Source organism: Panicum hallii, chromosome 7 (assembly GCF_002211085.1).
Source record: "Panicum hallii strain FIL2 chromosome 7, PHallii_v3.1, whole genome shotgun sequence".
Lineage (NCBI taxonomy): Eukaryota > Viridiplantae > Streptophyta > Magnoliopsida > Poales > Poaceae > Panicum > Panicum hallii.
Window position 1 is genome coordinate 41342238 of NC_038048.1, and position 121896 is coordinate 41464133.

At 46.5% G+C, this 121896-nt stretch overlaps 15 protein-coding genes and 1 pseudogene across 21 annotated transcripts in view; 5 read left to right on the forward strand and 11 right to left on the reverse strand.

Moving 5' to 3' along the window:
- Positions 1–3692, reverse strand: part of LOC112899558 (putative glycerol-3-phosphate transporter 1) — a 3938-nt gene extending 246 nt beyond the window's left edge. Inside the window, exons 1-3 of the mRNA XM_025968064.1 lie at positions 3537–3692; positions 1505–2587; positions 1–656 (exon numbers count right to left, since the gene is read on the reverse strand). The exon at positions 1–656 is cut by the window's left edge and continues 246 nt beyond it. Coding sequence (XP_025823849.1) covers positions 82–656; positions 1505–2492 — 1563 coding nt within the window. The 5' untranslated portion in view covers positions 2493–2587; positions 3537–3692 and the 3' untranslated portion in view covers positions 1–81. The remainder of the gene's footprint in view (positions 657–1504; positions 2588–3536) is intronic.
- Positions 3693–6832: 3140 nt separating this feature from the next.
- LOC112899514 (U4/U6 small nuclear ribonucleoprotein Prp31 homolog) lies at positions 6833–11862 on the forward strand. Of its 2 annotated transcripts, none has more exons than XM_025968010.1 (9): positions 6833–7071; positions 8091–8177; positions 8293–8355; positions 8467–8604; positions 8956–9848; positions 9942–10012; positions 10126–10228; positions 10999–11074; positions 11517–11862. In XM_025968010.1, exons 2-9 carry the CDS (start codon positions 8175–8177, stop codon positions 11625–11627), a joined length of 1458 nt encoding a protein of 485 aa, XP_025823795.1. In that variant the 5' UTR covers positions 6833–7071; positions 8091–8174; the 3' UTR covers positions 11628–11862. The 2 variants fall into 2 exon arrangements, with proteins under 2 accessions (XP_025823795.1, XP_025823796.1); XM_025968011.1 differs by lacking the exon at positions 6833–7071 and adding an exon at positions 7187–7335.
- A 447-nt stretch (positions 11863–12309) lies between these two features.
- On the reverse strand, positions 12310–35507 carry LOC112899513 (BEACH domain-containing protein C2). Its single transcript, XM_025968008.1, has 31 exons — positions 33513–35507; positions 32401–33185; positions 30850–31554; positions 30227–30361; positions 29413–29517; positions 29184–29297; positions 28939–29015; positions 28658–28739; positions 27764–28096; positions 26438–27060; positions 25807–25891; positions 24675–24869; positions 23090–23641; positions 22869–23012; positions 22177–22677; positions 20755–20903; positions 20481–20550; positions 20315–20398; positions 20177–20233; positions 20041–20109; positions 19875–19961; positions 19679–19795; positions 18857–19006; positions 18664–18748; positions 18469–18589; positions 16070–16166; positions 15872–15985; positions 14549–14915; positions 13212–13999; positions 13019–13141; positions 12310–12844 (listed from the first exon to the last, which is right to left on the reverse strand). The coding sequence occupies exons 1-31, from the start codon at positions 35185–35187 to the stop codon at positions 12776–12778; spliced, it is 8658 nt and encodes a 2885-aa protein (XP_025823793.1). The 5' UTR covers positions 35188–35507; the 3' UTR covers positions 12310–12775.
- A 2203-nt stretch (positions 35508–37710) lies between these two features.
- Positions 37711–42184, reverse strand: LOC112898769 (actin-depolymerizing factor 6). 2 transcript variants are annotated; one of them, XM_025967057.1, is made up of 7 exons: positions 41727–42184; positions 41106–41244; positions 40908–40999; positions 40153–40246; positions 39511–39623; positions 38283–38548; positions 37761–38169 (listed from the first exon to the last, which is right to left on the reverse strand). In XM_025967057.1, exons 1-7 carry the CDS (start codon positions 42003–42005, stop codon positions 38019–38021), a joined length of 1134 nt encoding a protein of 377 aa, XP_025822842.1. In that variant the 5' UTR covers positions 42006–42184; the 3' UTR covers positions 37761–38018. The 2 variants fall into 2 exon arrangements, with proteins under 2 accessions (XP_025822840.1, XP_025822842.1); XM_025967055.1 differs by lacking the exons at positions 39511–39623; positions 40153–40246; positions 40908–40999; positions 41106–41244; positions 41727–42184 and adding an exon at positions 38719–39044 and having other exon boundaries at positions 37711–38169.
- Positions 42185–42449: 265 nt separating this feature from the next.
- On the reverse strand, positions 42450–45783 carry LOC112901222 (serine racemase). 2 transcript variants are annotated; one of them, XM_025970080.1, is made up of 7 exons: positions 45633–45783; positions 45242–45434; positions 45005–45091; positions 44688–44918; positions 43528–43601; positions 43261–43447; positions 42450–42835 (listed from the first exon to the last, which is right to left on the reverse strand). In XM_025970080.1, the coding sequence occupies exons 2-7, from the start codon at positions 45427–45429 to the stop codon at positions 42586–42588; spliced, it is 1017 nt and encodes a 338-aa protein (XP_025825865.1). In that variant the 5' UTR covers positions 45430–45434; positions 45633–45783; the 3' UTR covers positions 42450–42585. The 2 variants fall into 2 exon arrangements, with proteins under 2 accessions (XP_025825865.1, XP_025825866.1); XM_025970081.1 differs by having other exon boundaries at positions 45242–45442; positions 45633–45782.
- A 3687-nt stretch (positions 45784–49470) lies between these two features.
- On the forward strand, positions 49471–56117 carry LOC112899173 (copper-transporting ATPase HMA5). Its single transcript, XM_025967535.1, has 6 exons — positions 49471–49929; positions 52935–54326; positions 54404–54658; positions 54761–54883; positions 54989–55465; positions 55557–56117. Exons 1-6 carry the CDS (start codon positions 49570–49572, stop codon positions 55944–55946), a joined length of 2997 nt encoding a protein of 998 aa, XP_025823320.1. The 5' UTR covers positions 49471–49569; the 3' UTR covers positions 55947–56117.
- Positions 56118–57730: 1613 nt separating this feature from the next.
- On the forward strand, positions 57731–63717 carry LOC112899174 (copper-transporting ATPase HMA5-like). The gene is made up of 6 exons (XM_025967536.1): positions 57731–58081; positions 60408–61799; positions 61883–62137; positions 62229–62351; positions 62479–62955; positions 63046–63717. The coding sequence occupies exons 1-6, from the start codon at positions 57731–57733 to the stop codon at positions 63433–63435; spliced, it is 2988 nt and encodes a 995-aa protein (XP_025823321.1). The 3' UTR covers positions 63436–63717.
- A 1648-nt stretch (positions 63718–65365) lies between these two features.
- Positions 65366–67312, forward strand: LOC112901460 (probable phospholipid hydroperoxide glutathione peroxidase 6, mitochondrial). The gene is made up of 6 exons (XM_025970386.1): positions 65366–65571; positions 65918–65994; positions 66283–66344; positions 66530–66648; positions 66833–67000; positions 67095–67312. Exons 1-6 carry the CDS (start codon positions 65524–65526, stop codon positions 67125–67127), a joined length of 507 nt encoding a protein of 168 aa, XP_025826171.1. The 5' UTR covers positions 65366–65523; the 3' UTR covers positions 67128–67312.
- Positions 67313–69533: 2221 nt separating this feature from the next.
- LOC112900279 lies at positions 69534–72503 on the reverse strand (annotated as a pseudogene).
- Positions 72504–74407: 1904 nt separating this feature from the next.
- Positions 74408–81749, reverse strand: LOC112899638 (putative cis-zeatin O-glucosyltransferase). The gene is made up of 2 exons (XM_025968187.1): positions 80226–81749; positions 74408–76059 (listed from the first exon to the last, which is right to left on the reverse strand). Exons 1-2 carry the CDS (start codon positions 81604–81606, stop codon positions 75485–75487), a joined length of 1956 nt encoding a protein of 651 aa, XP_025823972.1. The 5' UTR covers positions 81607–81749; the 3' UTR covers positions 74408–75484.
- Positions 81750–84739: 2990 nt separating this feature from the next.
- LOC112899818 (putative cis-zeatin O-glucosyltransferase) lies at positions 84740–92935 on the reverse strand. Its single transcript, XM_025968429.1, has 3 exons — positions 91294–92935; positions 87626–88204; positions 84740–85054 (listed from the first exon to the last, which is right to left on the reverse strand). The coding sequence occupies exons 1-3, from the start codon at positions 92679–92681 to the stop codon at positions 85021–85023; spliced, it is 2001 nt and encodes a 666-aa protein (XP_025824214.1). The 5' UTR covers positions 92682–92935; the 3' UTR covers positions 84740–85020.
- Positions 92936–94293: 1358 nt separating this feature from the next.
- Positions 94294–97205, reverse strand: LOC112899644 (NAC domain-containing protein 22-like). Its single transcript, XM_025968201.1, has 4 exons — positions 97069–97205; positions 96204–96809; positions 95705–96072; positions 94294–95537 (listed from the first exon to the last, which is right to left on the reverse strand). Exons 2-4 carry the CDS (start codon positions 96397–96399, stop codon positions 94866–94868), a joined length of 1236 nt encoding a protein of 411 aa, XP_025823986.1. The 5' UTR covers positions 96400–96809; positions 97069–97205; the 3' UTR covers positions 94294–94865.
- On the reverse strand, positions 96857–101068 carry LOC112899643 (trichohyalin-like). Of its 2 annotated transcripts, none has more exons than XM_025968199.1 (10): positions 100746–101068; positions 100348–100419; positions 99831–100081; positions 99306–99426; positions 99155–99229; positions 98936–99062; positions 98120–98844; positions 97846–97973; positions 97572–97661; positions 96857–97359 (listed from the first exon to the last, which is right to left on the reverse strand). In XM_025968199.1, exons 2-10 carry the CDS (start codon positions 100372–100374, stop codon positions 97254–97256), a joined length of 1650 nt encoding a protein of 549 aa, XP_025823984.1. In that variant the 5' UTR covers positions 100375–100419; positions 100746–101068; the 3' UTR covers positions 96857–97253. The 2 variants fall into 2 exon arrangements, with proteins under 2 accessions (XP_025823984.1, XP_025823985.1); XM_025968200.1 differs by having other exon boundaries at positions 100730–101068.
- A 707-nt stretch (positions 101069–101775) lies between these two features.
- LOC112899038 (lysine-specific demethylase phf2-like) lies at positions 101776–104775 on the reverse strand. Its single transcript, XM_025967366.1, has 3 exons — positions 104441–104775; positions 103587–103641; positions 101776–102622 (listed from the first exon to the last, which is right to left on the reverse strand). Exons 1-3 carry the CDS (start codon positions 104666–104668, stop codon positions 102186–102188), a joined length of 720 nt encoding a protein of 239 aa, XP_025823151.1. The 5' UTR covers positions 104669–104775; the 3' UTR covers positions 101776–102185.
- Positions 104776–106255: 1480 nt separating this feature from the next.
- Positions 106256–108550, forward strand: LOC112899285 (5-amino-6-(5-phospho-D-ribitylamino)uracil phosphatase, chloroplastic-like). The gene is made up of 2 exons (XM_025967694.1): positions 106256–106401; positions 107116–108550. Exon 2 carries the CDS (start codon positions 107205–107207, stop codon positions 108237–108239), a length of 1035 nt encoding a protein of 344 aa, XP_025823479.1. The 5' UTR covers positions 106256–106401; positions 107116–107204; the 3' UTR covers positions 108240–108550.
- A 554-nt stretch (positions 108551–109104) lies between these two features.
- Positions 109105–114101, reverse strand: LOC112899281 (anthocyanin regulatory R-S protein-like). Of its 3 annotated transcripts, none has more exons than XM_025967690.1 (9): positions 113749–114098; positions 113507–113654; positions 111965–112219; positions 111710–111806; positions 111589–111603; positions 111427–111483; positions 110140–110796; positions 109605–110024; positions 109105–109493 (listed from the first exon to the last, which is right to left on the reverse strand). In XM_025967690.1, exons 2-9 carry the CDS (start codon positions 113638–113640, stop codon positions 109422–109424), a joined length of 1707 nt encoding a protein of 568 aa, XP_025823475.1. In that variant the 5' UTR covers positions 113641–113654; positions 113749–114098; the 3' UTR covers positions 109105–109421. The 3 variants fall into 3 exon arrangements, with proteins under 3 accessions (XP_025823475.1, XP_025823474.1, XP_025823473.1); XM_025967689.1 differs by having other exon boundaries at positions 109260–109493; positions 109569–110024; positions 113755–114101; XM_025967688.1 differs by having other exon boundaries at positions 109260–109493; positions 109569–110024; positions 113749–114101.
- Between the last annotated feature and the right edge of the window lie 7795 nt (positions 114102–121896).

Consider the following 121896-nt stretch of genomic DNA (forward strand, 5'->3'; position numbering starts at 1 on the left):
TCAGAGGTGGTCTGCTCTCCCAGTCTCCCGCCGCCATTCCAGCTCTCCACGGAAACGCAGCCCAGCCGTCTCCACGATAGCCTAAGGTTCGTCCATGGTGGCGGTGGACACGGGCAGGTCGCTGGCAGCGGGGGCGGGCGCCCTCCGGGACTCCATCTTGGCGACCACCTCCGCCACCACCAGCCTCGTCAGCAGCAGCCCCGCCACGAGCGCCGACGCCATCAGCATCGTGAACACGGCGCTCCAGCTCCTGGAGGAGATGTACCCCGTCAGCAGCGGGCCCACCGCCGCGCCGATGGAGCCCGTGCCGTCGATGATCGCCGTCACGGTGGCCAGCGCCCGGGAGTTGCCGTTCAGGGAGCTGTGCGTGCCGAGGTCGGCGGACACGGCCGTCGTGATCAGCGCGTAGGGGCCGTTCACCAGCATCCCCGTGATGAACATGAGCGCGATGTTCCACGTCAGCGAGACGCTCCCGTAGATGCGGTAGAAGAAGAGCGCCGGGATCGCGGAGAAGGTGAAGCTCGCGGCCGTCAGCGCCCGGGCGTCCAGGTGGTCGGAGATGTGGCCGGCGAGGATGCCGCCGACAACGCCACCCACATCGAACAGAGTTGACAATACCCCAGCGGAGGAGTCTGACAAGTATTGACCGCCAATGGCTGAAAAATCGAAACACATGGGTGACGTCAGTTAAAATATTCAGTGATTTAATAAGGAGCTTCACTTCTACGAACCTGCATTTTAGTGCAGTAAAACTATCAAGTTTTATATGATCAACGCGCCAATGGCATGATATTGAATTAAATCGGAATTTGTTAGCTTGTGAGCTAGTCAACAAATTCTTCTCTTCTCCATTCATTGTCTAGTGTAAAAATAAACAGCATGTTCGAGAAAAAAGAATAAACATCATACTAAATGAATTTAAATATTCAGGTAGCAGCATATTGCCACACAATAGCCAATGAAATTCACATCATGTGTCCCTTTTTTACGATTTGTTTAACTAATACCTTGCAGTACCAAAGCAGAGTAAGAAACACACAACATGCCAATAATTCATTTGTTTTCTCTACTAACAGGTCAAAGAGCACCAAGTTTGCCAAGTGCATTCCAGTGGAACCTAGTCCAACTTAAGATAAACTAACTCTGGACAAGTGCATGGTGCAACTTCCAGTAGTTAATTAATAGAATGAGAATGCTTTTAATAACTTCCTGTGGTTGCAGAAATGTCAGCTTCAGTTCTGGTGAGTGCTTGCCAACATATATAAAGGGTTGGAAAGTTTGATTTGCTCATCACAAAGAGCTTACAGTTTTCAATTGCTAAGTTGTTTGGACCTTATGAAATATCTGAAGCACCCGTCCTAACTAATGGCGACATCATATCATAAGGTATGCAACTCAAATGCAAAATAATCCTTTGTGATCATCATAGTGCCAAAAGGGTTCATTTGGTGGAAAGCCAAAAAACAAAACCCTGTGGTAACTGCAAAAATATAACTTGACGAACCTGTGTGGCTGATATAAAAGGGAAGCCAATACAGGAACGTATAGGCCACAAGCTTGCAGAAGAAAAGGCAGAGAGCGAAAGGAGCTACACCAGGAATTCTCCACGCCTCAATAAATCCAACCGCCTTGTCTTTTGCTTCCGAGCGCCTTTCCAACAAAGGGGTGTCCATATCAGTCTTTTCAGAGTCCTTCAAATGGAGATCCTCCTGAATTCCAATCACATCAGGACTAACAGGCAAAAACAGAAACACTGTGAGCCCGACTAGTGCGATCATGATACCGGGCACAGCAAAGGACCAAGACCATCCATACTTCAACATTGCAGCAGCAATCAGAGAGCCAGATATGTTTCCTACAGAAGTGTGAGCATTCCAAATTCCCATTATCAGCCCCCTCTTGCTCTTTCCAAACCAATTGCCAACCACTGCAACTACTGAAGGCCATCCAGATGACTGAAACAGGCCAGCCATCATCTGCATGCCCAGAAAGTAGTAGAAGCTGTGTATATTGAACCAGTAGCCGGCTCCGAAAGCAGCAGTGAACAATCCAGTTCCTATCATTCCGATAGTCAGCAGGATCCTCAGATCCACCCGGTCGCCCAAATGCCCAGCAAAGAACATGCCAATTGCATATACACCAAGAAAAGCCAAGTCAATCTCGCCAAGCAATGCAGTGCCATCTTTGGCGTTGAATGGAGCCCAGCCACTAGAGAGAGTTGTATTGTTCTCAGCGCCTTTCAAATTTTGAAGATAGAGATGACTGGGCCAGTGCAATATACCTAGGTTTGTCTTAGGATCAAGAACACTCTTAACAATGCTTGTAGTTTTTCTAGTGGCATGGTAGCTGGCATATGATAAGAACGTCAATACTAATACAAGAGCCTGGCATGATCTGAAGGAGATAGGACTTCTCCAGACACACTCAAAAAGTTGAATTCCCAAGGGCTTTTTGGTACGCATTCTGCCTTTTTGATGACTTGAGGAGCCCATGAATGAAACTGAATTATTGGTTTCTGCAAAGATAGCTCACACCAGGAAGAAGGCCGCCGGATATTATGCTATTGCCTTACTGGTGAAGGTGTTGCCTGAAAAAGGTTAATAGAGCTGACATCAGAACCAACCCTAATAAAACCATAAGAATTGGCAATTATATTTTGTAATACAAAGTAATAATCTCATGAAAATAGGAAAAATAAGCTGGTCATCATTTTGCAAACAAATGATTGCATAAATATTTCAGTTTTAATATAACTTTGTATAAGGAGTTCTAATATGATTAGGTGGAGGGTGCTACGACATCAACAATGAATTCCAAATTATCATTGCAGAACAATTCTAAATTATCAGGTCAATTAATTGAACTGTCCTTGACATCAGCATAAGCATACACCTAAAATCAAGCTTTCACAGAGTCTCGAATAAATAATCCTAATTGCACAGGTAAGTCAGTTAATACTATCAAACACTCCCAATCCCCATCAGATAAGTATACAAAACAATACAGATATAGTTTCGTAAGGTATATCAAAATACTTATCTGCAATAACTTGACAGTACAAAACTCTCTTGACAGACAGCAGAAATTTAATGCAAGTTGGAGGAAAGATCTCAATAACAAGGGGCAAAATTTGGGTCACACATCGACATGAACATCAAAGCAAAACTGAATTTGATCAGGCTTGCTACTATAACAGTTTAAGGTACCAATCCTCCGTACAATCAATCACCAAATAAGAGGGAATGGAGCGCACTTTTCGCATTGGGGAAAACGAAATAGCTGGTTGCATGAACTAAATAAGCAAGCAGGAAGGCAAGCAGAATCCATTCAAATCAGGAGCACTAGTATATCACACAACCAAAACCTTGCCAGAAGAGCCAAGAAAGGAACCAAAATCAAATCAGGTTGCCGCCACTCTCAAGGGGAAGAAAAAAGCCGGCGATCCGTTAGCGCTCATCTCTCCGGTAACTGAACAGCATGCGTTTGGGGAAGGAACGGAACAGCACGAACGTGGCATAGAAAGATTGCAATCCCACCTTCAAGCTATGAGAAGAAGCGCCGGCCGCCGCTGTCCTTGACGTCTTCCGAAGGAACAGCAGCTGTTCCTGGCCGCGGGGAGGCGCGTGTGGTGTGGTGCGGAGGGAAGCTTTCTGGGGCGCCTCGGCCGCGTCTTCCAAGGAGTTGCAGGTCTTATAGGGGGGAGAATTCTCTGGAGGCTTTTTACCTGGCCGTGGTGAACTGGGGCTTTACCTAATGACCTCTGGTTCAGGTCAGTCCCCGGTGAGGTCACACCCAGGATCCTGTTTGCAGACTTGCGGTCAGATTGTTTGCTCTTTTGTGGTCCTCTTGCGCGGAGCCTGAGATTCTTTTACCTACTGTCAATTTTTTTACAATAGGTACTAATTAGTGAGGTGGAGTTGTTTTATGCACAAATATCCCAAGTGTGTTTTCTGATTTTTTTCCCCTTACGATTTCAAATACTCACTGGAACTTGGAAGAACCATGGAAATCAAATGAAGCTAACCGACGATCGCAAAAGCAAGTGATGATACTCATGGCCAATATTATGTGCTCCATGTCTTAAAATATGTGTTTGTTTTAGAACAATCGATTTTTTTAAAAAAAGTTGACCGACGCAAGTCAGAGCATAAATTTGTTAAGTCTATAGAAACTGCGCAACTATATTCATGTTGCATCAGTACTATGATGGTTTTGCATCTATAAACTTATATTATCATGTTGGTTTCACAGCACATTGGTTAGTAGGAGTCTCAAATAAACAGCTCCCTACTATGGCCATCTGTGCAAACTACAGTAAACAAAGGCGCAAGAATCCCAACTTCCTGCCATGGTTTGCGGTGTTTTTCTATGCTCCCACAGTGCTATCTCAAAAAAGGTAACAACTAGCAGCCTGCACTTCACTATTAGACAAACTGGTTCTACTCTTTTCTTTTAACCGGAAACTGGTACAGTGGTTTGTGGCCAAGGCGTGAAATCAAGCAAAGAAAGGCGGCCCCTTCCTCAATCCTTATTCGCACTGGCTGGTGATCACACGCACCTAACCTTGCCCATCCGGCAGATTTTGCTGGTGGCCGGTTGGGAGCCGGGAATAGATGATGGAGAGAATATAGCCAGCGGATATTCCCCTGGGGCCGGATATTCCCGGAGCTAAACGCCTCCTAACCGGATCTTCACACACAGCTGTAGGGCCCTCGCAAACACGATGCCATGGCTGATGCGCATGCGCCGTTTATTCTAGGGCAGAATCGCAGCTACCGTACCAACCTTCGATGTTTAGTTTCCAAAAAAAGGAGAAGAAAACAACCTTCGATGTCGCTGTGGCTGATGGCTGGCATTATTTTTGGCCACAAAGATCTAGCTCGAACGAATTGAGCGCAGGTAAATTCGACGAGCAATGGTAAAGAGCAGGTAAATTTCAATCGTTGGGTAGCAGGGAATGTGGCGCAAAAAGGGAAAAAGAACTTGAAAACGAACCTTGCCGAGGAACATCTCTTGATGGATGCGCCAAAGCCGTGACGACGTGCCTGCTCGTGAGCGGATGGATGAGGAGAATCGAGCGAGGGGCATGGGGGAGGGTATAATGGCAAGCGTCCAAGGGGACAGAGAGAACAATCGGTGACGTGATGAGATGAGCAGGGAGGGAGGGGTACCTTCGTCCGTCGTCTAGAAAGGCCATGGATCGCCATTGTTGGGGGGGAGAGAGAATAGTAAACGGGCAAACGGAGGAGGAAGAACAGCTCTCTCGCCTATTTGCGTACGGACGGGAGAGGGGTAGTAGCAGCAGGCGACTCTAATTGCCGGTCGATTATCCATCCAGAGAAGCAAAAGGGAGGATAACCCAATTCTGATAGCCCTATTTCGCTACTGCATGTTCAAATACAAAACTTGTGCCTTATCAAAAACAACAAAAATAGAACTTGTGGAACACATGGTGCGACGAGACGGAGAGGAGTCTGATAAGGTTATCCGGAGAACGTGACGGCCTGTTATCACGGCGCGCGCGAGTTCCTAGGCCACCGACCTGAATATTCTAGGGCCCGGCCAGCTTCGCGTTGCCATCGTCGATCGACCCGTCAGACGGAGAGGCTGCCGGCGAGGCGACACGGGCGCAGCAATCACGACGCGACGCCCTGTGTTTACGTGCAAGTGCGCAACCAACCGGCCACTCTGGATCGGAGTCGTGATCCCGTCGCCTCCTCGCGGCCGAACTGCCACGGCAGCGCGCGCAGCTGCCCGCCCGCCCCTCCGCCTCCGCGTCCGTCCGCGGCCACAAGTTTTTTCTAGGCGCGCGTTCCGTCTCGTTCACGCGCGCGGCGTGGAGGGCGACCCGGGGACACGCCCGGCACCCGGCACCCGGCAACTCCTGGACGAGAGCGCGCGTCGTGGCGGGGCCGGGCGGGGCGCGGTTCTATCCGCGCGCCTGGAAATTATTTCGGTATCCGTTTCTCTTGGCGGGGGTTTGAAGGAGGAGAGCCGGCCCGGCCGGCTGATCCCCCCGGGCTCGTGGCGGGCGCGGCCGGCGACGTCGTGGTCTCGTCTCGGCTTGTTTCGACGGGAGGATGTGGGTGGTGGCTCGGCAAGGCATGATGGCGCTGGCGCTTTCTTCGTTTTCGTTGTGCTGGGTGAGGGATTGTTCGGCGCCGTGATCGCGACGGACGCCCGACTTGCGGGGTGCGGGCCGACGAACGGGCAGCTCGCGGGTGACGGGAGGCGCACGCGCACCGGGGATGACCTGCGGCTAACTGGATTGAGCCTTCTCGTCCCATCGGTGGATGGACACTGTTGCACGAGCAACGCAGGATGGCACGACACAGGCGGCTCGTCAGGGATTTCGTTTGTCTAACTTAACATAAATACTCCATTTGCTTTATCCTAAATTAAAACGGTCGGTCAAATTTATAGAAAGGAATATTAACATTTAACACATCAAATAAGTAAATTATGAGAATATATTTCGTAATAAATTAAATTATTTTTATCTATTATTTAAAATACTATTACTCTTTTCTACAAATTCGGTTAAACTTACAACGGTTTGATTTAGAATAAATCAAAATATTGAAATCCTATATCTTTCTTATTCTTCGTCCATCTATCTATCATCCCTCCTTTTATCCACATCTTTGCTTCATAGCTTACATTTTAGAACGGAATACGATTAACTTTTTAACAAAAATATGCAGTGGGATAATTTTGTTCCGTTATTAAAAAATTAACCCAAAGATAGATAAAATACCCCCCCACCCCTACAACAATTTAGCCCAGCCTTATTGAGTTCGGTCTGGGGTTTTCAAGGCCTGGCTGGAAGGCCGGTCCAGCCCAGCATGCGGGACGGGCTTGCTCTGATTTCCGCCTAAATCCAAGTTTCGGGGTCTCTGTGGTTCTTTCCACTCGTCGCAATTTTCTGTGCGCCCATCGTTCCCGACGCCGACGCCGACCCTCCCTTGCCGCCGGCGAGGGGAGTCGTCCTTCTGGCGAGCCCCTACTCTCGTGGAGAGGCGTCACGCCTGGGGTGGAGGGAAAATCCGTCACTGGCTTCCTCCGTTGTTGGTAAGTAAACCCTAGCTCGCTTGGCTGTGTTATTCTAGTGGGTTCGTCCCGGGGCGCCGTCACACCCGTTCGCATCGAACCCAATCCGCCCAGCCTCTTCCTCGCTCGCTTGCCGCCGTCGCTCGGGAACGCGCCGCCCGCAAGCTCGCTGGCGCCCAAGGATCGTCGGAGCACCTGGAGCCGATCAAGCTCTCCCGCGCCGTCCCCACGACCAGGATGTCGGAGCAGCCGGAGGCGTCCAAGGTCGCCTGTGCCGCTGTTCCCGTAAGTTCTCGCGCCGCCGCCATCTCCGCGCAGCGCCTCTGCTCCATCTCTCCCCCCACCCCCAAGCCTCTCTCTCTGCTTCGATGGAATCAGGGAGAGAGGAGAGGGATTGCGGCCTTACCCGGGACCGGGAGGGACCTCGCTGGGAATCATGGAAGCCATCCACGCTGTTCTGGCCGCCCTTGCTCGTGGAACCGATTTGGGGCTCGATCTGGGTACCGAGTCACCCAAACGGGCATACGATGGACCCTAGCGAGAGATAGGAAAGAGAGGAGGGAGGAGCACATTCTGTTCTGGAGAGAACAGAACAATGAAGCGTGGTGACCAAATTCTGAAATGTCTCCAATCCATCAAGTTGCCCATTTGTTTGCCGTGCGGTACCCTAATGATCTAATCAATCCGTCCATGATTCCATTAGGTTCTTCTCATTCTCAATGAGCAAGTTCGGCCTCAGTAGATATGATAGGTTTGGATTCCCAAGGTCTCTGTGCTGTTTAATTTCTCAATTTTCTCGGTTCAGCTTAAACCAGCCCCACATTTACTCTGCTTCTGTACATCCTCAGTTTTACTTTTAATTTGCCCTTTTGCTTTAGTTTGAAGTTTGGACTAAGTTGCTATATATTAGAATTCACCTGCAATTTTTCATTTGTTCTAGCCTTCATATTAGCCCATGTTCATTCCACAGTACTCCTACTTTAGTAGCATTGCACCTCATTACAATACCTGACACTCCTTAACCTGCTGTTACAAATTAGGCTGAGCTGCTCGGATTCAATCAATAAAGAAGGGTGAAAGGCTACGCGAGCTCTTGCTGCTGCTGAAACAAATTACTAAGGATCATGGTGAGTTCATTTCATCTCCTGTTGAGTATCTTCTGCAATATTCAGGTTTTTTAATTACAAACTTCTATTTTATTGCTATTTCATTTTATTTATCCCATATGGTGCCACTTCACAGGCGAGCCTTGCCGATTCTTTTCTAGCGGATCTTGATGAACTGTCAGACAATGAAGGGTATCCTGTGAGTTGATTTCTATTTGTCTTGAAAGACGAATTGATCTGTATTTCGTGTAACTGAATTTTCAATTGCATTTTTTTGGAGGTTTTGCTGACCTATTGTAAAAATTTTCAGGAAGAAGACAATGCTGAGGCAGCTGGTATGGAGGATGATGGTGATGATGATATGCCTGACCTTGAGTCCCTTAATTACGATGATCTGGATAGTGTCTCAAAGTTGCAGAAGACACAACGCTATAATGACATAATGCAAGTGCGTAAAATTTATCCCCGATTTCTCGAGCATGCCTTTCTCTTTTATATATATCTTGCTTGTGATTTATTTTCATTGTGAACATAAATAATGCATTAATGTGGTTCGATAGAAAATGGACAATATATTTGGTTGCACAATGTTTTGCACCAGAACATTGTTTACAGCTTGTTTAACATGTATCTTGTCCAAGCATTCACGTGTGTGTCTGGCGTGTTGATAAATAGCTTTCATTAATGGTGCAATGATTTGTACAAAAAGAATATGATCCTACAGTGTCTGAGTATGTATGTGACAGAGGTCTTATTATCCCACTGTGTGACACTAGACATCTTCGTTGTTTATTTGTAGAAAGTTGAAGATGCACTCCAGAAAGGCACTGACTTCTCCAATCAAGGTTCCATCCTGGAGGAGGATCCAGAGTACCAGCTTATCGTTGATTGCAATGCTTTGTCAGTAGATATTGAGAATGAGATAATCATAATCCATAATTTCATACGTGACAAGTATAGGTTGAAGTTTCCTGAACTGGAGTCCCTCGTTCATCATCCGATCGATTATGCCCGTGTTGTCAAAAAGATTGGAAATGAGATGGATTTAACACTTGTAGATCTTGAAGGGCTTTTACCTTCTGCAATTATAATGGTTGTCTCAGTGACAGCATCAACAACAAGTGGGAAGCCTCTTTCTGAGGAAAATTTGGAAAAAACAGTTGAAGCTTGTGACAGAGCCCTTACGCTCGATGCTGCAAAGAAGAAAGTGCTTGATTTTGTAGAGAGCAGAATGGGTTACATTGCACCGAACCTTTCTGCCATTGTTGGCAGTGCTGTTGCCTCAAAACTGATGGGTACTGCTGGTGGTCTGGGAGCACTTGCAAAAATGCCTGCTTGTAATGTTCAGTTACTTGGTGCAAAGAGGAAAAATCTTGCTGGATTTTCTACTGCCACATCGCAGTTTCGAGTTGGCTATCTTGAACAAACTGAAGTATTTCAGAGCACACCTCCAGCTCTGAGGACTAGGGCTTGCAGGCTTATTGCTGCAAAATCAACTCTAGCAGCAAGAATTGATTCGATTAGAGGTGATCCAACTGGAAAAGCTGGACGGAACTTATTAGAGGAAATTCGTAAGAAGATTGAGAAGTGGCAAGAACCGCCTCCTGCAAAGCTTCCAAAGCCGCTTCCCGTTCCAGACTCTGAACCTAAAAAGAAGAGAGGGGGTCGTCGGCTTCGTAAAATGAAAGAAAGGTAAACTGTTATAAGCTTCCATGTGGAAATAGCGTGCAAACTTTTAAATTTAATCAAGTGTTTCTTTCTCATATGTGAAACTTGATTGTGCAGATATGCGCAAACTGATATGATGAAGCTTGCAAACCGGATGCAATTTGGGATTCCAGAGGAGAGCTCATTAGGTCAGTTAGCATTTACGCAATGTAGTTTATTCCATTTATCATATATTTTCAGCATTCCTTACACTGGATGACAGCTACCTGTTAGACATAATCACATTTTGCTGTTGTATCAGGTGATGGCTTGGGGGAAGGTTATGGCATGCTCGGACAGGCAGGAAGTGGCAAGCTGCGTGTCTCAGCTGGACAAAGCAAACTTGCTGCTAAAGTGGCCAAGAAGTATGTTACCTTTGTTCTTTATCGATTATGATATTTTGCGCCCATTTGTTATTTTTTTTAATTTTATAGTATTATATTATAGCAATAAACACGACACTATTCTACAACACCTAAATGAGGTAGTGTCTAATGCAACAATATTGTTTCCGATCTTCTGTTTTAAGTCCATATGGAGAAAATTTAGAAAAACACTGGATTTTGGTATCCTCCTTTGTAAGATATGAAGGTGCCTTGCTACTGTATTTTCATAAAAAAATTATGTAAAGGCACACAGTAAGAAGTATAGCTTTTGTAGATTTCTACTTGTTATAGTTTTCTTTCTGATTCACAAAGCTCTCTTGATAATTCAATGCATTGCAACATCCCATCCTCATTTAGGTGTAACAAGCACAATTCCAGTAGCCTATTAGGGACTAATCCCTCTGTTTGAACTGACAAGGTGTGTTTCGTTTTGTTAGGACAAGCCTTTGACCAACAATTGTTCTATTAATACATAATTTTTGTGACACAAAATTGATGCCATTATATTCATGTAAAAAATGTACTTTTTAATTATAATTTTGTATCACATGAATGAAGAGCTTTTATCGATCAAAGCCTTGTCGAATCTAAACGAAATATACCTTGTAAAAAAAGACAGAGGGAGTATTATCATGTATTCTCATACATGTGTTACTTTACTGCACAATATCTGCTTGTATTTGAAATGTTTTTTCCACAGTATCCTGTGCTGCAACCTCACTTGATTGTACATTGCCTTCTGATATCAGATTCAAGGAGAAGAGCTATGGTAGCAGCGGTGCAACTTCAGGATTGACATCTAGTTTGGCATTTACACCAGTTCAGGTGAGAATCCTGTTTCTTGAGTTGTGTTGTGGATCTGTTTGACTCGCATATGTTTCGGGACAAAGAAAAGGGTAATGAAACAGTTTCGTGTTCCATCTTGGTTACCTGCTGGAATGCTGGATAGCTCTTATGTTCAGTTTGTTGAAGCCTCTATTGAACCCTTCATCGTTTAGTTATGTAATTAGTCTACGCTATGCTACAACCGTACACATGTTTGATGGTCCCCTTCTCTCTTCAAGATCAGGCGCTATGTAGCTTAGTAGGATATATTATGTACCATGATTGTGGGAGCACCTTGTACTGATGTTTATTGCTTGGCCACACTAGGGATGCATTTAACATCCTACAGATTTGGGAGCTAAGTCTGTTTAATTTTGAAGATTAAGTACATGAAATCTCCCCGCCATTATTTTACGTCTGATGTTACTTTTCCCTTGTGCAGGGAATAGAGTTGTCAAATCCACAGGCCCAAGGGAACCCGCTTGGAGGTGGAACTCAAAGTACCTACTTTTCCGAGACTGGTACATTTTCAAAGATCAGGAGGACCCAATAGATTTCCCCGTTGCAACCATCTCATCTCATCTGCACTGCAGTTGTTGAAATCCTTGGGTTGCATTGTTGGAAAAAATCCAAAAATCCAGCTTGTGAATTTTCCCAGTCTTGTTTTTCAACTGATGCAAATTCCAGAGATTTTATGATACACGGTTTTTGTTTTGCTTCAGGCACCTTTTCAATTCGGGATGTTTGCTAACTACTAACCTGTTCAACCTGTTGCAAGTTGAGTTGGAGATACGTGTCGTACATAGTCCTTGTAAATCCCATACTACAAGATCGAACGACGATTTTTATCTCACAGTTTGTACTGTACACTTGATAGGTTAACTGTCGAGCATCCGTTGGGTTGATGCGATGCATCTTGCATCCTCAAATTAACGTAGGTAATTTGTCATAGCTAGAAATGGATCTATATAGCAAATTTGAAGCAGAAATTCGAATTGTACGGAGGAAAACAAACGACGTGCGATAATAAGGATCGATACAAAAACATTAAACACGGGAGGACGTTCCAGCCTCCCTTCGTCTGGTCAATTGAAACGAAGATGAAATCCAACCGGTTCAAAAGTGTGAAGAGCCAAACATACAAGCTTTCCAGAATCTCTCAAAAATACCAAGGGAACATTTCAAGAACCGGAAGCAGTCCACACTTGTGATACAAAGGCAAATGCTATATGATAGAGTGACGTTGCAGGTTCATTAGATACACCATGTTGGAAATGAAATGTTTCGATCCACCATTTCAACATTTGGCGGCTGCTGCCAAGTCATAACTGATTCAAACATTCACGTATACAAAGTGTTACAGGGACACTGCAGACAAGCACTGTACGGCAGAGTGACAGACCAACGAAAGAATGCGTAGCAGAACTATGTAGAATTACTATTCACCCGTTCTATAAAATCATTTGAGATTTTTACAGCCTACTTCACTACTAAGTCCGCTGGTTTCCTCACCTAAATTACCTGTTGGATACAGAGTATGTGACCTAGCCTTTGCACAACCATTCTAACCCTCCTCGATTTTGTACAAATGGCGTGTCCCACGCCTTCTCTTTCATTACTTTACTACTGTCTATGATAACTAATAGACTCAAAATCTTGAAGCAGGCAATGATCTGCTGGACATCGATTCTTTTCCATAGGTCATTGCTGAAGTAGCCCGTCACCTTCCCAACCAAGACGTAGCATCTGATCCACTACCTTCAAGCTCAACTGCAATAAAATCAACTCTATCACGAAGCAAGGTCAAAGTGATTTGAAACTTGGCAATATCACTAATTGTATTTAAATAATTTTTACAGCAAAAAAAAATCATATATTCAGTAAATATGGGAAATAATTAGATGGATTTGGTCAAACAGTTAATTAGGAACTGATGATACTTACAGCAGGATCAGTGAAGACTATTAGCTGCTTATCAGCAGTAGAAACTAGAAGATTTGTGTTCTCTTTGTTCAGAGCAATTGCTGTGATGTCCTGGCCCTTTGCCAACTTCAGTGTATGAAAAACCTGAAAACATATCTGGTGAGTATAGCACAAAGGACAACAATGAAGGTGAGTCCAAGTTCTTAATGCCAACCTTAAGTTTATGCAGATCAACAAAGCAGATTGAAGGCACATGAACAGATTGCTCAGTTTGAGATTGTTCTGAATCTTTTGATATATCATCCTTGCCATTGGGTCCAAGTTCAAGATGCCCAGTTTCAGTACTCTCATCACATTTGTAGTTGTTGAACAAAGATGTTCCAATTAAAGCAAAATGGCCGTCAGTAGAAATCTCGATGCAACTAACTTGTCCAGAGAAAGGTAATAGAACTGAGGTAGCAATAGGGAGTCCGTTGACAGTGAAGGTAGATAATGTTTTCTTCGATTCATTCCATACCAAAATGATTCCTTGAGAAGATAAGCATATTGCATGTGCCTCAGCGACATCAAGCTGCCTCATCAGCCGGCCCGTGCGCAAGGAATGTAGAAGAGCACCTGATGTGTTTGATGAGGAAGCAACAAGTCCCAAGTCAGGACTAACAGAACAGCAGGTTACTTCCCCAAGATGTCCTCTCATTACATGCATAGGACCTTCGATTCGACGTCTCTTTGTTTCTGAGAGGCTGCTAGCACTGCTGGATAGAGGACTGCGCGGTGTGGGTGGCGTAGTCGGTGGAGGTTCTGTAGCATTTTTCTTATGTGAGGAACCTGTCCGATGAATCCTCCAGAGTATAACTGTGGTATCTCTTGACCCTGTCACAAGGTAGTTGCTATCAGGGGACAGTGCAAGGCATGTCACAGGAGCGAGATGTCCAGAAGCAGTTTCAATCGTCTTTGCTCCATCTGGAGATATCAACTTCAATGAACCATCAACATGTCCACCTATCATTGAGAAAAACAGTATTTAGAATTATAAGCAGATTTAAGGAATGATGACAAAATAATGGAACCAGCTTGTAACTACCATATCACACTCCATTAAGATGATACGCAAGTTCAGAACAAGTTATATAGCCAAAGCATGATGAGGTTGTGTAGTGTGGACTGCCAGCAAAAGTCTTAACAGAAAACCAATACTTTAATTTATGTAGGAGCGTTGCTCAATCCCCTGACAACTCACAGTTTCAACATACAATCTAAAAGATACATAAAACTAAATTAGCACTGTGAGTCATTGTACATCCTACAATGTTTCTTCTGTAGACTTAGTTTAAATTTGGAATATTATGGCAGAAGGCTGCAATGCTTTCATGAATTCCAGAAGTACAACAGTGTGCTGAGGCAGTCAGCAATGGGTGCAAAGTAGGGCCATCACAAAAAAGTGAGAGATGAGAAAAAAAATGAATGAAGAGCAAAGTATGACGTATGTTACCAAGTAAATATACAGAAAGAAATCTACAGAGATAGTAAGGAGCAGAAAGAAATAATCACCAGTAATTGTCTCTTTGTCACATGTGACAGCAACAACTGCTGAACTGCGGATTGCAGATGCGGCAAATGCTATAGCCCTTGGGAACTCATAATCTTCTGCAGAACCGGCAGATCCTTTGAAAATGCGCATGAGAGCGCCACTGGTTGAATTTGAGGCATTTCTACCATGATGGAAAAGGAAAGGTGTCCCTTGACCATCTGGAGTATTAGGCTGCCAATGGTGAAGCGCCACACGAGCTGCTGGAACATTTACATCTACAACTACAATAGAGTCGTTTGATACAAGCATAGCACTGGCAGGAACATTGCAACGATCTGAATGTGGAAGCATATAGGATTTAAGTTCATTTGGATTCCGGAATATTGTCTGCACAGTAGATTAAAGGGTCAAGCCATGCCAAATATTAGTGAGCCACATAACCTATTATACTATGAATAGGAAGTATGAGTGTCAGTGTATGACAGTGCAGGAACACTTAAGTACTATTTATATTTAGTGGTTACTTATGCAGCATAGGAACTGCCAGAAATGTTTCTCTATCACGAAGAATGACAAAGGAAATAGAGATAATGGACATAAATTTTAAAATAACTATATCTTTAGAAAGTACGTAGATGGCTAGATTCATATGTTAAATAAATCAACCATTGTACATCTCTACCACCTATGTTCGAGTCCTCACCGACTCGAAATTTGGGTGCCTATTTCTCCTTATTTACAATGGCACCTAGTTCCACCTAGGTTGATAAAGATTCTTTTTTTCTTTTTAGAAAACAACCAGAATGCAATCAAGACCAGTTTCTTGACCAATTTTAACCCTGGTTTACCACCCGATAGATCCAAAGCATTTTGGGCTTCCATCCCTGCTTTAATGGATTACCCCGAGTGATATGGTTAGCTCTCAGTTATCTGTGCATACTAATCCAACTATCAACTAAGGCATACAAGGCTAATCCCATTGTAATAAACAATTCACATGAGGCAACCAGCTTCACTGGTGAAATTGTGCCTTAATACTCTTCCAATGGAAATGGAGTCACTACGATGGTCTGCTAGAGTGCTAGTGGATTCCCAGCAATACAAATCTTCATTCCGTACCTTAAGTAAATTTGGGTGCCGTAGGCTAAATCCTGGAGTTTATTTTCATATATATATATATATTAGTTGCTTAATTGCCATTGACATACCAGTTCACACCAGCAGTCAGCCTAGAACCCTAACACAACTAACAACAGGCTAAACAACAACAATACCTTGTTTTAAATATAATTAGCTTGTCCAAAACGTCGTATATTTTAAAACGGAGGGAGTATTAAAATTACCTGTAGTTGCAAGACCTCTGCCAGTGGCTTCCTCTTCATGTGAGGGACAGTCAGAAGTTGAGATGGCGTCTGTCCAAAGTAAGCTATTTGATCTTGTGTAGCTCGCCGTTCCACCTAAAGAATTTCCAATAAAACATGAAAAGCTAGACAAAAGCTACTCAAAAATATGTACACTAGCTCATGCAACCTGCTACTTACTGGGTCTGTAATTTTGTCAATGTCAACAGTTCCCTCATATGTGATGTAGAAGAATACATTGTTGGCCATTATGGCTTCTTTGCCCCTCTGTTTATAACTGCAAAAGGGAGTCGTCAAAAATGAAAAGGTGATGTAAATAAAACATGGTGAAGAGAACATAAGAACTGGGTGCTCAGTATAACTAACAAAAAGGATGCCTGACATTTTATTGATGGATGCTACAAGCAAGAAATTCATTGATGAATTGCTAAAGCCAAGAATAATCCATCCAGATCATTTTATCTAACTTACAACAACAACAACAACAACTTAGCCTTTTGTCCCAAGCAAGTTGGGGTAGGCTAGAGATGAAACCCACAGAAAATAAGAATAAGAAACACAAAAAGTGCACAAGCCAAAGGAAGAGTTAGGGGTTAAACAAAAAGTAACAAAGGTCACGGTTCAGGTACATTAATTGCTAATCTCCAAGCGCTCCTATCCATAGCTAATTCCTTAGCGATATTCCACTCCTTAAGGTCTCTCTTAACCGTCTCGTCCCAAGTTAGTCTAGGTCTACCTCTACCTCTCTTTACATTATCGCCCCGCTTTAAAACTCCACTACGCACCGGCGCCTCGGGAGGCCTCCGTTGTACATGTCCAAACCATCTCAACCGATGTTGAATCAACTTCTCATCGATAGGTGCCACCCCGACCCTATCTCGAATCTCTTCGTTCCGGATTCTATCCCTTCTTGTATGCCCGCAGAACCAACGCAGCGCATCTCTGCTACACTCAGTTGCTGGACATGTCGCCTTTTTGTAGGCCAACATTCAGCACCGTATAGCATCGCTGGGCGAATCGCCGTCCTATAGAACTTACCTTTTAGCCTCTGTGGCACCTTCTTGTCACAGAGGACGCCCGAAGCCTGCCGCCACTTCAACCACCCAGCTGAAATTCTATGTCTAACATCTTCATCAATGTCTCCATCTTTCTGAAGCATTGATCCTAGATACCGGAAAGTATCCTTCTTGGTCACCACTTGACCTTCGAGGCTAACGTCCCCATCCTCATGCCTAGTCGGGCTAAAGTCGCACATCATATACTCGGTCTTGGTCCTACTCAGTCTGAACCCCCTCGACTCTAACGTGTGTCTCCACAGCTCTAACTTCATATTAACCCCTACCCTACTCTCATCAACTAGCACCACATCATCAGCAAAGAGCATACACCAACGGATATCACCCTGTATGTCCCTTGTGACCTCATCCATCACCAAAGCAAATAGATAAGGGCTCAATGCTGACCCCTGATGTAGTCCAATTTTAATTGGAAAGTCACTGGTATCGCCATCACATGTTCGAACACAAGTCATCGCATCCTTGTACATATCCTTGATGAGGGTAATATACTTAGTTGGAACTTTGTGTTTTTCCAAGGCCCACCACATGACGTCTCTCGGTACTTTATCATACGCCTTCTCTAGGTCAATAAAGACCATGTGTAAGTCCTTCTTCTCCTCTCTATATCTCTCCATCAACTGTCGTACTAAGAAAATCGCCTCCATGGTCGACCTCCCAGGCATGAACCCAAACTGGTTTTGGGTCACCCTTGTCAATCCTCTTAGGCGATGCTCGATAACCCTCTCCCAAAGTTTCATCGTATGGCTCATCAGCTTAATCCCCCGGTAGTTAGTACAACTTTGAACATCTCCCTTATTCTTGAAGATCGGTACTAATATACTTCTCCTCCATTCCTCCGGCATCTTGTTTAACTGGAAAATTAGGTTAAAAAGCTTAGTTAACCATACTACCGCCCTCTCGCCCAGGCATCTCCACACCTCAATGGGGATGCCATCGGGACCCATCGCTTTACCTCCCTTCATCCTCTTCAAAGCCTCCCCGATCTCTGCCTCCTGAATCCTCCTCACAAAGCGTCTGTTGGTATCATCAAATGAGTCGTCCAACTCGAAGGTAGGACCCTCATTTTCCCCATTAAACAACTTGTCGAAGTATTCTCGCCATCTGTCCTTGATCTCCTCATCCTTCACCAGAAGTCGATCTGTCCCATCCTTGATGCATTTGATTTGGTGAGCCAAAAAATACGAAAGCAGCCAAGTCTATTGATGAGCGAAAAGATGCTGACAGACAAAATTTCCAATATAGAATATCTCATAGTTGTACATTAATCTATCCAACTCAAGATATTATTGTACATGCAACTCAATAGAGGTCATCAAAGATAGGCCAAACACCCATGGCATACACCTACACCATAGTTAGGGTACGTCTGTGAAACTGCAAGCACACAAGAAACTGGTAGAACTAGAATAACATGGAGCGAACCCAGATATTAAATCAGCCCACTAATGCAAATGAACAGAGACAGAGAGCATGGTACAGCTAGAATAACATAGAGCGTACCCAAATATAAGATCAATCCATTCATGCAAATGAGCAGAGACATGCTCACTCTCAAGAGCCTTCCGGTGTTTATGGACAAAATCCACATGGTTCTCAGCCCAGGGAGGCAATTGTACAGAATCTGCAATGGTACCCAGAATTGCATAACGTATGTGTATTCAGCTGTATAGTTGACATAAGTTTAAATGCAATTACCTAGCTTTCCTCCAAGTTGAGTTGTCCCAAAGTCGATACAATTTATGTTGGTAAATACCTCAGGAAGGTAAAACATCTCAGGTACCTAGATGAATACCATCAGATAATTAGATTGCTACAACCTACACTTAATTAATGCACTAACCAGTAAACATCCATGGAAAGTACCGCAGACACTTGTTGGTAGACTTACTAGCTCTTTTACATCGCTCATGTCTTCGAGAACACTATCCCATGTACCAGAAAGATCAGAAAACATGCGATCAGCATGGTCAAATTTGCCGCCTTGTAGTTGTATCGACAGTGTCGTAAAAGGCTCCACCCTGAAAAGGTAATACAAGACCTGCAAGGAATAATAGTAGTCACTAGGCAGTACACAAATCAAACATTGCGAGAATCAAGTATGCACTGGACAAATGATCAAATATCAAAATTGCAGGCCAGGTAGTTGAGCCAGAAATGGCGACACACCTTTTGTTTTCTAAGTACTAGCAAATATGCTCGTGCGTTGCTACAGGAAGCCATATAAATATATTGATTAGCTTATAAAAATGTATATATTATATACGTATGTATTTATAATAGTATAGTACGTGCGGGCGAAAACTTCAGTTTTTTCTATTTTACTTGCCAAGCGCTAATTCTAAATGGTTTAGGACCCTTAACTCATCATACGGTCACCCAGATTCCGCTTAGGACTCAGATCAACGGACCAAGGAATCATTGTTTGCTTTAGTAATAGTAGATTAGAACAATATCAACAAGGAGAATTGCAACAAACCAAAGTTATACAAAGGGCGAACTCACAGTTATATATTCATACTAAAAAGACACACAAACACAACCTGTAGACCCTTGTGCTTATTACAATTTACAAATTGATCAAGCACAAGAATGTTGGGTACCCTATACAGAATTAAAATACAGCCCAAAGTATTTCTGCACAGCATAATGCATACTTGCATAGTCAGTATTCTAAGTAAAAATTGGATTCATCTTTATTAAGAAGATATACCGTGCCAGCGCTGGAGTAATGTGAACCGTAATGAAACTTTGGGATGATTGGATCCTCGAATGTAGAGTACCGTTCTTGGAACTTCTTTAGACGTTCAGGGTTTAATGCTCCAATTGGCTGCATCAAATAATACCTGCTATGGTTAGTGATTAGCAAAAGACAGGAGCAACAAATAGCCAAATAGGTACATGACAACCTTTGAAAGATCTCTATACGTTGAAGGATCATCCAGATTCAACAATCTGGATTTGTAATCTGCTACTATCCAGGGAAAAACAGGGTACTGCACAAGCAGATAAAAAAATATTAGAATGACAAGTCACCAGATTCGACTAGAAATACAAATTGTGCAGGATAATGACCTGAGTAATATCATTGTAACTGCGCCCAGCCAGTGTGTTCAGTTCCATCAAGTACTCAAAATTGCTAATCTGAACAAATCGGACATAGTTAGATATCAAACCTACCAACAAACTGCATAGGACAATGTCTGTGTACCTCCCAATTAGCCCAGCGCTCCATCAACTGAGTTCTTTTAAGAATCTGCTCAGCTCTCTGAAATAAAAAGGGTCACATGATTGCCTATTGTTGCATATTGTAATGCTAGTTATTAGTTAAAGTAATCCGAACACAAACCTGAGTAGCTAGAAAGATGTCATTCAAGTTAGGAGGTTTGGCATGAACAATCGCCCGATAAGCATTTTTACGTGCATCAATGTCCTACATTGAGCAGACATATAGTTATTCAGATGCGGCAGGTAAGGAATTAAAATTATGAAGTAGTGTTTCATTAAGGATGTACCCCAAAGTCAAAAAAGAAATTTGACCTATCTACCATGAATAATTCCAAAGCACTTCGCCGTAGCAAGTATCTGCAACAAGTCATTTCGACCCACAAAATGAGTGAAAAACACATGAAATAAACTATATGGTAAGGTAATATGTTACAAACGCAGAGTGCAGTTTATTGATCTCAATAGAAAAACAATTTTTCCCCAACAGAACTGATATAAGCATTAAATGGTAGACCAGAAAACAATGTTAACAGTAGCACAGATCAGAAAGTAACGTTTTACCGTCTACTATATATCTGATGAAGTGATGAGATCAACCAGCTTCGATCTTTATCTTGTTGATCGCATTGCCCACTAGTAGATGAAGTATCATCAACGTTACTGTCACTTGAACGCTCCTCAATTATAAAGTTAATCCTCTTTGAAGTTACCTGGAAACAAAATTATAGGGGGGGCGGGGGGGGGGGGGGGGGGGCAAATGACATCCATTAACAGATAAAGTTGAAGATGATAAAAGAAGAACGATCAATCATTAGTGAAAATATTAAACCAAACAGTTCCAACAAGGCTTGATACGAAATGACAGCTAGGGAAGCAAATCACAAACTAGACAATAGAAATATTACGAATTTTGCACAATCTGAAGACCAGAATATAACATATATATGATAAGTAGCATAGATAGTTTCACAGAATACACTGAATCAAAGAAATACCAAGCATTTTAGGCCATTGCTACAAAAGTGATAAGTATTATTAACATTATTTATTCGTACAAGAGAAGAAAAAAAGATGTCAACATTGCCCATGAATTCATCACCACATCATATGAGAAAAGGGAACCTGTAGATTTTCATTCTAAAGAGTCCAGAAACCAAAGAATATTGTTGGGTTTTCCTAATCCAGGTTCTCCTATTTAAATAGAATTACAGTGGTTCACTGTACCCTATAGTTACTGAAAACCTGAAATGTAGAGTTTCTTTTAAGTATTTCAATTAGAATATTGCGACACCTAAAATTATTGCAGTTAAAAAAGTACATAAATAAAATGTTGTAAAAAAAGACACATGCATGTCACCAGAATGTCAGATAATGTACATGGGTCCTTTTGCATTTTCAGCTCAAATAAGATGTTAATTTTAGTACATGTATCAGCAAGTAACCACCAGAATATTTTAACTACTTTGCATCATACTTCAGTAACCAGGATAAGGATAACGCTGTAATAAAATTAACTTATTGTAGTGGCCAAAAAATGATATCTCGCTAAATTTGATGAGATATTTGTAGTAATTCACCAAGACATTTTTACAAAATTGCATACTATTGCACTAGAACTACAATGGTTCACTGTACCATACCACATAACATCCGAATGACAAAAAAAAAAGAAAAAGAAAAAATTGCAACTTTGGGCATGATTTGCTGTACCAATTCACCTTAGGTGTGGCTTATGTTAGACATCTGCAATTTTTCCTGATAATGTCTGCAATATGCTATACTGAAGCTTAAGTATGCAATTAGCTAATTGGTATAAACTGATAGGCTTAATAATGGAAATCAGACATTTTAAATTATGAATTCTACGAGAACACGCTACTGACAAGCATGCCTATAAGTCAATGCATCAAAAATAAAACTCAGCTGTGAACTTTCAAGAACTGCTCATGACACAAGTAAACTTCACGACTGATTAATACTTACTTGGAAGGTTCCTCGGACAACTTTCAATGGTCGCACCATCAAGGATGAGAGTTCAATAATAATTCTCTCATCAACTTCACTTGGCACATAACTGGGTGCAAGAACTGTAGATCTAACCAAATTCCGATCAGCACAAATGTCAGAACTTCTTGAACCTACTGATCCTTTTACTGATTGTTGATCTGCTGCTGAAGAATGCTGAAGCTGATCGTCATCAATACTGCTGTGAGTAGTGTCGGTTTCTAGCTGCTCATTTTCCACATTTCTTTCATCCATCGACATGGCATCAGCCATGATTACAGAAGCAGATGATGGAAGTGTGTTTGTTAGTGAAGAATTAGCATCCTCGGAGTTGCATTCATTTGATTGAGCAGCAGCACTAAGAAGCTTCCTGTCCTCATAATCAGCAGCTGCGCCTAGATGATCAGATCCCTTGTAGTTTCTTTTCATAAATCTTCTCATCCTTGAAGAGCTTTCGGTAAAATCTAATTTCCAGAAAACCTGCAACACAGAGTAGGGAAAATGGATATTGAATATACCAAGTAGAAACATCACATGGGTTCTCATATGTAGAGCATATTACAGAGCAACTCGCCTAGTTCAGATTGTACTAGTCAACATTGTGCTGTTTCCATGAAGATGAAACAGCGCAGGAAAACAGAGAATAAAAATAAATTATTATCAGTACGTACACGAACAGGAGTGCACAGAGGTTGTCCAAAAGGTCCATATAGTCTACCCATCTCTGTTAGGCAATGAAGAAGGTGCCGCCATGCTCGAAGTCCAGTTGATGCACGATGCCGATTTAACACATCAACTAGTGTTTGCCTCTCCATCTGCATTTTCCTAAGTTTATGTGACATATAGAAAATTATACAAATAACAAAACATTAAGAGTTCCAAGTCGGTTTACCTCAACCCGTTGTAAGTTTCGTGCTAAGGCTAAACACGAAACAAGAACTGCGACATATTTGTATGAAAGGGCTGAAAAATCTCTTCCTGCAACCGACTTGGAATCAGCTGATTGCAGGCATTCCATCCAAGCAGCACTCATAGCTTCTGAAGTATTCCACCTCTTTGCACGCTCGATATCACCTGAACTCCTCCGTTGTCCTGATGTTGCCATTGCTACAGCACTAAGGCCCCTTCTTGAACCAATCTTAGCAGTTCGTTCAAGGTCACGAGCAGCGGCCAGCGCAGCAGCTTTTGCTGCTGCTTTGTCCTTTGGGGTGGACCCAGGCTTGTTAGCTGCTGTTTCGATAGGCTTCTGGAAACTTGAGAAAGTCTGTAGTTTTGCCACTGCTTTGCGCTCAGGCAATGATGTGTCACGCCTATTCAAGGTATTCCTAGGAGATATTCTTGTTTCTGTCCCTGAAGCACCAGCAGCCATCATGGCCAATGCCATCGCAACTGGTGGTGATGCAAAAGCAGCAGCCCAACCAGGTGATACCATCAAAAGTGAAGCCTGAGCTCAAAAGAAATGAAACAAAAAGATTTCCAATCAATAGGGAATTCTCTGGAGAAGAAGACATGATAATATACTGTATTAAGTTACCAATCTTTAAACAAAACAAGACCAATAACCAGTTTTTTCTAAAAGTTCTTCACAAGGATTATCATGTAAATAACATAATGTACACCCGGAATATTTGGACATAGAGATCAGTTTTAAGTATCAATGTCCACAACAGTAAATACTATGTTTAATAAGATGCAAAAAAGTAAAGCATGCATGATTAATTGATTATTAACAGATTAGACCAAATATCAGAAGTTGTGACTTGCGGCATACAAATAATTATAGCTTCTGGGTTTCACAACAATGCTCAGATTACCAGATTAGGTGAACATATAAATCATTCTCCCTCCATTATTTTCCCCTTGATATTTTATACATGTGCACACTTATTAGGGATAGCACAAGATGACCATATACCCCAACAAAGCTTTGTGTCATCCGCAACCACATCATATGTGGATGTCCTTTAAACAACCCTCTTTAAGCCTAACGAACAATGGACAAAGAGATTTTAATCTTGTAAAATGTAGAATTATCATTAATTAAGGTTCAATTTGTGATGCAGGAACTTTTTTTTTCGGATTACCATGACAAAATTAACTGTTTCCTTTGATATCCTTGCATGCATTCCAAACAGGCCCGATGTAGCCATGTATTTCCTAGAAATCCTATACCATATAGAACATTTTTCACCCCTAAAACCTCAAACGAAGAAACAAACGGAGTGCCTCATTAAGTTAAAGCTACCAGCCTGTGGTTAGTTACAGATGATTAAAACCAATCCAATTATTGTCTTTCATAATTCTATAGCAAAAGATAAATATTTTTCAGATTTGCAGCTTTTCCTAGTTTAAAGACAAAATATGGGTAAAATAAGGACACTGCACACTTAGAGTAGTATCAGAATGTCATCAGTACAGAATTAAGCAATAGCACGGTCTCGAGTTATGACTGGCTTCCAGGGAGAAGTAACTAGTACCTCAATGGCTAATGCATCTGCTGCCAAAGCACGATCATCAGCAATCAGTGGATTTTGACCATCTGAAGAAGTAAGCTCGTGAATACCAGCCAAAAGAGGCCGCCACCTTCTAAGGATGGCTACAAATGGTGGTAAAATCAGCTCAATGTATTGTTTCCTTAGAGGTTTCCTGTCCCTACCAATAGCGTGCCATACCTGCATCAAGTGTAACATAGCACAAACTCTAATGACCAACAAATAATACCTTCTTTATATCCCTAGAAATAGAAATAGAATTACTAAAATATGAATAACAAAACATGAGAAGCCTAAATGATAAGCACGGTACGCCCATTAATTTACTACCTCATCATTGACTCAATAATGATGCTAGTATTTGGATGAGCAAAGATAAGATATTGTTCAAAATCATTTGCATGTATAGCATAAAAAAACAACGAAACTAGGAGAGGTCAAGAATAACTTCCAGTTTTGTCCATCATGAAAATCTTGACTTGAAAAGTATTGTGAACATTGAAAAGTAAACAAATCAAACATCAAAACAGGAGGGAGGGAAGAGGAAGGTGGAGGCATGAGCATGCATTTGTGCATGTTAGCAGATAATATTGCCATATCGAAGATAAACACTATTATTATACCATATTACACGTTGAGATAAGGGCTGATCGCCCTCTAATCTACAGGCTTCTTCCATTGAGAAGAGGCTCTGATCATAGCCAAGTTCGGTAGGCAAATCCCTTTACAAGACCGATTCTTGATTGACTGATTTCTGAACAAGACTAAGACTAACTTTTGTTAGGAAGATATGAAGCAGACTAGGACATGGGATATCAATCTAAATAAACTAGGAAACTACTATGTCTGTAGGTCCCGCAAAATATGGTTTCACAATAATCGATTTTACACTAGTGAGGGGCTAGAAGGGTGGATGGGGAAATAAAAAATATTTCAAAACATGTTAAGGCACATTGGATCGCCAACAAATTCCAGAATAAGAGAAGCACTTGCATGAAGAAAAATGTTAGAAAAAGGCAGAAGCAATGTTCAGTATGCTCGTCCACTCAGGGGCATCACTTTTAATTCATTATGAGACAGACTACATGCTTAGGTGAAAAATGCAAAAGAAACTCACCTCCGAATAGAGAATAGAGGAAGCAACCAAAACTCTCTGTCTCTTAGACTCTGTAATTGGCATATTGAGGATAGGGCCAAGCACACTGCAGTCACAACCCATGAAATAAGAAGAATGACCAGCCATAATAGACTGAAAGAACACCTAAATGTTATATCATGTAATATATTGAGCTGCATGTATCAACCAATTGCACCCGAAAGCCTAAGGGGAAAGGTTGGCAATTTACTATACTCGACACTCTCTCCCATGTGGAGGCTCCCTCAGGCCTTGGAAGTGGAATAGGAGCGGGCAAAAGATTCTTTTATTAAATTGCGCCGGCTAAGATCAAGAGTTCAAGACCTCTCACCCTAATACCATATAGATCTGCATACATTGAACAGTTGCACCTAAAAGCCTAGCTAATGGGGAAACATGGGCCATTCACTTATACTTCAACATAATATATGAAAGTACTTACTACCACTGAAGTTCTGATCTTTACTAAATTATAACAAATGTCAACTCCTAACAAGCAGTATTAACACTTTTTTTGAGAAACTATTAGCAGTTTAGTACAGTTAAATGTATTTTGTTAATTCAGCCACAAGAAGGGAGCAGTGAATCTGACTTTGCTACATGATGAAGTTACCTCCAAAGAAGTGCAGACCGAGGTTTTCTCGAAGATGAATAACTGTTACCATCAAATGGCATCATGCTTCCAGCCTGAGGACTCATTCCTTCTGATGCTACATCCTTTATGCTAATGTCTTTCGTAAAAGCATCAATTTCACCATTGTCATCCTCCCTCATCGAAACAAGAACCATTCTGAGCATGCAAAGAAATGGTTGGTCGCTATCTAGCAACTGATATAGGGCAGTCATAACCCCCATACCAGGGCCAGATCCCCCTCCAATACCGAGACCACCACCAAGTCCAGATTCATCTAACAGAAGTGCCTGCAGCACTGCAACTGATTTCTTCACAAGTGGAAATTCAATCCAAATCCCATTTGAGTCCTTCTCTAGAACAGATTTCCAAGATTCCCAACCACTTCCACCACCGCCAAATATATCAGATTTAGGTGGAATGCCAACACCATACCACAAACGGCTCCTGTACTTCCAACTTTCTCCAAGATCTGCTATGCAGCTCCCATAAGACACAAATGCATGCTTGACAGATTCATATGGCTCAGCTGCTGTTGCTGCAGTAAGACGTTCCATCACAGCAGCAGGTATTTGTCCATTTGCGTCAGCCATAGAAGTAAGCAACTGCCTCAATCATAGCAGGCAAAAATGAAGAGCATTCATAAGATAAAATTCAACAATCTGTTGGCAATAGTCTATTAATATAAGCTATTTAGGAACAGTCAACAGTTAATTATTTTTAATTTTCACTAGATACCAAGATATGTACAATTAAAAGCTTTTATTGAATCCAGGAATTAGATCATCCAATAGCACCTTCAATTTGGAGGTATTTAACACTGTTGCATTTATGCGTTTAGAACTTTATTGCGGGATTCCTCTTTAATGAAGTAGCAGCGATGGTATTAGCATGTTAATCAAGCACCAACTATCATGCCAATAATTTGTTCTCACCTCGTATAATGAACTAATAGGACCAAGTATCCTAGGCATCTAAGGTAAATAACTGCTCTAGTGAAATATTCAGGCATTATTACCCATATAACAATTATGAAAATTGGTAATGGTAAGCCAGGAACATGGTACAAGACTGCAAATCATGACAGACAGACACATTTTGCAATGACTTTTAGCAATAGTTAGAAGAAAATAGTAAAATGTTTTTTCTCTCAAATACAAACAAGCAAATGCAAGATGAATACAGCGCACATATAAGTATAACTGCTCAAATTTGAAGAGTGGTTAGGACAGCCAAATAATTAGTTCATCAAAATAATGCTAATAAATGACGAAATGTAATTACATATAGCCATGGCATATTACATACATCTAGCGGAAGGCCACCAGCATCACTGGACAAAGATGACCGTCTTGAGGCCCCAGCAGCCATAGGTTCTTTACCAGCTGTGCCCAAAGAATTTGACCGGCTGGCAGCCAATGAAGCCATTGAGGCAGAAGATACAATGCTATCACCTGTAAGGGATGTGCAAAAATGTTGACCTTGTGACCTCAGATGATCTTCTACAAGCATCAGAATAACTATTGCATTCTCCGCTAGTGCTACTGAGAGATGAGCAGCATTCTCAGCTTGAATTTTTGCTTCTTCAGGAGAAAAACCCTCAGCTGCAACACCAGCTGCAGCCGCTGCAATTACTTCAGTCTGCTTTACATACAAGCAACAGAAAGACATTACAAAACAATAGCCACATAACTTGGGGCAAAACTATCACATTGCAGCAACCTGCGTCAAGATGATATAATGTAAACCATTCAGGATTATAGTAACAGTATTACAATGACAGTCCAGGATCAATCAGCTAAAAACAGAAAATGTAGTCAGGTGTCACTGACAGCATAACAGAAAAAATGTCATTACATAGCAGTGCTATTGCATCTAGGTGCCAACATGGTTATATTCTTGTGCAAAGGGAGTAGGGAAGGTAGTCAAAGCTACCAACTCTACTAATTCGATCATAAGAATTACCCATAACCATAATCCATATAGCTTCTGAATGTATTCCTATTTTCCCCCAATTATTATCAACAACACTTTTTTAGAAGAGAGATAAAGAAAATCAACAGTTCAACGCATGAGCATGGCAAGGAGAAAACTAGCTACAAAAGGTAGCAACAGTGAAAGATATAAGATACAACTGTCCATATCATGTAAATAAAAGATCCATGCTCAGCAGGCAGATCATCTCAAGAAAAGGAGAATTACCTGAACTTGAAGCTCCCTGGCAGAAAAATCAAGCAGGTCACCCAGTAATCTCCTTTTGAAAATAGGTAATGATTCTTCACGCCTTAAAAAGAATAGGTGCAGAAGGTTGACATAAAAAAGCAAGGCAAAAATCCCAGTAACCAGAAAGGGTAAAGATAGTGCAGAGAAAATAATAGGCCTTTGGTGTTTGAGAATTAAATCCTAGGCTTCTGAGTGCAGATATCTTAGAATAAAGTTCTTGAATTATTCTTGTACAAGTTAGCCAAGAGTAAAGGGGCTACCTGATTCGTTGGTCTCCAGTGCTAGATCCTCCGACCATTGAGAGCCACTCTGCACAATGAATTGTTGCCTCCACATCCTAAATAGTTGTATGGACAGAAACAAAATAAGATCTTATTATAAATTCAATGCATTTGGCCATGCTACAACCATCATAAACCTATCCACAGAGAAGGGATAGGCGATGGCTAAGACACTACAACACATGTATGTTACTGAGAATATTCTGCTTAAAATATTATCTTGCCTTCCACCCATCTTTTTGTCGCATTGAATGCTCCAGCATGATAATCAGGAAATTGTGTATGAGGTCTTCAATCTCACTCATGCTTACACCATCAGCTTTTTTCTTTGCTCCCATCTATAGTAAAAATTCAAATTAAAAATACGGCAAAATGACATAATGCAGTTTATGTGCTGTTTCACCTGAACATGATTCTCATTAGAAAATACGATAAAAGGCTTGTGACACTTACCTCATGATTAGAAATCAAAACCTCCAAAATCCATTCTGGCCACTCTGCAATTGAAGTAATCGTGGTTCTATTATCTGGATGACTGCAAGCCAAAAACAGAAGATCCTGAAACGATATAGAAAGAATTTCGACGTCATAAGAAAGTAGACAAGATCTAAAAAACTGATAAATCAAAACGATAAGTCTTAGTCTGTAAATAACAAAGAGCATATAAACATATAGCCCAGTATAAATGAAAATAAACATGCAGGTGTTTGGCTACATGGTGTTAAAGATGCCCTTAACCTACGCAAGAAGCACAGATGTCTGATTTGGCTGACTATTACTGACATGCATGGCAGCTGGGATTTTAGATTTGATGGAGATGTATGGCATCCAGATGCAAGCCAAACTTGCATGTGATTCAAAGATTCCAAAATTTAGACTGGGACTAGTTTAAGAATGCAAATGAAGCTGGCTAAATACAGCGCAATTTTGAAAATGGTAGATTTCTCTATCTGCCAGACAAAAATAAGATATTACAAAGAGAAAAGGCAAAACTATACACAGCATATAGGAATAACAAAGTAATTTTGACTTTGTTAAAGAGTCAAGTACTTATGGGAATATCAAAAGTACTTGTGTCCATAACATATAACACGTGTTTAAAGTAACTTTGATGACAGATCTAGTGGTACTCATTTCACATTACTTAACTAATTACTTAAATAAATACTGTTGGTCAAAGTTTGAGCAAAAATAAATGGTGTCAAATATTTGAAAACGGAGGGATACAAATCATGTAACAATTCACTGTAAGTCAACGAAAACACACCTGTATAGCACGAGCTTGGAATGCCCTAGATGCATATGGAAGTGAGCGGAGTAGGACCAGTAAAAGTTGGATATGTTCAAAACGGTGACCAGAATCATAGAGATTAAGACTTTCATCAACTGATGAAACATTAATCTGCATTCAAGAACATGGCACAGTCAAAGCTACAAATTTATTTTAAACTGTAAACAATTGGTCAATAGTTCATCAACAAAATAAGGAGGAAGGCTAATATCATTATACTTGAAAAGTTGTGTGCTTGTATGTCAATACAAATCAAGTGAGCAAAAATATCAAATCACATATAACAAAAACGAAACGAAAATTGTTATGGCTCCAGACAGTCATTTAGGTAGAGTTAACTTAGCATTCCTACTCATTTTCATTTGGATGGCCATTGAAGAACACATCATTAAATTCTTTTTTTAATTTTATATCATTTTTATTTGAAGCATCATTAGTAGGGCAACGATGTTAAGAAAAGGGTTTATTGTACTTCACAAGGGGGCTGAAAGTAGAGACAGGAAACCAAGAGCAACTAACTTCGATTAATCACATGAATCCGATCAGTTCGGGTAAATAATCATATCTAATTATGTAGCATTCAGGAAAATAAACCATACCGCAGCAGAAATCAAAGCCATATAGACATTTGCAGTCATAAGCCTCCTTGGGGCTGCTTGGAATACTTTCTGCAATGCAAAAAGTAACAACGGCAATCTATCTTCTGACATAGGATTTCCTTCCTCATTAAGGGTGGTCTGACTATCACCAGGTATATTTGGACTTGCAGCACCAGAATCAAATTTAAGATGCCCTGATGCAACTAGAGCACCGAGAATGTGAATAATGCCCACAACAATGCCATCACCTTTGTCAACATTGTAAACATTATTCCGGACATTATCAGAAGTAATTGAAAAGCTAATGCCACCCAGATTCTTCAAGAGCCCATTCTCAGAACCAGGTACCTTACTTCCAATATGTGAGTCCAGCATATCATTTACATTTGTGGCTTCATGTTCAGCGGCTTCTTCATGAAAGATTGTTTCATGATGCTCAGCTGATACAGTTTCATTAGCCTGGCATCTTGTGTCAGCACTATCAGCTTTTCTGTTGGAACTTCCATCCCTGTGTACATCATTTTCACTCAAATTTGCACCAGAATCATCCAAAATATTTTTATTACCAGTTTTAGCTTCCCGTTGTAAAAGAACAAGAAGTGCTTCCACACCACCAGTAGAGATGAAGGATTGAGAAAACATGTCGGCTCTAGAGATGTTAGGCTGTACAATCAACCTATAGATGAGATGCAACACCCTTGCAACCTGCCAATAATATAAGCACATAATTAAGAATCAAGTCATTACTAGATCACCACTAAAGCTGCTAGATAAGGAACTCCTTCATAATCATAGAATAGGTAACACATATGAAATAAATACTTGAGTAAAAGATTTCTAGACAAGCTTTAAGAACAAACAGGTAACATGATTGCCAAATTTGTAATGGTCAATAGAACTCTGCCTATGTTATCTCAATATACCTAGTCCATAGGCCGGTAAAAGAGGAGGCTTGTCATAAGTTTGACGAGACAACATAAAAACCCAGCTACTCCTAATGAGATGAAATAGACAACTCAAACTTGCTTGGGGCTATAGCCTTTGTTGCTGCTGTTGTTGTCATGGTTAACATCATATCTCATGGGCATGGGCTTAGACAGAGCAGAAGCAGCACACTACTAAGAAGCCACCACCACAATTTGGGAATTTTATGCGTTGGCAGTAAACTCAACTGTCCCCATTCCTCAACCACAGTGCCCTGCTGCCCCCTCCTAGTGTTTCTATCTCCATTATGTCACAGTGTCATCCTCTTTCTGTGTATTATCTATCCTATGAGGTAAGGTTCCTAAACACTTTACCTACATCTCATGCTGTATGGCAAAACATGCATCAGGGTTCGAGATGACTTTATAATTACCAATGTATATACACCACCCGGTTGACTCGATTGATTCAACGTCATCTTTGATATAAAATATGTTAGGCTGGCAACATAAGACGCAGAAGATTTATGCATTTTCCATTCAGATTACTCATGTCTCAGCAGGAACAAAAAAAAAAGATTGGTGGAAGCTTGACAAAGTTTGTCTAGTAATCCACAGTCCCAAGTACCTGATTAGGCTGAGGGCACTCAACAATAAATCCAATCAAACAGCGGACATCATCTGAGACTGCTGTTGAAGACGCTGCTCCTAGCAGCAGTTCGATAACAACCAAAAGTTCATCAACTAGAGCATTCACTTCACCCAAAGATCTCTTTGTTCCAGTAAGTGCAAAGTTATCAATTGAATCTGGTTCCTGAATCGCCCAGTAACACCTTCTGCAGCCATCAAGAAGCATTTGCATCGCTTTTGCATCTCGCATGCAAGCAGATTCTGTAAATACCATGTCAGCAAGAGAGGAGAGAAGCTTCTTTTGTAAACCATAATTGCATGAACTCCACAGCTTCAGGTCCAACAGCAAACTGCTGAAAAGCTGCACTTTAAGTTCATGATTATTTCTTTGAGACTGGCACAAAGATACAATTGCAGCAACAAGCTCCTCATCAGTCAGTGCCTCTTCTCCACTTTCCAGCTTTGAAAGAACTTGCAACAGATAATGTAAAACACGTGATAAAAGCTCTGGTGCAAATGCCCTGCATAATTCTTCATTATTTCCAGGGTGTTGAATAGCTAGGGAAATAATCCTGAAAACTGGGGCAGAAAGGGAAACAGTGGCAAGCGACAATGCTAAGTCACCAGGTGTAGGCTCAAGGCTGTCCATCTGCACATTGCTTATGGTTAGTGGAAGTAAAGCCATTGGGCCCCCATAAGCCAAGGCCCATAAAGAGTCTGCAGGGCGCACACGAGATGAAACATGAACCAATCCAAGAACCTCTGCAGGCCTTCGATGAGTGCCTAAAATTCAACAGAAAAAGGCACCAGTTAATAATTCATATATATGTGTGTGACAGAGCATGACCCCTATGGCATTCACAGGTAGCTGGAGCAACAAGAAATTCAGTATGCCTTGTTTAAATGGCCTTGCAAAATGAAAATGGTATGAATGATTGAACAGAAGGGCAGTCCTATTAAATGGTTCAGTGATTTTCAGTAGTTGTTCTCTCCTTTAAAATATTTGTAGTGGGGATTCTAGGATTTGGAAGGCAAAGGACTAGTGCAGGAGCAGGAAAACGAGTATAGTCAACACTAAGTACAGAGGGAGGGGGTGGGAGAAGATAAAACCTGATGAACCAGAAGGTGAGGCATCTGGGCAGAACCGCCCAGTGAGCAGACTAGGATGGTAAAGAAGATGCAAGCTTCCCCCCATCTCATTGTTAAGTGTAAAGCTCTCTTCTGCCATACTCTTAACATGGTCATTAGTTGCCTTCCATGGCAAGCCTGCACCATTTCCAAAACTGGGCAGTGTATCTCCTCCTCGGGATGCAAGACGTCTCATTCTGTCTGGCCCAATTGGTTCCTTGAAGATGTAGACAGGCCCCATTTCAGCAAACAATGGGCATTGCCGCCGGCGCCTCTGCAGGCCTGCAATAGTTGGTGGTGGATTTGTCCCAATGCAGCAAAACGCAAGTGGCTTCGAGATACGCGGGAACTCAAAAGGACGGCTCTCATATACGCTACCATCAACATACAGCCTCAATTCACTTTCACCCTTCCCAAGCAAACCATGCTTATTTGTGTGCTCCAACCCAACAAAATACCAACGCTGAGGCTTGAACGCATGAGTGAAGTGCAGAGAAGCTTTCTTACCCCTCCCACCCACACTCTCCACCACCAAGAACTGGCCATGAAAATATGCTTCTACACCCTGATTATCTGAAGAGAGAAAGCTGAAAAGCCGGGGCATGTGTGTTGTTCCTTCTCCTGCAAGGGCACTGGCTGCTGCAGCAGCTGACATTGCTGATGATTTTCCAGATGTTGCAGCGGCAGCAGCAGCAATGGCCGCTGCAGCTGTTGCTGTGCTAAGCGTATCCGAAAACGATTCTATATAGATCCAAGTGGCGAACCCATATCCATTTAAGAAGGGCCACTTGCTGTCACCAGGGCCAAGCAGACCAGAGCTCTCCCCGTCAAACTCAAATGTCGCAGCAGGACCTCTAGTTTCCTCGCTCCCCATGGCCTTCTCAAGCGCTAGCATCAGTGGCGTGGACCAGCTCGTTCCAAGTGCCTTCCTTACCAAACCAAGCCAGGAATGCAAGTCCTTCACACTAAGCGAGTGCCCACCCAACACCTGAATGCACTGAAGCAACGGTGCCCCGTCGCAGCAACTACCCGGATCCATTTCGACGAGCAGCTTCTCTGCAGACTCGAGGAGGGCAGCCAGGAGGCCGGCGGAAGAGCACATGGCACGGTTACGAGTGCAGGCGCGTAGCGCGGCGTGCAGACCCGCGACCATACGAGTGCGCGGCGACGGCTCGTCGTCGCAGGGGAGGTGAGGCAGGAGCTCGGCGGCGGCGACGGCGGCGCGCGCGTTGGACATGACGCTCGGGGGAGCGCCTGTGCCGCTGGCGTCGCCCGCCTCGTCCGCGCCGCCCATGGTGCCGAGCAGCACGTCGACGACGGAGTGAGCCAGCTCGCCCTGCTCCTGGGAGACCACCTCGCGGAGGAGGTCCGGCCCGCCCGCGATCGCGGCCTCCACCGCCCGCACCACCTCCTGCGGCGCGTCGGCCGGCACCCCCGGCGGCCTCCTCGGCCGCGGGGACGGCTCGTAGGGCGTCGCGGGCGTGGCCGGCGTGCTGGTACCCATCCCCGGATTCGACGCGGCCTCCTCCTCGACGCCCGACTCTGCGCCGAGCGCCACGGCCTCGAACTGCTCCGCGGAGCCCTCCTCCCGCGGCGGCGTCGGTGGCGCCGCCGGCGGCGGGGAGGAATCGGACGACTCGCGCGCGTCCTCCGCCATTGCTAGGGCTTTACTCCATCAAACCCAAATCCGAACAGAGCCCCGGGGGTGGAAATGCGGGCGGGAATCGGTCAACGGAAGTGAAACAGCGGGCGGGGGCGATTGCGCGCGGCGGGGACTGGAATCGGGGCGGGAAATGGCCGTGCGCGGCGCGCGCGTGGATCTGGGCGGGGATCTGCGGGGCGTTCGGTGCAAATGCGCGAGAGCAGGTGGATGGGATTAGCGGCGGGTGCACGGCGAGATCCGAGAGGCGGACGGAACCGGATGATGAACTTGACCGTGGGGGAGGGAGGGAGGAGGTCACACAGGTCAGGCGGGGAGAAGACGTGGCGCGGCGGTGGGTGCTGGGCTTCACGGGTCGCGGCTCTGGTTGGCGTTCTCGCCCGTGTGCCTCGCCACGTCCCGCGTTGGTGCGGCGGCTTTGGGCGCCCGTCGAGGGAACACGTCACGGCGAGATACGGGCTGGCCCACCTGGCAGTGACTAAGCAGCTGGCCTTTTCCAGGAGTACAATGCACGGGGCTTTTTTCGGGTAGCGCAAATAAACGGACTCGTGCACGCCTACACGCACACGTCTCAACACGACCAGGCTCTACTCCAAACTTAGCACACAAGTTTTGTCTCATCACATTTGTGCTAACCGCGTTATCCAGCTTATTTTATCTAGGTACAGTGACGACTGACGAATCAAGGTTAGGTGCAGGATGGAGCAAGTGCCCGTCGTGCCCCAGAGCCTAACGGGCAAGATTTTGCACCCAACATTCACCTGCTGGTCTATTCATGATATCATCACGACCATATCAAATCATTAAAGTGCGAAGTTAGCACCAAACACCGAAGGAGAACTAGCAAACATCTCAAAATACATCGCACTAAGTCATTGGCTGACAAACTCAGTTCACGCAATCACACAAACGAAGTAGCAACATCTATCTAACAATACGTACACCAGACTTAGACGGCCACGCGTAGACAAGAGAGATAAAAAGGGCACGCATAGACAAAGAGGGGGGAAAAAAGAATACGACACATGTACAAAATATTGTGCAAAAGATTTTGCACCCGCGCACTCGGATGCCATCGCCCATGGAACCCACAGGTATCTCTGTCTCTACGGGTCCTACTGCCCTCTCCAGGTTTTTATCTTAATTTCCATGGATGCTTAGAGGTTACGACAAGCCCTTTTATAAGAAAAGTGAAAGCCCTTTATCTTAATTTCAAAAGCATCCTTTGGCCCAAGGACCAGGCTTCAATGCAGTAGTAGCCATCCAGGGGCCAGGTACTTGCGAATGAAAGGGAAAGTGCATCCGATAATTAACCCACCAGATGATCGTGATCTGTGAACAGCACAACCTGCCACTAGGAGCATGATCTGCGTATAGTACGTGCGTACTACATGTGGGGTTACTTCAAATATATGCGAGTATGCGAGTCACTTCTTAGCACAATCGACCGACCACTGCCGGTACAAAAGAATACAGTCACACGGATCGGCGAGCTGAAAGAAACACGGCCAGCAGGCGGCAGCAGCTTTACCTGACCGATCGATCTGCCAGTCCTCCACAGCTCAAAAGATTAAGGAAAAAAAAAGGCTTGCACCGTGCTCATGTGAAAGCAGCTAGCACTGCTTCTTCAAAGGTTGGGTGTGATCTGCTGAGAGTTCCAGGGCTCTCGATCTAGTCAACTACTCCAGCCTGGGACTACGCCGTTATCAAGAGGGGAGCAAATTCACAGCAAGTTTTTACCGGTGCGAGGTCCAGTTTTTACCGGTGAAGTTTTGAGCACAGATTCAGTAAAAAATTGTGGTGGCGTGGGATGGGAGTATGGCCGCAGCAATTTACAAGTTTTCAAGCTCGTGGGCGGCAGTGGCAGCAGAATAGAAAAAAGGACAAATCTACACTAAGTTTTGCTGCATATGAAGCAGTTTTTTGTGTGTGTGTGTGATTACTGCTTTGTACTGTGAAGAATCGTTCCTCATTTCTGCATTTGTATATCACTCCGAGGAGCATTCAAGCCGCATATGGACATATAGGAAACGATGCCAAATTGATCTGGATGCTCTTGGTAGTAACAAGCATTTGTTTGGCCCGCCGACGACTGCAGTAAATTTAAACTATGAGAGAGTGGTAATTTTAAAGCGAGATAGAAGGTTGAAGTAGTAAATCTGAATCCGTTGTGAAGCTGATTCCTGCGCCAAGAATTAGCAAGCCAATGAATTGGCGGGGTCAGCCAGACCTCAAATGCAAACCGACCTTGGAATTAGCAGAGTAAATTACCTTCCCGCTTCGCTGAAAATCTCATGCGCTGTCGATCAGAAAAAGTCTAAACTCATTACCCCTAAACTATAGTGCCAATTACATCCAACTTAGGTGCTCATAAAGGTAGAAAGGTAGGTTATGTGTATGTATTCATAAGGGTAAGCATGCGTACGTGTACATGAACATCACGTCTGTATTTCGGGGAAAAAAACAAAGCGCGCTAGAACCGGACATGTATAGACAACTTGGACATCGGAGAGAGGCAACCAAAATCTCATCTTGCAACGGTTCTCTTCGAAATGGCACAGCCTACACGGAGTCTGACCCACATAGCAGCTGTAGACATACATGTACCCTCGGCAGCAGCAACAGGAAGGATTATCTCAACATGCCGTCTAAATCTTTGGACAGAGAAGGAAAACGATCTAGCAGAGTAGTTTACACGGAGTAACGGAGAAACACTGGCACCACCGGCGGCGCGGTGCGTGAACGGCACACGGGTACATGCAGGCAGGCATGCCCAGGCCACCGGTCGGTGTCCGCCCGGGACATGCGAGCGGCGGCGTGGCTTCTCCTCAGAGGGCTCGCGCCTTGACGATGTCCATGCTCATCTCGCTGGGGTCGGTGGCCTGCAGCTCCAACTGGATGCCGTCCAGCTCCCGCTTGAACCGGTCCTTGGAGCTCGCGTACAGCATCTTGCTCCTCACCCTCGACGTGTCTGGGGACCTGCGTGCGTGCAGATCGATGAGCCGCGGATCCCTTCACTACGTACGTGTTCGCCGCCGGCATTGCTGGCTGGTCAGCGATGGGATGGATAACCGGTACGGTATGATGATTACCAGGAGATGAAGAAGATCTTGCTCTTCTGGCAGTTCTCGTCGGTGGTGAAGTCGAAGTCAAAGACGGCGTAGCGGCACTCGCTGTCGGGCATGGAGGCGGTGAAGTCGTCGTAGGTGTCGCCCGGCTTCCCCAGCCTGTCCACCACCACCTGCTGGGTGTGCTCGTCGATCTTGAACGTGATGAACCGGAAGCTCCGCTTGGACTTGAGGTCCTGGAACTTGAGCTTGCACTCGTCGTTCACGGCCATCCCCGACGCCGAGTTCGCCTTGCATTATCAATTTTTTTTTTTGGTTTTGCGACAACAGCGCAAGACCAGCAAACACGTACGGTTACAGAAGAAATAATCTCGCAACCTTATCTAATCTCTAATATATAAGAAATCAAGTGAAAGCAAGACGGCATTGATCTGCTACGGGAACATCGACGATGTCTCACCATGGTCGACGGGTTTGTCTCGTTTCCACAGCCGGGCTCGACGGTGGCGAGGAGGCGGTGCGCGGTGGCGATGGCGCGGGCGGACGCAAGATTTCCAAGGCCTGTTTGACAGGGAGGAGGAGGGCAAAATATAGGAGGCGGGGATCTGCCATGCCGCCACGTTCGGAGGAGAGGGTGCGTTTGACCAAGCACGTCCCCTTCTTCTTGCGCAGCGCGCGCGTCCGGCATGCGCGCCACCACCACCCATCCATGATCCATTGTTGCGGCCTCTCCGGCTGGCTAGCGACCGAAACATGAGGAACACTAACCAATCCTGAGCTGTGGCAGCACGATTACATGCATGGTTGATTATCTCATGTCTGAATTACTCGACAGAATGCACACAGAAATATCTCGCGTTCTTCAGGCAATAGAGGCAACGAAATATGTAAAAGTAAAACTGGACCCTGATGGATGTGAAAATTAAGTGAATCCCCAGAGTATAATTGCAACGCTGGTTTCAAATAAGCATATGCCAATGCCAGCAAAGACAATTAGAAGAACACTGAGGACATTCAGAGGTACCAAACTGATAAATTTCAAACTGCACGTGGTTGGCAGATAAATTCTCATCGTCAGTTAAGCAACCATGACCGCACAATACAAGTTGTCCAGAAGGATCTTCTGCATCGTAAGCTACAAAATTTTCGTTCTTTAACCAAAAAATTTTACAACCTTCGGGGCCTGTTTAGCTTTTGCCTTTGTGTTGGCGTTCTCATCATTTCCAGCCGATTTTGAACCAGATTGCTTCACTTTTTTTGATTTGGCAGGTTTCGGTTCTTCTTCTTGAATGAAATCGTCTTCAAGGTCATCTCCACCATGGTGAACAACAGGGCCTTCCTGATAGTGTTCTTCCATGTTGACATCTGAAAATAAGCAGACCAAATGCACCAGTAAATAGTTATTCATGTACTGGACAACTACAGCATAAGTCCATGCATCATATTACTAACCATCTCAAACTATATTTGCAGAATTTATCGCAGACGTTGGCATAAGCAAAAGGCCAGATATCGTCAAGTAAAAAGCAACATTTCACCCATCCTTACATAGTCACATGATGCAGAGTCTATATTATACATACTTTTCCTTTTATCTTTTTTTGACACTCCTCTACAGATAAAATAACTGTAGATTCCTTTCACAAAATCACCATCCCAAAGAAACAGTAAAATCAATTTCATGTAAAAAAACACCAGGCAAGAATATGGTGTATGCACCCTGCAGAAACACCTAGCTGGTTACCATGGAGACTGGATAATAACTAAACGTAGGTTGAATATATAGATAAGTCACAAGAATTTTTCCACATGCTGGTCAGCGCTCCAACTTTTGAGATTTTGTCTAAAATATGATGTTGCAAAGATATAAAGTTGATGACCATGAGCTGCTTACCATCGTCTCTGGAGGACATCAAATCCTGTTTCCCTTTACTCGGACAATGCTTGGCCAAGTGCGTAACTTCACCACATATCTTACAACAACCACCCTAACAAATATATGGAGTTTAGATTCAAATGCATGGAAGCCATAACCTTAACAAAATAAAGAAAAAAAAGAACACAAGTTGAACCAGTCTAAACAGTACTAAAAACAACAGAAGAACATTGTGACATCAAAGAAGATTGAAGTCTCAACACATTGTTTTCGTTAGATAGGCTTGTGCAGGATCACCAGGAGGATAGACTTGGGAGCTAGTTAGAGGAACTCAAAATTCCATAAACAGTACAAGCAGTTCAGTATATCTGGATTTGACAAGGGCAGCCTTCAAAGTTAAATGCACAGATAAGTTCAAGCTGGATTACTGTTTTTAGAGGCTCATAGGATAAATTGCATAAAAAAATCTAAAGCCCCTGAAACTAGCAACTTCAATTGTTTGCCATATATTTGATAATTTGAAGGACTATCTATTTGTTTGCATGGTGTGTGAACATCCAACATAAGAAGAAAAAAACTTTCTAGTCATCTAAAGTGTAGAGGAGATCAAAATGGCCTAACTAGTACATAAAAAATATAAACGGTAAAATATTTTCTGCCAGGCACAACATATTGTTTCCAATAAATTCTAGTTACAAAATGCATATGTGTTCTGATTTCAGTATCTTGCATTTGCAACACCAAGAGAACTGAGAAGGTTTATGGTGAAATACCTTTGGATAAATGCCATGCTTGTTTTCAGGACAATCCTTGCTCAAATGCCCTTGCTGTTTGCAGACAAAGCAGCTTGCAAACTTTGTACCCCCTTTATACAAAATAGTGTTAAATGAGTGAAACCACATAGGTAATGATAACACTGCTGGCAGGTACAAAGTACCAGAAGATGTCTAAGATGGATGTATGAGGATTACCGTTTTCAATTGGCTTGGGGCATTTGGAAAGAGAATGTCCAGATTCACCACAGTTATAGCAAAATTTCTTTAAATTCCCCTCGTTTTTCTCAGGACAGTTCTTCAGACTATGGCCCCGCTCCCTGCAGAGCAAGCAAATCTGAACCAAACATAGTATTACTACATGGCTAAAAAGAAAGCAAAATCGATCATTGCAAAAGTAGAAGCCAAACGTAAACCAATTGACTAAATGAACACCAACAAAAACAACTAATTAACTCTGAGTATAGTTCATTAGCAAGAGAATTTCACAGCGGGGAGCTGCCAGTCAATCACGTAACCATTTATCAAACCAGCACATGTTTGCTCAAAAAATTAAGTAACGAGTTCACATCTGGCAGGCAGGGATAGTATCAGTAGCTGCACAGTGGCACTCCTTGCCCGACGAAAACCTAACCAAGCAACGGCATGCTACAAGAAATTGAGCAATCTTAAAAAAAAAGGATGTATCACTTGTACATCCTACGCCGGCTACATTATTCAGCGTCCATGGCATCTTCAGCAATTTGAAATTACGCTACACAACGCGGCCTCACAAGGTACCGAATACATCGTTTTCAGAAGGTACTAGTTGGTTCGTACCTTGTTCTTGTCCCAGAGGACCTTCTCGGGGCAGGCCTTGGCGACGTGCTCAGTGGACTTGCAGATGAAGCAGCACTCCCCGGGCCGCATCCCGGGAACCCGCAGCGGGTGCTTCGACCTTCTGGTGCCTCCCTTGTTGGCCTTCTTGAACATGCTCTTCTTGTTCTTCTTGATCTTCTTCTTGGAGCCGTCGGCGGAAGGGGCCGGCTGCGGAGGGAAGAGGTCCGGGTTCGCCTCCCGGAAGCGCTTCCGCGCCTCTCGCTGCCGCTTGTTCGCCATCTGTGGCTACGGCTGCCTCACTCGCGCTTGCTTGCTATGGCCGGTGTCTTCCTCGGCGGCGGCGGCGGGAGGGGAGGGCAGGGGAGAAGGGTGTGAGCAGAGGTCGAACTCGGAAGGAGGGGTTCTCATTTGGTGGAAGAGAGTGCTTTAAGATTCGTGTTTTTATACTGGTACAGCGGATTTCTCACCACACAAGGCAGCGCTTGCCAAGCGAGTCCGATTTCTCACTAGCCACTAGTGCCAGACGTAAATCAGTCAAATCCGTCCAACCAATTTCTCCAAACACGTTTGAACCGGGGATCGTTTTGAAGAAACATACAAGGGGGAATCCTCGCAAAAAAGAAACAAAAAAACATAGAGGGGAAACTGCTGGCCTTGAAGGCCTGCTGGACGGAACCAAGTCCGAAATCAAATTATCGGTCACCCAAACAAACGGCAGCACCGTCTCCTCGCTAACAAACATATAAATTGTACGGCATAATGTTTTGTACAAGTAACTTAACCGACAAGAAAGAATCCTGCGTTAAATCGATGTATATGTTACAACGTCTCGCCTTGTACATTTTTGGTCCAACTCCAATCATCGTTTGTACAGCGACTCCCAAAGAACACCGAGGTCGACATTGCCTCCAGAAACGATGATCCCTATCTTGCTGCTCTCATGCCAAACAGAGCTTTGCTTGAACTCGTCAGACATAACAGCGGCAAGGCCAATTGCACCACTGGGCTCAACAGCTACCTTCAGGAGCTCGTAGCACATTTTCATGGCGTCCACAATGGCATTGTCATCCACAACGATGATATCATCCACCAAGTCACGCACCACAGGCCTACAAAATAGAGATCAGATTTACCAAATTCCATAAAACGAGATAGAATGCTGAGTTTAGAAGTGCTCCGGGCTACATTTCAGATATTGGTGGTTAGATATAGTGCTTCTTTTACTGTCAGTATCATTAACTCACATACTCAGCAAAAAAAAAACATCATTAACTCACAGCATAACTGGAGATTTTACCCAATATGCCAATAGTATATGTTCTACCATAACTGCATAACATTGAGTATTGGCAGCGTTGCAAATTATTTCAGGACATTAATTCACAAAGCCTTCCAGGAAAACATATTATCCAACATTTTCATCAACTTATCAAACAAGCATACATGTCAAGATAAAGAATGTATGTTGTAGAAAGGTTCAAAGAACCAAAGTGTGAAAAGATGATGTAAGTATGTTCAATGCAAATTGCTTTACCATGTCAAGTCACCAAGAAAAGCTCGTAATCCATCAGCAATGGTGTTTGTGGAAGGCAATGTGATGATCTTTCCAGCAGCCTTGGACTGGGCAGAATCATCAGCACCTTTTGGCTCTGCTGCCAGAATACGTATTGAAGGGTTTATGGCCTTTGCAGCAAGGGCCACACCAGAAATTAAACCACCACCTGTAGTTCAGCCAAAAAATTATGCTAGTGCCAAAAAATGAAAATAGTGTCATTCGCGAAGAAGTTGATGTGGTGCATACCACTAATGGGAACAATTATTGTGTCAATTTCAGGGACTTGCTCTAGAAGCTCAAGAGATACTGTACCCTGACCACTGGAAAATCATCACAGATATCCAAGCATTAAGAGTGCATGTTGGTAATACACAAAAACAGAACATGAGAAAGCAGGCTGATCCAAAAATGGTTCAACTGATAGCAGTAGTTAGTGTCATGTATTAGGGGCCAAGTAGCCTTTCATTTCATTTAGCTTCCTTTTGTGTCTGGTGCACCAGTAAGCTTATGCTCCAGTTCCTTCATTTCTCTGCCCACATTTTTCTTAAAACCTGTAATCTTCTGTATGATCAGGGTCTTCCTTTTTGCCTTTCAAAAAAAAAAAGGGTCTTCCTTTTTGTCTAAAAGGATTAAACGAAAGATGGGTTGATATTCACTTAGACCACATAGCCCAACAGGCAAAATAAAAAATCTCGTTGATGTGATAAGTTCATGATGTGCTAAGGTTAGTATCAATTAACTCCAATCGTTTTTGTAATCACTTCACTAGAAGAAGAACCCATTGATACTGAAGTAAGCATCTGATAAAACTCTTCATACATGGACATCCATATGGTCCTCATTATTATACGAGGATCTCAGGATATGGAATCCAGAAACACGAAGGTGTTCCAACAGACTGCTAAACCTACACGCTACATCCTTATGAAAATTGCTAATAATCTAGCCATTTGAGTGCATCGCTTTACAAAGCGTTGTGATCGTGGACCAAAAAGAATTCTCCATACCTACAGTTCCGAATCCCAAACTGACTTCTTGCACATCACAACAGTTTCTTAAGATTTAGGATAAGAACTAACCGAGAAAGAACTGAAGACAAGTGCCACACTAAATCCACTTAACATTCATTACCAGAAGAAACGTCTAAGCCATTATGAAATAAATAAATTGTATATCAGAAGCAACTCTAGTGTTTGGAAATGGGCATAATCTCCACATCGCCCATTCGGTCCAACCAAATGAAAGAGAATCAATACACTCCTTTCCGGGAGCAATTCATTATTCTTGAATGCAATATATGACGCCCTGTTTTACTGGGCTCTTCAGGTGTGCTTCTTCCCACTTCTCCCTGCATAATAGAAGAACTAAACCAGAAAATCATTTTATAGCCAAAAGCCCAAACGCACCTGATAGTGTACTTATTATTGAAGGGATGAATAAGAACAGCACCAGTCTCCTCCTGGACTCTTTTACAAACAGATTCTCTAGATTCAATGCTGACATCACTCCAGATAATATTACCACCATACCGCCTAACGTTGTCGACCTTACATGCTGGTGCATTCTTTGGTATGACAATGTGTGCAGGTATGCCACGCAGCTTTGCAGCTAAAGCCACTGCAGCAGCATGGTTCCCACTGTGAAGAAACCATCATATCAATACCACTCTGTTCTGCAGATGTCTGGAAAAATTGCAAACAAAACATTGAGGCTAGCACCAAACCTGCTATGTGTCACCACGCCCTTTGACGCCTGCTCATCATCAAGCACAAATATTGAATTAGAAGCGCCTCGGATCTTGAATGCGCCACTGCTCAGCACAACATATATTCCCACACAAACAATCATCACAGTACCGTTCGTTCAGAAAAGTTTAAAAAAAAAGTGGTGATGTACCAAATACATTACAGAGCATTTCCAGAACTGAATAACAAACACATCGGGCAGTAATCCTACTCACGCCTTCTGGAAGCACTCGCACTTGAAGAACAGCTGCTTCCCCACTATGGCGTCGATCGATGTCGAGGACAGAACGGGCGTCCTGTGCACGTACGGCGCAATGCGGGCCTGCGCCTGCCTGATGGAATCGATGTCAGCGGCATAACCCTGGCCTCCTGTGCAGTCGCCGCTGCCGTCCCTGCTTCCCATCGGGCCTAGTAAGCTACAACCGCATCAGTTCTCTTGGAAAACAAACAGATATTAGTAGTCAACCACGCAGCAAACTTGTCGGATTGGGATATCCGTCCGAGAAGAAGGATTTGGCGTTTGATTGGCCGCAGTACAGAAGAGTTAGTTGCAGAGCAAAATTTGCCCCTAGAACAATCAATCCGAGGAAAGCAGGGCTTCCTTACCGGCAGCAGAAGGAAGCAATCGAGGTCCGGATGAATCTCCAGGTCCCCGCTAGGCGCTAAGGTGAGGAAGGGGAGGCCGAGGACGGCGACTGCAGAAGAACTCCGGCGTGCTGCTTCCTGCTTCGCTTCAGTAGTGTGTGTTGGGGTGCGAAGCCCACCCAAAAGACACGGCCCATCAGAGGCCCAACCCACTCTAATTCACACGGCGCGTCGTCGAAGCCCGCTTGCTGTGTGAGGCCAAGGCCCGAGGGTGAACATTCTTCAGTGTTTCTCACATTTTTTTGAGGAACCGAGCTGCCGGTGTAGTTCAGGATTCCAATTAGGCAATTACTCAGCTGAGATCGTCAGATACAGGGATGGGGTCATGCCTCATGGGCAAAAGCAAAAGGAAAAGGAGACGTGTAGTGTAGGAGTGTTGGACAGTAGGAGAATGCACGGGCACCGATCAGGTTGTTGGCAGCAGCAGACAGCAGTGGCATACCGGCACTGGCAGCGGCGGTCACGGCCTCACGGGTCACCGCCGGCCTCCGTCTCCCCGAGCCGAGAGGCCGAGAGGCTGTCCTCTATGGCTGTCGCTCGTGGCGGCGACGGATGACCAACCATGTATAGAGGAGGTGACCTCCTCTCGCTACTATTCGTTAGCCAGTTAGCCCATTATACTTTGCTGGACCTTGTACAATTAATCGACCAGTAGAGCAGTGAGTTGACACCATCTATCGTTGCGTGCTTTAATAAAAAAGACTGCCAATTTTCAGAGAGCAGTCTCCTTGACTTTCCCTGATGGACCTTGAAAATCTAGGACGACCAAGCAGCAATCACCACGCTAACTAAGATGGATAGATCCCTTGGCCACCGGTGCCGGCACCGGTCGAGTAGTCATCCCCCATTTGTGCCCCTCGCTTTTGGCGCTGACTTTACGGTTCAGATAACGACGGCGAAGCTACCAGCGTACCAGTATCATCTTGCGTTTGTTTAATTCCCCCCACACGTATACGCGGCCTTCTTCAAGAGAAACGTCACCGAAGTTGCTTGCAATCTACCGAAACACCAATGGCCTACGGCCGGTTCAGAGATACAAAACAATGAGAAGAGGAAAGATTACTGGGATGGACGGTTTTTTCCTCAATGGTATCGAGATTCACTGAACCAGCCCGGCATAATGTTCGCAATGGTATCGAGATTCAGTGAACCAGCCTGGCATAATGTCCACGTAATGGGATGTTCGCATAATGCCAAAACAATGAGAAGAGGAAAGACTTCTGGCCGGGATGGATTTGGATTACACGTACGGGAGCAGATGCTTAATTGTCAGTCAAAAACTACCAGAACTGCGATTAACACACACTCACTAGTCACTAACTCTGAAAGGACCCATGCATACGGTACGGTAGACAACGGGTCCGTTAATGTGATTGAGGAGTTTGAAACTTGCAGGTCACCTTCAGGGTTCCACGGCAGCTAATAGCCGGCAGTATGAAAATATATGAGATCTGAGAAAGTAACACCAGTTGCCAAAATAAAACGCATGAGGTGGTGCACGATAGGTTCCTGCAACTGAGGGGGAAATCCATCTACAGACGTAAGCACAGATGCTGGCTGGATCACTCAAGTTGACAGTTTCTAGTTTCTTTTTTTTTTTGGGGGGGGGGGTGGTTTGCTGATGCCCTGATGCTCTAATAATGGAGTACGACAGTGGAAACCGACAGTTTCAGCAGAAAGTTTGTTCGCATGCATCCCACTGCATTCCTGTCTCGGATTATCTCTTGCCATCTTACATTCTTACGTGATCTTGACAGCAACAAGATCTACCTGCCGAAAAGAGATTTCACAAACGTTTGGTGTAGGGTACACTTCAACTTCGGCAGTGTGCATGGCGTGTAGCTCCATTCTGAACTGGCAGCTGGTACACCTCACGGTTCCAGCTGCCGTCTGCCTATCGCGCGCGGTTCCCTTCTTGTAATCAACTGATCGACGATCTGCCACACTCGCGCTGTCTCGTGTTTGGAAGGTAGAGTTTGCCGTCGCAGCGATAAAAACAAATCAGCTGTAAACGAGGCTGTCGTAAGGTCGACTGATTGCCAGGTTATTTAACCCAGCACCGGTGATATCCGCGAACGCCTAATTTACCACGCAACCCCGGCCGGGTTATGTAGTTAGTTATCTGAATCTGCCTTTGTGACACCGACAGTTGCCGCATTATTTGAATCTCGCCGGATTTAAATGGCAGTTCGAGATGGTTCTCCTCTTGAAACAACGATTAGGTCTCCCCATCAGCGCTCGTTTTCGCTGCGTTCTTCAATAGATTACTGGCTGTCCAGGTAGAACCGACACCTAGCTAGCTGGTTTTGTTTAAGCAAATTTGATTTGACTTCATTTGTTTTCGCGAATGCTGGCCGCTCCATGCCAGTTTCCATTTGATTCCTCGCCTGCCCTGCTAATTCAACTCAAATTCGATCTGACTTTGCTTTTGCTCTGTGGATTCATACGTGCCTGCGACCCTGCGTACGTAGGCTTGTTATCCAAGCAAATCGAGGTCAGATTCTTACTAAATTTTATGTTCGTGGTCCTGTCATCCAGCATTGCACGCATCGTTTGGAGAAGCTTTGACGTGTTGAGCATCCATAGAGCATCAAATTCAAAATTCGAACGCAAGTTTGTCTTGGAACGGATCCGTCTCGGAGACTTGGCCAGGTGTATTATCCATTATCAAATTACGAAACATGCAGACCGCAACTCAGGGCCGAGTTTCTTCCAGATCTTTCCAGCCTGACGCTTGAAAAGAAAAGGAGGTCATAGAACGTTGCAGCCCAGCCCACGCATAGGCCCAATCCGAGTACGTACACGCGGCTAGTACAGTAGTACACGTGTAGGCCTTCGTCTCAATACAACGGCAAGCACTTCTCTAGTCTTGCGTATTTTTTTCATAAAGAACAGTGTATACGATGACCTGGCGTACAAGTGCAATCACCAACATCATTTATTTTTATGTTTTTATGTTTAGAGTTATGCAACACTATTAACACTGTTATTGTTGGTTATTAATACTTCATCATTTAAATATATATGATGCCAGCGAACTGAGCGTAGCTAAGATAATCTTACGATGGAACCTGCCCTCCCGGATTCAAATCCTAGACTTGGCACTGGTGCTCGCATAGGGTTGTGTACATGCATTCATATGGATGGGTGCATATACGTATTCACGAGCATTTGCGTCTGTACTGTATTTTGCAAAAATAAATATAATACCTAGGATAAGGAAAATTCATCTAGATATCATAAAAAAGTAAGAGAGTGAATAGAAGCATCACCATGGACTTTATTTGACACTCATGGCTATAACAGTCGAGAGATACACTTTTTTCCCCAACTCTTTCTTTCTTTCTTTCTTTTGTTTGCACAGATACTACCTTTTACCTTTTTCAGGACATAAATCACCATTTTGATCATCACTGACATGCTGGACTATTTATGCTTAAAGAGCATGACATCTGCTGTAGTGGTGGTAGGGAGCGACAATAATTTGCATTATTATTGGTTTAAAATACAAATATTTATACTCAAGAAAACGTCTGAAATACTCAAAAACTAATTGGATCGTACAAGAAACGAAAATCAATTGAAAGTTTGAAACCGCTAGGCTGCGTTATTCACAAGGTGGACATGGAACAAGGAAAAGTGTGCGTTTCTCAACTTGACGTCGCGTAATAGCTGTTTTTCCATGGTTTGCGGAGTTTAAAATACTCCTCGAGTCTCCAACGCAAGCCTGACCTGGTTTCCACTTCCACGAGCCGATGAGCGCCCTGCTCGACTCTTCTATAAATGCGGCCAGTTTTAAACCAAGTCACACTCTCCCCGAACAATTTCGCAAACCGAAGAGAACCAAACACAAAAGCGATCTCCAAACCGGAGTCATCGCACCGCACCGGCGGTAAAAATGGCAGCGAGCACCCGAGCCCTCTTCTCCTGCTTCCACGGCGGCGGCGCCGAGGTGAGCCGCCACCTCGCGCTGCGGCCGCGGTACCCGTCCATGCCGCGGCGCCCTAGGACGGCCGCGGTCGCCGACGACGCGAGTGGAGGCGGAGGAAGCCGTGGCGACCTGGAGGCCGCGAAGGGGGCGGCGGAGAAGGAGGAGGAGGAGGAGAAGTTGGCGGTGTTCGCGGTGACCGGAATGACGTGCTCCGCGTGTGCGGGGTCGGTGGAGAAGGCCGTCAAGCGCCTCCCGGGCATCCACGACGCCGCCGTCGACGTCCTCGGGGGCCGCGCGCAGGTCGTCTTCTACCCGGCCTTCGTCTCGGTGAGTATCGGGTACCTGGTCGATTCGCTTGTTACTTTATATTCATTTTTTTTCGTATGAGCTGTTTCCAGATGGTATTATCCTTTACAAGATATTGAGCCATAAGCTCGACATCACCACTAACAAAATTCCAAAAGCGGGCATGAATAATAAACGTATACCATCATATCAACATCAAGCCTCTATTGAGCCAAAAAATTGCTCATGTCTTTAATATCTGGTCTTTTGTGTTCTTTCGATTCATATACTTATATCTCAAATTTGACCGATAATTGTTCTGATTATGCAATTTTCATGTAACGTGCAGAGCTCTAAATCAGTACACCTCATGCAGTTCGCTCTATGATTTTGATGTAACGTGCGGCTCAGATTAGAACGCTTCACTATATTTTGTTCTTCAATAATTTATATTGTATCACTGGCATGAGAATCCTAGAAGCAGATACAGGCCTATGCAGAGCGGCCTTCAATCTTGGGTGTTCCGATATCTATTTTTTTGTTAAATATAAAAATTACGAATTATATGGAAACATATAGAGAGGCAAAGGCGTAATATTTTAGGTACTTCTGAAAAAACATTTGTGCTGAAGTTTTAGTTACATCGTACATAAACTTGATATGACGCAGAACTGTAGATTGGACACTTCATCTACTTCTTTGCTATATGATTTTGATATACAACATGGAAAGCTGTAAATTGACAATATAATTCTGATTAAATTAAGTATACAGTTGTAGAATTGGATATTTCACACAGTCAGTTCACCATATAATTTTCACACTGTTAGTTCACGCCTAATTAGATGGACGAGTATATTTAATAAGGGCACCAAGATCATTTTACAGTACTACTAATCTGTCTGAAAAACTACAATTGCACTCTTCTTGGGATAGAGAGAGTATTTGTTTTTGAGTGGTTTGAAAGGCTCAGGAAGACATCTTTGCTTATGATGTACAACTTTCAACTTCCCTAAAACATGATTACCGTGTTGGAACACCGTAAACATGATTTGCTGTGAATATCATGATGTACAAACAATGCATAGGGCTGCAGTTTCAGTATAGAGATGGATTTTCTCTTAAGAAAAGAAAAAAAAATGGTGGTTCCTGCTCATGGTTTACAAGTTTTCAACTACAAATGCTGTGAGCTTTTGCTCCTATACAGAAATTAGAAGGAAAGATCTATCAAGTATGCCTTTGTGAAGCGATTGCTAAGTGCTAATTTGCATGACACTCCCATAAGATAGTCCCAAATTTAATTAAGAACTAATTTGTGCACCGAAAATTAGGTTTCATACTGCATCCTCTTTGTCCCAGTTATTCACACATCACCGATCTTTTAGTTTTCCATGAATACTCAGGAGAACCATGTTTCATTGCATTAAGAAGAAGAATTCGAACATGCACAACACACACCACTGAATATTGATACATATTACAGTTCCTCTTTTTGTTAAGCTATATCTCTTACTTTGTTCCACCTTGCATTTTGTTTCATAGTTTGTAGTCATTGACCTGTTCATTTGGTGTGTTCCTACTGATCATATTCCCAATTAATTATTATATTGTTCAGGTTGGAATAAATTGTCGTATTCAAGAATAGTTTGCCACTCACGTTTCTCATCCCAAAGTTACTTTCTTTCATCAGTGGCCCATGTGGGGATGCAAAATTGCAATCTTGTCCCCCATTAAAATAGCTTTTAACTTTGGGAGCATGGCATATCCCTTTCACCAGTATATTGATATTGATAGGGCAAAATGGGGAACTTCTTTTATTTCTGAAGTCTTTTTCCTGCAGTATAAGCATATTTTTCTAAATTTACGAGAGATGGTTCATTGGTTGCCACTGTAGGGGCAGGAAAATTTTTCATCTCATATTACAACCTAGTGGTTGCTTGCTCACACACTATCTTATTGGGTGCATTCATGAATCTATAATTTTGTTGGTGACAATTCACAATCACTAAATTTCAATCAGTACTTGTTACACTGATACTGGCACATTAGGTGTCCTCATGGATATAATAGTTCCACTTATGGGAAAACTATATGTAGAAAATATGATACTGAGATACCATCTAAGAAACCCTTTTATTTATCTGTCACTCTGTTGGCTCGGTGGCTGCCATGAATAGGTGGTAGGTCTACCTGCGAATAATTCTTTTTGCATATTTATTTACATACTCAAGAAGAGTCATATAGGTTCACTTTATCTTTTACATATTTAACACTCAAGAAGATCAATAACGTTAGTCCTCATCAGTGTTTTTTTCTTTCTGAGAACGTAATCATCAGTTTTGGACTTTCAGTTGATCAGATCTAATCATGGCAATACCACTATCCAGTATCCACTGGGTTGTTTGGATATCAAATTTTATCAAAACTAGATTTTTTTAACAATGTCTAGAGCCTAGCAACCTAAAACCTTCTTTGGGTAAGAGATGATAAAACCAGCATAAGAAAATCTTTAACGCTAAGACTCAAAATACGAATTTTGTGGAAAACTACTCCTACCTATTTTTCCTAAAAGTATTTATTTATCCCTGTCCACGTTCTCAACAAACTCAACTGATATATGTTATGGTGGCCGCATGTGCACGTGAGAGATACATAGTGGCATGTTTGATAACCAAGCGACGCATGAACTAAGTCTCTTTTTTATTAATGCAATCCAAATGAAGTGATTTGTATACTCCTTTTAACTGAAGAACAACATAAAAAAAAATTTCCTTAAAATCCTCATAAAATCTTTTTCATGTAACTTATCCTTAATCAACTATATCCGAAAAACAACTAACTCTCTGCTCCCTTTGCTTATCGAATATATTGGCCAATAGTTAATAAATTATTTTGTGGCAAACCTGAATGGCTGAAACCCATTTAAAATACAAATCATATTCATTGTTTTACACCATGTTTTAAAATTGAACTGTCTATGTGCCCATGTTGTTCCAACTTTGTTTCCTACATATTTAGACGTCATGTTCATTTATGGCTTTTGGCAGGAGGAGAAAATTAGGGAAGCCATCGAGGATGTTGGTTTTGAAGCTAAGCTGATTAATGAGGAGGTCAGGGAAAAGAACATCCTTGTATGCAGGCTGCATATAAAAGGAATGACCTGCACTTCTTGCACAAGTACAGTGGAATCTGCCTTGCAAGCTTTTCCTGGGGTTCAAAGAGCTTCGGTTGCATTGGCTACTGAAGAGGCAGAGATCCGTTATGATCGCAGGATTGTTGCTGCTAACCAGCTTATCCAGGCAGTGGAAGAGACTGGCTTTGAAGCAGTCCTGATCACTACAGGTGAAGATCGGAGCAGGATAGACCTCAAAATAGACGGTGTTCTCAATGAGAGGTTAATAATGATACTAGAAAGCTCTATCCAAGCTCTTCCTGGTGTGGAAGACATAAAAGTTGACACTGAACTCCACAAGATCACCATATCATACAAGCCTGACCAGACAGGACCCAGGGACCTCATTGAAGTCATTGAGTCAGCCACATCTGGTGATGTTACTGCATCAATATATCCAGAAGCAGAAGGAAGGGAGCATCCAAGGTATGGGGAAATCAAGCGGTACAAGCAGTCTTTCTTGTGGAGCTTAATATTCACTATCCCAGTGTTTCTCACCTCTATGGTATTCATGTACATTCCTGGGCTGAAGGACGGGCTCGAAAAAAAGGTTGTAAACATGATGAGCATTGGTGAACTGTTGCGGTGGATCTTGTCAACACCGGTCCAATTTATAATTGGCCGCAAGTTTTATACTGGTGCTTACAAGGCAATGCGCCATGGCTCGCCGAACATGGATGTTCTCATTGCTCTAGGGACAAACACTGCTTACTTTTACTCAGTCTACTCAGTTCTTCGAGCAGCTATCTCTGAGAATTATATACCAACTGATTTTTTCGAGACAAGTTCCATGCTTATATCATTTATCCTCCTTGGTAAGTACCTTGAGATCTTGGCAAAAGGGAAGACCTCTGAGGCTATTGCCAAACTGATGGATCTTGCACCGGAAACTGCAACACTATTGATACATGACCATGAAGGGAATGTCGTAGGAGAGAAAGAGATTGACAGCAGATTGATTCAGAAAAATGATGTTATCAAAGTAGTCCCTGGTGGGAAAGTTGCTTCTGATGGCTTTGTTATATGGGGCCAAAGCCATGTGAATGAAAGTATGATCACTGGAGAATCACGGCCCGTGGCAAAGAGGAAAGGTGACACCGTAATTGGAGGTACGGTCAATGAGAATGGTGTGCTCCATGTACGGGCAACGTTTGTTGGATCTGAGAGTGCGCTAGCACAGATTGTAAGACTTGTAGAATCAGCGCAAATGGCAAAAGCTCCTGTCCAGAAGTTTGCTGATCAGATATCTAGAGTCTTTGTCCCATTAGTAAGTTCAGTTACATTGTTGCAATAAGATAAATGCGTTATTATATCAATGATGAATAACTTTCTCCATGCTTGCAGGTTATTGTACTCTCCTTGCTTACTTGGCTTGCGTGGTTCTTAGCTGGGAGATTCCATGGTTATCCTCAGTCATGGATACCATCTTCCATGGATAGCTTTCAACTTGCCCTTCAGTTTGGAATATCAGTTATGGTGATTGCTTGTCCTTGTGCCTTAGGGCTTGCAACTCCAACTGCGGTAATGGTTGCAACTGGAGTCGGTGCCTCACAAGGCATTTTGATAAAGGGTGGGCAAGCTCTTGAGAGTGCACATAAGGTATGAAAAATTGTTCTCCTTATGTGGATACACCTGTTTAAAACAGTGCTTTTGAATTGGTGACAAACTGATAACAGTACTTATTTATATGACATTTCATAGGTGCACTGCATTGTATTTGATAAAACGGGAACACTGACTATTGGGAAACCTGTTGTCGTCAGTACCAGGCTTCTCAAAAACATGGTATTGCGTGAATTCTATGATTATGTTGCGGCAGCAGAGGTATATTCTTTGGCTCTATTATTCTTGTCATCATTTTGGGTGAAATAACTTTTAGTTCTTTGAAGTGACACTTTTCAAATTCTATGAATTTCTTGTCTCATTCAGGACAACAGTGAGCACCCACTGGCGAAGGCAATAGTGGAGCATGCCAAGAAGTTGCACTCAGAAGAAAACCACATCTGGCCTGAAGCAAGAGACTTTATTTCAGTACCCGGACATGGTGTCAAGGCCAAAGTTAATGATAAGAGTGTCATTGTGGGGAACAAGAGCTTTATGCTGTCATCAGGCATTGATATCCCCATGGAAGCTTTGGAAATACTCACGGAAGAAGAGGAGAAAGCACAAACAGCCATTATGGTGGCTATGGATCAAGAAGTTGTGGGCATAATCTCTGTATCTGATCCTATAAAACCAAATGCCAATGAAGTGATATCATACCTCAAATCCATGAATGTGGAGAGCATAATGGTGACTGGGGATAACTGGGGGACTGCTAATGCCATTGGCAAAGAGGTCGGCATAGAAAAGATCATTGCTGAAGCAAAACCAGAGCAGAAGGCTGAGAAGGTGAAGGAACTTCAGGTGAGCTATTTTCTGCTTTCTATCATAGATTTCTTGCTTTCCTCTTGCAATCATTAAGTTATTTACTGTCCTCGCATCTTAATTCTTGCAGTTGTCTGGAAAAACCGTGGCAATGGTCGGTGATGGAATAAACGACTCCCCAGCACTTGTGTCAGCTGATGTAGGTCTGGCAATTGGCGCAGGAACAGATGTCGCCATTGAAGCGGCCGACATCGTCCTCATGAAGAGCAACTTGGAGGATGTGGTTACTGCTATCGATCTCTCCAGGAAGACGTTCTTCCGCATTCGGATGAACTACGTCTGGGCTCTTGGCTACAACATCATCGGCATACCGATAGCTGCAGGGGTGCTCTTCCCATCGTCCCGGTTCCGCCTGCCTCCATGGGTTGCTGGCGCTGCAATGGCGGCTTCATCCGTCAGTGTCGTCTGTTGGTCCCTGCTGCTGAGGTACTACAAAAGTCCAAAGACGTTTGGCAATTGATGAAACAGGAGCGACCAGAGCAGCACTAGCGTGAAATAAACTCTAGATATTAATGAGTAACGGGTGAACTTCCTCGAATTGAAGTTGCGTAAACTAAGCTGTACATATAGCTACTGACGTTTTGTACTTGTTGGAACTGAGGAAAGATGTATGGATGTGTTGGTCGATCCACTCATCTATATAAGTAACTTATTTTAGATAAAAGCCATGATCTGTACATATGAACATGATGGATTGATGACGGAAACAGAAGTTGTGTCTCCAATCTCCAAGAGACATGCGAAAGACTCGTGAAGAACGTCTGCGATGCTTGTTGAATCGAACAACTTGGACGGAGGGGTCATGGTCAGATCATGAAGGTGCCGGTTAATGGGATCAGACTCGACCGTCGAAAGCAGAGAGACGCTGGTGCTTTGGTGATGCTGGAGCTAGAGGGACGTTCGCTCACTCTTCACGGTTGCTAGCTTTTCTTTCTTGTTGTGGGCGATATTAGTTGCCTAACCAAGCTGCTAACTTCTTTAATGGCACGACAGGGAACACTTGCAACAGAAAGAGGTCCTGATGATGAGGCGATGGTCTGATCTGGCGCCCAACGTACGCCAGCAGTGGATGGAATTCGGTTCGGTTAGCTTTTCGCCTCGTGGCTAAATGCTCTAATTTTTGTCGCGGAACAAATACGTGGTGGAATCCGATTCCTTGGAGTCCGGAGAAGCTTCGATGTGTCCAGCATCCAAACAGGTTCTTCACGATTTTGTATTTGGATTTTGGATTTCCACTTTGTTGCCTTGCTGGAGACGAAGGGAGCCCCGGAAACCGATGGGGCGCCTGTCTTCGAGCTGATAGATCTCTCACCAGGCCATGATCCTTGCGGCCCAAGCTCACGAGGCCGCTATTGCGTGTGCTGCCAGAGTGTTACGGTGCCGTACTGTGCTGGTAGCGTAAAACATTCTGATTTATGTAACACTCCAATTATATTCACGGGAGAAGCCAAAATCGACCATCGCGCACGATCATGATCATGGCAAAAAAAAAATGAGCATAAATGTATGGCAATAACCAATAATACACGGTCTACTCGACAAGACACTGTCTAGCTAGTTTCTCGGGTGTTACCATCCATCAAAGCATGCATTCCGGTGGGCTGAGGAAAATTAGAGTGCCAACGTACCTGTTGTTACCGCATCGTTTTCGCTTTTTATCCCTACTTTAGTGACGTGCAAGACCACGTTAATGAGTGGCAATAGCATCTCATTTTAGTAATACTTTAGGTTTTTCAAAAAAGTTAACATTTTTTTACGTGGTCATTTCTCATTGTCTTTTCTGGAACCCGACCTGTTTTTTTTACCTGATCCAGGTCGCCTGACAGGTACAGGCAGATGCCCTGAAAGTAGTAGAATATTTATCATCCGCTTATCACTAATTCGTTCAGCTTTCGTGCGAGCCAGCGCTGCCGACTAAAACGCCGCCGCGGTGGGTACCGAGTCAGCTGCACTTTCAGCTCACATTACCGGAATTGATCGAGACCAAAATAATGTTCAGTGTTCACCAGTTGGATACGGAAGAAAGAAACGAGTGCGTTTCGGGAACCGGTGTTGCGTACGCGTAGCAGTTTGCCACCAGCATTTCCTCTCTCGCACGCAGCACGATCCGCCACCTCGCGCCGGGCTCCTCGCCGCCCTTATAAATTCCGGCACGGTTCAAAACCAAATCACCCCACCTGGCACCAACCAAATCCCCAAGCTTATAATTAACCAGTGGACTAGTGGAGTGATCGCACGGCGGCGATGGGGGCGACTACCCGAGCCCTGTTCCTCTCCTGCTTCCACGGAGGTGGCGGCGGCTCCGAGGTGAGCCGCCGCCTTGCGCTGCGCCCGCGGTACCCGTCAATGCCGCGGCGGCCGAAGGGGGCGGCGGTTGCTGGCGGCGGCGGAGGAGGAGGCGATCTGGAGGCCGCGGCGGGTGGGGAGAGCGAGGAGGAGGAGAAGGTGGCGGTGTTCTCCGTGTCCGGGATGACGTGCGCCGCGTGCGCGGGGTCGGTGGAGAAGGCCGTGAAGCGGCTCCCGGGCATCCACGACGCCGCCGTCGACGTCCTCGGGGGCCGCGCGCAGGTCGTCTTCTACCCGGCCTTCGTCTCGGTGAGCTCCGGGCACCCTGATGGATTTTGTTTATGTGGTGTTTTTCTTCTTCTGAAAAACTGTTTATGTGACGGTTAATGTAATGCAGAGCTCTAAATTGTCGTGTGGAAGTGTTTTTCTGAAGCAACATATTTTGTTACGTAAAGATACAGTTTCAAAAGTGTAGCTGGGCAGTGTTTTCCTTTTCCACATTAAGATCCGCACCCGCTGACGTGGGCTTCGTGGTCCATGCTCGAGACATTTGCAATCAGCTCACCCGCAAGAGATTTGTCTTAAGAAAAAAAAAATGCTATTGCAAAATGCTGAGACGTGTAGTGTTACTTGACAAAGAATTTGTGTGGCCTTAATTGATGCTTCAAGCTAATAATTGATACGAAATGGACTGTGAATAAGAGTGCTTCCTCCTTTGCATTTATTTGCTTCCTAAGGACAAAAGGAAGACAGATGGTGGTTGTGGTTCTGCGTATCGCTGGCAAGTTTTCAGCAACAAGTGCGGGGCGTCTTCACTCAAATTAGAACCGAAGCCCTACCTGACATGCTCCCAGAAGATAATAATTCCCAAGATACTTAGCTAAGGTGTCTAGCTAAAATTGAGTTGCATATATATAGCCTTCATCTTTTCTTTCCCCCTAATTTTCTGCACTGATGCATATTATTGTTTTTTCCTTGTGTCTCCTACTCCATCCACTCTGCATTCCATTTCTAAGTTCAAGTTGTTGATCTGTTCACTTGGTATTCCACTAGGTACACCATGTACCCAATTGATTATTGAACCGTTTAGTTTGGAGCAAGATTGAATTATTCGTGAATAATTTGACTCTCACAATTCCCATAATTACTTGCTTTCATCAGTGGCACATTTGGGATACAAGATCTCAATCTTGTCTGCCTTCAGTATCTCTTGATAACTTATTTTAAAAGAGAATATCAACTTGGTAGGCACAACACTTCTCTTTTCACTAGAATCTTGAAAATCATTACAATGAATGTTTTTTTTCTATTAATGGAAGTCATTTTCATGCAGCATGCACTGCTCTAGCTAATTTCATGATGGGAAACACTTCATGTGATTGCCCCTGTAGGACCACAAAAAGTTTCATCTCATATTTCAACCTGGTGGTTGTTTATTCACACACTATTTTATTGGATGATTTCTATGATTTGGATGCTGCCTATTCTTTCTGCATACTGTAACTTCAATTAATAACAGCTATACTGATATAGTGAATAAGATATATTGTCCCATTTATGGATAAAATATAGTGACTAAGATGTTGAATACTAACTCCATTCTTTTTTATTTGACGTTTTTAAGATGCAAATATTTTTAACTAGAAAACTAGTACTATAATTTTCATCTTTGGTGGCCAGATTTAAAATGTTCAATGGGACAGATTCTGTAGGACGTAAAATACAAAAAGAATGGAGTCAATATTAGTATGTAAGAAAAAATTCTTTTCTTAACAAATGTAGGCACACAACCGCCTTTTGTTTTGACTTCAGGTATCACCAAGCCATATTTAGTATCGCTGTCATGAACCCCACTTAGAGCAGAGATTTGTCTCTTTGTAGCCTGGACTAATATCTGTGCATGATCTAGTATCTGCGCACTTCCTTGGATAGTGCCTCCTTTTCCAATAGCTCCTTTCAATAATTGAGAATCAGAAAAGGAATACTCTTTTTGTAAAACTGTTAGGTTCCTGAAAACTAAAGACAGTTTTATGATTGATGAGTGATGACTATGCACAAAACTTGGTTGCAAAAGCTAATACATTTACAACAAACAACATCCATTCTCAAAATTTGTCCTACTGAATAAACCTATTCAAAACATCATGGTCATTACATGCCTGAAAAAGCTTGGCCTAACAAGACGAACCTGAACTTTGGGAGGTGATTGAAAAAATAACATTTATTAATTTTATACGGAGTGGATGCGCAAGTATACCCAACATTTATAGGTGATAGATCTGCTTTTTGTGAATACCCCCTTTTGGCATGTTTTCCCTTTACACACTCCAGTATTTGTGCAGTTCGTTTGGATTATTCAACATCCAAGTTCACACCTCTTTTCAGTTGATCCAGACAGTATCGTCGTAGTATATACGCTGAAATTCCCTGATTGCTCTGTTATTTGTGTATATTGATGAACGGTTAATAGAAAACCATTCAAATTTTACCTTTAGATTGTTTAGAGTTTTTTTTGTCATGTTTTTATAGAGAATGAACACATGTCATTTTAATTCTTGTTTCCAGAATGAACACGCGTCATTTTAATTCTTGTTTCCAACATATTTGTAGATGATCATGTAAACCTTTTGGACAGGAGAACAAAATTACAGAAGCCATCGAGGATGCTGGTTTTGAAGCTAAGTTGATTGATGAGGAAGTCATGGAAAAGAACATTCTACTATGCAGGCTACATATAAAAGGAATGGCCTGCAAGTATTGCACAAGCACAGTTCAATTTGTCTTGCAAGCTTCCCCTGGGGTTCAAAGAGCTTCAGTTGCACTGGCTACTGAAGAGGCAGAGATCCGTTATGATCGCAGGATTGTTTCTGCTAGCCAGCTAATCCAAGTAGTGGAAGAAACTGGCTTTGAAGCGATACTACTCACCACAGGAGAAGATTGGAGCAGGATAGACCTCAAAATGGACGGTGTTCTTGATGAGAGGTCGTTAATGATCGTGAAAAGCTCTGTACAGGCCCTTCCTGGTGTGGAAAACATTAAACTCGACACTAAATTACACAAGGTCACCATCTCATACAAGCCTGAACAGACAGGTCCCCGAGACCTCATCGAGGTCATCGAGTCAGCTACATCTGGTCTTGTCAATGCATCAATATATCTGGAAGCAGATGGAAGGGACCAGCATAGGTATGTGGAAATCAAACGATACAGGCAGTCTTTCTTGTGGAGCTTAATATTTACCATTCCAGTTTTTCTCACCTCCATGGTGTTCATGTACATCCCTTGGTTGAAGGCTGGACTGGAAAGAAAGGTTTTCAACATGATGAGCACCGGTGAACTATTGCGGTGGATTTTATCAACACCAGTCCAATTTGTTATTGGTCGCAAATTCTATGCTGGTGCTTACAAGGCAATGTGCCGTGGCTCACCGAACATGGATGTGCTTATTGCTCTAGGGACGAACACAGCTTACTTCTATTCAGTTTACTCAGTTCTTCAAGCAGCTACCTCTGCGAATTACATGTCAACTGATTTCTTTGAGACTAGTTCCATGCTCATATCATTTATCCTTCTTGGAAAGTACCTTGAGATCTTGGCAAAAGGAAAGACCTCCGAAGCTATCGCCAAGCTGATGGATCTTGCGCCGGAAACTGCAATACTGTTAATGTATGATCATGAAGGAAATGTGGTAGGAGAGAAGGAGATTGACAGCAGATTGATTCAGAAAAATGATGTGATCAAAGTAGTCCCAGGTGGAAAAGTTGCTTCCGATGGCTTTGTTATATGGGGCCAGAGCCATGTGAATGAAAGCATGATTACTGGAGAATCACGGCCAGTAGCAAAGAGGAAGGGTGACACTGTAATTGGAGGAACAGTGAATGAGAATGGTGTGCTCCATGTACGGGCAACATTTGTCGGATCAGAGAGTGCGCTGGCACAAATTGTAAGACTTGTAGAATCAGCCCAAATGGCAAAAGCTCCTGTCCAGAAGTTTGCTGATCAGATATCTAGAGTCTTTGTCCCCCTGGTAAGGCCATTTACATTGTATTGATCTAACCTATGGTCTACTCTTATGAAAAAAATGCTGAACAATCAGCTCCGCGCTTTCAGGTGATTCTTTTTTCTTTGCTTACTTGGCTCGCATGGTTCGTGGCCGGGAGGCTCCATAGCTACCCTAACTCATGGATACCACCATCCATGGATAGTTTTCAGCTAGCTCTTCAGTTTGGGATATCGGTTATGGTGATTGCCTGTCCTTGCGCCCTAGGACTTGCAACTCCAACTGCCGTGATGGTTGCAACTGGAGTTGGTGCCTCGCAAGGCGTTCTGATCAAGGGTGGGCAGGCTCTGGAGAGTGCACAGAAGGTATGGAATAGTGTCATCTATTGTGTGTGGACTTGCATGTTTACAGAAAAATCTGAGTTGTTCATAAATATTAAATTATGGTACTTCATAGGTCGACTGCATCGTTTTTGACAAGACAGGGACACTAACCATTGGGAAGCCTGTCGTTGTTGACACAAGGCTTCTCAAAAACATGGTCTTGCGTGAATTCTATGACTATGCTGCTGCAGCAGAGGTTCTACAACTCTTACGTTTTTATCATCTTTTTTTTGCTTAATTTTTCCATTTGTTTCAAATTATTTCCTTTTTCTCTCATTTTCTTTTTGAGATTTCATGGATTCATGTATTCTTATCTCGTTTAGATAAACAGTGAGCACCCACTGGCTAAAGCGATAGTGGAGCATGCCAAAAAGTTGCATCCAGAAGAAAACCACATTTGGCCTGAAGCAAGGGATTTCATTTCAGTAACTGGGCATGGTGTCAAGGCAGAAGTTAGTGACAAGAGTGTCATTGTGGGCAACAAGAGCTTTATGTTGTCATCCGACATTGATATTCCCTCAGAAGCTTTGGAAATACTCATGGAAGAAGAGGAGAAGGCAAGGACAGGGATTATTGTGGCTATGGATCGAGAAGTTGTGGGCGTAATCTCTGTGTCTGACCCGATCAAACCAAATGCCCATGAAGTGATATCATACCTCAAGTCCATGAAAGTCGAGAGTATAATGGTGACCGGTGACAACTGGGGGACAGCTAATGCTATCAGCAAAGAGGTTGGGATCGAAAAGATCATTGCCGAAGCGAAACCAGAGCAGAAGGCTGAGATGGTGAAGGAGCTTCAGGTGAGCTATTTCATGCCTTATGTTTTTCGCTTTCTTGCTCTTATATTAAGTGATCAGTTATTTACCGCCCTAAAAACTAAACTCTTGCAGATGTCTGGACGAACCGTGGCGATGGTTGGTGATGGAATCAATGACTCCCCAGCACTCGTGTCAGCTGACGTGGGTCTGGCGATCGGCGCGGGAACAGATGTCGCCATTGAAGCTGCCGACATTGTCCTCATGAAGAGCAACCTGGAGGATGTGATCACTGCCATCGATCTGTCCAGGAAAACCTTCTTCCGCATACGGATGAACTACGTCTGGGCGCTCGGCTACAACGTAATTGGCATACCAATTGCTGCAGGGGTGCTGTTCCCGTCCACCGGGTTCCGCTTGCCGCCGTGGATTGCCGGCGCTGCAATGGCGGCCTCGTCTGTCAGTGTCGTCTGTTGGTCCCTGCTACTGAGGTACTACAAGAGTCCAAAGATTGTTAGCAGTTGATTGCACAGGGACGACAAGGATGTAGCTAGCGTATGCCTAGAAAAGAAAAGAAGAAGGTCCGTCCGTAGATAGTATTCGATCCTGGTGGAATGGCGAGGGATGGTTCTAGTTGCCTGAAACAAGATGTACATATGCGTTACAATGTATGGATGTTAGGGACTAGGGAGTATATATTATAGGGTTACTACGTTAGCTGGAGTTCGAATATAGGTGAACTGGGGTGTATCTAAATCTGCATCGTGATGGTTCTATACCCGTTGACTGTGAACTTGCAATCGTGAATCCCTGGAATTCTGAACTGATGCTGTAAACCGGTAAACGTTCTGCCCTGATGCCATGCAACGGACAGGCCGGGACGAGATCCCTGGAATTCTAGTGGAGTAGTGGGAGAATTTCCACGGAGCTGAACAAATTACATTGGAAGTAGGAGGGGGTCAGATCGAGACGCCAATGGGATCGTATTCAACCCAAAGCAGAGAAGCTGGCGCCTCGTTGCTGCTAAAGGCCGAAAGGGAGTTGTTGCTTTACGCAGGGTCGTTTTCCTCCCTCCGGCCAAGGGCCAACGTCCGTTACAAAACGATTCAACCTGCCAACTGCTTTAATGATGCACAATGCAAACACAGCAGCAGCACTTGTGCAACAGAAAGAAATCCTGATAAGTTGGTAATCATGCGCGTGACTGAGTGGCTCACTGGCTGGCCCCCTGTGCCACCAGTAAAAAGAACCAAAGATAAGTGCTAGGCCCATTCATTCCCAAGCAAACCCAGAAAAGCTCAGTGCCCTTTTGTTGCCCTCTTGGCTGATGATCACGGCGCATCATGGCCCGGACGGCGCACCGGTTTGGTCGCATGGCATTGCGGCGACCAGAATCGGTCGACCATGAACTCATGAGGACACATTGCTGGCGGCGGCGTCATGCGTACGTCACGCGCCTGAGGTCCAACACAGCAGGAAGTCAGAAGGTTCTCGAAACATCCTCAGGCATGAGGTCACGCTTCTTTTCCTTTGCAGGAGCGAGAGCTACAGCAGCCAACGCCAGCATCTGCGTCAGAGCGTACTGTTCCATGAATTCGCGGGCCTTGGTACGTGCACGGGGCACGGCCGCATGTGAGAGTGGACGCGACTGGATGGAATGGAACCAGGCCCAAAAGGCCGGATGCTTCCAGAAGGCTGCCGCGACTTTTCCGGCCACGCTCTTTTCACACTAGTTCCAACCGTGCGAACGCGGGCTGCAGGGAGAACTGGCAAGCCGCCCTTCCTTGCAGATTCGCCGGCCCACGGCCCAGCGACTGAGCAACCGAAGCCCGCAGCCGCCGTGAACAATCCGATAGCGCTCGATCCAGCCGTACCCACCGGACGGTGCAGCCGCAGCCGCGAGGGTTGACCAGCGCGCCACGATTCGGGTGTGTTCGTTTTCCTGCCTCTAAATTTTAGAGGGGTCACGTCAAAAAGAATTTTGTCATTTAGAAATATTAAATAAAGTCTAATTACAAAACTAATTGCAGAACCCCAGGGCTAATTCGCGAGACGAATCTAATGAGGTATATTAATCCATGATTAATGGATGATTACTGTAGCATCACTGTGGCAAATTATGGATTATTTAGGCTCATTAAATTTGTCTCGCGAATTAACACCCATCTGTCAAAAAAAATTCATAAACAGATTTTATTTAATATTTTTAAATGATAAGATTTTCTTTGATGTGATGGATCTAAAATTTTTAAAGGGGAGGAAACGAACACCCCCTCCGTCCACACGCGGCGGGCTCCCGGCCGCGGCGCCACCGAGCTCTCCCCTCCCCTCCGCGATCCCGCGTGGGTCGCACGCTGCTGCTGCGTTCACACTTCATCGTCACAGCGTCCGTCATCCCATCCAACCCCCAACCCCCAACCCCCCGTGGGCCTGGCCGGTATAAATCCCCCAGCTGGTTGACGTCTCGTCTCGGCCCACAACCACAGCTCCGCCGCTTGTGCTCCCTCCGCTCTCGGCTTCGTCTGCACGCTACCGCCTCGCCGCCGCTTCTCCCCGACCCAGCTAAGCTCTTCTTCTTCTTCGCCGCCGCCGCCGCTCGCCGCTCGCCCCAGCATGGCCGCCGCGTCGTCCGCCACCTCCGTCTACGACTTCACCGTCAAGGTCAGACCCGTTCCTCTCGCTCGCCCTCTCCCCTCCCCCAAAACGCTTCTGCGCGTAGGTTCCAGACTCCAGAGGTGATATAGGAGCCTGTAAATTTTCAACACGGATCGCCTGCTTAGCTTGCCCGGGGCCGCTTGCTGTGCTTAGTCCGGGGTTCCAGTGACTCCCAAATCCCGATTCGTGCGGTGTGAATTTTGCTGCGGATCCGTTTGATTGACTTGCGAAACGACTGGATTTGTTAGCCAGTTGCTAGCTATTTTGCTGAATTTTCTGAACAGTAGATGCCGCGACTTCCGATTTTGCAGCAAGAGTCTAACGGATGCGTTTTGCCTGGTGCTGTGTGCAGGATGCAAGCGGGAAGGACGTTGACCTCAGCACCTACAAGGGGAAGGTTCTCCTCATCGTCAACGTCGCATCCCAGTGGTATGAACCAACTGCATAACCTCGCCTTGCTCTGTTATACTCAATTTGAGCACACGGTAACTAGAATTGGGTGTTACTATTGTAATTGTTAGTTCCGTTGCAAAATTGTATCAGTAAGGTCGTTGATGTGCTTGGAATCATTTGTGCCTACTTGATATATTCTGTAAAATAATGACTGTCTGTGCTTACTCATTTCATTGTCTGATGTAGACATCTATGTTTGGCTGACAATATAGAAAACTTTATTCTGTACACTGCTAATTATTGTACTGTGACTCATTATTTCAGTGGATTAACTAACTCCAACTACACCGAGCTGGCCCAGCTCTATGAGAAGTACAAGGACCAAGGTGTGTCCTTAATCTATTGCCTTTGTATATTCTTTGTCTTGTATTACTTATCTGTTCTCATGGCAATATGGACTACGAATTTTTTTTGTCCAACTGTTGGCTGTTCATCGATTTAAACAATTTTCAGTTGTCGGTGGTGCTGTTCAGTGATAACTGGGTACAATTACCAATTTTGTGGTTTGTAGGCTTTGAGATCCTGGCTTTTCCATGCAACCAGTTTGGTGGGCAGGAGCCTGGCACCAATGAGGAGATTGTCCAGTTTGCCTGCACACGCTTCAAGGCTGAGTACCCCATCTTTGACAAGGTAAAGGTTCTATGATGTTTTTCCTCAACCAAAGTAATGCATTGTAGGATATGCAAAGAAATTTTCCAACAACATACATTCATCTGCGTTAGCAGGTTGATGTGCTGGTGTTAGTGATGATCCTCTATCCATGTAGAATATTATTTCTTGTAGAGTACTACTGAGCCTAAGCTCTTCTTATCAGGTTGACGTCAACGGTAACAATGCCGCACCCCTCTACAAGTTCCTGAAGTCTAGCAAGGGTGGCCTGTTTGGTGACAGCATCAAGTGGAACTTCTCCAAGTTCTTGGTTGACAAGGAGGGGCGCGTTGTGGATCGCTACGCGCCGACCACTTCCCCTCTGAGCATTGAGGTAAACCTCCAACGCCCCATTTTGCATTTGTTATATAAACTTAACCAATATGTTATCTTGAGACCATTCTAACTTTTTTCTCCAATCTCTGCAGAAGGACATCAAGAAGCTGCTTGGGAGCTCTTAAACCATCTTGCTAGAACCTGTAGCGCAAAACTGTATTCCTATGTGCGCTAAAATTTACAATAATATTGTATCAATAAAGTAGTGCTCCGCTGCAGTACCCGCTCAATTTCCATTGCATGTGTATTTGTATATTCCCTTTGAATGAATTCCGATGATGTATACAAGTTAGTCATGCTTCATCGAAAATATTGTCGTGGTGTGTCTGTGGTAATTGCATTTTCGGGAAACAAACACATTGGCCTGCTATTTTTCCAAGCTTCAGCTTGACACGATGCTAGTCCGTCTGCTGTTAACTTACGCCGTCACTATTAACAAACAGCTGTTGATACTTTCTACTGACGTGATTCCATTCATAATCCAACAGTCAAAACAAAAAATAATTGTACTTTTCTGCAGAAGGAAGACAGTAAGACGAAAAAAAAATTCATAATCCAACAGTCAAAAATAAAAATAATTGAACTTTTATGCAGAAGGAAGATAAGACGAAAAACAGATTGCAAATTGGCCCAGCACAAAAATTCATTTGTAACAGACTTTGTCAGTGTTTCGTTCACCGGCTAGTAAATTTAGCGCCGCGCTTCTCTGTGGCTCGATAACTAATAATCGAAGGCAATGATTTAGACTGGTTCCAGCAATTGCCTTACGCCTAGTATGGGGTGGTGTTTTCGTATTCCTCACGTTCAAATGCTAGGTGCTTATAATAGGACGCTTGCAAGCGGTGTGCGTGGGTGTTTTTCGTCTCGCACCTAGAGAGAAGGCCTAGCTCCGTCTTATATATGTGGTGGGTTGGGCTACGTTGCATGAGAGAAGGGGGTGTCCCGAGCCCCCAGAACCGATACCCTCAGAGCAAGGTTGGCTGATCTATACGTTTCCGTCTAGGGGCGCCTCCGGTGGAACATGCTCCGCCGCACCGCTTCCCGTACTGTGACCTGTCTGCCCAGATCGTGGTGCCGCCTGATACATCCTTGGGTCCGCGCGCCCCCTCCCCACGGCAGGGGATGGCGCCGTCATACTTGCGGCACGCCCCCATCCTAATGCGCCAGGGGCGGGCCTCCTGCTTGGTTGGCACGCTAGGCCTCCCTCGCCGAGCTCCGGAGGTCGAGCGCCCTGCTCCTCTTCTCGCCGCGTGGTCCGCGGTGGGGCCCGCTAGCGCTGCGCCCCCCTCCCCCTCTCCCTACGCGTGATGGGGAGGGTGACCCAGTACGGGCTGTCCCTTGCTCTGTGGAGGGAGCGTGGCCGGCGTGAGCGCCGGTCACGGCGTCATGATGACCCGCCTGACCGGGGGCGCCCCTTGTTCCTCCAATTCATGGGCAGCACCTCTACCCCGGTTATCGAGGGGGGGATGCACGTCTTGTCAAGGCTAGCGCATTTAGTGCCGCCCTACCCCTTTCCCAGGTCGCCTTGGGCCTAGGTCTGGTTGCGGGGCTGGCCTGGTCCACCGACCTCTTCTGTCGTGTCATAGGTCGGGAGGCCGCCACGTGTCCCGGACCTAGCCTGCTGCTGGGCTGTCGGGATCTGCCTCGTCATCCGGCCCGTCCTGGTTGTGCGCTTACCTGATCGGGCCAGGCTATCTCGCTGATATGGGGTGACCCGGGTTTAGGTTCTTAAGGACTGTGCTTAGGGGTACCCGTGGTATTTAACCCTGTTACATCTCAAAAATAAATTCAGGCCAACCAATCCTATGGGCCAGGCTTGGAGTGATCTTTGGTCCAAATCAAACTAAGAGCAACTCCAAGAGGCTAACTAAACCGATTCGGTTTGGTAAAAATAAAAAAAATGCCGGTGAAAATGCGATCCAATAGCCCCTTCTTCTTCCTCTCTTCTGTATCTCGCTCGGCATTGTCCCCCCTTGGCTAGCCATCTTTTCCGAGCACGTCCGACTCACCATCTCCCTCCTCCCTGCGCGCTCCTCTTTCCTGCGCCACTTTCTCCTCCCGTGCGCCCTCGCGCTCCTGCGCCCGACGTGGAGGTGATTTGACTATGGATAATCAAGGTTTTAGTTTTCTATTTTTTTTACAGTTCTCGTAAAATTTTAAATTTAGCTTAGGATTATACCTAAACTCTTGGAGTTGCTTTAATACTTGCTTTCTCTCCGTTTTGGTCGTCTTAGTTGTCTTTAGTCATAGTGACTAAATTTATGAAAAATATAACTGGTTAAATGCACTAATAATATGTATTTTATATTTGATTTAGTGAAGACGACTTCACGTTGCATATGCAGGTCAAAATAAAGAAGATTGATATAGAATAAAATCAAAATAACTTGTATTTTGGAATAGAGGGACTAACTAGTTCTGTTTCAAGAGAACTAGACAAGTCCAATACTAAGAATATATTGCTTTTAGATGAACATCTTTTAATGAGAACACAAACTTCAGGCATCCAAAAAAAAATACGAAGACACGTTTCATCTTGTTATGTAAGTAATAAAGTTGTCGAGCTCCTTCCGCGATGACCCCGCCCTCGGCGACGGAGGCACGGATGGACTCACCGAGTGCATTGGCCTTCTCCCGCACCGCCAGACCCTCATCACATGTCATCACCTTACTGATCACCTCGCGGATGGCCCCTGCAGGTGTGACCGCGCCGTGCTGCTCCCACGGCCTCACCATTACCCCGGCCTTGAAGTATTTGCACACGAGCTCCGCCACTAGCGGCTGGTCGGAGTGCATGGGCCAGGCGAGCATCGGCTTGCCATGGCTCAGGCTCTCCATGGCTGAGTTCCAGCCGCAGTGGCTCATGAACGCTGCCGTGGCGCCATGAGCCAGGATCTCCAGCTGCGGCGCCCACGTCGTGACCACCAACCCCGTGCCTCGGATTTGTTCGGTGAACTCGGATACGAACCTGGCGTGCCGGCTCTCCACGGCTTCCTCACCCACCACGCCGCGATCGGCGTCGCGCAGGACCCACACGAACCACTGCTTCCTGCCGCGCAGCGCCGCGGCGAGCTCCACGACCTGCTCCGCGGTGAGCGACGACGTCGTGCCGAACGGCACGTACAGCACCGATGCCGCCGGCTGCTCGTCGAGCCAATCCAGGCATCGGTGCCGCGTCGTCTGCCCTCCCGGTACCCGTGCGGTCGCGTCGAGCAGCCGGGTTCATGGGTCCGACAACAAAAACGTTCTTGCCGCGGTACTCCGCATCACTGGCCACCACGTCGATGAGCTCAGATCCTTCAATCGCACGGCACGTGTTCATGATCACTCCAGCGAAGGCCGGACTCTGCCCGTCCCCCCGCGTCCTGACGATGTACTCGACGAACTCCCTCGGCATGCAGGCGGCCAGAGGCGGCGCGTCAAGCCCGATCGCGCGCAGGAGCAGCTGCCCGGCGTCCGTCCACGCCGCGTCGAAGGACGCGGCCACGCACTGCGGGCAGTACGCCTCGCCGCACTAGTGCAGCCATGATTAAAATCTACTTATGACGAACCTGCTACTATACTTATTTGTATAAAAAAACATAATATGACAACACGTCACAATTTAATAAAAATATACATAATGATCAAATACGTATAAATATATTATATATCAGCTCATGAGTCTTAATTTGTATACCTTGTGCTTGCGGTGCTTGCAAAGGCTCTTCAATTTCATTACCATCTCCCCCTTCTATAGTAGCATTGTTCCCAGAAATAGTGCTAAAAAATCTCTTTACGCTTATAACTGAAAACATTGAATGATACGTATATCAAAATTTGCAAATATGGTATAGCAACATGTGCATGTGGGGTTAAATTAATAGATTGTCCGATTCCATAATCCAACTCTCACCTTTTAATTTTTTTCCCCAATCACATTTAAAATTGGGCGTCGCCGATAGTTAGCGGCGGCTGCAGCGCCATGAGGGCCTTGAGCAGGATTAAACGGGTCCGTTTCCACGCCATCGAGGCCAAGGCCGCGCTGGCCCCGCTCCCCGTCCGCTGCCATCATGCGTCTGACGACAAGCCGACGAGGTAACGAACCCACAGGATGAAACCGCGGAGGCAGAAGGCCGAGGGGCGACAGCGACGGCGACTCCGTCCATCAGGTAGTTGGTTTTCGATGATTCTTGATGGGCTTGTGCGGTCTGTGATGGGCTGACAGCTGAGTACCTGACGGCCCAATTATCTAAAGGCCCAAAAGTCTAAACATTATCTTCTTCCTCTAGACCAGACGAACCGACCTGACATTCATGGCGTAGGGCGGCCGGGAACTGGCGCGGGAAGGGGGGGGTGTCGGCAGCAGGTATGGCGGCCGCCATGGCTCGCCATACTGGTGGCTCCGCCACTTCCTCGCCGTTCGGGATCCCCACCGCCGCGGGCGCGGCGAAGGAGCTGAGGCGGTCGTACAGGTCTGTTGGAATTTGCCCGGGAATTAGTGGATCGCTCGCTCTCTCCCTCTCTCACACGGCAACGGCTCAAGGTAGAAGATGAACAGTGGATATGACGGCGACGAACGCCGCGGAGCCAATTGCTCATGTATCTTGGCCTTTATTGAATTAAAACGGACTCGGCAGGCTACAATGAGGAGCACAAGGGGCTTCTTGTAGGCCGGGGAGCTCGCCTCCACGCCGGCCGTTGCGCTCGATCCGCATGGAACGCGCTCGTCCGTGACCCCAAGCCATGCGCTCGACCCGGTCATGGCGGCCTCCACCGCAGGATCCGCGCCACGCAAACCCTCACTCAAATCCTCCAGCAAACCCGATCAACACAGCAGCCAGCACGCAACGCACTTGCGCACGAGCTGCCCCTAGACCCGGACTGCACCGGCATCGCTACCCTACTGGGCCCGAGCTCGAACGAATGCCTAACAGGCCGCACATTACGACGCGACGCAGCCGCGACACGACACAGCGCGACACACCTACTGACTCGCACGCCGGGAACACACCCACATGGGCATGGCGCGACGCCGTGCCATGGAACACACTCCATGGCGTGTTTATTCCTAACAAGGACGACCACGCAGCAGGAGCACGCGGAGATCCTCCGGAGCAGCCCGGCGACCCGGGCGCGCGCGCCCGCGGCGAAGGCCTCGGCCATGGGGATGAGGTGGGACGGGAACGGCGAGGGCGCGGCCGGTCCGGCGGCGGGGGCGGTGGGGAGGCGTACGCGGCGGGGACGTCGAGCTTGTCGAACCCGACGCGGCGGAGGGCGTCCTCGCCCCAGCCGTGCGCGCGCGCGTGGCGGGCGTGAGCCGCGTAGTGCACGGGGAGCCCCCGCGACGCGAGCTGCAGCGACAGGTGCAGCATCCCGTTGAGGTGGCCCTGCGCCGGGAACGGCACGGCCACGACGGCGACGGATTCCATGGAGGTTTCAGATTTGACTCGATCGAGCTTGTTTTGGTCGTCTGAGCATGCCATGCCTTCTTGAATGATTTGGCTTGCTCCATGTATGTACTCGTATTCCCAGGTGTGGCAAGGAGGTGCGCAGAACGAACTTGACCAACGGACAACCTCACGTGCAGTTTCGAAGATCTTTTTACCAGGCTGTAGAATCTGCTATTTGGACGGACCACTCGCGGATGAGTGATGACTAGTCAGTCACCCACAAGAAGCTGCGGCGGAGACCTGCGGTGTGCCGTGTGTGTGGAACTTTCCGTGCTCCGCCGAATGTCATTGCCTTGCTCTCTCTTTCTCAACAGTTCAAGCCTTTCGTTGGTTCGCAGGAATGCAGGATAGTCATCTCAGGTGTAGTTCCTTTTCAAAAAAAAAAAAACTCAGGTGTAGAAAATGGCCTCGGTAATTTCTGACACGTAACCAATTGAAGGTGTGATGCTATCTCAGCTTCCAGAATCATTGAACATTTGCATGTTGCATTTGACTCCGGAATCTGAGCTGGAAGCTGCCTGGATGGTGGAGCCGTCACTTCATGCCTACTAATTTTCATTCTGTGTTATGCCGTGCGGCTTTATTTTCATATCTTTAGTAGCGCCCCTATTCTTTGATCAGTACCATCCGTTCGTTTTAGCAAATCAAAATCTAAATATACAGTATGTGTTATGCACTTAAATAAATATTATATCTAGTTACATAGTAAAAATTATATCTAGATTTATTAAAACTATCTACAATTCGAGATGAAATTCGAGATGAAGAGAGTACATGAAACGGAGAATCATGGCTCTCTGATAAGGCAATAAAGTGGAAACGGAAGGAGGTCTAAGGCTAATCACAGTGGGGTTTCATGGCTAGTTTCGTGATATTAATTACCATGACACATCAGTATTTTTGATGATGTGGTACTGATTTAATGAGGGAAGAGAAGGAACCAGTTTCATCCCCACGACACTCTGCTAACTCGTTTCCAAGACGTTGGAAATGGCGTGAAACGACCACTGTGACCGCCGTTGTTTCATGGGGATCCCGCGCGCCAATAGATCAACTAGAATTTAATTACACTGGTTAGTTTTGGAAACAATAAAATAAAACTCTCCATTGAGTCACAATATTTCATCCATCCCCGAACTAATATGGTATTCTTTTAAAAACAGGGATACGACAACTGCCATTGTGATTAGCCCGACGCCGCCCTGTGATGCGCGGGCGCAGCCGACGCGTCATCGTCAGCGCCAGAAGCGAGGGACCCCGGAGCGGCCGGGGGGCGCGCGCGGCCCGGGCAGCACGGGCGCATGGCGTCCGCGGCGACGGTCAGGCGGTGCTTTCAAGTGTACGTGCCCACTGCTCACTCTCGGACAGTGGGGTGGCGCCATCCATCCAGCGCTCCCGCTCTCCCTGCACGGCACGGTCAGGAGGGTCAGCTAGCCAGGCAGTCCTGCGCTGCGCTGCATCGATCGGCCACAGCCAAGCCAGAGGTCCCTCCCTCCCTCGCCGGGGGGGGTCCAGTCCGTCCGTGTCCGGGTGGGCGACAAGGACCACATCCACATCCAGGTGATAAAAGATGGTTAAATCATGTATCTTCCAGCTCATTAGATCTATCTAACTTAATAATTACACGTCTCTAACTTCCCGCCGATGTCACTCATTCTTTTACACTTAGATTTAACAATCTGTGAACCTTATCTCAATATTTCGAATAGGCTGGTTCAACATTTAACAGAGATCAGGTATTTATTTATAGCTTGCTCTCCCACGTCATCTAGATTTTTTCATACCAAATACATGCTTTAATATTTTATTACAACCGATTCATCAATCCACGAACCTTGATTCAACGTTTCGCGCAGCTAATTTAATATCTAGTCCTCATAAAATGTTGAATTAACCTATTTAAAGTGTTGAATCAGGGTGCGCGGATTGTTGAATTAGATGTAAAAAACTGTTGAAGTGTGGGGAAATTTAAGTGAGGTGGTGAACAAGCCATAAATAAATATCTGAAGAAATATTGATACAGAGTTTGTGGATCGTTGAATTAAGAGTAAAAAAATGTTGATGGTATTTACGGGGAGAGATTGATGACCTGTAAATGAACTTTAAAATATAACGCTTAACTAGCTAGTGGAACTAGAGCCACCGTACCGTGAGGGTGAAGTTCCCGCCGCTTCCACGGTTCCCGAACCCAGCTATCCGGGACGGAGGGACTGCGTGTCCACTACCCCGGTGTCCACCAGAGCGTGCCCGGGCGCCGCGAGAGAAGCCCCCGACGCGACCACCCGAGCAGCAGTTGCCAGCCACTGATCGGCACCACCACTGGAGACCGCGGCAGATTCGCGAGATCCATGGAGATCCGGATCCAGCTCGAGCAGATCGATCCGCTGGGTTCTAAGACACGATACAACCAATGTCATGGCATGTTGCCAGCCGCGAGTGCCTTCTGTTCCGTATGTCTCAAGCTGCCAGGTAGCTTGGCCTGAACCTTCAGCAACGACTCGCGACCTCACGGCCATTATGTGCTAATTTTCTGCGTAGGAGCAATCGCTAGTGACGACCGGCGCGGCACCACCGACTGCTGCGGCACTGAATGATGTGACGTCCTGTGTTGGACTCTTGCCAGTGGAGTGGAGTGGTGGCTGCCGCCCTTTGACAGCTGACGCTTTTGTCGTCGCCGGCCCTGTGCGGGCACGCACGGAGAGTTCACGCTCGATCAAACAGTTGGGGACGATTCGGATGCTACAAGCCTGTACTTGACATCCTGCACCACTCATGGCCATCGCTTGGATCCTGGAGGATCAAACTCTTATTTTTCTGATGCGAGGCAGTCATGAACAGTATGCGATAAGCATCCGGAGGACTGCACTATTCTGCTTGTTTGGAACCATCCAGGAGTTCGAGCTTGGTCGACAAAGCAAGCTTTTATGTTACACTGGCACGGATCATCACTCTCCTCTCGGTTTGGAGAAGCAAATACAGCTCGAATTCAAATTGAAACAAACACGCACGGGAGACTTTTAAATTCTCCGACATTGCATTGTGTTCTTACTTCACCTCGTGATGTGAGCAACGAAGTCCTCGAAATCCTTCTGGGATGACCCGCCGGCAGCCAAGGACGCGCGGACGGCCTCACCGACATCCGCGGCCCGCTGCCGCACGGCGCGCCCTTCGTCGGAGGCCATCATCCTCTCGACCACCTGCTGTATGGTCGCCGCCGGAATCACCTCGGCGTGCTTCTCGCACGGCCTGACCAGGAAGCCGGCCTCGAGGTACCCGCACACGAGCTCCGCGTCCCAGGGCTGGTCGGAGTGCATGGGCCACGCCAGGATGGGCTTCCCGTGGCTCATGCTCTCCATCGTCGAGTTCCACCCGCAGTGGCTCACGAACGCAGCCGTGGCGGGGTGGGCGAGGATCTCCAGCTGCGGCGCCCAGTCGGTGATCAGCAGCCCTGTTCCCTGTGTCTGCTTAGTGAACTCGGACAGGAACTTGGCGTGCCGGCTTTCGCCGTCGTCCGCGAACACATTGCCGCGGTCGGCGTCGCGGAGGACCCAGATGAAGCGCTGGTTGCTGCCGCGCAGCGCCGCCGCGAGCTCCTCAATTTGCTCGCCGCGCAGCGAGGACATTGAGCCAAACGACACGTACAGCACGGATGCCGGCGGCTGCTTGTCGAGCCATTGGAGGCACCCGTGCTGGCTTCTGCTGCTCTGCTCGGGCGCGCTCGCGTCCAGCAGCGGGTTTAACGGCCCGATGGTGAACAGCTTCTTGCCGCCGGCCGCCATTTGCTGGGCGAGAAAATCGATGAACTCGCCCTCGAGCGCGCGGCACGAGTTGGCGATCACGCCGGCGCTGGCAACCATGGATTGCTCCGCCCTCATCCGTTTGAGGAGGTACTCCATGAACTCCTCCGTCACGTAGTGGTCGATGGGGAGGTACTCGAGCCCGCGCTCGCGCAGAAGCCGGCTCCCGTCTTCCACCCGCCCGATGATGGACGAGACGGCGGTGCCGTGCAGCGCGTACCCCTCGCCGTTGGGCAGCCGCGCGGCCTCTTCGGCGACGAAGCCGTTCATGAGGTCGTACAGGACCACGACGCGGCGGTGGGAGGCGGAGGCCTCGCGGAGGAGCGCCGCGACCGGGGCGCGCGCGCTGGCGGTGAAGGCCTCCCACAGGGGCATGAGGTGCGAGGGGAACGGCGAGCCCGCGGCGGGGTCCGGCGGCGGCGAGGCGTACTCGGAGATGGCGAGCTCGTGGAACTGGACGCGGCGGAGGGCGTCGTCGCCCCAGCCGTGCACGCGCGCGCGGGCCTGGCGGACGTGCTCCGCCGGCGCCGCGTAGTGCACGGGCAGCCCCCGGGCCGCGAGCTGCAGCGACAGGTGCAGGAGCTGGTTCAGGTGGCCCTGCGCCGGGAACGGCACCGCCACGACGGCGACGGATTCCATGGAGGCCGGCCGGGATTTCTCAAGCTAGATGGATTGGGTGTGGCTTGCGCTGAATGGCTGAATGGTTCGCTAGCTCCGCTTATGTATATCTGATAGCAAGCAGCACGCGCTTGACGAGCAGATAGCCTCACGTATCTTTCGATGTGGAAGAGTCTGTTCGTTTTTCTCTCATGGCAGAGAGTGACTGGCTACCAGAAGCCCGCCCAGCTGCAGCTGTCGTGGAAGTTTCCTGCGCTCGGTGGAAGTGGAACGCCAGGTTGCAGTCTCAGGACGTGCATGCTAAATTCAGTCCTATTTTCCTTTTAAATGAATACTAACTAATACGTACCTCAAAATTACTAGTCCATGTGAATGTATGGATTGCCAGAATGATGGACATGTAACTAATGATCATGTTTTGTTAGACCCTTGAACTTGAAGGATAGAACTATGCAGGGGCAGAGCCAGGCCGGCGCAGCATCTAGGGTCACTCCATGGGCTGCTTGGGCTGGCTCGGTTGGGCCTCTTTGGTACAACACTCTACATTGTTGGAAAAATAGGCCAATGTCTAGAACCATAATCTGTTTGGTTGTTTGGTTGGAGAGTGAGATAGGGTGGAATGGATTCATCCTAGATTGCAGGGATGAGATGGTTCCATATGTAGTGTTTGGTTTAAGAATGGAATGGCTCTATTTTACATTTGGTTGGAGGGATGAGCGAGAAATGGGATTTGATCCGTTAGCTGCCATTACTATGGGGCCCACATGTCAGCAAAACCATCTCACCTTTCCCTTTCCGCGTGCTACATCCGCCCCCACCCTCATCCTGCATCTACCGCTGCCCCTGCCCTGCATCCTTCGCCGCCTCGAGCAGCCATGGCTGCGCCACTGCCCTTTATGGGCCGGTGCAGCTCGAGCATGCGCGGCCACGGCCTGCGCCGCCTCTCGCCGGCTACCGCCGCCTCCACACCGCCTCGTGGTGGCCCGCTGCGGCTAGAGCAGGCGCGGCTGTGCCCCTGCACCGCCTCATGCTAGCCGCGTGGCCGGGCTTCGGCGCCGCCTCTCGCCGCGCCGCCATGGACCCCCACAGCTCCCGTTTGCTGGCGCCTACTGTGCCGTCGTCAAGTCGAACCTTGCCATCTCGTCGGCGCTGCTTGCCCGCACGCCTGGTTGCCGCTCACTTCAATCACGGCATCTCACACCGTCCAAATAGGATGGCTCGGTTCGACTGATTTTTCGGGATCGAACCATCCCGAATCATGAGAGAATATTCCCTCCGTTGGATGGCTCTATCCTAGTGCTCCTGAACCAAACAAGGAGCGGAGTGGCTCCGTCCTACCTGGCTCTTGAATCAAAAAGGAATTAGTGGCCCTAGACCTTACTCCACCCCTAAAATACAGTTTTGTGATCATTTTATGTTATATCAGGGTTGTAAGTATCTTTCATTTATGAGTTTTTAATTTTTCCGTTATCTAAAATAAGGTTTCTAAGTTTTCCGGCTTCTTATCTAAATTAAAAATATGGTTGAGAAAATAATACATACAATCTTCTCTAGCATATTTTAATTGTTTTTAAAGTGACTTTAGGCCCGTCTCGAACAATATCTACATAGTATTCCAGCTGTCCTAAAATATAGTTACATTTATATTTGTTCTAAATCGAACATTTATACTTGTGACCAACAATATGTCTAAAATAATTAATTTTAAAGAGAAAATTTAGTATGTTTTCCACATAAGATTATTTTTAACATTAACAATCTTTATAATTATTTTGCTATTTATAGTCAAAGTTAAAACATAGGACAAATCTAAATGCAGCTATATACTCTAAGATGGAAGTGGTGATAATTTCCTCTAGACTAATGAGGATCGGCACGACGGCGCCACCTATGCAACTAGGCTACCTATGATTTGGACTCCTGCCTTGTTGCCGCCCTTAACGATTGCCACTGTTGGAGGATTTCTCCAGCCGGGTGGCGGAGTGCACCCGTCTAATCCTAGTTTAGGATGAGTTTGGGGAAGTTAAGGAATGCTAGATCAAGAGACGTATGAACACGGAAAGCACACAAGGGTTTAGAGTGGTTCAGGCCGCCGAGCGTAAAATCCTACGTCCACTGTGTGTTGTATTGCTTGTGGTTTATGGAACTTGGGAAAGCTTGCGAGAGCCTGAGTGTCTCTGGGGCTTATGTTCTAACGTGCGCGCTCTCCCTTTACAGGCTCAAGGGGAGCGCATACACCAAGCGGGGTCCCGACAGGTGGACCTGGCGACGTATTAAATAACATACACATTGGAGCCTTAAATGCTACAGATTCGGAAATCTTCCTCTTCGGCTCCCATGCGTATCCTCTACCAGGGTATGGTCATGTGCCGTCTCACTGGCACAGGATCTGTTGTCAGTGACATGCGTAGTGGGAGACGTGCTGTCACTGTAGGGTCAATTCCCGCTTACAGGCTAAGGGGCTATATTGACCTGCCGTGCTATAGCCCCCGCGCACTGTAGCAACGCACGCGCGCGGCCCTCCTGAAATAGGTCATAATTACCCTTCGCTCAAGCGCGTGGCGCTGTGATGTGACTACACGCCCCTCGCCCGCGCACGCAGTGCGATGATACGACGCGCCGCCTCGGTAACAGGCGGGCTTACCGTGATGTCAACATACGTGCCCAACGTATCAGTGGGCAGCCCATGCCCTGTCTCGAGCACGCGCACCCTAACTACCGCATTTAATAATGTGGTAGTTGGGCCGACTTCCCGCGGAAGGCTGGCTGCCACCGGACACGTGGCGGTGCTGGCTTTAGCGGCCGCTTCCCCAGAGGCAAGTGGCGGTACCGGACCTCCTCCCCGGCGGGAAGGGAGGTCCGGGCCGCCCTGGCCAGCATAGGCGCACAGATCCACTGGGGGTCTGGCTTCCTCACGTGGCCCAAGACCACCCTACGGTGGTCCGGACCCGCAGTAGCTGTTCCTGAGGACCTTATCCTCGTGGGCACGTGGAGGCGCCGGACCTGCTAGAGCGCGGGGAGGTCCGGAGACCGTGACCCCACCTGTCAGACCCGACTGTACACCCTGTCACCCTAGCAGGAAGCGGAAGGTACACCTGTCTGTCTACCGACAACCACTTTTGTTGTCGTCCACGCTGGATCGACAGTACACACCGCCATTATCACCCTCGCCCGCTCTCAGGTAGGAGCAATAGTGTACTGCTACTGATAGGAGTACTCGCTTGTTTGAAACGGGAGCTCAAATTTATTTGGTACAATCGGTTTTCTCTACTTACCACTCGTACAAAACACTCTCCTTTTCAGGAAAAGAATACAACTGAAGTTCCATTCAAACTGATACACCTATTGTTCCTGCATTCTTGGACCTCTTACCTTGTGATGTGAGCAATGAAGTCCTCAAGGTCCTTTTGGGATGACCCGCCCGCAGCCGCGGACGCGCGGACGGCCTCGCCGAGCGCCACTGCACGCTGCCGCACCTCGAGCCCTTCGTCAGAGACCATCATCTTCTCGATCACCTCCCGTATGGCTGCCGCCGGAATCACCTCGGCGTGCTTCTCACATGGCCTCACCAGGAAGCCGGTCTTGAGGTACTTGCACACCAGCTCCGCGTCCCACGCCTGGTCCGAGTGCATGGGCCACGCCAGGATGGGCTTCCCGTAGCTCATGCTCTCCATGGTGGAGTTCCAGCCGCAGTGGCTCAGGAACGCCGCCGTGGCGGGGTGGGCGAGGATCTCCAGCTGCGGCGCCCAGTCGGTGATCAGCAGCCCTGTTCCCTGTGTCTGCTTGGTGAACTCGGACAGGAACTTGGTTTGCCGGCTCTCGCCGGAGCCCGCGAACACGTTGCCGCGGTCCGCGTCGCGCAGAACCCAGATGAAGCGCTGCTTGCTGTCGCGCAGCGCCGCCGCGAGCTCCTCGATCTGCTCGCCGCGCAGCGAGGACACCGAGCCGAACGACACGTAGAGCACGGACGCGGCCGGCTGCTTGTCGAGCCAGTCGAGGCACCCGTGCCGCTCCGCTACCGGCTCGGGCGCGTTCGCGTCCATCACCGGGTTTAGCGGCCCGATCGAGAAGACCTTCTTGCCGGCGGCGCCGAGCAGCTCGGTCACGAAGTCGATGAACTCACCCTCTAGCGCGCGGGACGTGTTCATGATGATGCCGGCGCTGGACGGGATCGTTTGGTGGCTTCTGGCCTTGCCGACGAACTCTAGGTGCTTGTCGGTCACGAAGCCGGAGGGCGGGATGTCGGCGAAGCCGTGCGCATCGCTCATCCGCAGCTGGAGCCCTTCATCCAACCCCCTGGCGAGGATCGACGCGGCGGTGCAGTGGAACGCGAACCCCTCGCCGTTGTGCAGCCGCGCGGCCTCCTCCGCGGCGAAGGCGGTGATGATGTCGTAGAGGACAACGACGCGGCGGTGGGAGGCGGAGATCCCGCGGAGGAGGTCCGCGACCGCGGCGGGCGCGTCGGCGACGAACGCCTCGAACAGGGGCAGGAGGTGCGAGGGGTAGGGCATGCTGGCGGCGGGGTCGGGGGGCGGGGATTCGTACTCGGAGATGGCGAGCTCGTGGAACTCGATGCCGCGGAGGGCGCCGGCGCCCCAGCCTTGGAGGCGCGCCTTGGCCTGGCGGACGTGCTCCGCGGGCGCCGCGAAGTGCACGGGCAGGCCGCGCGAGGCGAGGTGCAGCGCCAGGTGGAGCAGCTGGTTCAGGTGGCCCTGCGCCGGGAACGGGACGACGGCGACTGCGACCGGCGACTCCATCGAGGTGGGTCAGTGGGTGGCTTCTCTGCTCCCACTGTGCACCCGACTCCCCGTGATCTCGTGTCACCCCCAGTGCAGGGGAGGATGGCAGAATGGCGGGCAATTATATGAAGCCTCGCTTCAAGGCTGCGGTCCCGCCGCACCAACCTCGCCATGAAATATTTAAGGCCGCCAGTGAAGATGGGTTCACTTGGTAGGTACGACGTTGCCTCTACTCCTTTGTTGCGACCTGACGAAACGCATCGGCATCGATGATAGCAGCAGCGACCATTTCCTGTCCTCAGAGTACAGGCAGTGCTTACTTCCCCGTTTGATCTGGGCACTTGGTCGTCGTGAAAGTAGAAAACCATGTGCACGTACACTCACCTCTGCGAATAACTCTACACCTTCGACGGAGACTGAATGAGAGATATCAAAATTGATGAAATAGCTTGCTATCGGGCACGTCTATCTGTTAAAAAAAGTACCTAAGAAAATAAACTACTTGAATATTCCTATGGATGCAAATATTCACGTACACGTTGCAGGGCTCCTTAATTAGCGAAGCGACGCAGGCGTCGCAGGGAGTCGATTAATTGGCTCTGTCCCAGGACAGCCGCATGTGCTGGCGCACTGGAGACTGGACACGCGATGAAGGGTGATGTGATCGCTGTGGACTGTGATTGGATGCTGCCTCCACGTGAAACTCGTGACCACGTGAAACACGCGAAGCATTTTTTTTTTAAGAAAAAGCAGCGGTAGATGCATGCAGAGTTCCAGTTTCTGAGTTTTACTTGGAAGTTTCTTTTAAAAAAAGAGTTTTTACTTGGAACGCCCAAATGACAAGCAGAAAGCGTAGAATTTAGCTATATTTAATTCTATTCTACAATAAATATTTTTAACTTTGATCAACGGCAACTTCATAAATAATTTGTTGTAAATAGAAAAATTACATATTCTGATAGCTGGTTTCAGGATGAATATACTAGAATTATTTTTATATTATTTGCTACTTATAGTTAAAATTTAAAATATTTGATTTAGAAAAGAAAATCTAAATATAGTCATATTCTAGGGTGAAGGGAGTAAGTACATGAAGCCAGGCTAAATTTGTTGACAGATGGATGCATGCTAACTAATCAGCTTACCATAGAATCAGCATCGTATCCATCTGTACGTACGTGCGAGTAGTTTAATTAATCTGTGCCGTGACATGTGAGTTGTGTGGATTGTGGCAGGCGCAGCTGGTTACCAATAATAGCATTTTAGTACAAACTGCCTGATCGGAACGAACATATGGAACGCTATGCCTATTGTCGGCAACCACGAGATGGGAATCGACTTATTTGAACCATCCGAAACCAATACACTACTAGCACACGAGTGATGAATTAATCAGCTGTTTGATCGTTCATGACAAAGAACCCCCCCTGTTGCATGGAGGAAATGGCATCCTACGGCTAGCTAATTATTGCAGAAACAATGGTTTAATTTCACAGGGTCGCATGGAAGTGACATCTTATACGATTGATGAACGAACAATGGATTTCGCTGCTGCACGAAAGTTACTGTGCGCTGCACAAATCCGAAGCTTGAGACTGAGCTTCGCAGTTGTCCCTCGAGCGCTACTTAACGAGTAGCCAGCGTAATTCCTTGAGGATACTTGTGGAAAGTATAACGGTTGCTCCGGTTTCAGTCATGAGCGAGTTGAGATAGTTGGGGGTGGTTTCTATCTACCCCTGTTTGGAAGATTCCAATATTTTTTTTCGTCTGTAAATGAATTCCGCCTGTAACAGCGTTGATACCGCCGCACGGTTCGTGCAACGCAATTGCGAAAGGTTCCAGCCGCGAACCTATAACCAATCGATGGCTTCGACGTCCGCTTCAGAAATCACTCCAGTGTATACGTTTGAGTAAACACGTTTGATTTGGTCGTCCTCGTCGTCGAAAGTGAAGAGCCATGCATGATGCAGCAGAGTAGCCCTGCTTTACTTGTGACGGTGAAACACTAGAGTATTGCAAACGCCGTAGTGAGTGATTTGTCAACGGCAAGAATTTAGTGTGCAAAGAAGAAGATTGGACAAGGGTGTGGTGATGTTCTCTCTAGTAGCTGTACTGTCACATTCTGTTTCTAGAAGTTGTCATCGGAATAAAGCTAGAGAAGCGAAGAATGGACAAGGAAAGGCCCAAGTGGGAGAGGAGAGAGATCAAAGAAAAAGGGGGTTGTTGTGCCCGAGTTGGGCAATCTCATAGCATATTCATGTTTGTTCGAGAACATGTTGGCTGTTCGCGAATGGGGAGCACAGGCACGGGGAGGGATAGCCTCCGGCGCAGGGATGCGGGCAGTGCCGGCGTGGCCATCTCTAGGATGAGCACGCATGCCCAGGCCAGGCACGCCGGGTTCCTGACCAAATTTTGACTTGGCCCAACTGTTTCCTTTGTTAATTCTGCGATGATTGCTTTTTTTATACAAAAGAAGTTGAGCAGATGGGACTGTTAATACATGAATCGCCCGCCCAGCAATAAAAAAAACTGCAGTAAAGGTTTGAAAATTCTCGATAAAATTTCTATCCAAAATTCAGACATGCATACAACTCTGTCCATAGTTCATATGTTCTGCATGAGCAACAAAGCAAACAAATGATGGCCCTGGCTCTTTGGGTGAGTAACTAAAAATCATGTTAATTTACAAGATAACTGCGAACATAATACCTGCAGGAATATATTGTAGAAAATAGTAGTGTGTCAAAGTCTCGTTTGGTGATCTACTTCAACCTACCATCAAATGATATGGCAACTTCTACTTGACAGAAAAAAAAAGTCAGTGTTTGAAATAGCGGTACATCATCAATCCATTTGGTGCTCTTGAAAGTAGCAATTAAGATTTTAAAGGTTAAGTGATGCACTGATGTAGTCTCGCATCTTTGAACCATGAACCAGGATCCAATTCTTGAGGGATTACTTCAATTTTGGCTGTGTAGTTGTGCATTTCCCCCTATCCTAATTAATTTCTATCGTTTTCTAATATTTAAACTAAACTCACATGAGGTCTTTTTGGCTAATTTTAGTCCGAAAGTCAGACCTGAATTATTTTTCTTGAAGAAAGGTTTCCTCCGTTTTATTCTAAGAGGAGATAAAACGAACAAGAGTTTCAAGCATTCAGCCATTCACGTATTTGAAACGTGCCCGCTTAGTTCAATACATCAGAGCTCTCAACAGAATCTATGACTGTGTTCACAACGCTAAGCTGAGGTACTACGCCAGAAGTTGATGAAGCGCCCTGCTGCCCCTGATTCACCCAGCCTCGCACTTGGGTCGCCGAGTCCCTCCATGCGATTCCTAGTGGTTCTTTGGCTCTGACCTCCATTGTTGTCACCAACGCAAGCAGGTATTGCTCCTTGCATAAGATCCTCCACCCTCTCAGCATTTTTGCCATCATGTATAGTACCACCCGAATGTCCATCCAAACCTGTCCAGGAAAACAGAGAGCATTCCTTAATTTCCAAATAGCCCACAATGCAGCAGAGGAAAACATATTGGTGATGAGATGTCTTTTTTGACTCAACCACAGGCTGGCGACCGATTCAAAATTGTTATTTAGATGTAAACCAAGCAGCTCAGAGCAGAGCTGCCAAACATTAGCCGCCAGTCCGCCACACAGTAGTCAAAAAATAGATGATGCACAGATTCAGGGTCAGTACAAAACAAGTAGGTCATCCACATGTGTTCTCTTATTCAAGTTGTCCCTGGTCAGCAATCTGTTATTGCATAGCAGCCAAAGGAACACTTGAACTCTCGGAGGCACACAAATTTTCCAGACCACTGGAGTATGGATTTGTTCTACCCCCTAAAGCTAATTGTGACATAAAGAGAGTGAGCCGAATAAGTGCCATTGGAAGTCAGCTTTCAAACAGGAATGTCATCCTCCCCTGAAAGGGAGATTGATTCCGCAATACCCACAATCTCCGGCCACATATTCATCAAATGTTGGGAGACTGTTCACCTAAAATTCAGACCTGAATTATGTGTCGTGATTTGGTTCTTCAGTAAAGATGAAAACAAAAGGCAAAGACTGCAGATTGGAAGAGCGGATTGGTAGGTGAAAAAAAAGTTTCTTTTAGCAGCATGTTGAGAAGAGCAGAGACTCGCCACACGGCAATGCTAAAACGCCAATGAGAAGAATTCAAAGATCCACCGACGCGAAAACGCCAGCCACCGCCGCCGTCGCTGGCCGCAGGTTGCCACGCGGTGTTGCATCCCATCCGTGGCTGGCCCTCGACCCGCCGGCCGGCTCTGCCGTGGCACCATTGCTGGAGATGGGCGGTGGGCAGTGGCGCTTGGAAATGCCGGTGGCGAGGAACACCAGACCGCGCTCACGCAGAAGCCGGAGCCCGGCGTCCATCTTGCCGGCTAGCGTCGACGCGGCCAGGCAGTGCAGCCTGAACGCCGCGCCGTTGGGCATCCGCGCGGCCTCCTCGCCGGCGTACGCGTTGATCCGGTCGTGCACGACGATGACGCGGCGGTGCGAGGCGGAGAGCCTGGCGAGGAGCGCCGCGAGCCGGGCGCGCCCCCGTCGGTGTAGGCCTCGAACAGGGCCATGAGGTGCGAGGGGAATGGCGAGGGCGCGGTGGGGTCAGGCGGTGGGAAGGCGTACTCGGAGATGCCGAGCTCGTGGAAGTTGGAACTCGACGGAGCCGAGGGCAGCCTCGTCCCAGCCTTGCATGCGCGCGCCGGGTTTGCCGTGGCAGCATCGCTGGAGAAGGGCGGTGGGCGGTGGCGCTTGGAAGTGCCGGCGGAGGCAGCTGATTGACGCGTGTGATTTTGCGTGGAGTGACCGGCTGTTGCGTGGCGGCGGCGTGACGCCGCGGCCTCGCCGAGCGGAAAACATGTGTAAAAATCTTAGACACGAATATTTACATATAGAGCTTTACTAGTTTTCATATACCCCCTAAATAGGATCGTTATTTATAATTTCGGTCCAAACTAGGGGTATATATGAAAATAATAAGAGTTTATTTGAAAATAATCGGATCGCGATTATCCACCGACGAACCCTCGAGCTGGTTAGATGCGTGGATAACAGATCCTCCCCTTGCACACATGCTTTCGTTATTACCAGTCGCTCGATCACTTCCTTTTCCACTAAGTGATTGCTTAGGGACCTTAGCGTACGATCTGGGCTGTTTCCCTCTCGACTTTGCTATTCCCTTCTATAGAAATATTTGCATATAGGTCCACACTATTTGCACATAGGTCCCATCCGGATCCGTTCGTCCTCCCCCGCCCGTCCGGCGTCCTCTCCGCCGCCCGCCTTCAGCTCCCGCCATCCTCCCGGCCGGAATCAGGAAGCCCCGTTACCCGTTCAGCCCTTAGCGCGATCTGTGGAAATTGGAGCCGAGTCGAACTGGCAGCCGCGGCAGCGCACCTTGGCTTTACGAGGACGCCGGAGCCGCGGGCGCGGGCGACAACCGAGCACGGACGCTGCGGAGGCGGAGCGGGCTGGAGAGCAGGGAGCTGTGAGGTGCAGTGCGGCTGCCCTCGCCTGGGTCAACGCCAACACCTTCGCGGCGGAGGAGCAGAGCGGGTGCGCGTGCCCGCAGACCGTAGCTGCCGGCTCGAGGGAGGAGCACGAATGCGACGCTCGTGCGCGGAGCAGTAGAGGCCGAGTGTGGCTGTGTCGCGGGGAGGAGCTGGCGCACCGCAGGGGCGCCCGGGCGCCGGCGGCGGCGGCGATGGGGAGCACAGGCACGGGGAGGGACAGCCTCCGGCGCAGGGAGGCGGGCAGTGCCGCTCGTGGTCGTTTCTAGGACGAGCACGCATGCAGCATGCCAAGGCCAGGCACGCCGGGTTCCTGACCAAATTTTGGCTTAGCCCAACTGTTTCCTTTGGAAATTCTGCGATGATTGCTTTTTTATACAAAAGAAGTTGAGCAGATGGGACAGTTACTACATGAATCGCCCGCCCAGCAACAAAAATCTGCAGTAAAGGTTTGAAAATGCTCAATAAAATTTAATTCCCAATCAAAGTACCAGTGGATTACTTTGTGATATGAGCAACGAAATCATCCAGGTGTTTGCGCGATGAACCACTGTCAGCCAGGGAAGCACGGACGGCCTCTCCGAGCACCTTTGCTCGCTGCCGCACCGCCATTCCTTCGTCAGAAAGCATGGCAGCCTCGACGACTTGCCTGATGGCCTCTGCCGGAGTCACCTCACCGTGCTTCTCCCAGGGGCGCACGAGGATGCCGGCCTTGAGGTAGTTGCACACCAGCTCCGCGTCCCATGGCTGGTCGCCGTGCATGGGCCACGCCAGTATAGGCTTCCCGTGGCTCAAGCTCTCTACGGTCGAGTTCCAGCCGCAGTGGCTCATGAACGCCGCCGTGGCGTCGTGCGCGAGGATGTCGAGCTGCGGCGCCCACCCGGTGATCACCAGGCCCCTCCCCTGGGTCTGCTTGGTGAACATGGGCAGCAGCTCCGCGTGCCTGCTCTGCTTCTCGTCGTGGTCCGCGGATTCGTCGCCGCGGTCGGCGTCTCGCAGCACCCAGATGAACCGCTGGTTGCTGTCGCGCAGAGCGGCCGCGAGCTCTGCGATCTGCTCCATCCGCAGCGTTGGTGTTGTGCCGAACGACACGTAGAGGACCGACGCCGGCGGCTGCTTGTCCAGCCAGTCCAGGCTCTCGTGCCGCGGCTTGCTCTGCCTCCGCGCGTCCGCGTGGAGAAGTGGATTTAACGGCCCGACGGCGAAACACTTCTTGCCGTCGGTGGCCAGGTGGTCAACAACGATGTCCGTGAACTCGCCCTCAAGCGGGCGACATGTGTTCACGAGGATGCCCGCGCCTGGCGAGATCTCTTTCGACGGCCTCGCGCGCTTGAAGACGTACTCCACGAACTCCCTCGGCGCCCACGCGTCGGCGGCGAGGAACACCAGGCCGCGCTCGCGCAGGAGCCGGAGCCCGGCGTCCATCTTGCCGGCCAGCGTCGACGCGGCCAGGCAGTGCAGCCCGAACGCCTCGCCGTTGGGCAGCCGCGCGGCCTCCTCGCCGGCGTACGCGTTGATCCGGTCGTGCACGACGACGACGCGGCGGTGCGAGGCGGAGAGCCTGGCGAGGAGCGCCGCAAGCGGGGCGCGCGCGCCGGCGGTGTAGGCCTCGAACAGGGGCATGAGGTGCGAGGGGAACGGCGAGGGCGCGGCGGGGTCGGGCGGCGGGCAGGCGTACTCGGAGATGCCGAGCTCGTGGAACTCGACGGAGCCGAGGGCGGCCTCGTCCCAGCCTTGCACGCGCGCCCGGGCCTGCCGGACCTGCGCCGCGGGCGCCGCGTAGTGCACGGGCAGGCCCCGCGACGCGAGCCGCAGCGACAGGTGCAGGAGCTGGTTCAGGTGGCCCTGCGCCGGGAACGGCACCGCCACAACGGCGACCGACTCCACTCCGCTCCCTTTCGCCACCATTGTCTTTGTGTGTTGCTCTGGCGTGCAGAGGGATGAAGAGTGGCAGGGTATATATGACGCAGCATTCGGCACTGAGCCATTCATGGACGCAAAGTGTGCTCCAAGTCGGCCATGGCGGAAGAAGGTTACCACATCTCTAAAATATTCCGCGCGCGCGACTATTTGGCCAATTGGCAATAGCCAACCAGCACATTTGATACTCTGAAAATCTGAACTAAACTGTCCAATAGCGGCTGTTCTGACTTCTAACTGGATCGCAAGTAGCACTGGGGCAGTGAAGTACGCTGGGCTCAACGCCTTGTTAGCAGTGAACAGAAGAAGCGATAAGGACGGTGTGGCCATAAAGACGTAGACTGTGCCTGACAGCAAACTCTTTCACTTTTTTGGAGTATCATTGAGGTCGTAGACTCGTGGAAAAACTTTCAAGCGCCACCCACCCATACAGACAAAGGAATGGTCCAAATTTTGTGCTGTTGTCCAATGATCTTTCTGCAAGGTAGATCTGCAGTAGGATTTTGCTGAACAAGTAAATCCGTGTGGATCGTCAGTGCCCATACCAATGTTAATTCCGTCGCGAAAACTGTCCAAAAAGAACAAACACCAAAGGCCTAAATATACCTACCAACGATATGTTCGAATTTCGTTTCTTCACCATCTGTGTTAAGTTGAACTCGTACTCCAGATCATCACTTCTTGTTCCCTGTAATCGCAGGTGGGGATGGATTAGTCTATCCTAGAGCTGTTGTATGGTCATTTGCTTTCCTCTTATTGAAAAATATGCTGAAGCACGTTCGCGAAATTTCATCACATCTTGTGACAATGCTTACTATTAGCTGGGATAGTTGAAGGCTAGGGAAGCAACCAGGGTATGGACCCTGGTATTGGGGCCCTCCATTTGACAGGTGTCCATGCCCCCGCCGGATAGATTAGGATGGGTGGATGCTAAGGGACAATGTGGGAAGTGGTTAGTTCAATAAGAATATGATTGAAAACCAAAGAGAACTAGGACAACAATCCACAAGAAGGAAGGAAGCCGAATACACTTTGATATGGTGTGGAAATAAAAGTCGAGATGGAAGAACGTTGATGGCCGGCTCAGGATTCATTAGAAAACCGCCACTCACAAGTCACAAAAGTCTACGCTAACAGCTACTCCCTCCGTTTTAAATTATAGACTATTTTAATAAATTTAGATACATAGTTTTTCTATGCACCTAAATATATAGTTTTTACTTTTTTACTATGCATCTACAATTTGGAACAGAGGTTGAGATGGAAGATTGTTGATGGATCAGCTCAGGATTTGTTAGAAACCGCCACTCACAAAGGTCCATGTTAACAGCTACATCAAATATCATGAAGTGGACTGAAAATTATTTATATATACTAGCCTATCAACATGTGCTCCCGCACGGACTAATTAGAATTAATATAAAATAAGACTTATAGCTAATAATAATTATCTATCTCATACCCTCTTTCATCTATTAAATATTCTAACACATACTCTAAAATACATATTTATCATTATCTAGTTGCAATAGATTTCATTTTGCATCACACCTCCATATGTGTTTGATATATATTTAATTGAACCATTTGTTTGTGAATTGATAATCTTATCTCTTCCATCATACATGAATATATGGTGATATATATCGTGAGTAGTATTTGTATATAAATAATAACATAAATAATATATTAATAATGATAGAAATAGTAATTTATAATTTTATATTTGTGCACTTTACTATTTATATAATTTAGATTTAGATTTAGGGGTTACTTTAACTTTTAATAATAATATAATTAGATAATTTATATGAAACTTTAGGGAGTTATTTGTATTATTTTTATAATGGCATAGGTGGGTAATTTACATAAAGATTAGGGGGCTAATTTAGATTTTTTATAATAACACAGGTGGGTAATTTAGATACATGTTTAGGAGGATACTTTAGTCTATTTTTGTAATGACAGAGGTTGGTAATTTATTAGGAAATATAGCCGATCCAGTGACTATTATGAGTAGAGTTGTTGGATTGATGGGTGAATATTTTTTATTTTTGTTAGAATTTTTAAGACTTTTCTAGTTTTTTAAAGTGTCCACCTATAATTTTAGGTTGCTTCGCATGGAGGCTTCGAAAGGAGCCTCCAATTAGTATTTATTAGTATAGTGAGATTTGAAAATCCACTCGGCTGTTCAAACCACCGTTAAGTTTTTGACCACACATGCGTCGTAGGTCACATGTTCACCTCGCGATGTACGCTATGAAGTCATCGAGATCCTTGCGCGAATTCCCGCCGTCAGCCACAGAGGCGCGGAGCGCCTCCCCTAGCTCCTTGGCCCGTTGCCGCACCGCCATCCCGCTGTCTGACAGCATTGCCTCCTCGATGACCTTCTGGATGGCCTCCGCCGGCACGATCTCACCGTGCTTCTCCCAGGGCCTCACGAGGAGGCCGGCCTTGAGGTACTTGCACAGAAGCTCCGAGTCCCATGGCTGGTCGGAGTGCATGGGCCACGCGAGCACCGGCTTCCCGTGGCTCAGGCTCTCCATGGTCGAGTTCCATCCGCAGTGGCTCATGAACGCCGCCGTCGCGCCGTGCGCGAGGATCTCCAGCTGCGGCGCCCACTCGGTGATCACCAGCCCCGCCCCCTCGGTTTCCTTGGTGAACTCGGGCAGGAACTTGGCGTGCCGGCTCTCGCCGGACTCGGCGAATATGTTGGCGCTGTCGGCGTCGCGGAGAACCCAGATGAACCGTTGCTTGCTGCCCTTCAGCGCCGCCGCGAGCTCGGCGACTTGCTCGGCGTGGAGATACGACGTCGTGCCGAAGGAGACGTAGAGCACGGACGCCGGCGGCTGCTCGTCGAGCCACTCAAGGCACTCGTGTCGTGCCCGTCCGCCCGGCGTCCGGGCGTCCGCGCCGAGCAGTGGGTTCAGCGGCCCGACCCCGAAAAGCCTCTGGCCCTGGAACTGCGGCTGCGCGGCAACCACGTCGATGAACTCGCCCTCCAGGGCGCGGCATGTGTTCATGACCACGCCGGCGATGGGCGCGCCCTGCTCGTCCTGTTCCATCCGGACGATGAAATCCACGAACTCCCTGGACATGCAGGCGTCGACGGGGAGGAACTGGAGGCCGTAGTCACGCAGGAGCCGGTGCCCCGGGTCCAGCCACCCGATGTTGTACGACATGGCCACGCACTGCAGCCCGAACGCCTCGCCGTTGCCCAGCCGCGCCGCCTCCGTGGCGGCGAAGGCGTTGAGGCGGTCGAACACGACGGCCACGCGGCGGTAGGTGGTGGACAGGCGCCCAAGGAGCGCCGAGAGCGGGGCGCGCGCCGCGGACGCAAAGGCCTCGAACATGGGCATGAGGTGGTTCGGGAACGGCGAGGCCGCGGCCGGGTCCGGGGCCGGGGAGTCGTACGCGGGGACGTCGAGGTCGTGGAACTCGATGGAGCCGAGGGCCCGGGGGTCCCAGCCGTGCAGGCGCTCGCGCGCCTGGCGGACGTGCGGCGGCGGCGCCGCGTAGTGCACGGCGAGCCCCCGCGACGCGAGCAGCAGCGACAGGTGGAGCAGCTGGTTCAGGTGGCCCTGCGCCGGGAACGGCACGGCCACCACGGCGACGGATTCCAGCGCGTCAACCGCCATCGGGGCCTGTCAGAGTTCAGACTGACTGTATGTGCAGGTGTACTTCCAGTTCCAGTGGCGTAGAATTTTTTGGTAGACCGATGGGCTATATAGGCACACGCCGCAGCATTTCTGGGAACCAACCTGCGGCCGGCTCCAGCGCCCATCGGAAATATCGTCACCGGATCGCAGGGGATAACTCTTGAAAAATGCTCGATCTCGAGTGGGTGGGATGGCCAATCCGTAGCAATCAGGATGACAAAGCAGACCAAGTAGTGAATGGCGACAGGGACTTGTTTGGCTCGCTGGCATGGTGGCTTCAGCTCCGCTGGGATCTTGTTCCGGGGGTGCGCGTCCTGACTTATTGGAAACCTCGTCGTAGCTAGGCAGCGACGGCGCAGGCGGCCGGTGTTCGTCATCGGTGACGAACGACGGCCGGCCGGTGTGATCCTCTGCAGTGCAGCCTCAAACGGAACAGGTGAGGGAGGTGGGCACGCAACCAATGACGTGCAGTACTAGCTAGTAAACAAGCTCATCCTTGCTGCTTCTGATCTACTATCTATCGCAGAATTGTTCATTATTTGGGGAATCTGAGATGAGCACGCGATAGTAGTTTTCGCTATCCGATCACAACAGCGACTCGTAAAGACTCTTCAGTAACCGTAATGTAAGGGAATGTAAGTTGACTTGTGTGCAGTACTGCAGTTGCAGACGCCATGGCTCGGTGAAAGATCGACGAAGGATAGGTTGGAGTGTTGGACTTGGATCTCAGGGAAAGTGACTGCAAAAGTGCATCACCATCAGTCACCGAGTCCAATCCTTTGACATCATCACCATGACGGTGTTGCCCCGTCAGACGCCGCGCCGCGCCGGCTCCGCTCCGGAACGGCAGACTGTCACCGTCGCCCGTCGCTGCCGCTGCCCCCACAGACGTTCCGAGTTCCGACCGCGTGCCTCGATTTCTCCCGTGGCTCCCGGCGATTCCATTGGGAACGCCTCGCGATCGCTGCTCCGGGGCGTTGTTGGCATGTGCTGCTTGGTCGGATCGAAAGCCGCTTCCCCCAGGAATTCGAACCATTTTTTGTGTGCGTGCCGCTGTGCGGTTGGCAAGATGCTCAGACCGGATGAGGTGATCGCTGATGAAAGCGCGAAGGGACCGAGGCTGAGTTCCGGCCGGGCCGATCACGGCGGCTGCGATGTCGATCTTGCTAGCGTCTTGCGCAGCAGGGGACACCGGGAAGCTCCAGGGCTCCGGGGCGTCCCGTGCTATCCTCCGCCCGCCGGTGCCCCGTCGGCGTCAGACTTGGCTCAGCGGCCGACCTGTGCCGTGCAAGCCAGCCAGGCGCGGGAGCCACCGCGGGGCGTTGCCTCTGGACGGGCGCGCGGAAAGGCAGTTGCCTTTGCCTGCACGATTCTCTGGAGCCCTGCTACAGGGCGCGCACGTTTCTCTTGCTCGGCGTCGAACAGTTTCAAGATCGACACCGTCTGTGAGCGAGGCACTGTGAGGAGGGTTGCTGCTGGCCCGGTTGTGTTCGGTGGCCATCGTTAGGGGATTGGGGGAGGGTAAGCCAGCCCAGCAAAGGAGGCACTCGGGAGACAACCGGTGGGAAGGGAACGAGCGGGCAAGAGCAAAAAAATAATGACCGTATCTGTTTCCTAATTGGAGGATTTCTCTGGTTCCAAAAGAAAAGAAGGAAGATGAACTCGCAAACCCCCTGCTAACCAAAATATGACAAACTCGGGGTCTCGACCGAAGTTGTGAGACTCGGAGTCGTCCAAGGTCTATCTTCAATTCTTTACATGGCCCGAATCGCCGGCGAGGAATTCTTCAAAAAGTTGATTGCTATAGCCGTAGCAGTCTCCCTTCGCGCTTCCTTCGTTCGCATCTCCCGGCACCGCCAGCTTACCGGGCGCGTCGTCAGCCGCCGGCGTCGCCTCTACATCTACTGGCCCAGCGGCGCTGGCAGCTGGGATCGCCGGACTAGATTGCTGCTGCTGGACGCCGCTGCAAGGGTAGAAGTTGAGAGGCACCGGAAACTGGGTGCAAGGGACCATGGCTTGTGCTCCCGCAGGATGATCGAGATTGGCACCCTCCTCGAAGCATGCTGGCTGTGTGGACGCCGCCGGCCTGACATGTTGCTGCCCTGCGAAAGACGCGCTGCCCTGCTGTGATTTCAGTTCAGCTAGCAGCAGCTGCAACACTCGCTATTTGCGCGCTTTCATGTCCTCCATCTGCTGCTGCGGCTGCAGCTGCAGCTGCCCTGGTGGCGGTCGCGAGAAGGGCGGCGGCTGTCTGGCTGCTAGGTTCGGTGGACGCATCATCGCCGTCCGACCAAGAGAGTTGGGGACGGTTGCAGCGGCGGCCCGGTGCGGCGGGCATAGCCTCAGCACCGGCGGCCCCTGCCCGTGGGGCCCGTTCGTCAACGGCGGCCGCTGCAGCTGCACCGGTCCCTGCATGCTGGTGTACATCGGCGGCGGCGGCCACTGCATCAGCGGGGGCAGCCCTGGTACGCCGTGGTAGTACCCTGCTGCTCCGACTCCGGCCGGCGGCGCTCGCATGCCGCCGCCGCCGTTCGCGTGCTTCGTGGGCCGTGGCGGTCCCGGGGGCAGATTCTGCCGGGACGAAACCCGCTTGTTCGGCGCGTTGGCGTGCCTGCTCGGCTGCACCACCGCGGGCCTCTTGCCCGCGCTCTTGCTCGACGTCGCCCGCGGGGATGACGTCTCCGCGACGCTCTCCGGCGCCGGCCCGGGCTGCGACGAGGTTGGCGCCTCCTCGTCACACGCGGGGGCGGAGCTGTTGCTGCCCTCCTCGTCCTCGAGCTCTCTCCATTTTTTCAACGGGCTCTTGTAGATCCTACACATGACGTACTTGTTCAACTGCAAGCATAAAACTAGTCTCAAGTCAGGACAGCCATTAGATGCAAACAAGAATTTTGGCGGGGAGAAAGAAAACTCTTTTTCTTTTTGAAAGATCGGGGAAAGAAAACTTCGAAATTGCAGAGGTGTAAACTATCGTACAACTAGACGTCCGCGAGAGAACTGACCAGCATGTGGTCTCTGGGCTTTTCGCGGGTCGCGCTCTTGAGAGCTCTCTCTTTCCCGGGCTCCGGGACGGTCAGCTCATGCATCAGCCACTTGGTCTTGGTCTCGTTCTTGGGCTCGCCCGCGTAGTAGGCGAGGGTGTTCTCGGTGAACTTGACCGCGCCGACGCTGAGGTTCTTCCTGGGACCCTTGTTCGCCTTGGAGTGGCCCGCCGCGCCCTTCTTCCCTGGCTTCGACTGGCCCGTCGACGGCTTCCACCGGCCGCGGTTGTCTGCCGTGCGCCGCGTCGGCCTGTCCCCTCCCGGGTACCTGCGGCTCCTCGGCGACAGGAAGTACCAGTTGTCGTCCGCGCCCCTCTCCTCGTACCTTTCTGTGTGAAAGTGGCGGCGATTAACTGAACTTGTAAGAATCCACTCCAGCCATGGCCATGGTGCTGCATTACTGGAGTAGAAAGAGGACTGTCGGGGATTAGCAATGGAGGTCAGGTCAGGTGATGCTTACTGGTGAGTATCTCCGGGTCGCACTCGTACGCGTCCGCCTCGATGACGGCGTCGTTGGGCACGGTCGGCTTGTCGAGCAGCTTGGGGAGGAGGTAGAAGTCCACGAGCTCCCGGAGCGTCGGCTTGAACCGGAACCCCAGCGTGTAGTTGTCTTCCTTGTCGTCTCCCCCTCCGCTCGGTCTCTCCACTCCTGCCATGTCGGCGACTCGACTCGTGACCCCTACGTGAGGTTTCGAGGTTGACGTTGGCACGGGAGACAGACGACGGCAGGAGAGATACTACGTCGGGAGTCCTTATCGGGCCACGAAACCATGAGCTTTTTATTCTGCAGCTTCCTTACAATCGTCACCCAACCTGATTGGAGACGAACAACAACTCTTAACACTTCCGTCCAGGTCTACAACCAATGTTGCAGCGTCCGTATTCGAGTCCCGTTCCGGGAAGGAAACAGCTCGAAGCATCTGATTGGCTCCCGACCAGATCACCGGGAAACACCAGAGGCAGCACCGCGTGCCGTGACTGTGAACGAGGTCCTACTACTTCGCCCCCCTCATCTCCAGAGTAAGCTGCTAGAAAAGCAACGGCTGACCTGATGAGCAAATTGTATCTGAAAATTGGAACATATCGTTTATTACACAACTGCTACACCCAAACAAATTCAAAAATTTGAATTAGGCATCCTTAGGACGCTAACATAACGAATCAGTGTAGTGAGAAGCAATCATGTACAGTCACTTCGACGGGAAGCTGAGCCACTGGCAACCTTTTTGATATCCAAGCGCCCCAACGAGAGTTTAGATAAGGTCCATGTTAGGTTCAGGAACCACTACGACTAACATTTTGCCTAGACGCCCGGCGTTGCTCACCTGCCGGTTTTCTTGATTTCCCCCCTGCAAATCCTCACGGCAATGCTTGAGGTTGCTGTTCGCAACGCTCCAGTACATCAGAATTGCCTGCCAAGTGGTGATCCGATTGACCATGGCTTGTCTTCAGGCAACAAGGCCTCTGAATAACATTCAAAGATGAAGTGTACAGGAGCCACTCTCAGTTACTATCGGCCCCGTGCCATCTTTCGCCTCTTCCTCTCCTGCTCACGTCTCTCTTCCTCCTCAATCAGGCGGAGTTGCTCCTCATCCTCCTGCCTAGCAATCCTTGCACTGAAAAGGAAGCAAGATCAATCAAAATTGAAATAGATACAAAACAGAGGACATTCAGCCAGGGAAATTATCTTTAACCATCTATGCAGGCAGTGCAAAATTTAAGCTTAAAGCATACAATCATATTTGATATATTGCCACAGAAATAACAATGCTATAGAAACTTTTCTTCAACTTGTACGACTGGATAAACTAAGAGAGAAAATCAATACCTTCTTTTCTCTTCCCTCTCTATAGTAGCAAAATCTGCTTCCATGTCACTATCATCCTCATCTCTGCCAGCATATTTTCTAGGATCATACCTGCAGTCGAAGCCAAAAATAAGAATCCAACTATCTTTAAGTATTATTTGAAACAGACATTGCAATCAAATAATGCTTGGTTTGCTCAGTTTGACAACCATGTTTAGTAAAACACTTTTATAGAGGGTGACACTCACTATTGACCCAAATGAACAATATAGAAGAAGTTTATCAAGGACAATACCCGAACATATTTCTGATCATGGCAAGGGGGTCCTCCTCATCTTCATCTTCATCAAATCTTCTTTTCACCACTTGCTTTCTCTTTGCATGATCATCACGTATTCCATTGGAAGAGAGAGGCCGAGATGGCTGCAGAGATGACAAAATAAAGAAACAAATGAAAAACATCAGCTATCCTGGCCAAACAAGAGTTCATCCGTATAGAAGAAATAAGTGTAGCATAGCATTAAACAGAAAATAAAGGTAAACAGGTGTTTCCTGCAAATAAATATTACCATGGGTTTTGAAGGAGGTCGGATCTGCCTTTCTACTTGTTTTACTCTATCATTTGCCTGAACTCTTCTTTGCTCCAAGTATTGACCCTGCGAAGAAAGAGGCCTTTGCACTTGCATTGACTGAGACCTGTTACTTTGCATCTGTGGTCTGTGAGTTTGTGAAGATTGCAATTTCTGAACATGTGAAGACTGCTGCGGTCTTTGACTCTGCAAGGACTGTTGTGGCCTCTGACCCTGTGACACCTGCTGTGGCCTTCTATTCGGCAATGACTGTTGTGGCCTCTGCTGCACCGATTGTTGTGGCCTCTGACCATGGGAAGAAAGCTGTGGTCTCTGACCAGCTGACTGCATCCTCTGACTTTGCGAGGATTTTGGCCTGTCGATCTCATGCCTCGAGGCTACACTACCCTTCCTCAGTGCTGGATCATTCAAATCCTTTGAAAGATGCCTATTAGCAATAGGACCCTTGGTTGGAAGCTTTTGGCTTGTAATTTTGCTATTACTTGCCTGGTTGGATCCATTTCTAACAATACTATGCATCCTCTCACTGTCACGTGAAACCACCCTTTCTCTATTTGACAAAGCCTCCCTTCTCATGGAATCTACCCTACCTTCAGCATGTCTTTGGGTTGACAATGTGTTCTTAGATCCATATCCATTTGACAGCCGTGCAGGTTGACTTGTTGGCGCCTTGCTCTTTGCTGCTGAATGCATCACCTCACGATCTTCAATAGCAAGAAACCAACAATCAGCATTCCCTATTGCAGAAACAGGGAAGTCCTTGTTTAGTGAAATTAGAGTTCAAACTTTACTTACCAGCCTTTTGAGAAAAGGAAGATCTAGCTGCAGATTTCTCCTTTGGAGAGGATGAAAGGTCAGCATCATCTGAGAGTAGAAATGAATAATCCCGGTTATCCTTAAGTGCCTCAGCCTTCTTCTTTACCTGCAAATTGCAGCTGCTATGTTGTGAATACACTATTTCAGGCTCAGTGTAGCAAACATGCAAACAATGCCACGAATATAAATTATTTATACCTCATTAACTATCTTTGGTTTATGCTGATGTCCATTTACTCTATTTTGAACTTTAGAGGAGGATGGCACATCCCTCTACAAAAGAAAAAAAATGGTCACTTAATGTTGTTTCAGCGCCTAATCAGAATTACATGAATGAGCATTATACTACATGTACTACAGAAGGCCTTGGATCTCTTGAGATTGTGCTATGCAGTTCTTTCAATGACTTTCTTTCTTCAATCACTCGTCGAGAAATCACCGGCTTAGATGGTCCAAAGAAAGAGCCAAATCTACAGAAAAAAAAAAGAAGTTATACACATAGAAGGACACTATATAACAACAGTAAGGTAGGATATGCAGTGTGTCTAAAGGTTCCCCTTATTCATCAAATATTGATTGGTGCATGCCACAATTTAAAAGACAAATGGGTTCACCAACATCACAACCACACTAAAAACGCATAATAGCTAAGTGGAACAAAAAATTTCCAGTGGCATGCAACTCTCAAAAGAGTATAATGATCAATAGTATATGAAAACTCATCAAAAGAATCATTCCAGAGGGAACAATTATCTATCATGCAAATCTGAATTTTTCTGAATGGCATGAACTCAAAGGTGTGTTTCTATGGGAAAAAAACAAAGGAAAAAAATGCTTCTGATGAATGTTAAATAGGTACATAAAACAAGCTTACTTGTTATCCCTGGTTGGAGGAACTCTATCATGGGAGGAAGAAGAGCGGCCAGCTGCACTGGCGGCAGCAGCCTTTGCCTTTCTTCTAATCTGCTCCTTTAGCCGCTCTCTCAACTCAAGGATCTCCTTTTGTCCCTCTAGAGGTTCTTCCTCCTCAACATACTCATCCCCAGCACCTGAACCATCCTCCTCGTACTCATCTTGATCATAATACTCGTCTTCATATTCATACTCCACTGCTCGATGGTAACCCTACATGATAATTATCATCATTTGCACAGATTTTTCAAGATTTTCAATACTATGGCTCCCCTCTTTGTTTTGTTATAATTATTACTTTCCACCTCAGAGCAAATCACAAAATGAGACTTAGTCCCCTGTCTACCTCAGTTTTTCCCCAATTCAGTTAACTAATCCAACATTCACATGATACACTACTTCAACTGTGATTTATAGTGCTTTTAAGGATCATAAGTGGTCAAAACTGAACAAAATGAAGTGTAAAAAGTAGAGCTTACATTGGTCTCGTATTCGTAGCCCCTCATTATCACCAGGATCCCGTCGTATCAGCTTCAAAATCCCCGAATCCCCTGAATAGGAGCAATACAACTTTCGTAAGTTTGCAGAGATCGCCATGAATCTTTCTGACAATGTCCAAGTTGAAACGGCCAAGCATCCAATTGGAACCAAATACAGATCGAATCGGCATCGCCGCATCGGTTGACCCTAAAATTCCTGCGCAAAGGGGCTCAAACCATAGCCCAGGCACCTAATCGCTCAAATCCCGCCCCAGACGCGACGCAAGGAATGGCGCATCTAGGGTTTCGATGCAGACCGCGGGGCGAATCTGGAACGCCGCGGCAGCAAAGCAACCATCGGAACCAACGGAATTCGACCCACCGGTTCGGGACCTCACCTCGGGGAGCGGAGACTCCTCGTCCCGCGGCGGGCCGCGGGGATCGGACTAGCCCGACGAGCTGTCGCGCGACGCGGCTGGATCACAAGTCGCCGAGGCGGGGTGCGGTCCGGGCCGTCCGCGGGAGCGGCGGCGGCGCCCGAGGCCTGGCAGGCACGGGGCGGAGGCGGCGAGCGATCAGAACCCGCGGCACGGTCGCCGGTCGCTGCGGGGAACGCCGGGGGTCGCCTCCGGGGCGAGGCGAGGCGGGGCGGGGCGGGGCGGCGTGGGGGCAGCGAGGCTTTTGGCTCTCGTTGGGTGGAAATGGGAAGAAGAGCGGAGGCAGGGGTTGAGCCGGGCGCACAGTTAAATAGGCGTTTCGCCTGCGCCCGGGTTAAGAAGCCTGACGTCGCCGCGGCTCAGATGTCTCTGGAACCTCCGCATGGCGCACTGGGCTTCTTGTTTTGGCAGCTGCTGCGAGGGCCCAATCGCGAGCTGCGACGCTGCCGGCCCGTTTCCTTGCCCAAAAAGAGTTGCTTCCGTCAACACCGAGCAGAGAGGTGGGCCTTGGTCCCCCCGTCTTCTTTGACAAGGGAAGTGAAGTACTGGCAACGAAGGGTTTCAGGCCTCCTGTTTATCCTGAAATTTTCAGTAGTAGTTTTATTTTCACAAACGTGCGTAAGTACATATTTCATTAAAAAAAACAATACGATCAATACAAATCTTAATAGATAAAGACTAATAAAACGGATACAACCACCAAACATACAACCACCAAGCAAGTGATAGGTGACTCAACACCAACGAGAATAACAAAACTCATACGACCTGCAACCCTAGACACGACCACGCATCTAAATACAACGCCGCCAGGGAAAGGAAAGTTTCAGTAGTTTTGCCATCCAACGTTTGATGCTAGCCGAAGTAGATAACCTTCCTCTCAGAAAAACCAAAAAGAAAAGCAAACTCATGCAGTGACATTGCTGCACTCGAACAGTACAAGCCTGCAGCTGCGGCAAAAGTTTTCATAAGACGGTCCACAGGTTAAGCATGGTTAGCAAGATGCAGAAATGAAGGAAAGATAATTACATAGAACAGGGAGTCGCATTAACAAAAAGGGAACATATAACGCGCTGTCATGTGCTTAAGTTCTTCCTCATATCCACTTCTGAGCAGAAACTATGTCATGGGCACTTGGCTCCTTCAGTTTACAACCAAAATTCTCTGTATATCTGATTGCCCTAATGTGCAGCAAAAAACATTCCCAAAGGGTATCGATGCCGCCTGCCGATACATCTCAGTACCTTGCCATGCTCTGGTGTCTTACCTTCCTGCAGTGCCATGTACTATTCAGTTCTACTTCTACACTATTACTTATATCACAGCATCAGCTACTATGTTATCCTCTGAAGATTTAAGATGAACGTAGCGGTTAGATTGCTGGGACAGGACGATGGAACTTCATCTTGCAGATCGACGAACCAACCACTCTGCTTTGGTCAAACCGTAGTAGACTGCTTTGCATCCAGGCCACATGAGAAAATTCCAGCCAATGGGAGATCCACCGATGACATAAGACCCTCGCGGGAGTCCACCCTGCTGCTTTGTATGATCTGTTGTCTTACTTGGTTTGAGCCCCTTTTTCGTCTCCACCACTAACATATGTCCTGCAGTGTCCGAGTTATCAGGCTTGATCGGTAGATCCCCACGTATACTGTGCACGAAATTTCCAGCCAGGCTTGTTGGAGGAACTTGACTCTTCTCTGCAGATGGAACATTTCCAGCAGGCTTATCCTCGGGAGCTTTGGCTGCAGGTTTCTCGAACAGTTTCACAGGCTTCGCAGCAGAGGAAAGACCAAGCCGTGCTTTCTTGGATAATTCCATGACATCTTTCATCTCTATAAGACAAAAGAAGAGCACAAGGCAGACAAGTTGGATTTAATTATCTCAAGAGTATGTATGCACGCATATGCATGGAAGAAAAACCATATGTGTAAAATCACTCAAATATAAGACCCAGATAATCAAAGAGGTGTATATAGATCACAAGACAAGGGGCATTATTGCTGGCCTTTACATATGCATTTCGAAAGGAAGCTTCTGATTTGTGTATTTCCCTTAACCAACGGTGGAACCAGAAAATATTTGAAGGGGGGCCATGGCGGTGGCCAGCAGCCGGCGGTGCCGCTGTGACGTTTGCGCGTCAGCAGTCCACTGAGGAGTCTGCTGCAAACAAGAGGGGGTTTAAAATTTTTTTGCGATGTTGGGGGGTGCTGTGGCGTGGCCCCTGCTAGCCGCCGCCAACCCTCTCAACACCCCCCCCCCCCCCCGGGCCCGGTTCCGCCGTTGCCCTTAACTGATTATTTAATAGAGAGTTATATTCTTTCTTTTGCATTTAGGTTACAATACATATCTGCTCGTTTCAAATGATAGCTGCTTCTGAGTAGATCACATAATTAAAGAAGAACTCAATGCGACTTTATACAAAATGCAAAATACAATAAATGTGAGAAACGCAGGACACAGGTGGCAGACTTTCGAAAGTAATAATATATTTACATGATAGATAAGAAATCAAATGTAACATACTAATAGTCACGGATGGTTAACCACACTGAGGATTGCATATTTGCCTGCACACATTTGAGAAGAACTAAAAACTGTCATAGCGCCTGAGGCTGTCATAATTATGTTACTACCCACACAGAGCAATATGGTTTTCTATAAAATGATGATAGACTACAGAAAATGGTTAAAATTTAAAATCTTCTGCCATAACGCTATCTTTAGTACAGAACATGATCACTGAAATACACTGGGAAATTCCACATATTGTTCCAGTATGATGGACCGATCACTTACCTTTCAAGATCTCAACAGCAGCATCTTTCTTTTGGGACTCAGTTCCTTGGCAAACCTTCATTACAATTTTCACACGTAAATTTTAGAACTGATTAATGTTTTACTCATAACCAATGACATGACAAGCAAACTATCATGAGACATATCAGATATTCTTATTGGCAGAAGGTACCAATATATTTCTTAAAAAAAATGTAGTACGATACCACATATCAACATTGAAAGGCACACAGACGTTAACCTGATTACTTAGCAGACCCACACCACATCCATTCCCTGAACTCTTACTTCAGTCCCCATCATACCATAATTTTTTACTTTTAGGAAAATGCCACCATAAAAACTATTATGAACTATGCTATGAACTCAGCAAACAGATTTCAGTTCAAGAATCAATAGAAACTCCCATAACTCCATTCAGAAGCACAATACTACCGCCAGTGCTATACCCTGAAACACCGCAGACAAAAACATTCCAGCACCTTGAACATGGTGAACCGGCCTGATAACTTAAGACCACATCCATCCCGTGAGCTTCGATTTCCATTTTGTATCAGTACGTACTTGTCTTCATCAGACCATTAAATTCAACAACAAAGAGCACCCGCCTAAGGACTAGTATGAATTATGAACCTCGGCACAGACATTTCAGTTCAAGCGTCGACAGGATACTCCGCAATTTCATTCACAAGCACAATACAACCTCCAGTCCTCTACTCCTCTACCCTGAAACATCGCAAGCAAAAACATTCCTACATGCTGAATTAAGAATATGATCGTGCTAGCTATCTAGCGGCTACTGCTGCTGCTATCGCTGAATGGAACTCGAGGATGTTAGGGTTTTGAGTGGGGACCTGAAGGACGCAGCCGCGGAGATTTGCGACGGTTTCTCTGATCGTGTAGTACGGCGAGCGTTGAAACCCCACCTCCTCCACCTTCCGCCTCTTTGGCGGCGCCTCGGACTCAACGCCGGAAGGAGGAGCAGGCGGCGGCGGGGGCTGCTGCTGCTGCTCCGGGCTGGAGGTTGTCGTGGACTCCGACGGCGGAGGCGGATGGGCAGGGATGGTGGCCGGAGGGAGCATCGCGGCTGGCTGGAGCCTGGAGGGAAGAAAATGGGGGCCGGTTTGGAGGCGAGATGGCCAACGAGAGTGGGGATTTGGACTTCGAATGTTCTGGCATTTGGGTAACGCCCCGTTTAGACGTAGATATTGAGCTATAGAATTCCGAATTGGTATTTTAAGCATCCAATATCCGTTGTCTGGATGACTTGATGTGTCCGATTCTAACTATGGACCAATCTCAATTATCTCGGCAATGCTATTCTTCGGCTGACTTTCTCTCTGCAATTCTTTGGTGGTGAACCTCTTCAAAGCTTCCGCTCCTATAATCAATGAGCAGAGCTCCATTGGGAGCTTTTGAAAAATCAAACATCTGTCATCTGTGCAATAGATAGAATGTGTGCAATGAAAAATACTTTATCATATAAAATTACCAAATATATTACATTTTAGAAAAGAGTACAAAACCGATAACATTGTATATCATTTAACGAGTGATGTACTTTGAAGGGAAATAATGTAATTTAATGACCGGATCAAAATTAATCACAAATTTTAGTATTGAATGGAAGGGTTGAACAACAAATCATATGAGCCTTCTTTGAAATGAAAAATGTTTTAGGAATTTCCATTTTTATTGTATAATTGTTGAATCACTCCAATAGAGATTGAGATTTTTTGTTTGGGAACCATTCATTGCTTTCACATCTTAGAGGATTTTTCACATGAACTTAGAAACCTTATTACCAGAGTTCATAGGGCATGTTTAATCTACCATGTTGATCAGGCCCAAAATAAACTTTATTTTTTTTAGGGAATGAACTTTTCCAAAACCATTGAAATTGAGCTGGAGCTTTGACTCTGAACACATTAAAATCCTGTAAACCTAAGCTCATCCAAAGGCTCTATTAGGACCTTTTGTGCATTTTAAATTCATGTAGGATTACAGATTCCATTCAACTCTAATAATGTGTTTTTCAATTGTTTTGAGAATCATGTGTTACAAAAGACCCTAATTTCTGGTCCGTAACTCTTGGTTCAAGTTTATACTTTAACTTTTTGTATTGAAGATCCATTACATGACTAGTTATCATGTGAGGTAAGAGTAAATGTGTGCCCTTCTATTTCAAGCTGTTCGTTTTACAAATTTCTGAAAGGGAGGGTAATAAAATTTACTGGTAAGAGATTCACCACTCGAAGGCAGATCTAACCGTGGCTGACGTGAAAGTACGGACTCTCCAGGGCAAAATTTCTGTGACCATTTCAAAGAACTTGTTTTGTTTCATGCTCTGCTCGAGTCAACATTATTTTTTTGAAAGATCCTCGAGTCAACATTGAAGTAACTAGTCAAACCTCCTGGCTTGTCAGCGAGCGTATTAATTCAGGTTTGACACACCTTTACATGGGCTGGTGGACACAGCGACGGACACGCATGCCGGCATGCCGCCCAAGGAAGAAGTGGAGACAGCGTCGCGGCCCATAGGGAAGCGCTCCAACTCCAAGCATCTCCCACTCTCGCCGCCACGCAGTTACTCTCTCTAACAAGTGGGTCCCAAATTCTCTTGTCCCACCTGCCAGTCACGGACCAACCGCTGCGGCCACCAAGGTGTCCCTTTGTCTATCCGGATGGGGGCAAATCGCCACCATCCAAAGGGAACCGCAGGGAACGAGCCCGGTTGTAGTGGCAGTGGCGCCGCCTCCACTCCCAGCTCCTGCCGATGCTCCATTCAGCTGCTCCTCTTCTTCTCCTTCTTCAGGTCAGTAGAATCCTCTATTCTTCCTGGATTCTCTGGGAAGTTGCTGTTGTTCGAGCTGTGATGACGCATTATGTTGTTCTTTTGTTGTTTGCTGCTGTCTTTTTTTTTCTGAAAAATATTGAGAAAAGGGGGAGTTTCGCTGCAAGATTGCCTCTTTAGTGCTTTGCATTTGTTGTACGTAGATGGGAGCCTGGGATGTAGCTAATTAGGCCGAGCACTAGTGTTAAAAGTTTGCCTCTTTTTATGCTGAAGTTCGCCTTTTATTCTGATACCTGTTGTAAGTTTGCCTAAAATGCGGAAGGAATCTGTAGGAAAAGGTACTGTTAAGCAGTTTTTTCCCCCTCTTTTTATGGTTTACTCTAGGTTCATATGGTGGTCGATCTGTAGAAATGCTTGCAAGAAGTGGGGCTCTGCATATGTTTTCTTCCTAGATTCCACAAATATACTGTAAGGGGACGACCTCTTTTTTCTGAAGGGACAAGTGGGGAACTTAGAGAGCGAATCAATGCTTGTACCATTCTATAGATGACTAATAAGCGGAGAAAGAAAATATTGCCCCTTCTGCAGATTTATTTAGGTTCTCACTGAAGTAAACTCTCTGAAACTAAGCTGTTAACATCGAGAGTGTATATATTGATTCTGGGTGTTGACTCTTCTTTTCTTATATTCTAGTTGTGCATTATGTTTCTATAACTTCGCTTGGTTCCTTTGCAGTTTGACTCGTTGATTGACTCGTGAGCTGAATTGGTTTGTCTGGAGAACTTGAAATTTCAGTACAAGTTTCAGATAGGATTTGGGGAGAAATGATCTCATCTATCAGCTTATTTGGAAGCTCTCAGCAGCCTGCTCTCAAGTTTTACAGAAAATGCTTGCCAAATAACCCACATTTTGCACTGACTGTGCATTCAGTTGCAAAGTTCATGGGTAAAGCTATGATTATGAAGAGGGCACGTATGAAGCCACATGCCACGGACATCAAGAGGAACCCCCAAGCCCATGAGCTTTACAAATTGGTTTATAGACTTCCTGAAAACCTTAGCTGGCTTTTGGCGCCACCAGAAATCCCTAAAAGACCAGCCTCAAAGAATATAAAACAGAAGGATGAAATGGTGACTGGTAAGTTTGGTGTGATCTTGGAGTGGGAGGGAGTTGTCGTTGAAGATGACGATCCAGACTTGGAGCCCTGGGTTTGGTATGTTCTATCACTTGAAGAGGCAAAGTCTTTCCCTCCGGATGCATTGCTGAAGGAAATTGAGGGAATGAGAACTGACCAGGCTATTTCAGAAGTCTTATGTTGGTCAGAAGATCCAGAAGAAATTAAAAGGTTGGCAGCACGCAAAGAGGTAATATATCAAACGCTCCGAGGAGGATACTACCAACTGCGACCAGGTGTCCTTGATTTCTTGAACACCCTTGCGGATTTTGAAATTCCAATAGCAATTGCAAGTCTTCGCTCACAGAAGAGCCTTGAAGAAGGTATTAAAACTGTTGGTCTGCAAGGATACTTAGATGCTATAATTGCATTAGAGGATTTCTGCTTAGGGAAACCTGATGGTGAGATGTTTGAGGTTGCAGCAGAGAAACTTGGTCTTGACCCAGATGTTTGTGTTGTGTTTGGCAATTCAAACTTAACGACAGAATCTGCACATACTGCTGGGATGAAGTGTGTGGCAGTTGCAGGCCGACACCCTGCCTATGAGCTCCAAGCAGCAAACCATGTTGTGAGATGGCTTGATCAACTCTCTATTGTTGACTTGCAGAGGCTTGTCAATGGTGAGGTTATTGGTCGCAGGGGCAGAGAATCCGACATGGATATGGAGATTGTGATTGAGGAATGATGCTTCTGCAAACATGACGTACCAATATATTGTTGTACTTATAATCTGATGTAGCCTAAGTAATGCATTACATTTTGTAAACAGACCAAGCAGTGCTAGATCAGGACTAAGGATAGTCCTGGGCTTGAATTACGTGCTTGGTTGTCCTGTGATGCATCCCTGTAATTGCTTTAGCTTAACTACTCTTAGTCATTAGGTTTCAAGTGAAGAAACACCCGCCAGTAACTGGTGCATGTACAGTATATATGTTTCACCTATTGTATTCCCTACTTTTCACGGTGATGGAAATTAAACTGGAACTTTGAACCTAATTTTGCCCAATTCAAAGGCCTGGAGGAGAAGAGTAGAAGCACTACTCATTGCAGAATTTCATTACCAGGAAGGATTGGTTCTATGAAACTATTCTCTGCAGGATTACACAGACATCACATTAATATTCATCAAGGCAATCAATTCTCAGAAGGGAAGTTACAGAAGGTATTATGTTCCTTCCTTCTCCACCCTTGTTTACATAACTATGTGATTAAGAATTTTGTAATATTCTTGTAATCCTAGAAATCAAGCAAGCTTAGCTTTGAATTTTCAACTCTTGCTTTACAGTAATTTTTTATCCTTTAGTCTTAAAAGTTAAAACACGATCCATGCTAACAAATTACAATTGACTAACAGTTCATTCGTATATCTGTTTTTGTTCTATGTAACTTTCTACTCCGCGAGAGTTAAGAAAAAAAGTAACATTGTAGTACATAAATATTAGAAAAGTAACATGACGATCCATGTTTGTACTAATAAAAGTAACTTCATACTCTCTGAAAGTTAACAAAGAGTAATATTTGCTAATTGCTGAATACTTGCTGGCTTTGAAAAGGAAATATTTGCTATGTACTGCCTCTGTCCCAAATTACAATTCGTTTCGGCTTTTCTATATACATATATTTTGCTATGCATCCAGATATATAGAAAAACTATGTATCTAGAAAAGTCAATGAATTTTAATTTGGAATGGAGGGAGTAGATTGCTAGTAATTTGAAATACTTGCAAGGCGGAGCTTACACGGGCATATTTGCTAGTAATGTTTTAAAAAAGAAAATACGTGCACTGCATTTTGTAAAATAGGATTCCGCAAGGAACGTATTCATGGAACTTCTATGTAGATTGATATCCCACATTCAGATGTTCCTTCATCGCTTCCCTATAGCTTTACGCAGGGCCTCGCTGATCATCCAGGGCACAACGGCAGCTGAGCTGGCAAACTGCAGAAACTAACAGCATCAGTAAAACAAACTCGAACCAACAAATTAACGGTGAGCTACTGAGCTAATGCTAACCAGAGCTGCATTGCAACTTCCATGTCTTAATGCTACCTGAGCTCGTATCTTCAGCCCCATGAATCCATCTGGTGCCGATGCCTGAACCGAGAGAACGTCCAAATGGAGGTTCTTGATGGCGTCGAACACTCGCGTCATGAGCAGCTCCTCCCACCGGCACTGCACCTCCACGAGCACGTCCTTGTCCGACACGGTGACGGTGACGTTGCTCGCGCCGTCCTTGGAGAGGGCCCACGGGTGCTCGTCCCTCACCATGTCACCACCGAGCTCCGATCCCTTCCTCTTGGAGCCCGCAGAGACTTTCTTCCTGGCGCTGCCATCGTCATGCCTCTTTGTAAGCCTTCTTGTTTCAGATGGGCGCGAGATGGGTTCCCTGCTGGATTCCAGCTCGTGTACCCTTCGCTGAAGCTCCTTGAGGTAGGCTATCGTTTCGGCAAGGATGGATGCTTTGTTCACCTGCAATAATCAAAAAGTTCAGAATGCAATCTTTTTGAAACGAAGATCAGAATTTGATTAACAAGTCCTAAGAGGATTACATGCAGTGATGAACACCGAAAAACATTTGCGTTACCTTGTAAATGGAGGGAACCAATGACTTGAGAACGAGGAACATCTCGTTGAGCTTCTCTCGGCGCTTTCTCTCCGACATGACGTGGTTCCTGATGCCACTTTCTTTGGCTGTCCTCGTCGTGTCCCCGCCGCCATTGCTCGCCCAAGCTCCACCGGCCACCACTTTCTTCAGCAACTTCTGCGGCTCTTCGATGACCAGCACAGCCACTTCACCGGAGTCCGACGCCGACCTCGTCCAAGCCGTAAAACTCGTCGCGCGAGAGCCACGAACGGGCGTGCTTGAGGTGGCGGCGTCGTGAGTCGAAGCCCCCGCCGCCGGCTGCGGTGGAGAGGGGACCTCGAAAGACCCGTCCATGATCCAGCAATCCTCGAGTGGCTGCACGTCCATTTCCTCGCAGAGGCTGTAGAATTCGTCGATTTCCTTGGTGATGTGCTCGAGGGTTGCATTTGACAGGCTCTCCGATTCGTCTAGCTCCTGCCCCCCGGCGATCATCTCTTCCATGGCATTGTGGTCGAGGTCCTCGAACACAATGATGTCGGCGGCCTTGCCGGTTTCGTTTGCCGACGGGCTGGAGCTCGGCTCCTGAGAGCATGCCGGAAACTGCATCTCCCAGAAAGATGCAGTGGCTCGGCTGACCAAGTCTGGGTCCTCCACCACCTGACAATGAGCACCTAGTTTGGTTAAATTCTTTTTCTCGAGCAACAGTTTGGTTAAATTCTGCTGCATGTACCATTTTAAATTCTACTGCATGGTGGCCTTTTGCTGGGCTATCTGGCTATATAGGAATGATGCTGTTTTCTGCAGAACGTTTCCAAACTCATATTTGCAGGTCATCTTCAGGGGGAGACTTTCTGGACGAGACACTGGTCGCAGTTGTGTGAAGAGGAAGCGAAGGATTCTTTAACTGAGAAGTGCAGAAGAATGGAGAGTGTGATGCTGGAAGTCTTTGCCAAGAACGGCTGAACTTTCGGAGAAGATTAGAAGGCTAGTCTCCTATGTAGACAGGAGGCAAGGGTCTTTGTTTTAGTCAGTCAGTCAGTTTAAGTTGTCTGTTCCGAAACTTGGTTGCATGTTTGCTCGGCAGTCTGTGTACTGCTTTCTTTGTTAGCCATAGACATGCACTTATGAATGTTCAAGGCTGGGATTTTCCTGTTTCTAAAAAAAAAAGAGAAAAGCACAATGCAATAAAAAATATTGTCGGTAAGGAGCTGAGGCAATTTTATTCTCAATTCAATAACAATTTTTCATTCAGTCAGTGTATTTGGGCCATGTTGCCAATGAACATACCGGATCAGTTGTGCCCAGCTCAAGAACGCCACTCATAAGCGGGATGCAGACGATCGTCTGCAGAAAATACGACTCAGGATGCAGTTATAGTCAGGGGGAAAAAAATAGTCTGAAAGTGACACTGCTGATGTCGAAATGAAGCATGGATGGAGAACGGCTTACCTGAATGGACGCGCCCTGCTCGAACCGGCGGAGTTCATGATGCGCCAACAAAGATTGCGAGCGGTTAATCACGAACACGAAGGGAAGACGATAGACAGAAACGGAGAATGCAGAGACATACCTTCGCCAGGAGCGCGCGGGGGAAGGCTTTGCTGTCGGCGAGTTGCGCGTTGCACAGCCAGACATGTTCGTTGCTGGCGAAGCTCCTGCCCGGCAACCTGTGGCACCACGCATGCATGCACCCGATCGAGAATGCCAAGCACCGAAACAAGTCGTGGCCAGAAAGGAAAAACATGAAGTAATTGATTATCTAGGCTTTGTTGGAATCGAGAAGTAATTGATTAATTAATTACTTAATATATAATTAATTAAGTACCCTTGGCCAGGCCGGAAGGCGTAGGTCATGCAGACGACGTAGTACCACTCGGTGTCGCCGAGGTCCTCCGGCGACAGCGACGCCACCGGCCGCGCCGCGCGGCGGTCGCACTCGCCGGAGAGGAGGGCCTCGTAGAGCTCCCGCAGCTGCTCGCTTCTCTGCATGACGAGCTGCTCGGCTGTCAGCTCCGCCGAGTTGGCGATCTTCCTCGTCTTCACCTCCCCGTTGTAGAACCCGTCCGTCCACGTCAGGATTCTGAAACCATTTTTTTTACAGAGAGCCAGAGAGGGAACTTTAATGCAAGATTACAATAGAGAACATGAGTTTCGGGAAAAATTCACTATAGATCCCTCAAGTACCGTGAAAATCTAATTTTCAATCTACAACTACAAAATCAGACATAAAAAATCATCCAGTTGTTGAAACCAAGTGACTTTGGTACCTCGGGTGGTTTCAAATGTAGTTTTCTATTTTTTGAAAGTTTAGAAATTTCAGTTTAATTTTAAAAACTTAAAAATTATTCATTTTAAATCAAAGAAATATGAAACTAGTATCAATATTTTTCTAAAAATATAACATGTATGTTGGAAATCTATTTATCAGTTATTTGGATCCAATTTGTTCATGTTTCTAATTTTTTTTTACTCGCACATATTATTTTTGAACACATAAGATTTAAATAACATAAAATAGAGCACCAATAGCTAGCTTACATTTTTAGAAAAAAAATATTGGTACTAGTTTCATATTTCTCTGATTTAAAATGAATTAATTTTGGATTTTTTTAGTTTGAACCAACACTTTTTTAATTATTAAAAATAAAAAACCACTTTTGAAACTTTGAAACTACCCAAAGGATAAAATTTATCCAATATCCGGTTTGTTGTTCAGAGTTGAAAACTGGAAAATCATGCTAGCCGGAGGATGAAAATTGAACCTTTTCCTTTCTTTAATAATTGAATTTAACGAATTATGAGGATATGATATGAAAATATTTATTTATTTTTATTTTAGCCTATATCCCCAATTTTCTCGCCGATGTGGCAATTTGTTGAACGATAGACAATGTTTTTTTCGAAAGAATGACAGACAATGTGTTTTTCAAAAGAAGAATGATAGACAATGTATTCGTCGACTGTGATGCGAATGTGTGGTCACTTCATCAATCTTACGATCTACTTGTCCAGTCTCCTATAGATGTTTATAGTTGTGCTTGTGTGTGACGGTTGCGCGTGTAAATGAGTGTATGTGTTTAGGGTTTAGAGAAACTGTAGAGCGTTTGCTTATGTGTCAGTATTATTGTGTTCCTAAAAAAGTTTCATGTTGATGTTGAATTAATTATAGAATTTTGCCAAAGAAGAAAAGAATCAGTATTACTGGGGGTAATAAGTTAAGTAAAATAAAGAAAAAAAACTCTTGATAGTCATAATCGTAAATGGTTTTGCTAGGTTTCAATTGTTTTATGTTTAAACTTCCACATATAGTTTTAACTCAAAATGTAGTATTGCACCAAATATTGACTCTATATTACACATTACGTACCCTGGCTGAGCGTTTGAAATGGACCAGAAGAATGCATAACTCCAGTTGATGCTCCTCACGGCTGCAGCAAGCTGGTTCCTCAACTGCCTCCCCGGCGGCACATCTTGCCGAACCAGGGAAGCTGATAGTGCCATCGCCGTAATATTTCCTTCACGCAGAAGTCAGAAAGTGATGTTACATGCAGTAAGCGCTTACAATTTGCAAGTAATAACCACGCATGCATAATATATCTTAATTTGTACCTGTACCTGATGATACTGCTGTAAGCTCTATGCTGCGAATTAAGGATCTTAATTAGCTGCACCAAGATTACAATCCGATTCTACTCTGTAGTAGTGTTACTGATCTGTGCTGATCAGATTCCTCATGAAGCTAGCTAGATCGCCGAAGACGAAGGTAGAAGGTGTAGCAGGAAGTAGCTAGAGAGAGGCAATGAAGCAATTAATGCAAGAATTGCAAAGGCGGCCAAGAATAATATATGGGAGGAGCTCTGCGCTAAGGGGAACACGCATGCATCTGTCCGAGAACACCATATGCTTGCTAGCAATGGCGACCCCGGCCCGGCCTTCCCCGAGAGGAAGACGGAGTGCTATATATGCCTGCAGATGTGCAAGGAATCTGGGAGCCAAAATGGGTTTGTGGATCTCCAAGTGGCCCAGCAAGATTTGTGACGCACGAAATACTGTAGGTCTATAGCTCCTATACGGCAGCATTTATGGAGGAGTAACTTGCTTTTGTTGAACAGACGGAAGGAGTCACTACTAGGACTAGGAGAGGCGAAAGCGTTTCCCTTGTTGCTTGGACACCCCGTGTCTGCGTCACAGTGTTAGGTAACTTTTCTTCTCGTACAAATTTTCGTTGGAAAATGATCTGCGAGTGTAAAGCGACGTAATCATTTGTATACTGTTTCATATTCAGACATTCAGTGGTGCTGCAGTAGTAGTGTAAAGAGATCTTTATCCTTAACTTTTATAGAAAAAAATCCGATTTACATTCTCGAACTATAAGATTTTTAACCTTTAACTACAAAATCGGATAACATAGATCATTCAACTGTCGAAACAGGACGAATTTGACCCTTTGGGTGGTTTCGAAGGTAGTTTTACATTTTATGAAAATTAAAAATATTCAAATTTAAACTAAAAAAATTTATAAGTAATTCGTTTTAAATAAAAAAATACGAAATGGGGTATAAATTTTTTTCTAAAAACGTAACCTATCTATTGGCACTATACTTATTAGTTATTCGGATCCAATTTTTTCATGTTTATAGTATTTGGTTGCTTATAGTTATGCTAATTATTTTTTAAATAGATAATATTTAAATAGAGCTATAGATAGATAGGTTACATTTTTAGAAAAGTTTTGATACTAGTTTCATATTTTTATAATTTAAAATAAATTAGTTTTAATTTTTTAGATTTAATTAGATTTTTTTAAAAAATATAAAACCACCTTCAAAACCACTCTAAGAGAAATTCGTCCGGTTTCGATAGTTGGATGACCTATATTATCCGATTTTATAGTTGAAGATTGAAAATCAAATTTTTACGATAGTTCAAGGGCATAAACCGAATTTTTCCTTTTTTTATACATGAAGCAAAGGTTAGAAGGATTAGAAACTTCTACGAAAAACCCATTCTTTCGTTTGTTTTTGTTATTTTTTTTGAAAAATAGGCTTCTCCCAGCTGCTAGTTAACGTTGTTGCTTGTCATCGACGCCAAGCCGACAGACATCGGGGCGCGACTGAACTCCATCTTCGCGATTGGAACGGTGCAGGCACCATCGTCTTCTCTATACTAGTAGCTAGCCACGACGTACGACGTCTGTCGGTCCGACTGACCGGTGTCGGTGTCTGTCTGATTATATTCAAGGCCAGCCCGCCGGCCGGACATGTGTGAACACTACGCCAAAACAGCAAATAGGAGCAAGCAATCTGAGACAAGCCTCTAAGGGCACGTCGCAGATTACAGAAAGAAAGACGCGCTAAAAATGCGGGCGCGGCGCTGCGTGGGGTGGGGGAGGGTAAGAGACAAATGCCAGACGGGCCGTGGTAGGGCAAGTCTCCGATCATTTTAAGATCTGAGATGCGCCTTACTAAGGCCCGTCTCGCATTACTTGTCAACGATTTTTATAAAGCCACAGAAATTAATGCGCGACGAGCCTTAGTAAGGCGCGTCTCTCATTACTTTCTGTGGCTTTATAAAATGATCGGAGACAAGCCCTCCCAATGCGAGACGCGCCGTGGGAGGGCTTGTCTCCGATCATTTTATAAAGACACAGAAAGTAATGAGAGACGCGCCTTACTAAGGCTCGTCGCGCATTAATTTCTGTGGCTTTATAAAAATCGTTGACAAGTAATGCGAGACGGGCCTTAGTAAGGCTCGTCTCGCATTGATCGGGGGGGGGGGGGGTGGCGGTGGCGCGTCTGTAGCGTACAATACATATTACATGGAATCAATCCCTTGAAACCGAACGAACCGGCTTACATTACATTACATTAGTAAATCCAGCAATACATTACAATGTCTGAAATACAAATAATCTCACAATACATTACAATGTCTAGCTAAATCCAGCATTACAATGTCTAGCTAAATCCAGCAATTATTATTACATCGATATTAATTATTAGATAGATATTAAATCAGGCAATGGCGCTGGCTTACGAGCGCTAGCAGCTTCGCGAGCTGAATCACCGTCCTCCCCCTTGTAAACGTTGTTGTTCCCCGAGCCACAGCAGTTTAGGGTGACTGAACAGTCGCTGCAGGGGAGGCAGCCGCCGAAGCAGCTAAACAGCTTCGACCAGCTCGGAAATTTCATCCTGGGCCAGCTCGAGTTTCGTGGGTTTCGTGAGACAATAGAAATCGATAGAGTACTACCACTAAAGCAAACAAAGAGAAGCTTCCTCCGTGGGTTTGCTGATGCAGATTCAGGCAGAATGCGACGATTCCAACAAATACATTCAACAATGGGAGGTACCCGATCCTTATGTGCGGGGGATGTTGGTGGTGAAGGGCGTTGTGGTCCCGGTGTCGCAGATCTGCGGCTGGTGGTGGAGAAGCCCGGGGATGTTGGTGGTGAAGGGAGCTGCGGTCCCCGTGTCGCAGATCTGCGGCTGGTGGTGCAGAAGCCCGTTGGAGGAGGCGCCGCAGATCTGCCGGTGGCGACCGCTGTGATCTCCGAAGCGGTGCACTCCGGGAGCGCGGCGGTCTCGGAGGATGCGCCGAGGAGGGTGATGCCGTGCGCCGCGGTCTCCGGCACGCTGGGGAGGGGGATTTTGGCGGTGGCGAGGTCCTCGGTCTCCGGGACGCTGGGGAGGGGGATTTCAGCCGTGGTCATCTCGTTCAGCAGTACATCTCGTGACTATAATTTTCTTTCGATAAATAGCCGGGACGCGTCTCGCTTTACTTTACTGAGACAAATGGGAGACGCCTCACTGGAAGGCGCGTCTCAGATCATGAGATGGGAGACGAGCTTTTGGACGGATCGTCTCAGATCATGAGGATGGGAGACGCGCAACTGTAAGGCTCGTCTCAGATCATGGGCGTCTTGCATTTGTTCCCACCTCAGACAAGACCCGCCTGGGGGTCTGGAGACGCGTCACTGGAAGGCTCGTCTCAGATCATCAGATGGGAGACGCGCCTTTGGACGGAGCGTCTCAGATCATGAGGATGGGAGACGCGCTACTGCAAGGCTCGTCTCAGATCATCAGATGGGAGACGAGCTTTTGGACGGATCGTCTCAGATCATGAGGATGGGAGACGCGCGGCTGCAAGGCTCGTCTCAGATCATGGGCGTCTTGCATTTGTTCCCACCTCAGACAAGACCCGCCTGGGGGTCTGGAGGTCCGAACAAGCTATCCGAACTTGCAGTCTGATACTTTGGTGGTGCGGCTGGGTGGATCTGGGGAAAGTGGTGCTGGCGGATGTGCGGCTGGGTGGATCTGCCGCGGCGGGCGGTGGAGATCTCGTGGGGAGCGTCTCGCGGCGGGCGGCTGGAGCACGATCGAGCCTCTTCTTGCTGTCGTGTGTCGCGGGGGCAGTGGCAAGGTAACTCCGATATGATATCGATTCTTTTGGTTCACCATGTAATAATTAAGTTCTAAGTTCAAACTTTTATGGCTAGAATAGGGCATTATAACTTATGTTCGAAAATACACCAAGATTTTTCCATGATAGTCTTCAGACGTTAAGAGCATCTAATACTAAATAAATCCGAGATAAATCATATAGCATGAAAAGTAAAGATGAAGATCTTAAAATATTTTTACATTCTTGCATCATTGGCAATATTTGGCTCCACATATGACCTTACTGGCTATGGTTTGTCATGTAAGAGTTCGTGTCTCTAATTAATATTGCCTCTTGCCTGCATGTATTATATCGTAGATGACACGTCAAGATACAGAAGCTGGGATAATAAATTTTATTCCATCATCTAAAAAATTATAAAACCACAGATTCGACATGCAGAATAATATTTCGCAGAACTACACTTCCAAGCAAGCAATAATTCCATGCTTGCTAACAATATTTGAACTTAAACACTAGTTGTGCATGGCCCCAAACTATGAGAATCCTAACGTTTTGATTTCATATTCTATATAGATGTCGTATCGGCGTTGGATGTATGGTCCACGCCTTTGCAAGGACTTTATGGATGGTGTTGAAGCCTTCATTAAGAACGCGAAGAAAGATATGGTGGACAATGGTATACAGTATCTCTATTGCCCATGCAAAAATTGCAAAAATGAGAAGCGATATCTTCAAGAGCACGTGTTGAAATCACACTTGATCAAACGTGGATTCATGGAGGATTATCGATGTTGGAATAAACACGGTGAAGAAGGACTTAATGAAGCAGAGAGTAGGGATTCCTATGTGGAGAGGGAGGTCCATAGTGTTGTCGAAGAAGAGGACGACGATGTGGATGAGGCGGATATACTAGGGTTGAGCAATGCCGACATCATGGAACAGGTAGTACTCAAACCCGGCCCCATAATAAAGCTTACAATTAGAATAATAAGGTCGTGCTAATATGACTTTTCATGTCTGGCTTGACAGGTTGATAACATAGAGGAGATGGTTTGCAATGCTGACAGACACGGCGACGATGAGTTCAAAGGAGCCGAATTCGGAAAGTACAAGAGGATGATCGAAGACTCTAAGAAACCTTTCTATCCTGGTTGTGGATTGAAATACTCAAGGCTATTTGCGATGGTGAAGCTTTTCCAGTTGAAAGCAATCCACGGATGGAGTGATGGCAGTTTCAAGGAGTTGTTAGCACTCCTTAAGGACATGCTTCCACAAGGCAACACCGTCCCTGAGACCGTTTATGAGGCCAAACAGATTATCTGCCCGTTGGGATTGGAGGTGGAAAAGATCCATGCGTGCAAGAATGATTGCATTCTCTATCGTGGCTCGAATTATCAGGACCTTGAGAAGTGCCCTGTTTGTGGACTCGATCGATTCAACCGTAGAAAAGATGGTGGTGATGATGAGGACTGCAACAGAACAAAGGGCGGACCTAAAAAGGTGTTTTGGTACTTTCCAATTGTTCCACGATTGGTGCGCTGGTTTGCAAACAAAAAGGAGTCAGAATTGTTGCGATGGCACAAGGAGAAGCATAAGGTGGACGGGTTGATAAGACATCCTGCTGATGCCACACAATGGCGGAACATAGATTTGCGATATCCTAAATTTGCGGAAGATCCGAGGAATATTAGGATTGCAATGAGCACAGATGGCATGAACCCATTCATGAACAATAGCACACATAGCACCTGGCCAATTGTTCTGACGATATACAACCTTCCACCTTGGTTGTGTAACAAACGGAAGTACATTATGCTGTCGGGCTTGATACCGGGGCCACATCAACCTGGTAATGACATCGACACTTATTTCAGTCCTTTGGTTGACGATCTGAAGTTGCTGTGGTGTGAAGGAGTGGAGGTCTGGGATGAGTACAAGCGTGAGTACTTTCAGCTTCGAGCCATTTTGTTCGCGACTATCAGTGACTCTCCAGCGGCACGGAACTTGTCCGGACAGAGCAAGAAAGTAGGTTGCGGGTGCCCACATTGTTTGAGAGAGACAGACTCTGAGTACTTGAGTGAGTCAAAAAAAATAGTGTACATGGGACATAGACGCTACCTTGGAATGAAACACCCGTTCCGGAACATGTGTGATCACTTCAACGGTAAGGCCGAGAAGAGGCGTCCTCCTCCGCATTTCTCAGGTCATGATGTCTACGAAATGGTTAAGAATGTCCATGTTGTCCTCGGTAAGCGGAAAGGAGAGAAGAAAGGCAAGAGGGGCAAGAAGGTCGTTGTTGAAGAAGATGACATGTGGAAGAAGCAGTCGATTTTCTGGGAGCTACCGTATTGGAAGGACTTAGACATCCGTCACTCTATTGATGTGATGCACGTGGAGAAGAATGTCTGTGAGAGCCTTCTCGGCACATTGCTTAACATGGACGGAAAAACGAAAGATCACGCACATGCACGAGCTGATCTGAAGAAAATGAAAATTAGAGAAGAGTTGTGGCTCAATGATGACTCCGTTAAAGGAATGGAGCTGCCCACATCATGCATCACCCTGTCAAAGAATGAGAAGAAGGAGTTTTGCGAGTTCTTGAAAAGTGTGAAAGTTCCAACTGGCTACTCAACCAACGTCTCGAAGCTTGTATCAATGCCTGATCTAAAGCTATCTCCCGGCATAAAGTCTCATGATTACCATGTATTGCTGACGCAGATGATTGCCGTAGGAATTCGGAATATCCTACCGGTCAATGTTCGGGAGGCTATTATGAACCTGTGCTTTTTCTTTAATGCAATTGGTCAAAAGGTTCTAAGTGAAGAAGATCTTGAGTCATTGGAAAAGAAGCACTATGAAACTTTGTGCGTTCTTGAGATGTATTTTCCACCTGCCTTTTTCGATATCAGCCTTCATTTCACGGGCCATCTTATCAAGGAGATAAAGCTACTTGGTCCTGTGTTCCTTCACCAGATGTATGCGTACGAGAGATTCAACGGCATCTTGAAGTCACTAGTAAGAAATCGAGCTTTCCCCGAGGGCAGCATGGTACAAGGATATTGTACAGAGGAAGTCATTGAGTGGGCTCTAAACTACGCTGACCCGAGTAACCCGGTTGGTGTTCCCAAGTCTCGTCATGAGGGGAGGCTCACAGGCACGGGGACGATCGGGAAGAAGGCTATAATTCCAGATCGAGATTTATTTCATAGGGCTCATTTCCACGTGTTGCAACAAATGGACATTGTGTCTGAGTACTTCGATGAGCACAAGGAGCTGTTGCTTAGAGAGAATCCTGTACACAGTGAATCATGGTTAGCAAAGGAACACATGAACAAATTCTGTGGTTGGCTCCGGAATCGAATTTCACGATCAAATACTCCTATAAGTGAACAACTCAAAATTTTGGCTCTTGGTCCTATATTCACCGTTATGACATACCAAGGGTATGACATAAATGGATACACGTTCTACACCGAACGACAAGATAAGAAAAGCATGTATCAGAATAGTGGTGTACGTGTTGATGCTTACGATGTTAACGGAGAGGACAAAACAGCGTACTATGGTCAAATACAAGAGATATGGGAGCTTGACTTTCACGGTTTTAAAATTGCTCTTTTCCGTTGCAATTGGGTTGATGCAAATAGAGGTGTACAAAAAGACAAGTACGGGTTCGTTAGTGTCGATCTTAGCCGTCACGGATACAAGACGGACCCTTTCGTCCTCGCACAACATGTGGCTCAAGTGTTCTATGTTTCCGACACCACAAACAAAAGACTCAAGGTGGTTATACCTGGAAAACGGCGAATCGTCGGTGTTGAGAATGCGGTCGACGAGGAAGAGTTCGATCAGTTTGATGAGATACCTCCTTTCGCCACCTCAATGATCAAGCCAAGAATACCATCGGCCAACGAAACTCCCTACTTGCGCAACGACCATAAAGAAAAAGTCAAGAATTTCAAAAAACCAAGGGAACAACGGAAAGTAGCAAAATGATTGGGCACACAATGTATATTAATTGTTCCTTTGTCAAGTATGGGAATTGTGTGACTGTAATTGTTCCTTTGTGAAATATGGTAAAAGTGTGACTTTAATTGTGCCTTTGTGAGATATGATAATGTGTGAATATTTGTGAAGTACGAGTTCATATTTGTGAGATATCAATATGTGTGAATTTTCTGTTCCAGAACTGAATGGTTGTGACTTTAATTGTTCTGGACATTCAGTTCTGGAACTGAACAAGAAAGGCGAGACGCGCGTTACCTACGGCGCGTCGCTCATATACCTACTCCGGGAGGAACCCAGGGAGCCTGGGGCACTTGTGCCTAAAGAGAGAAAAGAAAAAAAGAGTTA

Bases quoted from the DNA above. Each gene is read 5' to 3' on its own strand.
- LOC112899514 (XM_025968010.1), top strand. The intron at 9,849-9,941 runs GTAAACTGTTAT...TTGATTGTGCAG, and splicing joins CTTCGTAAAATGAAAGAAAG to ATATGCGCAAACTGATATGA. The intron at 11,075-11,516 runs GTGAGAATCCTG...TCCCTTGTGCAG, and splicing joins TGGCATTTACACCAGTTCAG to GGAATAGAGTTGTCAAATCC.
- LOC112899513 (XM_025968008.1), bottom strand. From the start codon at position 35,187: ATGGCGGAGGACGCGCGCGAGTCGTCCGATTCCTCCCCGCCGCCGGCG. The intron at 22,678-22,868 runs GTACGTACTGAT...TCTGTGTTGCAG, and splicing joins CTCTGTGCACTCCTGTTCGT to GTTTTCTGGAAATTAGATTT. The intron at 20,110-20,176 runs GTACACAGACAT...CGATTTGTTCAG, and splicing joins AGCGCTGGGCTAATTGGGAG to ATTAGCAATTTTGAGTACTT.
- LOC112898769 (XM_025967057.1), bottom strand. From the start codon at position 42,005: ATGGCGAACAAGCGGCAGCGAGAGGCGCGGAAGCGCTTCCGGGAGGCG. The intron at 39,624-40,152 runs GTAAGCAGCTCA...GCTTATTTTCAG, and splicing joins GATGTCCTCCAGAGACGATG to ATGTCAACATGGAAGAACAC. The intron at 38,549-39,510 runs GTGAAGCAATCT...TGATAATGCAAG, and splicing joins AACCTGCCAAATCAAAAAAA to GCGAACTCGGCGTCGGGGAT.
- LOC112901222 (XM_025970080.1), bottom strand. From the start codon at position 45,429: ATGGGAAGCAGGGACGGCAGCGGCGACTGCACAGGAGGCCAGGGTTAT. The intron at 44,919-45,004 runs GTTTGGTGCTAG...GTTTCTTCACAG, and splicing joins GGCGTGGTGACACATAGCAG to TGGGAACCATGCTGCTGCAG. The intron at 43,448-43,527 runs GTATGCACCACA...GCTGAACTACAG, and splicing joins AATAATTGTTCCCATTAGTG to GTGGTGGTTTAATTTCTGGT.
- LOC112899173 (XM_025967535.1), top strand. From the start codon at position 49,570: ATGGCAGCGAGCACCCGAGCCCTCTTCTCCTGCTTCCACGGCGGCGGC. The intron at 49,930-52,934 runs GTGAGTATCGGG...GGCTTTTGGCAG, and splicing joins TCTACCCGGCCTTCGTCTCG to GAGGAGAAAATTAGGGAAGC. The intron at 55,466-55,556 runs GTGAGCTATTTT...TAATTCTTGCAG, and splicing joins AGAAGGTGAAGGAACTTCAG to TTGTCTGGAAAAACCGTGGC.
- LOC112899174 (XM_025967536.1), top strand. From the start codon at position 57,731: ATGGGGGCGACTACCCGAGCCCTGTTCCTCTCCTGCTTCCACGGAGGT. The intron at 62,352-62,478 runs GTTCTACAACTC...TATCTCGTTTAG, and splicing joins ACTATGCTGCTGCAGCAGAG to ATAAACAGTGAGCACCCACT. The intron at 62,956-63,045 runs GTGAGCTATTTC...AAACTCTTGCAG, and splicing joins AGATGGTGAAGGAGCTTCAG to ATGTCTGGACGAACCGTGGC.
- LOC112901460 (XM_025970386.1), top strand. From the start codon at position 65,524: ATGGCCGCCGCGTCGTCCGCCACCTCCGTCTACGACTTCACCGTCAAG. The intron at 66,649-66,832 runs GTAAAGGTTCTA...TCTTCTTATCAG, and splicing joins AGTACCCCATCTTTGACAAG to GTTGACGTCAACGGTAACAA. The intron at 67,001-67,094 runs GTAAACCTCCAA...CAATCTCTGCAG, and splicing joins CTTCCCCTCTGAGCATTGAG to AAGGACATCAAGAAGCTGCT.
- LOC112899638 (XM_025968187.1), bottom strand. From the start codon at position 81,606: ATGGAGTCGCCGGTCGCAGTCGCCGTCGTCCCGTTCCCGGCGCAGGGC. The intron at 76,060-80,225 runs CAAGGTAAGAGG...TGTCGTTTGGCT, and splicing joins GGACTTCATTGCTCACATCA to CAATGTCCTCGCTGCGCGGC.
- LOC112899818 (XM_025968429.1), bottom strand. From the start codon at position 92,681: ATGGCGGTTGACGCGCTGGAATCCGTCGCCGTGGTGGCCGTGCCGTTC. The intron at 88,205-91,293 runs CGCGAGGTGAAC...CGTGTCGTTCGG, and splicing joins GATGACTTCATAGCGTACAT to CACAACACCAACGCTGCGGA. The intron at 85,055-87,625 runs GTAATCCACTGG...TTTCCTGGACAG, and splicing joins TTCGTTGCTCATATCACAAA to GTTTGGATGGACATTCGGGT.
- LOC112899644 (XM_025968201.1), bottom strand. From the start codon at position 96,399: ATGGCAGGAGTGGAGAGACCGAGCGGAGGGGGAGACGACAAGGAAGAC. The intron at 96,073-96,203 runs GTAAGCATCACC...ACTTTCACACAG, and splicing joins CGACCCGGAGATACTCACCA to AAAGGTACGAGGAGAGGGGC. The intron at 95,538-95,704 runs GTCAGTTCTCTC...TTATGCTTGCAG, and splicing joins AGCCCAGAGACCACATGCTG to TTGAACAAGTACGTCATGTG.
- LOC112899643 (XM_025968199.1), bottom strand. From the start codon at position 100,374: ATGAGGGGCTACGAATACGAGACCAAT. The intron at 98,845-98,935 runs GTAAGTAAAGTT...TTGCTATTGAAG, and splicing joins TTCCTTTTCTCAAAAGGCTG to ATCGTGAGGTGATGCATTCA. The intron at 97,360-97,571 runs GTATTGATTTTC...CTTCCTTTTCAG, and splicing joins GAGAGGGAAGAGAAAAGAAG to TGCAAGGATTGCTAGGCAGG.
- LOC112899038 (XM_025967366.1), bottom strand. From the start codon at position 104,668: ATGCTCCCTCCGGCCACCATCCCTGCCCATCCGCCTCCGCCGTCGGAG. The intron at 103,642-104,440 runs GTCCCCACTCAA...ATTGTAATGAAG, and splicing joins TCCGCGGCTGCGTCCTTCAG to GTTTGCCAAGGAACTGAGTC. The intron at 102,623-103,586 runs GTAAGTGATCGG...TTTGTCTTATAG, and splicing joins TGCTGTTGAGATCTTGAAAG to AGATGAAAGATGTCATGGAA.
- LOC112899285 (XM_025967694.1), top strand. From the start codon at position 107,205: ATGATCTCATCTATCAGCTTATTTGGAAGCTCTCAGCAGCCTGCTCTC.
- LOC112899281 (XM_025967689.1), bottom strand. From the start codon at position 113,640: ATGGCACTATCAGCTTCCCTGGTTCGGCAAGATGTGCCGCCGGGGAGG. The intron at 111,807-111,964 runs GTACTTAATTAA...GTGGTGCCACAG, and splicing joins GCCTTCCGGCCTGGCCAAGG to GTTGCCGGGCAGGAGCTTCG. The intron at 110,025-110,139 runs GTAACGCAAATG...TGATTATTGCAG, and splicing joins TGGTTCCCTCCATTTACAAG to GTGAACAAAGCATCCATCCT.